The sequence below is a fragment of the Hordeum vulgare genome, chromosome 3H (assembly GCF_904849725.1).
Source record: "Hordeum vulgare subsp. vulgare chromosome 3H, MorexV3_pseudomolecules_assembly, whole genome shotgun sequence".
In the NCBI taxonomy this organism is placed as follows: Eukaryota; Viridiplantae; Streptophyta; class Magnoliopsida; order Poales; family Poaceae; genus Hordeum; species Hordeum vulgare.
Window position 1 is genome coordinate 543,936,861 of NC_058520.1, and position 144,179 is coordinate 544,081,039.

Sequence of the window (144,179 nt, forward strand, 5' to 3'; positions counted from 1 at the left end):
AGACGCTGGAGCCACAGGATCAAGGGGAGGCGATCGGGAGGTGGAGCTGCGTTCGTACGTGCATGACGTCGGGAGGAAGAAGAGGGGTCTCGTGTGGGCTCCTACACTGCTCGAAGGGGTATGGGCCTAGGAGAGAAACTGGGCCTCTCTGGGTGGGAGGGAGCCCACCAGAGAGGGAAAAAAGAAAACAGCCTTGGAATTATTCCTAATTAGGTAAAAAAAAATAGAGAAAGAAAAGAAACCCTCAGGACTACTGCTGATAGCAAAAATCAAAACAAAAATGACCCTGGGTCTAAACATACCTAAGATTTTAAAATAATGCTAAAGGAATTTTATGGGGCATTTAAATAAATACAAAACAACAATTAATTATACTATTTTGTGATTTATGTACACCCTCAAGACCAAAATAAAACTCCATATCATCACATCATCATCCCCACAATAACCTCTCAATACAAGACATTTTAAAACAACTCTTGTGAAGATGGAATTTGAACATGAGAAAATAGGAGAGGAAAAGGGTTTGAAAGTTGCAATGGGCTTTGAAAATCCCAAGCAACCACTCCTACACTCCACACACCATCATCACATGACATCACACATGGAATCACAAGGTAGCTAACCACAAGATCACTACCTACATTTATTACCAACACCACAAGAAATCATAGTGCAACAACTCAGGTAAGGGCATGCAATGATATGCTATGCATGCATGCATGAGAAGGAAATAGAAGGAACACACATGAAATCATGGTATCAACTTAAACATCATAATCTCTCACAAGGTGGTCCCACATGAAGTAGGTCCAAAAATGGTAGGTTCTACACTTGGGGCATTACAAACTCTCCCACACTACAAAGAAGATCTCGACCTCGAGATCTAAGACTCAAAGAAATCGGGAAATTCGGAACGGAGGTGATCCTCGCGTTCCCACGTAGCCTCTTTATCGGAATGGTGTGACCACTGCACTTTGAGAAACTTGACAGTCTTGTTATGGGTCTTGCGCTCAGTCGCTTCGAGAACCACAACTGGATGCTCACGATAAGAAAGGTCAGGCTGAAGATCGATATCTTGAAGATGCACAGTGCGCTCGGGGTTCTTGAAACACCTCCGAAGCTGAGAAACATGGAACACATCATGGACATTTGCAAAGGTTGACGGAAGCTCGAGCTGGTACGCGAGGTCGCCCCTCTTGCCAACCACTCTGAACGGACCAACGAAACAAGGCGCAAGCTTGCCTTTGATGCCAAAACGCTGCATACCCTTCATAGGCGACACCTTGAGATAGACAAAATCATCAAGCTCATACGACATGTCACGATGCTTGCTATCGTAATAGCTCTTCTGACGGGACTGAGCTGCTCTGAGGTTGTCGCGAATGATCTGACACATCTCCTCAGCTTCTTCTATCATATCATTGCCAAGGATCTGACGCTCGCCTGTGTGGGACCAGTTGAGCGGAGTACGGCACTTCGTGCCATAGAGAATTTCAAACGGAGCCTTACCAGAACTAGCTTGATAACTTTTGTTATACGAGAACTCCGCGAAAGGCAGGCAATCCTCCCACTTCATGCCAAAAGAGATAACACAGGCTCTCAACATATCCTCAAGAACTTGATTCACTCTCTCCACTTGACCACTAGTCTCAGGATGGAACGCTGTGCTGAAGCGGATCTTCGTGCCCATAGCAGAATGAAAGGAGTCCCAGAACTTGGAAGTGAAGATACTTTCGGGATCTGACGAGATCATCATAGGTACGCCGTGCAAAGAGACAATCCTGGAGGTGTACAACTCTGCCAGCTGAGCTGCTGAAATGGACTCCTTGACTGGAAGGAAATGCGCCACTTTACTCAATTTGTCGATGACGACGAAGATAGCATCATTGCCCTTCTTGGACTTCGGAAACCCGGTGACGAAGTCCATCTCAATGTGATCGAACTTCCACTCGAGAATCGGCAAAGGCTGCAAGAGGCCCGCTGGTCTTTGATGTTCTGCTTTCACCCTTCGACATACATCACACTCGTTTACGAATTGTGCAATTTCATGTTTCATACGAGTCCACCAGAAAGTCTGCTTCAAGTCAAGGTACATTTTGGAACTTCCAGGATGAATAGAGAGCAGAGAGTTATGAGCTTCTTCCATGATCACCTTCCTGAGATCACCTTTCGGGACGACAAGGCGGTCCTCGAAAAACAAAGTGTCCCTGGCATCAACAGTGAAACACTTATACTTTGGAAGACTCTTTCCCACACCAATCTTGACCTTCTTCACCATAGAATCAAGTAGCTGAGCTGCTCTGACCTGATCTTCCAAGGTAGGAGAGATCTGAAGGTTCGCAAGAAAACCCTGAGGAACCAGCTGAAGATTGAGCTTCCTGAAAGACTCAGAAAGACCCGGCAGGAGAGGTTGCAGAATCAGACTGTTGCAATATGCCTTCCTGCTCAATGCACCTGCCACAACATTTGCCTTGCCTGGCGTGTACTCCACACTCGGATTAAAATCCTGGAGCATTTCCACCCAACGTGTTTGCCGAAGATTCAAGTTAGGCTGAGTGAAGGTATACTTGAGGCTCTTGTGATCGATGAAAACTTCAACCTTACGTTCCAACAAGAGATGTCTCCAAGTCATCAAGGCATGCACAATAGCTGCTAGCTCGAGATCGTGCACAGGATAGTTCTTCTCCGCAGGCTTCAGCTGCCTGGAGGTATAAGCAACCACCTTCCTATCTTGCATCAAGACTGCACCAAAACCCTGGAGAGAAGCATCGCAAAAGACCTGGTACGGCTTGGAATCATCCGGAGGGGCCAATACCGGAGTGGAGGTAAGCTTCTCTTTGAGTGTATCGAAAGCCAGTTGACACTCTGGAGACCAAACATACTTGACACCCTTCTGAAGAAGACTAGAGAGCGTCTTGGCGATTTTGGAGAAGTTCTCAACGAATCTTCTGCAATATCAGGCAAGACCGAGAAAGCTTCGAAGCTGCTTCACATTCTGCGGAGGTTCCCATTCAACAATGGCTTGAACCTTGGACGGGTCAACCTTAATGCCCTCGGCAGAGATAATATGCCCAAGATAAACCACTTCTTTCAGCCAGAACTCGCACTTGGAAAACTTGGCATACAACTTGTATTCTCTCAGTTTATCAAGCACCAACCTGAGATGTTTCTCATGTTCTTCCTCATCCTCAGAAAAGACCAGAATGTCGTCGAGATAGAGCAAGACAAACTCATTCTTAAATGGCGAGAAAAATATAGTTCATCAATCGGCAAAAAGTCGGAGGAGCATTAGCCAGACCAAAAGACATGACCGTATACTCATACGAGCCAAAACTGGTCCTGAATGCCGTCTTCGGAATGTCTTCCTCGCGAATGCGAATCTGATGATATTCCATTCTGAGATCAAGCTTGGAGAATACTTTAGCACCTTTCAGCTGTTCGAACAACTCATTTATGTTCGGAAGTGGATATTTGTTCTTGATTGTCTTCTTGTTCAATGGGCGGTAATCGACACACAGCCGGTTCGAACCATCCTTCTTCTTGACAAACAGAACACCAGATCCCCACGGAGACGAGCTTGGTCTGATCAAACCCAAACGCTCCTGCTCATCGAGTTGCCTCTTGAGTTCCTTCAACTCTTCTGGACCCAGCTTGTACGGCCGTTTGCACACTGGCTCTGTGCATGGCTCAAGCTCTATGACGAACTCCACTTCGCGGTGTGGAGGCATGCCTGGTAACTCTTCAGGAAACACGTCTTGATATTAGCAGACTACTGGAACTTACTCAATGGGATTGATCTCACCCTTTTCATTCAAGGAGAACGAGTGGATTGTGTCATCGCGCGCCGCGAATATAATCACATCCTCCGAAGAGTGGGTAAGTTTCACTTCTTTAGCTTCACAATCAATTGATGCCTTGTTCATGGCCAACCAGTCCATACCAAGGATCAAATCAATGTCGGACTTGCCCAAGACATACGGAGAGGCCAGAAAAGAATAATTGCCCATCTTGATAGAAACATCGGGAGCACGGGTGCTAGCATGCATGAACTTGCCTGGTGAAACTACTGACAACGGACTAGGAAGCTCTTCAACAGGAACATTATGCTTGGATGCAAATGGAATGGAGAGGAACGAATGCGAAGCACCAGAATGAAACAAGACTTTAGGAGTATTATCATTGACAAGGAGGTTACCCATGATCACATCCGATGAATTTTCTGCCTCAGCTGCATTCACCATGTTGACTCGAGCTGACCTGGGGTTGAACTTCACAAGAGCGTTGCTTGAAGGTTTGCCTGGTGGAGGAGGCGGCAGACGGAGCTGAGAAGTGCATTTGTTGGCATAGTGACCCTTCTGCCCACATTTGTGACAAGTGACATCTGCTGGCTACCGGAACTGAATCTGAGGAGGCCCTTGCTTCTGATGCTGGTATCTCTGCCGGAAGCCAGGGTTGGGTGGGTGGGAAGAACCACGTCCACCTGAGTGCTTCGGCTGCTGCGAGTGCCGAGGAGGAGGAGGAGAAACCCAAAACCTCTGTTGCTTCTGAACCACGTGAGTTGAGGAAGAGCTGGAATCTCTGAAGCGCTTCTTGGAGTTCTCCACCCTGAGCAAGGCTGCCTCTGCTCAGAGAGCTAAGTTGTAGAATTTGTCAAACTCCTCAGGATCGTGCAAGGCAAGTGCTAACTGCAGATCCTCCTTTAAGCCACCCCTGAACTGGTAGATCTTGCTCTTCTGATCCGGAACATCCTGCAGCGCGTAACGGGCCAGCTCGTGGAACTCAACATTGTACTTGTACACAGAATTGCTGCCCTGCTTCAAACGCCTGAACTTCTCGCGCATCTCCTCAACAAAGGTGGAAGGGATGTAGTGGGACCTGAAGTCACGACAAAACTCGTCCCATGTCATCACCCTGCCACCTCTGGAGTCCTTAAGCTGCAGCCACCAAATAGAAGCCTGCCCCTTCAACTGAAACGTAGCAAACCTGACATAGTCCTCCGGACGCACATTGCTACACTCAAAATGCTTGTTCATATCATGGATCCAGTCTTCCGCATCAAACTGCTGGTCGCAAGAAGTGAACGTCTTAGGCTGGTTTGACAGGAACTGACTCAGACTGGCGAAGTGATTGCCACCCTGCTGAAAATTGCCCTGCTGCTGATTGGCTCTCTCCTGGATCAACTGCAACAACATCTGAGTGTTTGCATTAGTAGCTGCCATCATCGCCTGCCAGGTCTGTGCAGGAGGAGGCGGCGGCGGCGGAGGAGGAGGAGGAGGTGGAGGCGGCACATCGTCACGTGTTGGGGTCTGACGAGTCGGTGGAGCCATCCTGAAGACGGACAACATATTAGTCCACAGAATAATTGAAGATATTGCTGAATCAAAAGACAGAATATCTGACTAGAATTTAGCATTGCACTCGAACAACCTAGCAAGAGTGCATTCTCAAAGTAACAGACGACAAAATTCCGATAAGGGCCACTACAAACAAGTGTGAGCTAGAACTGATCGGAACAAACATAAGACCGAGATTTCCCAAACCTCAATCAAGCATCTGTAGGAAGATAGCCCTATAAGATACTACTAGATATCCCACCTATGAATTCCCGAAATAATTGGTCATGCAATCAGGCACACGGATACAAGGAGTATTTCACACAACTCCTAAACTAACCCGTCACCTGTATCACATCCTTCAACACACGACCAGCATCTTGGACCTTCATCTACAACAGATCCTCGTGATCACAACGATACAAAGTGTGGTAATACCCCCGAACAATCTACACCAGTACTGGGGACATCGGGGTTATCTCACCACCACCCGTATTGAAGCAATAACGAACACCCTCCGTTCTTAGATACTCAGAAATCTGAATGATGGCGATGTGCGCGATAATCCCTGGAGCTCAACTCCCCTGATACTTAGAGCAGATAGGAGGCACCAGGACATGATTCCATCACATCGAAATCATATAGATTTCACAAATACCCGCGTGATCCTAAAAAAAATTTGAGCGAGAAAAGGAGTAGAGTTAAAGACATCCTAAGACGGAAACCTCACCAGAGCATAGAAGAGGAGAAAAAAGAATCCTACTCTCCGATATAACTACGACTCAAAACATTTTCTAGACTCGACTTGGCCAGATACGATCACACAAAGGTTCCTATGGTCGTAAGGCTCTGATTACCAACTTGTAACGACCAAGATGCGGTCCTTTCCGATCTGGGGTCGAGGCCCCCGAATAGGAAAGAAGCGCATCTAAGCGTTTCGCAAGCAAGTAACATAGCACAAAATAATAATACAAGTAGACAATTCGGGATTCAACTGTCTTCTTATTAATATCTCAGAGTACAACACAAATACAAACAAGGTAGTTCCAGTACGGACTACAAAACATGGAAAATGCTATGCTACCCTGCTGCAGGCCCACGATCACGACCACGCCTCAGTCCTCGGGATAGTTCACGTAGAGGCGGTCTGTCTCCTCGTCGTACTGCCACGCCAGCTGGGTGCCGTCGGGATCATCTGTCTCTGGGGTACCTGTACCTGCTGGGAGTTTCGGAGGAATCCGTGAGCCACGGGGACTCAGCAATCAAAGACCTTGGTGCCAGAACTAGTCATGTTATTGGGTAAGGTAGGGGAGAAGTGTATCAGGCTGCAGCAACCTATGCTTGATTAAGTGGCTAACTTACGCAAAGTAGAGGTAAAGGTGGTCTACACTAACGGTCGGATTTGCTTGATCACTAAGTGATCAAGAACACCTACCTACGACATTCATAACCCCACCTTGTTCCCGATCGAAGAGAGATCTTCGAAGGGACAGTCACGGTTACGCACATAGTTGGCAGTTTTATTAGTTTATGTTATGTTCTCTAATACCGGATGTTAACAAAATATTCCAAGTTGCCACATAACCGCGGGCACGGCTTTCCGAAAGATTAAACCCTGCAGGGGTGCTCCAACTAGTCCATCACAAACGAACACAGGCCGCAAAGGCATCCTCTATCACGAATCTCGTGATCTCGTCGGATTCCTTAGAGGAAAACCTCAACTCTGGGGGAAACCAAAGCTTCACTGGGATTCCTATACGCAAGATATACCGCTAAGGTAAGACAAGGCTAGCAGGACCTCCCGTCGTGTCGACGACCCTGATAAGAGCCGCGTATCTCAGTCTCAGGACACGATAGATGAGCTAGATGTCGGGATGGCTAAACGTCTGGGTGACCAGTGGGGCCCCGGACATTGCTCAGGTGGGGCCAACACTCATGAGGAGCATTGGCCCGGGTTGTTGATTAAATTCCTCGGGGTAGCTATTCCCTATGTAGATTATTATGTGATTAGCAGATTAAAACCAAAGTTGGGTCCTGCCAGACAAGCCTTAGCACTACGCGATTTATCAAGGGGGTCCCCATAACAACCCCGAACGTGTTAGGAGCGTGGAATCAAACACCGGTAACCGGTAACTAAGGCGGCAATAACGGAACAAAGCACCCGGCAAAAGGCTAGGCCTCCCGTCATTTACCAAGTATATAGGTGCATTAAATAAATAACAGAATTTAATATAACGATGTCAAGCTCATGTCATCACATGAGTTTTTTAAACACCTGCAACTAGCAACGCTAACATTAGTAGCTGAGCAAGCCTACTTAGCCACACAAGTTTGCTAGGAAGGAGAGCGGTGTTTGGGCTCATGGCATATGAAGAGGCAATTTAATTTCAGTGGTAGGCAGCGAGCAATATGACATGGAAATGAAACTACATAACAAGTCTAGAGATGGAATCAAGGTCATATCATCTTGCCTGTGATATCCTCAGCTTGGAATGGTTCTGGATCGTCCTGCACGTACTCTCCTGACTCCACGTATTCGTTCTCCGCTCCCGGTGCTACCCAACATAATAATAACAGCCAATGAACAGCAGCACCACAAGATGCAACAATCACATGATGCATGAGATGAAAGTTGAGCATGCACCACTATTTCTATCACTAACACAAGCAAAATAAACTACTGCAAGTTTCTGGACAGAACTGTGCACTAAGCTATTTTTACATGCATGGGAATGACATGAACAGATGTGGCTCGTGAAAACGGTGCAAAACCATATAAAGAACATTGCAAACGGAGCTACGGATCAACGGGAATCAACGAAACAAGATATGAAGCTATACGTGGAAGTTTCAACACCACACTCACAATTGGCACAAATCTGGTATTCCCAGGTTGCCAAGACATGTAACAACCCAACATGAATGAATTTGAGCAAGGTAGAACACCACAACATCAATTAAGCACATACTTTGATCAAAATGACAAAACTACATAATCTGCCATAATCTGCATCTTAGCTCTTTGGGAGCTGCATGCAACATAGCTACAGGTCTTCAAACATGACAAATAATATATGTGGCTGTTGCCAACCAAGAACACTACAAGCACCAGCAAGAATCACAGCAAAAGGAATTAAACTCTAGAAGATACAAGGCCACAAACTTTGCCAAAACCATCAGATCTCAGGGACTTAGTGAAAATTCCTGCACCTGAGTTTCTGTCTCTGTTCTGAAGATTTTTGACAGCAACCAAAACACAACCTACTGGACTCAAAATGATTTGAACTTTGACAGGGAGCTTCACACACATACAAGGTTAAAAATCCTAGCACTGAACTAAGGCTAGTTCTCAACAGAATGACCATCACATACTCATCTATAGGGGAAGAAAATGTTTCCAGCAGCCCAGACTTTGTGAAATTTCAGAGTTCACTATTCTGGAATTTTTCAGCCACATGCCCACTTTGTCTAGGCATAGTTTGCACACACATTACACCAAGTGATAATTGACACCACTATGGTGTAGATCAAAACCCCTACTACTATCACACAAAAACTCATGCCCTTGGGCTCCACCTATTCCATGGAATCAAAGATCAAACTTGCCACAAAACTGAATATGCAACTCCATAAAGCACCCTACTAAGACCACAACTACCAAGGTTGGGTTCATGTGCACAATGACAAAGTGACATGGGGATTGAACCCCATGTTTGTGTCATGCACATCAACAACACCAACACATCTACCAAACTATCCCCACACACAAACACCATGCCCTCTCACATATAGACATGTGAAGGTGCATAATTTCCAAAGGTGGGGAAGTTCCACACACACACACACACATACTCCACATCATTCACCACAACATCAACTCCTAAAACCAAGAACAACATGAGGGGGATATCTACTAAGCAAGTAACTTTGGAAGCATCACCTCTCAACCATTTTTAGTAAGTACCTCATGTGGTGTGCACTCACTACCAACACCTCTCCATGCCTACACTATCAACTTCACTTACAACCTCTATGCACAAATGCCTAATTGCAAACACACCAACATCATGAGCTAACAAGACCACATACACACACTCATTACACCTCTCACAAGAGCATACACATACACATGCATCTAGCCTACTATAGCAGCAGAGGAACAGGTAATATTATGCCATCTGCCATCTCATGTTTAAGGCACAAAACAAGAAACAGAGCAAAAGAGCATATCAGCAGAAAAATAAATAACACAAGAGTTAAAAGGGAAGAAAAAAGGGGGCACACCAGGGATCGAACCCATGTGCCTCTGGCGTAAAATCACCTACACTACCACTGCGCTCCACCAGTTTGCTCGACAGAGAGGGGAGCCCAAACAGGTTAAGGTGCCTTGATGCTGCTTCTACTGAGCCGACGAAAACAACAAAAAAGGGGAGGTTTTCTCCCTGGGGTCGAACCCACGACCTGCTGATAGCAAGCCCAAGGTTCCGACCACCGCGCTACAGATAGTCAACTGTTAGAACACAGGAGAACCGCGACTGAACTAATATGGGCACCTGAGCCTGCGCTCTGCACGCCGGCGTCATGGAGGACGTCGGGCAGAATGCTGCTGCTGCTTCCCATGAAGGAAGCCACCTACACGTCCACTGCGCTGCACCACGAGGGGGGAGGCACCTCTGCTACCCAACATACACGCACAGCCGGCCCACCTACTGCACCACACCACGAGCACGTCTACTCTCTCCTACTGGCTACTGCGAACAACGAGATACGAGGAGGGCCACGGCGGATCTAGACCGAGGGAGGAGAAAGAAGGAAGGGGAAGCTGTTCCTCACCTTGGGGAAGGAAGGAGAGGAGGCCACCCGATCGAAGAAGTAGCCGCAGGGGAAGAAGACGCTAGCGGTTCGTGCTGCTGACGGGGGTAGAGGAAGACGAGGTGCTCCGAGGCCGAGGTGATGACGCACTGCTGGCCGTCGCTGTGGTCGCCCCTCGTCCTCAACGCTGGTGGGTATGGGTCGCGGGGAGTCTCCCCGAGCCCGTGGACATGGCCACCGGCGCCGGAGACGGCGGGAGGACGGCGTAGACGCGGCGGAGCTCCTCTGCTTCTCTCTGCTACTGTCTACATGAGACTTACCAGAGAAGAAAGAGGAGAAAGGAGGGAGGTGGCGGCGCTGGGGAGAAGGAGAGGGAACCCTAGGGGAGGAGGAGGGTTCCCTCCACCTTATATCACCTCGGGGAATACGCTGGAGCCACAGGATCAAGGGGAGGCGATCGGGAGGTGGAGCTGCGTTCGTACTTGCATGACGTCGGGAAGAAGAAGAGGGGTCTCGTGTGGGCTGCTACACTGCTCGAAGGGGTATGGGCCTAGGAGAGAAACTGGGCCTCTCTGGGTGGGAGGGAGCCCACCAGAGAGGGAAAAAAGAAAACAGCCTTGGAATTATTCCTAATTAGGTAAAAAAAACAGAGAAAGAAAAGAAACCCTCAGGACTACTACTGATAGCAAAAATCAAAACAAATATGACCCTGGGCCTAAAAATACCTAAGCTTTTAAAATAAAATGCTAAAGGAATTTTATGGGGCATTTAAATAAATACAAAATAGCAATTAATTATACTGTTTTGTGATTTATGTACAACCTCAAGACCAAAATAAAACTCCATATCATCACATCATCATCCCCACAATAACCTCTAAATACAAGACATTTTAAAACAGCTCTTGTGAAGATGGAATTTGAACATGAGAAAATAGGAGAGGAAAAGGGTTTGAAAGTTGAAATGGGCTTTGAAAATCCCAAGCAACCACTCCTACACTCCACACACCATCATCACATGACATCACACATGGAATCACAAGGTAGCTAACCACAAGATCACTACCTACATTTATTACCAACACCACAAGAAATCATAGTGCAACAACACAGGTAAGGGCATGCAATGATATGCTATGCATGCATGCATGAGAAGGAAATAGAAGGAACACACATGAAATCATGGTATCAACTTAAACATCATAATCTCTGACAAGGTGGTCCCACATGAAGTAGGTCCAAAAACGGTAGGTTCTACACTTGGGGCATTACAGTAACGCCTTAAGAAAGATGACATGATGTAGAGGGATAAACTCCAACCAATAATGAAAACCCCATGTTTTTACCCTTGATGGCAACAACACGATGCGTGCCTCGCTACCCCTTCCCTCACTGGTTGAGGTCACCGCACGATATGAACCCAAAACCAAGCACTTCTCCCGTTGCAAGAATCATAGATCAAGCTGGGCACACAAAACCCACAACTCGAAGAGAATTACAAGGAGATGAAATCATGCATATAAGAGATCAGAAGAAACTCAAATAAGATTCATAGATAATCTAATCATAAATCCACAATTCATTGGATCTCGACAAACACACCGCAAAAGAAGATTACATCGGATAGATCTCCATGAAGATCATGGAGAACTTTGTATTGAAGATCCAAGAGAGAGAAGAAGCCATCTAGCTATGGACCCGTAGGTCTATAGTGAACTACTCACGCATCATCGGAGAGGTCATGGTGTTGATGAAGAAGCCCTCCGTATCCGAATCCCCCCTCCGGCAGGGCACCAGAACGTGCCCCAAATGGGATCTTGCGGAGACAGAAGCTTGCGGCGACGGAAAAGTGTTTTCGTTGATCTCTTGATTTTTTCTGGGATTTTAGGGAATATATAGGCGAAAGACCTAGGGTAGAGGAGGCCCAGGGAGCCCACAAGCCTGGGAGGCGCGCCCCCCTTGGCCGCGCCATGAGGGCTTGTGGGGTCCCTGGTGACCCCCTGCCTTGGTTCTCAAGTCTCCCGATCATCTTCTGTTTCGGAAAAAATCTTTTCAGAAGTTTTGTTCTGTTTGGACTCGGTTTAAAATCCTCCTCTCAAAAGGGTCAAAAACACAGAAAAAACACGAACTGGCACTTGGCACTGAGTTAATAAGTTAGTCCCAAAAAAGATATAAAAGGCATACAAAACATCTAAAGTTTGACAAGATCATAGCATGAAACCATAAAAAATTATAGATACGTTGGAGACGTATCAAGCATCCGCAAGCTTAACTCCTGCTCGTCCTCGAGTAGGGAAGTGATAAAGACTGAATTTTTGATGTGGAATGCTACCTAGCATAGTTGTCCTTTGTAACTTCTTTCATGTGATATGAATGTCCAGATCTGTAAGATTCAAAACAATAGTTTGCTATTGACATGAAAACAATAATACTTCAAGCAAACTAGCAAGGTAATCATGAACTTTCGAAATAACAAGGCCAAAGAAAGTTATCCCTACAAAATCATATAGTCTGGCTATGCTCCATAATCCCCACACAACTAATTTAAATCATGCACAACCCCGGTATTGGCCAAGTAATTGTCTTCGCACTCTTACTTTCTCAAACCTTTTTCAACTATCACACAATACATGAGCGTGAGCCATGGGTATATCACTATAGGTGGAATAAAGTGTGGTGGTGGTTGTGAGACAAAAAAGGAGGAGATTGTTGTTGGGTAACATAGCATAAATTCAAAATTTTCCTACGCATATTCAGATCTTCCTATGGAGAGACCAGCAACGAGAGAGGGGTAAGAGCATCTTCATACCTTTGACGATCGCTAAGCGGAAGCGTTGCTAGAACGCGGTTGATGGAGTCGTACTCGCAGCGATTCCGATCTAGTGCCGGACTACGGCACCACCGCGTTCAACACACGTGCAGCCCGGTGACATCTCCCGCACCTTGATCCAGAAAGGAGGAGGGAGAGGTTGGGGAAGAACTCCAGCAACACGATGGCGTGGTGTCGATGGAGAGACGAGGTCTCCCGACAGGGCTTCGCCAAGCACCGGCAGAGAGGAGGAGGAAAAAGAGCAGGGCTGCGCCGAGGGAGAGGGGAAAGTCCAATCTCCAATGGCCAAAAGTGCCCACTATATATAGGGGAAGGGGATAGGGGGTGCCACCCCTAGGGTTCCCACCCTAGGGGGTGCGGCAGCCCTCCCAGATGGGAGGTGTGGCGGCCAGAGGGGGGAGGAGGGGGTGGCGCACCAACTGGTGGGCCTTAGGCCCACCTGGCTTAGGGTTTGCCCCCCCTTTTCTCTCCCTTGCGCAATGGGCTGAGTGGGGAGGCGCGCCAGCCCACCTAGGGGCTGGTTCCCACCCCCACTTGGCCCACCTTACCTCCCGGGGTCGTTGCCCCCCTTCGGTGGTCCCCCGGGGCCACCTCCGGTGGTCCCGGTGGTCCCGGTACGTTACCGGTGATGCCCGAAACACTTCTGGTATCCGAAACCATCCGTCCCATATATCAATCTTTACCTCCGGACCATTCCTGAGCTCCTCGTGACGTCCGGGATCTCATCCGGGACTCCGAACAACTTTCGGTAACCTCATATAACAATTCCCTATAACCCTAGCGTCATCGAACCTTAAGTGTGTAGACCCTACGGGTTCGGGAGACAGGCAGACATGACCAGGACACCTGTCTGGCCAATAACCATCAGCTGGGTCTGGATACCCATTGTGGCTCCCACTTGCTCCACGATGATCTCACCGGATGAACCACGATGTCAAGGATTCAATCAATCCCGTATACTATTCCCTTTGTCTGTCGGTATAGAACTTGCCCGAGATTCGATCGTCGGTATACCTATACCTTGTTCAATCTCGTTACCGGTAAGTCTCTTTACTCGTTCCGTAGCACGTCATCGTGTGACTAACTCCTTAGTCACATTGAGGTCATGATGATGTTCTACCGAGTGGGTCCAGAGATACCTCTCCGTCACACGGAGTGACAAATCCCGATCTCGATTCGTACCAACCCAACAGACACTTTCGGAGGTACCCGTAGTGCACCTTTATAGTCACCCAGTTACGTTGTGACGTTTGATACACCCAAAGCACTCCTACGGTATCCGGGAGTTGCACAATCTCACGGTCGAAGGAAAAGATACTTGACATTAGAAAAGCTTTAGCATATGAACAATACGGTCTAGTGCTAGGCTTAGGATTGGGTCTTGTCCATCACATCATTCTCCCAATGATGTGATCCCGTTATCAATGTCATCCAATGCCCATGATCAGGAAACCATGATCATCTATTGACTAACGAGCTAGCCAACTAGAGGCTTGCTAGGGACACATTGTGATATATTTATCCACACATGTATTATTGTTTCCTGTTAATACAATTATAGCATGAACAATAGACGATTATCATGAACAAGGAAATATGATAATAACCATTTTATTATTGCCTCTAGGGCATATTTCCAACAATGGTCACATTGACTCGGTCAAAGGGTTATGGAGATGCCCATTAATATATATCAATGTGAATGAGCAGGGATTGCCATACAAAGGATGCACTAGAGCTATAAGTATGTGAAAGCTCAAAAGGAGAACTAGTGGGTGTGCATCCAACTTGCTTGCTCACTAAGACCTAGGGCAATTTGAGGAAGCCCATCATTGGAACATACAAGCCAAGTTATATAATAAAGATTCCCACTAGTATATGGTGGTGATGAAACGGAGGCTCTCAATCATGAAGAACATGGTGCTATTATGAAGCACAAGTGTGGAAAATATAGTAGCATTGTCCCTTCTCTCTTTTTCTCTCCTTTTTTTATTTGGGCTCTTTGGCCTCTTTTTTTTATGTGGGCAACTTTGGCCTCTTTTATTTTATTATTATTTCCTCACATGGGACAATGCTCTAATAATGATGATCATCACACTTTTATTTACTCACACCTCAAAGCTCAGAACGATGATGACTCTATAGGAAATGCCTCCGGCAGTGTACCGGGATGTGCAACGATCTAGCTTGGAGTATGAGGTTGAAACATATCGCTAGCTATCTTACGATCATGCAATGGCAATATGAGAGTGACAGCACAAGTCATGAGACGGAACGGTGGGAGTTGCATGGCAATATATCTCGGAATGGCTATGAAAATGCCATAGTAGGTAGGTATGGTGGCTGTTTTGAGGAAGGCATATGGTGGGTTTGTGCACCGGCGAAAGTTGCGCGGCACTAGAGAGGCTAGAATTGGTGGAAGGTGAAAGTGCATCTATACCATGGACTCACATTAGTCATGAAGAACTCACATACTTGTTGTGAAAGTTTTTATTAGTAATCGAAACAAAGTGCTAAACGCATACTCCTAGGGGAAGGGTTGGTAGGTGTTAACCATCGCGCGATCCCGGCCTCAACACAAAGGATGACAATCAGTAGATCAATTATGCTCCGACTTCCTAACATAGCGGTTCACCATACGTGCATGCTACGGGAATCACTAACTTCAACAAAAGTATTTCTAGATTCACAACACCCTACTAACATAACTCTTAATATTACCAAATCCACATCTCAAAACTAATTGAGAGGAATCAGAACTTCTCTTTCTACTCAATGCACATGAAGATGGAGGTTTTTGTATCCTCTTTGGGTACCTATTACCTTTGGGACTACTTTCATAGCACAAGCCAACTACCAAGTCACACACCGCCGTGCTCTAAAAGATCTAAGTGAAGCACATAGAGCAAAATTATCTAGCTCAAAAGATATAAGTGAAGCACGATGATCATTCTAGCAAAATCACGATGAGTACATGTCTCTCTCAAAATGTGTGCAGCAAGGATGATTGTGACACAACAAAAAGAAAATACTCCTACGATACAAGATGCTCCAAGTAAAACACATATCATGTGCTGAATAAAAATATAGCTTCAAGTAATGTTACCGATGGATTGAAGACGAAAGAGGGGATGCCTTCTCGGGGCATCCCCAAGCTTAGGCTTTTTGGTGTCCTTGAATTTGGCTTGGGATGCCTTGGGCATCCCCAAGCTTGAGACCTTTCCACTCTTTATCCCTTTTTCCATGAGAACATCACCCAAAACTTGAAAACTTCACAACACAAAACTTAAACAAAAACTCGTGATATCATTAGCACAAGAAAACAAACTACCACCTCTTTAGGCACTGTAGAAAACTTGAATTCTATTCATATTGGTGTTTGATTACTGTATTCTCACTTTTCCATGGCTAGTACCCCCCGATACTATCCATAGTTTCATCAAAACAAGCAACCAACTCAACAAAAATAGAATCTATCAAAAACAAACCAGTCTGTAGCAATCTGTGTACTTCGTATACTTCTGGTACCTCAAAAATTCTGAAAAATTACGAACGCCTGGGCAAAAGGCATATCAACCAGCATAAAAAAGAATAAACTCAAAAGCTCTTTCTTAAAAAAATGAAAAATAATCTCGTGAGTGAAATGTTTCTGTCTTTTTCTAGCACGATCAAACAACCATGACCAAGACTAGTCTTAAAGGTTTTGCTTGGATCAAACACAAAAATAAACACAAAAGACACAATCATAACAGAATTATGATAGTGTGGACACAACAAAACAGAAAGAAAAAAGCAAAGATAAATTCATTGGGTTGCCTCCCAACAAGCGCTATTGTTTAACGCCCTTAGCTAGGCATTGATAATTCAATGATGCTCACACAAAAGACAAGAATTGAAGCACAATGAGAGCATCATAAAGCATGTGAAAATCACATCTAAGTCTAACATACTTCCTATGCATAGGCATTTTATAGGAAAACAAATTATCAAGACAAGCAATAACGACCATATGCAAGGAAGAAGAAAGAGACAATAGCAATCTCAACATAACGAGAGGTGATTTAGTGATATGAAAGTTTCTACCACAATATTTTACTCTCTCATAACAATTCCATGTGGGATCATAATCAAATTCAACAATATATCTATCACATAGGATATCCTTTTCATGATCCACATGCATGCAAAGTTGACACTCTTCAAAAATAGTGGGATTATCATCATCTAAAGTCATGACTTCTCCAAACCCACTTTCAATATTATTGCAAATATCATATTCATCATGAGGCTTAAACAAATTTTCAAGATCGTAAGAAAAACCATTGCCCCAATCATGATCATTGCAACAAGTAGTGGACATAGCAAAACTAGCATCCCCAAGCTTAGGGTTTTGCATATTTTTAGCATAATTGTCATTAATAGAATTTATAATGAAATAATTGCAATCATGCTTTTCATTCAAGGAGCCCACGTGAATCACTTCATAAATTTCTTCATCACGATTTTCAGATTCACACATCTCAAGCAAAACTCCATAAAGATAGTCAAGTGCACTAAACTCACTAGCAATTGGTTCAACATAATTGGATCTCTTAAAGAGATTAGCAAGTGGATGAGGATCCATATCAATAGATTTTCACCAAGCGAAGATGCAAGCATATTGCAAAGGAAAGGCAAATGAAAAAGGCAAATATTTTTTTATTTTTTTTGTTTTTCTGAAGTGGGGGAGAGGAAAACGAGAGGCAAAAAAAGTAAATGCAAGAGATGAGTTTGCGACACTTACTTGGATGAGTTATTGACTTGATCCTCCCCCGCAATGGTGCCAGAAATCCTTCTGCTACGATGACAGAAATCTTCTGTCATCTCTTGAGCTTGCGTTGGTTTTTCCCTTGAAGAGGAAAGGGCGATGCAGCACAGGAGCAGTAAGTATTTCCCTTAGTTTGAGAACAAGGTATCAATCCAGTAGGAGAATCGCGTCAAGTCCAAAGTACCTGCACAAACACAAAAGAGCTTGCACCCAACGCTATAAAGGGGTTGTCAATCCCTTCAAGATTGATTGCAAAGTGAGAACTGAAGGTAGAAAGTGCAACGAAGTAAAAGTGTAAGGCTGAAAATATGGTGTGAAGTAGACCCGGGGGCCATAGTGTTCACTAGAGGCTTCTCTCAAAATAGCAAATATTACAGTGGGTGAACAAATTACTCTCGAGCAATTGATAGAACCGCACAAAGTCATGACGATATCTAAGGCAATGATCATACATATATGCATCACGTCCCGTAGACCGATACTTTCTGCATCTACTACTATTAGTCCACACATCGACCACTATCTGATACGTCTCCGTCGTATCTACTTTTCCGAACTCTTTTGCCCTTGTTTTGGACTCTAGTTTGCATGATTTGAATGGAACTAAACCGGACTGATGCTGTTTTCAGCAGAATTGCCATGGCTTGTTTTTGTGCAGAAATATATGTTCTCGGAATGTCTGGAATAAAAGAAAAATACCTGCGCAAAGATCCACCGAAGGGGGCGTGCCAGTGGGCTACAAGCCAACAGGCCGCGGCCACCCCCTATGGCCGCGCCATGCAGGCTTGTGGGGCCCACGTGGCACCACCGCCCCCAATCTCAGCTCTATATTTTCCGTTTCGCCTGGAAAAAAATCATAGAGAAGGTTTCATCGCGTTTTGCGATACGGATGCATCGCCACATCCTGTTCTTCATCTGGAGGGCAGATCTGGAGACCGTTTCGGGCTCCGGAGAGGGGAAATCATCGCCATCGTCATCATCAACCTTTCTCCATCGACAATTCCATGATGCTCTTCATCGTTCGTGAGTAATCTCATCATAGGCTTGCTGGACGGTGATGAGTTGGATGAGATCTATCATGTAATCGAGTTAGTTTTTGACGGGGATTGATCCCTAGTATCCACTATGTTCTAGATTGATGTTGCTACCACTTGGCTATGCTTAATGCTTGTCACTAGGGCCCGAGCGCCATGATTTCAGATCTGAACCTATTATGTTGTCACCAATATATGTGTGTTTTAGATCCTATCTTGCAAGTTGTAGTCACCTACTATGTGTTATGACCCGGCAACCCCGGAGTGAGAATAGCCGGAACCACTCCCGGAGATGACCATAGTATGTGGAGTTCATGTATTCACCGCCTGTTAATGCGTTGGTCTGGTTCTTTATTAAAAGGAGAACCTTAATATCCCGTAGTTTCCATTAGGACCCCGCTGCCACGGGAGGGATGGAAAATAGATGTCATGCAAGTTTTTTCCCTAAGCACGTATGACTACATACGAAATACATGCCTACATTAGATTGACGAACGGGAGCTAGTTACTTATCTCTCCGTGTTATAGCTGTTACATGATGAATCACATCCATCACACTCATCCATCACCGATCCACTGCCTACGAGTCTTTTACTACTGTTTCTTGCTACGTTACTTTGCCTAGGCTTGTCCCTTGCTACCAAAGGGATTGGGCCACTTTGCTGCTGCTGTCACTACTGTTGTTACTTTTTACTCTGCTGCTACTGCTACTGATGTTCCTTACTACTCCGCTGTTACTTGTTGCAAGACTTTGTTGGAGCCGTAGCCGGGGAAGCATTCTTATCAAGAATAATCCCCCGTCCACGTGCTGGCACAATTGATACAACAGTTAGGAATAGTCTGCCTTGTCAACAGATCATTTTTGGCACCGTTGCTATCAAACTACTTTGCTACTGATACTTTTCTTGCAGACACTAATCTTTCACGTGTGGTTGAATCTGATAAACCCAACTGCTAATACTTGAGAATATTCTTTAGCTTCCCCTTGTGAGCGAATCAATAAATTTGGGTCGAATACTCTACCCTCGAAAACTACTGTGGGTCATCAAGGCTTTTTCTGGCGCCGTTGCCAGGGAGGCCCAACTATATTCTCTGAGTCACTTGGGATTGACATCTGCTGATCACTATGAGGAATCCGAAAGATCCAAGAACTAAAATCCTTCCTTCCACTACGAGGAGAGGTAAGGAACTGCCATCTAGCTCTGCACTTAAAATCACGGTGAGTGCATGTCTCTCTCTCTAGGTGTGTAGAAAGGATGATTGTGACACAACAAAAAAATCAAAGACTCCTACAATACAAGACGCTCCAAGTAAAACACATAATATGTGGTGAATAAAAATATAGCCCCAAGTAACGTTACCGATGGATTGAAGACGAAAGAGGGGATGCCTTCCCGGGGCATCCCCAAGCTTAGGCTTTTACGACATCCTTGAATCATCTTGGGGTGCCTTGGGCATCCCCAAGCTTGAGTTCTTGCCACTCTTTATCGCTTTGTCCATAAGAACTTCACCCAAAACTTGAAAACTTCACAACACGAAACTTAAACAGAAACTCGTGATAACATTAGTATAAGAAAGCAAACCACCACTTCCTTAGGTACTGTAGCAAACTTAAATTCTACTTATGTTGATGTTGGGTTACTGTATTTTCAATATTCCATGGCTAATACCCCCCGATACTATCCATAGTTTCATCAAAATAAGCAACCAACACAACAAAAACATAATCTGTTAACAGCAGACCAGTCTGTAGCAATCTGTATACTCCGTATACTTCTGGTGCTTCAAAAATTCTGAACAATTACGACAGTCTAAAGAATTTGCGTAGAAATCAGAAGCAAAAAATAATCAACTCAAAGCTCTTACATAAAAAAAATGAAAATTCTTTTCGTGAGCAGAAAGTTTCTGTCTTTTCCAGCATGACCAAACGATCATCCCAAAGACTAATCAGAACGGTTTTGCTTGGCACAAACGCAAAAAGAAACACAAAAAACACAATCATAACATAATTATAAAAGTGTGGAAAACACAAAACAGAAAGAAAAAGGATAGATTCGTTGAGTTGCCTCCCAACAAGCGCTATTGTTTAACGCCCTTAGCTAGGCACTCAATGATGGTCACACAAAATACAAGAATTGAAGCACAATGAGAGCATCATAAAGCATGTGAAAATCACATCTAAGTCTAACATACTTCCTATGCATAGGCATTTTATAGGAAAACGGATTGTCAAGACAACTAATAGTTGCCATATGCAAGGAAGAAGAAAGAGACAATAGCAATCTCCAAAGAACGAGAGGTAAATTGGTAACATGAAAGTTTCTACCACAATATTTTCCTGTCTCATAGCAATGACATGTGGGATCATATTCGAATTCAACAACGTAACTATCACATAGGATATTCTTTTCATGATCCACATGCATGCAAAGTTGACGCTCTTCAGTAATAGTGGGATTATCATCAACTAAAGTCTTGACTTCTCCAAACCCACTTTCAATAATATTGCAAATATCATATTCATCATGAGGCTTAAACAAATTTTCAAGATCAAAAGAAAAATCATCGCCCCACTCATGATCATTGCATCAAGTAGTGGTCATAGCAAAACTAGCATCCCCAAGCTTAGGGTTTTGCATATTTTTAGCATGACTGTCACTAATAGAATTTGTAGTGCAACCATTGCAATCATGCTTTTCATCCAAGGATCCCTCGTGAATCACTTCATAAATTTCCTCATCACGATTTTCAGATTCACGCATCTCAAGCAAAACTCCATTGAAAATGTCAAGTGCACTCAACTCACTAGCAATTGGTTCAACATACTTGGATCTCTTAAAGAGATTAGCAAGTGGATGAGGATCCATATCACTAGATTTTCAGCAAGCGAAGATGCAAGCGTAATGTAGGCACATAACACACAAGCGAAGGAAAGGCAAACGAGAGAAAAGGGCGAACGAAAAAGGCAAAGGAAAAAAGGTAAATAAAAACGGCAAATGTGAAGTGGGGGAGAGGAAAACGAGAGGCAATTGGCAAAAAGTAAATGCAAGAGATGAGTTTGTGAGACCTACTTGGATAGATGTCTCCTTCCCCGGCAACGACGCCAGAAATTCTTCTTGCTACGGCAACAAAAGACCTTCCAACGGCGCCATAAACAGTGCTGACGGGAGACCGTTCTTTACTCCTCAGCAACGGCACCAGGAATCCTTCTGCTATGGCTACGCCTTTAGGGACTTCCTAGGAAAATATGCAAAGGATTTCCCCGCGGCCTTGGAGCCTTGCGTTGGTGTTCCCTCGAATCGGAAAGGGTGATGTGGCGCAGCGGTGGTAAGTATTTCCCTCAGTTTTGAGAACCAAGGTATCGATCCAGTGAAGGAGTATCACAAGTGCCTGCACAAACACAAAGAGCTTGCTCCCAACGCTATGAAGGGGTTGTCAATCCCTTATAGATTGTTTGCCAAGTGAGAACTGAAAGCAACAAAGTAACAAAGCAAAGTAAAAGAAAAAGTGGAAACGATAGGTGTGAATAGACCCCGGGGCCGTAGTGTTCACTAGCGGATTCTCTCATGAAAGCAAGTAGACGGTGGGTGAACGAATTACTGTCGAGCAATTGATAGAACCGCGCAAAGTCGTGACGATATCTATGGTAATGATTATATCTATAGGCATCACGTCCAAAACAAGTAGACCGATACTTTCTGCATCTACTACTATTACTCCACACGTCGACCGCTATCCAGCATGCATCTAGTGTATTAAGTCCAAAAGAACAGATTAATGCCTTAAGCAAGATGACATGATGTAGATGGACAATCTCATATCTACGACAAAGCTCATCTTGTTACCCTTGATGGCAACTACATGATGTGTGCCTTGCTGCCCCTACTGTCAGTGGGAAAGGTCACCACACGGTAAGAACCCAAAACCAAGCACTTCTCCCATTGCAAGAATCATAGATCTAGTTGGCCAAAAAAACCAAGACTCAGAGAGACTTACAAGGATATCAAATCATGCATAAAAGAAATCAGCAAAGACTCCAATATATAACATAGATAATCTGATCACAAATCCACAATTCATCGGATCTCGACAAACACACTGCCAAAGAGGATTACATCGGATAGATCATGGAGAACTTTGTATTGAAGATCCAAGAGATAGAAGAAGCCATCTAGCTACTAACTACGGACCCGCAGGTCTGAAGTGAACTACTCATGAGTCATTGGAGGGGCGATGATGTTGATGAAGAAGCCCTCCAACTCCAAAGTCCCCTCCGGTAGGGCACCGGGAAGGGTCTCCAAATGAGATCTCGCGGAAACGGAAGCTTGCGGCGGGGGAAAAGTGTTTTCGTGGACGCCCTCATTTTTTCTGGATTTTTAGGGAATATATAGGCCAAAGACCTAGGGCACGGGGGCGCCAGGGAGACCACAAGCTTGGTTGCCGCGGCCTCCCCCCCGGCCGCGGCAACAGGGCTTGTGGGCTCCCTGTGGGCCCACTTGCTTGGCCCTCAAGCCTCCCTATCTTCTTCCGTTCTGGAAAAAATCATTTTGGGGATTTTATTCCATTTGGACTCCGTTCCAAAATCAGATCTGAAAAGAGTCAAAAACACAGAAAAACAGGAATTGGCACTTTGCACTGAGTTAATAAGTTAGTCCCAAAAAAAGATATAAAAGGTAAACAAAACATCCAAAGTTCACAAGATAACACCGTGAAACCATAAAAAAATATAGATATGTTTGAGACGTATCACTATGCTTGATATTATGCCTGATGATGCTATGCCTGATGCTATGCCTGATGATGCTATGCTAGATACTATGCCTGCTATGACTGATACTGCTTTACCACTTGGTGCATTCCTTGATGCACATATTGCTAGAGTTGCTGCTAGATGTGATGATACTTCTGAAACTGCTGATACTATTGAAGTAGAAGCTGCTACTATGCCTGAATTGCCTGATATGCCTGATACGCGCTATGTTATGGAGGGAGAGACAGCTGAGGATTTTCTTGCGTGTAAGGATAGCTGTGATGTTGAGAAACTTCTGCGTAAGGGGAAAGAAAAATCTCTGAACGCTAGGATGAAATACGAGTCGAAGTTTGCCACTTCGCCTATCTTTGTGACCGATAAGGATTATGAATTCTCTATCGACCCTGAGTTAATCACTCTAGTCGAATCTGATCCTTTTCACGGTTATGAGTGTGAAACGGTTGTAGCCCATCTTACCAAACTGCACGATATAGCCACCCTATTCACTAGTGAGGAAAAGATCCGCCACTACTATATGCTTAAGGTGTTTCCTTTCTCGCTAAAGGATGATTCTAAGACCTGGTTCACTTCTCTTGCTCCTGGATGTGTGCGTAGCCCCCAGGATATGGTCTACTACTTCTCTGAAAAATATTTCCCTGCCCATAAGAAGCAAGCTGCCTTGCGGGAAATATACAACTTTGCTCAAGCTGAAGAAGAGAGTCTCCCACAAGCTTGGGGGAGGCTCATTCAACTACTGAATGCTTTGCCTGATCACCTTCTTGAGAAGAATGAGATACTTGATTTCTTCTATAATGGACTTACCGATGCTTCCAAAGACCACTTAGATAGTTGGCTGGTAGTGTTTTTAGGGAACGAACTATAGAACAAGCTGAGATTCTATTGAATAACATCTTGTGCAATGAGAATGCTTGGACTATTCCCGAACCACCTCCTAAGCCAACTCCGAAGAAAAGAGGTATTCTATTCCTCAGTCCTGAAGATATGCAAGAAGCCAAGAAATCTATGCGAGAGAAAGGCATTAAATCTGAAGATGTCAAAAATCTACCACCTATCGAAGAGATCCATGGTCTCGATAACCCGATATAGGTAGTAGAAGTAAATTATGTGCGTAGGTTTGATGAGAGTGATATTCCTTTTGATAAACCTGCTAGCCTATGCCTGGATGAATTTGATAACTTCGTTGCCAAACAACAGAGTTTCAATGATTATGTTAGCAGACAATTGGAACAAAATGCTCGTATGCTTAGTCATTTAAGTGCTTGTGTGGACAGAAACGTCAACGATCTTAAGCTTCTGAGTAAGCATGCCTCTATGGTTACTACTCAGGTAGAACAAGTACTTAAAGCTCTGAATGACTTGCTCAATGAGTTGAATGACAATTCCGTCAGAGTCGTTACTAGAGGCGGTAGAATGACCCAGGAACCTTTGTATCCTAAGGGTCATCCGAAGGGAGTTGAACAAAATTATCAAGGAGTTAGCACTGATGCACCTAGTCATCCTAGAAAGAAGAAGAAAGATGATCGGAACCTGCACGCTAGCAACCCTGTTGCTGCTACACCTGAGAGTACAAACGATGCCTCTATCTCTGATGGTGAAACACAATCTGGTGATGAACATGAGCGTAATGATAATATCAATAGTGATGTTCATGAAGATGCTCAACCTAGCAATGAAAAGGACGTGGAGACTGAACCTAGTGTTGATCTTGATAACCCACAGCCTAAGACCAAGAGATACGATGAGAATGACTTTGCTGCTAGGAAGCACGGTAAAGAAAGGGACCCATGGGTTCATAAACCTATGCCCTTTCCTCCCAAACCATCCAAGAAAATGGATGATGAGGATTTTGAGCGCTTCGTTGAAATGATCATACCTGTCTTTCTGCAAATGCGTTTGACAGATATGCTCAAAATGTCTCTGTATGCTAAGTACATGAAAGATGTTGTGACTAATAAGAGGAGGATACCTGATCTTGAGATCTCCGCCATGCTTGCCGATTACACTTTCAAGGGTGGAACTCCTAAGAAACTAGGTGATCCCGGTGTGCCCACTATACCTTGCTCCATTAAAGGCAACTACGTTAGAACTGCGTTGTGCGACCTCGGAGCCGGTGTTATTGTTATGCCTCTCTCTCTTTATCATAGACATGAACTGGATAAGCTGACACCCACTAAAATCTCTGTGCAAATGGCCGACAAATCAACTGCTTTCCCTATCGGCATTTGCGAGGATGTGCCTGTTGTGGTTGCTAACACCACTATCTTAACAGACTTTGTTATCTTGGATATTCCCGAGGACGATGCCATGGCTGTCATCCTCGGAAGACCCTTTTTAAACACTGCAGGGGCTGTTATAGATTGCAACAAAGGCAATGTCACTTTCCATGTCAACGGTAATGAGCATATGATGCACTTTCCGAAGAAACAATATCGAGTACATTGCAACAATGCTATCGCAAAACTTCATCGATTCTTATCGGGAGCATTGAATGCCCTATTCCTCGTTGAAAGGACGTGGATGTCGCCTAGAGGGGGGGGGGTGAATAGGTGCTTTAAAATAATTACGGTTTAGGCTTGAACAAAAGCGCCATAAAACTAACGTTTAATTTGTCAAGCACAAAACCTACAACAATTAGGCTCACCTATGTGCACCAACAAATTATGCTAAGCAAGATAAACAACTAAGTGATAGCAAGATATATGACAATAAACAATATGGCTATCACAAAGTAAAGTGCATAAGTAAATGGTTCGGGTAAGAGATAACCGAGGCACGCGGAGACGATGATGTATCCCGAAGTTCACACCCTTGCGGATGCTAATCCCCGTTGGAGCGGTGTGGAGGCACAATGCTCCCCAAGATGCCACTAAGGCCACCGTAATCTCCTCACGCTCTCGCACAATGGAAGATGCGGTGATTCCACTAAGGGACCCTTGAGGGCGGTCACCGAACCCGTACAAATGGCAAACCTTGGGGCGGTCACCGATACCCGTACAAATTGCTCGGGGCAATCTCCACAACCTAATTGGATACCCCGACGCTTGCCCGGAGCTTTACACCATAATGATTGAGCTTCGAGACACCACCAAGCTTCTAGGACGCCAAAGCATCCACGAAGAACAATATCTAGGGTACTAAGTACCAAAGGTAATAAGCTTCTGAAACTTCACTTCCACGTATCACCGTGGAGAACTCAAATGATGCAACTAATGCAATGGCAAGGGCACACGGAGTGCCCAAATCCTTCTCTCCCAAATCCCACCAAAGCAACTAATGCTAGGGAGGAAAATGAGAGGAAGAACGAAGAAGAACACGAAGAACTCCAAGAACTAGACCCAAGGGGTTGCCCCCACTTAGAGAAGAAAGTGATTGGTGGAAATGTGGATCTAGATCTCCTCTCTCTTTTCCCTCAAGAACTAGCAAGAATCATTGGAGGGACTGAGATTTAGCTAGCTCGAAGAAGGTCAACAATGGGGGAAGAACACGAGTTAAAGAGATAGGGTTCAATGGGGAAGAAGACCCCCTTTTATAGGTGGGGAAAAATCCAACTGTTAAGCCTCATAGCCCGCACAGAGCGGTACTACCGCTCATGGAGCGGTACTACTGCTCGGTAGGTTCACCAACCATGTTGAGGCCAAAAAGTATGCAAAAAACAGTCCGACGGAGCGGTACTACCGCTCCACGAGCGGTAGTAAAAAATTACTACCGCTTCGGGGGCGGTACTACCGCTCGCACGAGGAGCGGTACTACCGCTGGATACTGAAAGTGCTGTAACTTTCGCAACGGACTCCGAATTCAACGAAACCAAGTTTGTTGGAAAGCTAAAAACATGGGCTAACACAATATTGATAGAAATATCAATAATAAGCAAGTGAGAAAAGTCCCATAAGAAAATGGTGAGAACCCTTCTTCAAATAAGACCGATAAAAACTCCCAACATCGAAAACATCATAGAAGATGCATATGGACTCCGTTTTCGATGAACTCGAGCTTGTCATGAAGATGACCATAAGCTCTAAAACTCACAAAGAGAAACACCAAACAAGAACCAATAAGTATGATGCAAGGATACAAATGGTTTGAGATCTCAACGAACGATACAATCGAGCTACTCACTTGAGAGCCCCCCTTGACAGTACGACAATCTATCCTAAAACAGAAAACCTATCAAGGGCAAACCTATACCTTGCACCTCGTCCTCTTGAGCTAGATGACGATGATCTTGGCTTCCTCAAGATGGACCACCTTTCTTGATTGCGTTGGCTTGATGAAGACTAGTTGATTGCTCCCCCATACACACTATGGGTGAGCCGCTCTTTAGCATATCTTCACAAGTCCATTGCCACCATCCTCCACCACTTGACGTCATTCTCCATGGGTTGTATGAGATCTTCCTCTTTATGCAAGCCCATGGAAACACACCTAACCCCACATAGAACTCTCACGAAGACCATGGTTTAGTACACAAATACGTAATGGACAATGCTTACCATACGATGGGATCACTTGATTCCTCTCGGTACATCTTGTACGCTTTATGTGTTGATCATCTTGATTTACTCTTTGCCCGACGATCTTGATCAACCTTGTGTCTCTATGACCATTCTTTGGATAATACCTTGAATACCACCTTGGTCATCATATAAACTCCTTGAACCCAACACATGGACTTCAAGAAGTGCCTATGGACACATCCTATAAATATAACTTAAGGCAACCATTAGTCCATAGGAATTGTCACCAATTACCAAAACCACATATGGAGATATATGCTCTAACAATCTCCCCCATTTTGGTAATTGATGACAACCACTTCAAAAGAGTTTATATAAGGAAATAAGCATAACCAAGCGCACACATACAAAGCAATAATGCATGCGTGCAAGATGTAAATGCTTACGCAATAAAAGCAAAACCCTCTAAACATATCCAAAGTAAACTCTCTAAACTTCTCCCCCATTGGCATCGATTGCCAAAATGGACGAAAAGTTTAGAAAGCCAATATATTTGGCGGTCCTCCAAAAAGTGTGTACTTCTCAGCAAATGAGTGCAAAGAAATACACAAATACGATGATAAGTAGTTGGATGAAAACAAACTATATTGAGGACCCAAAGATTGCAAATAAAAGGATCGTATGCCACAAAGACATACAAAAATAGAGGCAAGCAATCAAAATATACGAGATGGAACAAACAACCATATGGTCCTTCGAACCACATGAATAAAAGATATTATGATAAAGGCAACAAAGTGTTTTATCAAAAGTAGAGAAGCTCCCCATGATTTGTGCACTAATAAGAGATTTTTGTATTTGATACAAGTGCACAAAATAGGATCGTTGCTCCCAAATTAATAAAAACACACAACGAGTGCAACAAGATAAATGAGACAATAAGCATATCACTTGCACAAAACAAATGGCCGAGCAACATGTAAAAGAAGCAACTTAAGAATAGGCTCAACCAAAATAATGTGTGTGAGTCATGGTAAAGCACTTGAGAAGACTAAGATAAGGATGAGCATTACTCATCAACATAGTCTTGATGAAATGAGACACAAAGTGCAATACATATCATTCCCACACACACATACTAGAAAATGGGTTCAGAAGCTTACTAATAAACAAAATAAGAACCAATGCTCGTGACAACCCATGGTGAAGATAGGAAATAAGAACCTTGTCAAGAGGAGGGATACCAATCGAAATGGCAAAACCCTCATCAAGACAAGCATGAGGAAAAATAATCTTCATGGCCAAAGAGTGCATCAAGATGTAGGAAAATAAGATATGCACTCAAGACAAATCCTTTCACGAAGCCACCAAAAACTGAAAAAGGAAATGCAACGGTGGACGTGAAAGAAAAGTGGATATCAATTAGAGATGTAACTTCTCTCATGTGTAAAAGATTCTTAGTAGAAGACAATCATGATGATATATATCCACAAAGAAGGATGTACACACGAAATGGTTACAAGAAGGAACAAACAAGATATCCAAAAGGAAGTCATAAATATATAAAGAAGATCTTTGCTTGGAAGCATAGCACATGGCCTAATATTTTCTTATTGTACAATATGAACTTCCAACATACGAACATCAAAGACATCCAAACTAGCAATAAGATATCATCGTTCGGATGCTTTGAGAAAGGAAACAAGTACTACAAGAACGAATCAAGAGATTCATGCCATGATGCAACCTGGAAAAGAAAAGACATGTTTGGGCCTTTGCAAGAAATGAATGCATGAAGTAAATACTTGTTACCGAGACAACATTGGATTGATGTAGTAGATAGTTGTCCGTTGATCATCCTAACTTGGCTCCAATAACCACATGGTCTCAACACCTTCCTTATAGGTGAGCCGAGCATCCAACGCATCTCCAATTGTTCCTGGAACAACAAAACAAACAAAATGGTGCCCAAGCTCATTGGGACCAAAGAGTTAGAAAACCAACAACACTTAGGACAAACTCCACATAAATATGTGCACATATATATGAATTTAAATTTCATGCACACTTTAGCCAATTTATGACAAGGTGGAGTTTCCCCTATATATTAGGTCAAAGAAAGAAAGCAAGCAAAAGACGCTATATATAGTAAATATGCATGCTCAAGGCTTTCAAGAATCGACTCAACACAAAGTTGATAATACACCAAAAGACAAGGTATCAAGTGATAATAAGATACCAAACGAAAAACTATCACTTGAAGGATATCAATTAAAAGATACCTCAAGGAATGAGATATCCATTTACACATGCCAAATAAAAGGAAACAAGATACCAATTGAAGGAAAACAAACACGAGGTATCTAGTTTCCAAAAGAGAGCTAGGTTCCAACAAACCAAACCCTCGACAAATTTTCATGATGGCACAAAGCATCATAAAGAGCAAGACTTGCCTCCCATAAACACACACTTGATGGGGATCAAAAGATTTTATGATGGGCGAATAAAGAGAGTGTTCTAAAGAAAATAGGATAGCTCCCCCAAGGGATGTGCATTATATAGAATTTGCATTTAAATACAAAATGCACAAGATGGGATCATCACTTTCTCTATATCTATAAAAACACTTGACATGTTAAAATAGATCCACAAGAGGCAAGGAAGACAAACGAAACACAAAATCCAATGTAAAGACGATTAGCTATTCCTACCACATGATGGGAATACCAATTGTCAAGGACAAGAAGTATTTTGGAAATGATACTCATTGGTAGATCGCAAATATATCCAAGATCATCTTTACCCATAGAACACAAGAAAATGACACTTGTAGAGAAAACATGCCACCTAGGAACAAGATAATTTACAATATCAACACTAAGTGGCAATACCTCAAATGTACACATTCTCTAGGCTTGTAATATGCAGATAGCATATTACCCCCCCCCCATAATGTGATAACCCAACAATATTAACAAGTGGCAAATTAAAACCAACAAGAGATAATTAATGGACCATATAGAATTTGAATTTCTCATGAGTAAGACATACCACATAGAAACTAGATAATCTTGAAATATCAATCCTAAGTGGTATTCCCCATGTATACACATTTATAGGATTGTGAGGTGTGCAAAGCACATCACTCCCCCACAATGGGATAATCCATTAATCTATCACAAGAGCCAACAAAGATACAAACAAGATGCAAAAAGGCTCAATACAAGACTCACATGTACATGATATGCAAACCAACATACACATACTCGATTACGCAACATAAGCAAGTTGGAAGCACAACATGTATAAACACATGCAAGGTACAAAACCACAACATGCAAAGGGGCAAGCAACTAACAATGTAAACAGTTTAAGTACAAGTTACCGTAAGGAGGCACATTGGATATAAGATAGAAACTCGATAATCCAAATGACTTGGCTTGAGAAAATATGAATGATGAAGACCCCCTAATTCTTCATTATGTATCCAAGTCTCTAATGTCCTCCACAAACACCTATTGATCAAGTTTGAGCTTGTTGGTCCCCAACCACGTTGGGTCCTAAGAGGTTAGTCACAATAGGCTTGACAACCCAAATGGTACTTTTCTTGACACCACTTTGAGTACCAACAAACTTGGCAAACACATTGCCAACGTTATCCCTCCCAAGTGAATAGATATCATCAATAATGATTGGGTTGGATAAATTACCTCTCATGCAAGAAGAAGCGAAGTGACCCTTCTCACGACATAAGTAGCAACATCTACCCTTTAATTTCTTTCCTATTGATTTCTCAACATGAGGAGTGTTGGCTTGGGTCTTCTTGGGAAGGGGCCTTTCTTCAACTTGTAGTTCAGTATGTGAGTGCACTTGTGGCCTCTTCTCTTGTTGCTTGTGACTTTGGGGCTTCTTCTTTAGTGGGCAAGATCTAACATGGTGCCCTTAAATTTTGCACTTGAAGCAAATAATCTTGGCCGAATTCTTGACTTGTTCTTGGCCCTTCTTCTTGAAGCTTTTGGACTTATTCTTCTTGTTGGAGTTGAATCGAAGTCCATATTTTTCATTTGGGGATTTTTGCCCACACAACACATTGTTGAGTGTGGATATTCCTTCACGACTCTTTTCCAAGTCTTTCTTAAAGGAAGTGACTTGGGCCTTGAGGTATTTGATTTCCTCTACATGGTTAGTATCAACACAAGTACTAGAGGAAGTATAAGCTTCATTGTTAGAGCAACAAGGCGTGCAAAGTAATTCATCACAAGATGTAGCAACATTGTGAGTAGATGAATTACGAGGACTAGCACATGGCAATATAGGTTTTCGACTAGAAATAGTGCTAATGTCCACATGAGGCTCACTCGATGTTACCTTGGTAGTAATAGCCTCATGAGCTAATTTTAGCACATTATGGGATACTAGAAGATCATCATGAGAGCTTGTGAGCATTACATGACTTTCTTCCAATTTCCCATAATTGCTAGATAGCAACTCGAGTTGAGCCCTTAGCTCAACATTCTCCTTTAAAATGTATGCTTCACAAGAAGTAGAATTAGTAGCACAAGCATCATTATTAACAATAAGAGGAGAAGGCAACTTGGCAAGATCTTTAGCATATGAAGCTTCAAGTTGAGCATGAGACTCGGTGAGTTCGATGAGCGAACTCTTAATAGCCTTTGAGCCATTTTCGAGGTGCTCATAGTCCTCAACGAGTTTAGCATGTGCAACTTCAAGCTTACCGTTTTTAGCTCTAAGATCATTAGCCACCTCAAGAGCTCTATCATGGGATTCCTTTAATCTAGATAATTCTATATAAAGGTTTCCTCAAGAGATTCCTTGGTGGTTTGTTCATTTTCAAGAGCTTGAGATAGCTCCGCGATCTCGTTAGCGTATTCACGCTCATGACCTTCCATTGTCTCAATGGTGGCCTCATGCTCCTCGAGATGAGCTTCCAACCCGTGGATGTATTTCTTACCCTCAGTGGCAATAGACATGATTTCCAAGAAGTTGGAACAAGCAAGTTTATTCTTATAAAGAGATTTAAAAATCATTTCACCCTTAATTTAAGGATGCAATATTATCACTCTCTTCATCATTATTCTCATCCCCATTATCATTAACATCATCATCATGAGATATATTGGGATTCAAAGTAGGAGATACCTTTGAAGCCTTAGCCATAAGGCAGAAGTGAGTCACAATAGATGATGATGTAGGATCTCTTGAAGCATCATTCAAGGCCACATCTTGTTCCATGGAGTGATGAATTTCCTCTACATTCTTAGCACAACAACTCGAGGAAATATATATATTTTAATCATGGCAACAAGATATAAGAAGAATATCATCATGAGATTTAGTCAAACAGTTTTTACATGATATGCAAGGACTATCAACACAAGCATGTAAAACATTTAGAGTGCTCGAAGTGTTAATGCCAAAAGATAACGCATTGCAATAATATAGTGATGAAGGATCATCAACAATAAACCCACTATCAATGTTGCAATGATCACCACTACTCACCATATCACTACCTTGTGGCAATCCACATGTAGGTGAAGTAGATGAAGTTGAGAAGACCACACGACCGGAGGTGGAGGGAGAACAATCATTCCCACAAATATTGGACATACCATATTTATCTTGAAGCTTTGTCCACAACTCATGAGCATCCCGGAATGGCATGAGTTGAAATATAACTACATTGCTCAAAGCATCAAAAAACACATTAGAAGCTTGAGCATTGAGATAAGAGTTTTTGTCATCCTCTAAAGATATATTTTGAGAATCCTTTGGAGGAGAAAAACCCATATCTACAATTCGCTCTAAATTTTGGTGCAAGACCCGAAAGTGATTAAGCATGCGAATTACCCAAACATCAAAATTTGTGCCATCGATACTAAGAGTGTGAGTGAATCCTAAACCCCTAGTCGACATCCTTACTCTCTAGGTGGTTAAACCTAATAAAGAGAGACCTAGCTCTGATACCAATTGAAAGGACATGGATGTCACCTAGAGGGGGGTGAATAGGTGCTTTTAAATAATTACGGTTTAGGCTTGAACAAAAGCGGAATAAAACTAACGTTTAATTTGTCAAGCACAAAACCTACAACAACCAGGCTCACCTATGTGCACCAACAAATTATGCTAAGCAAGAGAAACAACTAAGTGATGGCAAGATATATGACAATAAACAATATGGCTATCACAAAGTAAAGTGCATAAGTAAAGGGTTCGGGTAAGAGATAACCGAGGCACGCGGAGACGATGATGTATCCCGAAGTTCACACCCTTGCAGATGCTAATCCCCGTTGGAGCGGTGTGGAGGCACAATGCTCCCCAAGATGCCACTAAGGCCACCGTAATCTCCTCACGCTCTCGCACAATGCAAGATGCCGTGATTCCACTAAGGGACCCTTGAGGGCGGTCACCGAACCCGTACAAATGGCAAACCTTGGGGCGGTCACCGATACCCGTACAAATTGCTCAGGGCAATCTCCACAACCTAATTGGATACCCCGACGCTTGCCCGGAGCTTTACACCATAATGATTGAGCTCCGAGACACCACCAAGCTTCTAGGACGCCAAAGCATCCACGAAGAACAATATCTAGGGTACTAAGTACCAAAGGTAATAAGCTTCTGAAACTTCACTTCCACGTATCACCGTGGAGAACTCAAATGATGCAACTAATGCAATGGCAAGGGCACACGGAGTGCCCAAATCCTTCTCTCCCAAATCCCACCAGAGCAACTAATGCTAGGGAGGAAAATGAGAGGAAGAACGAAGAAGAACACGAAGAACTCCAAGAACTAGACCCAAGGGGTTGCCCTCACTTAGAGGAGAAAGTGATTGGTGGAAATGTGGATCTAGATCTCCTCTCTCTTTTCCCTCAAGAACTAGCAAGAATCATTGGAGGGACTGAGAGTTAGCTAGCTCGAAGAAGGTCAACAATGGGGGAAGAACACGAGTTAAAGAGATAGGGTTCAATGGGGAAGAAGACCCCCTTTTATAGGTGGGGAAAAATCCAACCGTTAAGCCTCATAGCCCGCACAGAGCGGTACTACCGCTCATGGAGCGGTACTACCGCTCGGTAGGTTCACCAACCACGCTGAGGCCAAAAAGTATGCAAAAAACAGTCCGACGGAGCGGTAGTAAAAAATTACTACCGCTTCGGGGGCGGTACTACCTCTCCGGGGGTGGTACTACCGCTCGCATGAGGAGCGGTACTACCGCTGGATACTGAAATTGCTGTAACTTTCGCAACGGACTCCGAATTCAACGAAACCAAGTTTGTTGGAAAGCTAAAAACATGGGCTAACACAATATTGATAGAAATATCAATAAGAAGCAAGTGAGAAAAGTCCCATAAGAAAATGGTGAGAACCCTTCTTCAAATAAGACCGATAAAAACTCCCAACATCGAAAACATCATAGAAGATGCATATGGACTCCGTTTTCGATGAACTCGAGCTTGTCATGAAGATGACCATAAGCTCTAAAACTCACAAAGAGAAACACCAAACAAGAACCAAGAAGTATGATGCAAGGATGCAAATGGTTTGAGCTCTCAACGAACGATACGATCGAGCTACTCACTTGAGAGCCCCCCTTGACAGTACGACAATCTATCCTAAAACAGAAAACCTATCAAGGGCAAACCTATACCTTGCACCTCGTCCTCTTGAGCTAGATGACGATGATCTTGGCTTCCTCAAGATGGACCACCTTTCTTGATTGCGTTGGCTTGATGAAGACTAGTTGATTGCTCCCCCATACACACTATGGGTGAGCCGCTCTTTAGCATATCTTCACAAGTCCATTGCCACCATCCTCCACCACTTGACGTCATTATCCATGGGTTGTATGAGATCTTCCTCTTGACGCAAGCCCATGGAAACACACCTAACCCTACATAGAACTCTCACGAAGACCATGGGTTAGTACACAAATACGTAATGGACAATGCTTACCATACCATGGGATCACTTGATCCCTCTCGGTACATCTTGTATGCTTTATGTGGTGGTCATCTTGATTTACTCTTTGTCCGACGATCTTGATCAACCTTGTGTCTCTATGACCATTATTTGGATAATACCTTGAATACCACCTTGGTCATCATATAAACTCCTTGAACCCAACAGATGGACTTCAAGAAGTGCCTATGGACACATCCTATAAATATAACTTAAGGCAACCGTTAGTCAATAGGAATTGTCACCAATTACCAAAACCACATATGGAGATATATGCTCTAACACTCATGTCAAGATGAAGTATGATTTGCTTGTTGGGGAGATACACATCCCCATTGAGGTGACCTAGTGACTATTCGGAAATTCTTCGTTCTCTTTTGTGATTCGAGAAGTTATGTCGAGGGGATTTGATCAACCCCATTGACGTGTTTATTTCGATGACCATGAGATGGATGAATCGAGGAGTCACAAACCTCTGTTCCAAGATTTCACCTTTGGTTGCTTAGAAGAAAAATGATAGATTTAGTTTAGTTTTCCCTGTTTTCTGTTTTAGCGTACGGTAGAAAAGTACCCCAAAAATAAAAGTTCTTCGAACGTCCTGAAAATCAAGTATGATTTTTTCTGGATTTTTTGAAAAATAATGAGACAAAGAGTCTGTCTCGGGGCCACACGAGTGGGCCACTAGCCCTAGGGGCGCGGGCACCCCCTGGCCGCGCCACCAAGGCTTGTGGGGCCCACAGGCACCCCCCACTCACTCTTGCTCTCATCCGCTTCTCCTACCTCTAGAAAAAATCGTTTCGCACTTCAAACCCGTGTTCTTGCTCCTCTTGCTGGGATTTTCGATCTCTTTCCTCAAATCACCATTCTCCGAACTGTTTTGGGGAAATTACTCCTTGGTAAGTGGCTCCTCCATTGGTCCAATTAGTTTTTTCTCTAGGGCCTTATACTCCGCGTATTTTTGCTGCCTTGGTGACCATGTTCTTGAGCTTTGCATGCTGATTTTAGCTGGTCCCAAGTAGTTTTGATGCGTAATATGGCTTCTAGGAACTTGTGGGAGTAGTTGCTACCAGTTTAATTGAGTCTTGTTCATTTTTCCTTTGGGTCACTGAAAATTTCAGAAAAGGAAGATGTTGAGGAGAAACTTTCATGGTGGTTCTTCAAGCAAGGGAGGTCCACATCTTGCGATTCGGGAGCGTGATCCTTACCAACCTAGGGACGCACAGGTTCAACCATGTGAATGGCCTTCAGATGAATTTATGATTGAGGCATGCTTCAAAGATGAGTTTGATGCACTTGTTCACAACGTCGGACTCGAAGAATTCAGCTCCGATAAATGTGAACAGTATGTTGCTCTCACTTCCTCTTTTGTTCGTAGATTCAAATTTTCAGCTGGTCGTGAGCCATCGGTACAGTTTGATCTCTATGATAAATCGTATACCATGGATTTAGAGGATTTCAGTAGAATTTGCAAAATACCTATTTGGGATAACCTCAGTGATCCTCCTAAATCTTCGGTTAGAGATTTTTGCTTTGGTATTACGGTTGAAAAAACAAGAGACATTACGCAAGCTACCATGGGGAGTATTCATTTTCCTGCCTTGCATTACTTTGCCCTCTTCATAGGCAAATGCATTGATGGCAAGATTGAGCATTATCACGTCTGCGCACCCGACCTTAGTATCCTTAAGAGCGGAGTGACAGGTGACAAAAGCTTCAACATGGGAGCTATTATAGCAAGGAGGCTGAATAAGAATGCAATTGAAGGGGATTTATTTCGTGGGATCTATGCCACTCGCATAGCAAATTTTCTTGGAGTACCCATCCGCGAAGGAGATCCCCCGCTACATACAGCTTTCCTTGACCGCGTCGCTTTGACACGCTACCAGTTCCTTGAGAGGGACGATGAATCCCTCCTATACCGATTGCTATTTAACCGGCAGTGTGTTTTCCATATTACCCTTCCTACTCCTGCTCTCTTTGACTTTTAGGTAAAACGGAGATATTATATAACCAGAGGAGAGGCAGAGGAGTATGAGAGGGAGGCAAAGGCTGCTCGTCTCCGTGAGGCAGCTATTCAGGCAGTGGCTGCATCGCTCCCATATAACCCCGATTATGATTTTGGGTTTTGCCACGACCATCCTTGGGAGTAGACCAAGTTAGGCCAAAAGCCTAAGCTTGGGGGAGTACGTGTTTTCACCGACTTTACATTCTTGCTTATGCTTTCGCTTTGTTAGCCGGTGTTCACACTTTGTCACTCTATCATCCATGCTAGTTTATTTTCTTTTTCTCGTTTTCTTTTCGTGTGTCTGTCTAGTTTGAGAAAACCCAAAAAGATTTTATTTTCTTATTTTGCTTGTTGGGAACTTTCCCATGTAGATATTTTTGTTTTTCTTTGGGTCAAGGTAGAAGATATTGGTTACAATATTTAGTGGCTCTTGCATGCATACCTGTTTAGCTTTCAAAGAGCCATATTACTTTATCTTCTCCTTTGTGTTTGCCTGCAGATTCCAGCGTAGTCCAATGCACGAGCACTCTTATTATTGTTGACATCGTTCGGTCGTGCAAGTGAAAGGCAATAATGACGATATATGATGAAGTGATTGAGCCTGGAAAAGCTGGTACGAACTCGATCTATTTTGTTTTTGTAAATATGACTAGCTCATCATGCCTGATTTAGCTTTGTTGTAAGAGACACATGTTTGCAATGACAACTTAGAGATCATAGTTGCTTATGCCATGCTTACTTAGCTAGGAGCTTATAATGGTTTGTCTTGGTTGCCAACATGAATGCTGAGATGACTATGATGTAGTATGATAGGATGGTATCCTCCTTTGAATGTTTCAAGTAGCTTGACTTGGCGCACGTTCACGCATGTAGTTGAAACAAAATCAACATAGCCTCTATGATGTTCACGTTCATGGTGATTTACGTCCTACTCATGCTTGCACTCAATGTTAGTTAATCTCAATGCATTTTGATGACTGTTGTGGCTCTCTAGTTGGTCGCTTCCCAGTATTTTGCTAGCCTTCAGTTGTACTAAGCGGGAATACTGCTTGTGCATCCACCTCCATAAACCCAAAGTTGTGCCATATGAGTCCACCATACCAACCTATGTGCGGTATCTACCTGCCGTTCCAAGTAAATTTGCATGTGCCACTCTCTAAAGCTTCAAGAAATAATCTGTTTTGCATGCCCGAACCGCTCATGTGGTGACAGGGGGCTATTGGTATCATCCATGCTAGGCGTGTTATCCTCGATATGTGTTTATTCACTATCATTCACGAGAAAGGGACCGGTAATTGGAATTCCCAGTTCCATGCTCAAATTGAAAAGATAATTGCAAACAAAACTCCCCCACGATTGTTGTTGGTATGGACGGTACCCGAGGATTCGGCTAGCCATGGAGTGTGATTGATTGGTGGTGGGGGAGTCAATACTTTACTTTTCTGTTTGGTTAGCCGTGGAGTGTGATTGATTGGTGGTGGGGAACCGCCTATAACATGTGTAGCATGGAAGATGTTGAGAACTCTTAGTCATTGCGTTGACAATGAAAGCATGCCACCCAAAATTATTATCTTTGTTTTCAAAAGCTTGAGCTCTGGCACCTCTACAAATCAATGCTTCCCACTGCGAAGGGCCTGTCTATTTATGTTCATGTTGAGTCATCCTCCTCTTACAAAAGCACCAATTAGAGAGCACCTCTGTCATTTTTATGCTTTGCTTTTAACTGTGTTGAGTATGACTATGACTGGATCTTCATTGCCTTGAATTACAATGCTTAGTCAGCCCTTGGTGTTTGAAGGTGCTCTGCATTTATGTTTTGCGGTCTCAGAAAGAGCTAGCGAGATACCATCTATTCGTACTGCTTAATGTTGTTTTGATTGAAGTGTTGACATTTGAGGCTTATTATTATTTGCTCGCTAGTTGACTATGCCATTGATATGAGTTTACCGTGAGACCTAGATGTCATTTGCTTATGTGGTTTGATTGTGATCTTGCTGAAATTCTGGTTGTGAGTTAGACATAGTTGCAACAACAAGATCGAACAGAGTTCGTCAAAGTTTTATTTTGTCTCTCTCTGTTTGTCAACTGAGTTGCTTGAGGACAAGCAAAGCTTTAAGCTTGGGGGAGTTGATACGTCTCCGTCGTATCTACTTTTCCGAACTCTTTTGCCCTTGTGTTGGACTCTAATTTGCACGATTTGAATGGAACTAACCCGGACTGACGCTGTTTTCAGCAGAATTGCCATGGTGCTGTTTTTGTGTAGAAATAAAAGTTCTCGGAATGTCCTGAAAATTTACGGAGATTTTTTCTGGAATAAAAGAAAAATACCTCCGCAAAGATCCACCGGAGGGGGCGTGCAGGTGGGCCACAAGCCCACAGGCCACAACCACTGCCTATGGCCGCGCCATGTAGGCTTGTGGGGCCCACGTGGCACCACCGCCCCAATCTCAGTTCTATATTTTACGTTTCGCGTGCAAAAAAATCAGAGAGAAGGTTTCATCGCGTTTTGCAATACGGAGGCGCCGCCACATCCTGTTCTTCATTTGGACGGCAGATCTGGAGTCTGTTTCGGGCTACGGAGAGGGGAAATCGTCGCCATCGTCATCATCAACCTTTCTCCATCGACAATTCCATGATGCTCTTCATTGTTCGTGAGTAATCTCATCGTAGGCTTGTTGGACGATGATGAGTTGGATGAGGTCTATCATGTAATCGAGTTAGTTTTTGACGGGGATTGATCCCTAGTATCCACTATGTTCTCGATTGATGTTGCTACCACTTGGCTATGCTTAATGCTTGTCACTAGGGCCCGAGTGCCATGATTTCAGATCTGAACCTATTATGTTGTCACCAATATATGTGTGTTTTAGATCCTATCTTGCAAGTTGTAGTCACCGACTATGTGTTATGACCCGGCAACCCCAGAGTGAGAATAGCCGGAACCACTCCCGGAGATGACCATAGTATGAGGAGTTCATGTATTCACCGCGTGTTAATGCGTTGGTCCGGTTCTTTATTAAAAGGAGAACCTTATATCCCGTAGTTTCCATTAGGACCCCGCTGCCACAAGAGGGATGGACAATAGATGTCATGCAAGTTCTTTTCCCTAAGCACGTATGACTACATACGGAATACATGCCTACATTAGATTGACGAACAAGAGCTAGTTACTTATCTCTCCGTGTTATAGTTGTTACATGATGAATCACAGCCGTCACACTCATCCATCACCAATCCACTGCCTACGAGTCCTTTACTACTGGTTCTCGCTACGTTACTTTGCCTAGGCTTGTCCCTTGCTACCAAAGGGATTGGGCCACTTTGCTGCTGCTGTCACTTGTTACTCTGCTGCTGCTACTGCTCTTCCTTACTACTCCGCTGTTACTTGTTGCAATACTTTGTTGGAGTCGTAGCCGGGGAAGCATTCTTCTCAAGAATAATCCCCCGTCCACGTGGCGGCGCTATTGATACAACAGTTACGGATAGTCTGCCTTGTCAACGGATTGTTTCTCGCACCGTTGCTATCAAACTACTTTGCTACTGATACTTTGCTTGCAGACACTTATCTTTCAGGTGTGGTTGAATCTGATAAACTCAGCTGCTAATACTTGAGAATATTCTTTATCTTCCCCTTGTGAGCGAATCAATAAATTTGGGTCGAATACTCTACCCTCGAAAATTGCTGCGATCCCATACGCTTGTGGGTCATCACTATCCAGCATGCATCTAGTGTATTGAGTTCATGACGAACAGAGTAACGCCTTAAGCAAGATGAATTGATGTAGAGGGATAAACTCAAACCAATGATGAAAACCCCATCTTTTTACCCTTGATGGCAACAACATGATGCGTGGCTCGCTACCCCGCTGGGTGAGGTCACCGCACGGTATGAACCCAAAACCAAGCACTTCTACCATTGCAAGAATCATAGATCAAGCTGGCCAAATAAAACCCACAACTCGAAGAGAATTACAAGGATATGAAATCATGCATATAACAGATCAGAAGAAACTCAAATAAGATTCATAGATAATCTGATCATAAATCCACAATTCATCGGATCTCGACAAACACACCGCAAAAGAAGATTACATCGGATAGATCTCCATTAAGATCATGGAGAACTTTGTATTGAAGATCCAAGAGAGAGAAGAAGCCATCTAGCTACTAGCTATGGACCCGTATGTCTATGGTGAACTACTCATGCATCATCAGAGAGGTCATGGTGTTGATGAAGAAGACCTCAGTATCCGAATCCCCCTCCGGCAGGGCACCAGAACGTGCCCCAGATGGGATCTTGCGGAGACAGAAGCTTGCGGCGGCGGAAAAGTGTTTTCGTTGATCTCTTGATTTTTTTCTGGGATTTTAGGGAATATATAGGCTAAAGACCTAGGGCAGAGGAGGCCCTGGGAGCCCACAAGTCTGGGAGGCGCAGGCCCCCTGGCCACGCCATGAGGGCTTGTGGGGTCCCTGGTGACCCCCTGCCTTGGTTCTCAAGTCTCCCGATTGTCTTCTGTTCCGGAAAAAGTCTTTTCGGAAGTTTTATTCCATTTGGACTCCGTTTAAAATCCTCCTCTGAAAAGGGTCAAAAACACGGAAAAAACAGGAACTGGCACTTGGCAGTGAGTTAATAAGTTAGTCCCAAAAAAGATAAAAAAGGCATACAAAACATCCAAAGTTTGACAAGATAATAGCATGAAACCATAAAAAATTATAGATACATTGGAGACGTATCAGTGCTCCATCATGGAAAGATGAACGAGTCTCCGGAATCCTCAAATCTGCAGCCAACCGTATTGATTTAAATCTATACTCATACTCACAGTTTTGGTTCTACACGTCATAGATCTGGGCTTGGAGGTGATCAATTCTGTCATAGAGCCTGGAGAGGTGCTTCCTGATGTCATTGGCATCGATCTTGTGCTTGTTGGTGAACTCCATGATCATCATGTGGTTGGCGTTGAGTCCATGCTCCACCATCCATTGGCACTTAAAGACTTGTTGCTCCATTGCTTCGAGCCTCGCCTCCACTCTTCCGGTCTTCTTGGGCCCCTCAACATCACGGATGTGCAGCATCCCCTCATGCATCTCGATAGATTGAGGGTGTTTCAGCACTCCCGCGAGGTAGGGATTGATGAACTTCTCGAAGATCTTGTCCTTCGGAGCTTTTGGGGATGCCATGGCGATCTAGATCTGCAGAAGAAACAGGCTCGAAACAAAAACAGAGGAAAATTACATGATACGAGGATCAGACCTTTCGGGAGAATATATAATGATTTTTTTTCCGACCAGAAGGAGTACTCTGCAACAAAACGGAGTCCGGGAGGCACATGAGGTCGTTACAAGCCCCCAGGCGCGACCAGGGGGGTGGCCCTAGCCTGGCAGGCTTGTCTCCTCCTCATGCGCTTTCCGGGCTACTTTAATTTTTTCTATTTTTCTAAAAATTCCAAAACGGAGAAAAATTCCTACAGGAAAAGTTTTGGAGTTTGTTTACTTACCGAATCACATACCTCTTCGTTCTCGGAGTGTGAAACAGGCTGATAGATATCCCTTATGTACTCCTCCGGAGTTATGGTATTGATAATATTGCTTTCAACATTTATGGGAGTACCTGAGATATAATGCTTGATTCTTTGCCCATTTACCACTCTCGGAAAATTACCTTCCGTGTTGTTGATCTTGATGGCACCGAAATGATATACTTCCTCAACAATGTAAGGACCTTCCCATTTAGAGAGAAGCTTGCCTGCAAAAAATCTTAAACGAGAATTATATAGCAAGACATAATCACCTATATTGAACTCACGCTTGCCACCTCTTAACCTTTTCTTTAAACAACTTGGCATTTTCATATGCGTGAGCTCTCCATTCATCAAGTGAGCTAATATCAAATAACCTCTTCTCACCAGCAAGTTTGAAATCAAAGTTGAGCTCTTTGATTGCCCAATAAGCCTTATGCTCTAGCTCAAGAGGTAAATGACATGCTTTACCGTATACCATTTTGTACGGAGACATGCCCATGGCATTCTTATAGGCAGTTCTATAAGCCCACAGTGCATCCTCGAGCTTCTTAGACCAATTCTTTCTACACCTATTGACAGTCTTTTGCAGAATTAGTTTAATCTCTCTATTACTTATCTATACTTGACCACTGGACTGAGGATGATAGGAAGATGCAATTCTATGATTGACATCATACTTAGCAAGCGTTTTACGGAAAACACCATGAATGAAATGTGAACCACCGTCGGTCATTAGATATCTAAGGACTCCAAATCTAGGGAAAATAACTTCTTTAAGCATCCTGATAGAAGTGTTGTGATCAGCACTACTATTTGGATAGCTTCTACCCACTTAGTAACGTAATGAACAACAACTAGGATATGAGTATACCCGTCGGCTTTTGGAAAAGGTCCCATATAATCAAGGCCCCAACCATCAAATGGTTCAATGACAAGTGAATAGTTCATAGGCATTTCCTGACGTTTACCGATATTACCTATTCTTTGACATTCGTCACAAGACAAGACAAACTTACGGGCATCCATGAAGAGAGTGGGCCAGTAGAAACCTGATTGCAATACCTTGTGTGCAGTTCTATCTCCCGCATGGTGTCCTCCGTAAGCCTCAGAGTGACACTTCTGTAGGATTTGTCCCTGTTCATGTTCAGGTACACAACGTCTAATAACACCATCTACTCCTTCCTTATAAAGGTGAGGATCATCCCGGAAGTAATGTCTCAAATCAAAGAAGAATTTCTTCTTTTGCTGGTATGTGAAACTAGGTGGTATATATTTGGCAACGATATAGTTTGCATAATCAGTGTACCACGGTGTACTACGTGAAGCATTGATGACATTTAGTTGCTCATCAGGTAAGCTGTCATCAATAGGTTGTGGGTCATCAAGAACATTCTCCAACCTAGACAAGTTATCTGCTACTCGGTTATCAGCACATTTCCTGTCGACAACATGCAAATAAAATTCTTGTAGCAAGAGAACCCATCTGATAAGTCTAGGTTTAGCATCTTTATTTTCCATGAGGTACTTAATAGCAGCGTGATCAGTGTGAATAGTGACTTTGGAATCAACTATGTAAGATCTGAACTTTTCACATGCAAACACGGCTGCTAAAAATTCCTTTTCAGTAGTAGCATAGTTTCTTTGGGCACTGTCTAGAGTTTTACTAGCATAGTGAATACCATTCAACTTCTTATCAACTCTTTGTCCTAGAACAACACCAACAGCATAATCACTAGCATCACACATGATTTCAAAAGGCAAGTTCCAATCAGGTGGTTGAACAATAGGTGCAGTTATCAAAGCCTTCTTAAGTATTTTGAAAGCTTCCTCACAATCATCGTCAAAAACAAAAGGAATATCCTTTTGCAAGAGATTGGTAAGAGGCCTTGAAATCTTAGAGAAGTCTTTAATGAACCTTCTATAGAAACCAACATGTCCAAGGAAACTTCTTATACCTTTGATATATGTGGGGCATGGCATTTTGTCGATCGCGTCAACCTTAGCCTTATCGACTTCAATACCTCTTTGAGAAATTTTATTTCCTAAGATGATGCCTTCATTAACCATAAAGTGGCGCTTCTCCCAATTCAAGACAAGGTTGGTGTCTCTACATCTCTGCAAGACTCGATCATGGTTGCTGAGGCAATCATCAAAAGAAGACCCGTAAACGGAGAAGTCATCCATGAAAACCTCAACAATCTTTTCACAAAAGTCAGACAATATAGCCATCATACATCTTTGAAAGGTAGCAGGTGCATTACATAAGCCAAAAGGCATACGTCTGTAAGCAAAGGTACCGAAAGGGCAGGTGAAAGTGGTTTTCTCCTGATCAGCTTGTGCAACTGGTATTTGGGAGAAACCAGAATAACCGTCTAGAAAGCAGGAGTGTGTGTGTTTAGACAATCTTTCTAGCATTTGGTCGATAAAAGGAAAAGGGTAATGATCTTTCCTAGTGGCTTTATTCAATTTCCTAAAATCAATCACCATCCTATAGCCAGTAATAATCATGTGCGGGATAAATTCAACCTTATCATTAGGGACAACGGTAATACCTCCCTTCTTAGGGACGCAATGCACCGGACTTACCCCATCACTATGAGCAACAGGATAAATAATACCTGCTTCCAAGAGCTTTAATATTTCTTTTCTTACTACCTCTTTCATCTTAGGATTTAATCTCCTTTGATGATCAGCAACTGGTTTGGAATCAGGATCGGTTTTAATCTTGTGCTGGCATAGAGTGGGACTAATGCCCTGAAGATCATCAAGAGTATATCCAATAGCAGCATGGTGCTTCCTCAGAGTTTTTAGTAACTTCTTTTCTTCATGCTCTCGGAGACTAGCACTAATTATAACAGGATATATCTATTTTTCATCAAGATAAGCATACTTAAGAGTATCAGGCAACTGTTTAAGCTCGAACACAGGATCACCCTTTGGTGGGGGTGGATCTCCAAGGATTTCAATAGGCAAGTTATTCTTAAGGATGGGATATTGTTTAAAGATAACTCTATCTATCTCATCCCTTTCATCCATATGCATATCATTTTCATTCTCAAGCAAATATTGCTCTAAGAGATCAGTAAGAGGCACGACAATAGAAGCTAGGGCAATAGTTTCATCCTTACTAGGAAACTCTTTTTCATGAGGTTGTCTACCAAACTTGGAGAATTTGAACTCATGTGACACACCTTCAAAGCCAACAGTGACAGTTTGCTTCTCACATTCAATATGAGTATTGACAGTATTGAGGAAAGGTCTACCAAATATGATGGGACAAAAGCTATCTTGTGTGGTAGCAAGAATGAGAAAATCAGCAGGATATTTCGTTTTACCACACAAGACTTCAACATCCCTAACAATTCCCACATGGCACATAGTATCTCTATTGGCAAGCTGAATAGTGACATCAATAGGCTCCATCTCAGCAGGTGCAATCTCGTCTTTAATTTCATCATATAAGGATTGAGGTATTGCACTAACACTAGCACCCACGTCACATAAACCATGATAACAATGATCTCCTATCTTAACAGAAACAACAGGCGTGCCAACAACATGCCTATGATTGTCTCTAGCATGTGGTTTAGCAATTCTAGCAGCATCTTCACACAAGTGAATATCATAGCCATCAACATTGTCGGGCAGGAGATCTTTGATAATAGCAATGCTAGGTTCAACTCTAATTTTCTCAGGGGGTGTAGGTGTTCTAATGTGGCCCCTACGTATCTCAGTTGAAGCTTTAGAATGATCCTTTATCCTAACAGGGAAAGGTGGTTTCTCAATGTAAGCACTGGGAACAATAGGATCATTATAGGCAATGACTTTCTCTTCAACTGGATTGGGTTTAACTACATTGATTTCTAAGGGAGGATGATATTTAAACCACTTCTCTTTGGGGAGCTCAATATGAGCAGCAAATGATTCACACAATGAAGCTACTATCTCAGAGTCAAGTCCATATTTAGCGCTAAAATCACAAAAAGTATTTGTTTCAACAAAGGATTTAACACAATCAAACTTGAAATTCATAGTTGACTCCTTACCTTCATCAAGCTCCCAATCTTCAGAGTTGCGTTTAATTCTTTCCAATAAATTCCATTTGAAGTCAATATCTCTCTTCATAAAAGAACCGGTACAAGAAGTGTCAAGCCTGGTGTGACCATCATGAGAAAGCCGAGCATAGAAGTTTTGAATGATAATTTCTTTCGAGAGCTCATGGTTGGGGCATGAATATAACTTTGATTTAAGACTCCCCCAAGCTTGAGCGATTCTTTCTCTGTCACGAGGCCAAAAATTATAAATATAATTCCGATCACGATGTACTAGATTCATAGGATAAAACTTTCGATGAAATTCCAATTTCAACCGGTTGTAGTTCCATGATCCAGTATCATCACATAGCCTATACCATGTCAACGCCTTATCCCTCAAAGATAAGGGAAAGACCTTCTTCTTGACCTCATCCTCGGGCAAACCTGCAAGCTTAAATAAACCACAAAATTCATCTACATAGATTAGATGCAAGTCTGGATGTGATGTTTCATCTCCTGTAAAAGGATTAGCCAGCAGTTTCTCAAGTATACCAGAAGGAAATTCATAGAAAATATTTTCAGTAGGTGCAGCAGGTTGAGGAGAAACTTTTTGTGCTTCCGTTCAAGATGAAGATACCCCGAACAAGCTACTCAAAGGATTAGTTTCCATAGTGACAAGTGCCAATAAATTTCAGCACACTATATAAATGTTTCCTTACCAAATTCCACTTACCAAAGGCGCTTCACTCCCCGGCAATGGTGCCAGAAAAGAGTCTTGATGACCCACAAGTATAGGGTATCTATCGTAGTCCTTTTGATAAGTAAGAGTGTCGAACCCAACGAGGAGCACAAGGATCTGACAAGTGGTTTTCAGCAAGGTAATCTCTGCAACCACTGAAATTATCGGTAACAAGTAGTTGTGTGACAAGATGATTCGTAGCAAGTAGCAAGTAACAACGGTGCAGCAAAATGGTCCAATCCCTTTTGTAGCAACGGACAAGCCTGGACAAAGTCTTATAGGAGGTAAAGCACTCCCGAGGACACATTGGAATTTTTGTCAAGCTAGTTTTCATTAAGTTCATATGATTCGCGTTCGCTACTTTGATAGTTTGATATGTGGGTGGACCGGCGCTTGGGTACTGCCCTTACTTGGACAAGCATCCCACTGATGATTAACCCCTCTCGCAAGCATCCGCAACTACTAAAGAAAAATTAAGACCAAGTCTAACCATAGCATTAAACTAGTGGATCCAAATCAGCCCCTTACGAAGCAACGCATAAACTAGGGTTTAAGCTTCTGCCACTCTAGCAACCCATCATCTACTTACTACTTCCCAATTCCTTCCTCTAGGCCCAAATAATGGTGAAGTGTTATGTAGTCGACGTTCACATAACACCACTAGAGGAGAGACAACATACAACACATCAAAATACCGAACGTATACCAAATCACAAGACTACTCATAGCATGACTTATCCCATGTCCTCAGGAACAAAATTGACTACTCACAAAGCATAATCATATTCATGACCAGAGAGGTAATGAGTAGCATCAAAGATCTGAACATAAACTCTTCCACGAATTAATCCAACTAGCATCAACTACAAAGAGTAATCAACACTACTAGCAGCCTTACAAGTACCAATCGGGATTGGGAGACGGAGATTGGTTACAAGATATGAACTAGGGTTTGGAGAGGAGATGGTGCTGATGAAGATGTTGATGGAGATGACTCCCCTCTGATGAGAGGAGTGTTGGTGATGACGATGGCGACGATTTCCCCCTTCGGGAGGGAAGTTTCCCCGGCAGGACGACCGTGCCGGAGCTCTAGATTGGTTCTGCTCAAGTTCCGCCTCATGGCAGCGGCGATTCCTCCCGAAAGCCTCCTCTTGATTTTTTCTAGAATGAAACCCTTCTTGTAGCAAAAGAGGTGGGCCACAGGCCCAACAGGGAGCCCACAAGCCCCCTAGGCGCGGCCAGGGGGGTAGGCCGCGCCTAGCAGGCTTGTGGCCTCCTGCTGGCTCGCCTCTGGTACTTCTTTGGCCCAATATTTTTTATAAATTCCAAAATAAATCCTCGTTGATTTTCACGACTTTTGGAGTTGGGCCGAATTGGTATCTCAAACTTGCTCCTTTTTCAGGGCAGAATTCCAGCTGTCGGCATTCTCCCTCGTCATGTAAACCTTGCAAAATAAGAGAGAAAATGCATAAGTATGTACGGTGAATTGTAATAACAGCCCATAAAGCGATAAATATCAACATGAAAGCATGATGCAAAAATGGACGTATCAGGAGGCGTGTGTGTGTGTGAGGAGGGGGAAAGGCTCGAGGTGGTCCGGTGGAGGGCGTAGAGGTCGAGGCGGATGGCAGCATACGGTGATGCCATGGACCGGGAAGACACCATAGCGTCAAACCCTCCCGCCCGCAGCACTGTTAACGACGGAGTTGCTAGCCACCGTGGCCGAAGGCTAGATCTATCAGCCCGAGCATGTACATGAGTTCCGTATGGTGCTTCTCCTTCACCCTGCATGGCGAATCAGGCCCGAGCCACCCATAAACAATGCACATAACCTCGATCTCTGCCATGGTTGTCCCATTTCTGCTCAAAATTCGGTTGCCCCTAGCCACCATTGACCTACCCGACCTCCTTGTTGTCGTCAGGGAAAGCTTGTGGTACCAATTCACATCTTCCCCTACTCGATTTGTGCCCAGTGCCACATGCCCAAAGCCGGCCACCATGACCGACCACGAGTGCCTAGACCATGCGCACTCCTTGTCACGCCCTATTTTTGTTGGAAATATGCCCTAGAGGCAATAATAAAATAGTTATTATTATATTTCCTGTTTCAAGATAATCATTTATTATCCATGCTATAACTGTATTGAATGGAAACATAAATGCATGTGTGGATATATAGAAAAAACTATGTTCCCAGTGAGTCTCTAGTTGACTAGCCTGTTGATCAAGGATGGGTTAAGGTTTCCTATCCATAGACAAGTGTTGTCACTTGATGACGGGATCACATCATTTGGAGAAGGATGTGATGGACAAGACCCAAACTATAAACGTAGCATATGATCGTGTCATTTTGTTGCTATTGTTTTCTGCATGTCAAGTATTCATTCCTATGACCATGAGATGATGTAACTCACTGACACCGGAGGAATGCCTTGTGTGTATCAAACGTCGCAACGTTACTGGGTGACTATAAAGGTCCTCTACAAGCATCTCCGAAGGTGTCCGTTGAGTTAGCATGAATCAAGGCTGGGATTTGGCACTCTGTGTGACGGAGAGGTATCTCGGGGCCCACTCAGCAATATAACATCACATACAAGCCTTGCAAGCAATGTGACTAAAGAGTTGGTCACGGGATCTTGTATTACGGAACGATTGAAGAGACTTTCCGGTAAATAGATTGAAGTAGGTATGGAGATACCGACGATCGAATCTTGGTCAAGTAACATACCGAAGGATAAAGGGAATGGTATACGGGATTATATGAATCCTTGACATAGAAGTTCAACCGATAAGATCTTTGTAGAATATGTAGGATCCAATATAGATATCCAGGTCCCGCTATTGGATATTGACCGGAGAGTGTCTAAGGTCATGTCAACATAGTTCTTGAACCCGCACGGTTTGCACACTTAAGGTTCGGTGACGTTTCGGTATAGTTGAGTTGTAGGTGCTGGTGACTGAAGTTTTGGTCGGAGTCCCGGATGAGATCCCGGACATCACAAGGAGTTCCGGAATAGTCCGGAAACGAATATTGATATATAGTAGGTTTGTATTTGGATTCCAGAAGGATTTCGGGCATTACCGAGAGTGTACCGGGAGTGACGAATGGGTACCGGGGGTCCAGGAGGTGAACCCACCACTACCCAAGGGGGCCACGTGGACTTGATGTTGGAAATATGCCCTAGAGGCAATAATAAATATGTTATTATTATATATTTCCAGTTCATGATAATTGTCTATTATTCATGCTATAATTGTATTAACCAGAAACCGTAATACATGTGTGAATATATAGATCACAATGTGTCCCTAGTGAGCCTCTAGTTGGCTAGCTCGTTGATCAATAGATGATCATGGTTTCTTGATCATGGACATTGGATATCATTGATAACGGGATCACATCATTTGGGAATGATGTGATGGACAAGACCGAATCCTAAGCATAGCACTAGATCGTGTTTTTTGTGTGCTAAAGCTTTTCTAATGTCGAGTATCATTTCCTTAGACCGTGAGATTGTGCAACTCCCGGATACCGAAGGGGTGCTTTAGGTGTACCAAACGTCACAACGTAACTGGGTTATTATAAAGGTGCACTATGGGTATCTCCGAAAATGCCTGTTGAGTTGTATGAATCGAGACCGGGATTTGTCACTCCGTGTGACAGAGACGTATCTCTGGGCCCACTCGGTAATCCATCATCATATTGAGCTCAGTGTGACTAAGGGGTTAGCCATGGGATGATGTGTTATAGAACGAGTAAAGAGACTTGCCGGTAACGAGATTGAACAAGGTATAGGGATACCGACGATCGAATCTCGGGCAAGTATCATACCGATAGACAAAGGGAATTGCATATGGGATTGATTGAATCCTTGACATCGTGGTTCATCTAATGAGATCATCATGGCACATGTGGGAACCAACATGGATATCCTGTTAGAGCATATATCTCCATATGTGGTTTTGGTAATTGATGACAATTCCTATGGACTAATGGTTGCCTTAAGTTATATTTATAGGATTTGTCCATAGGCACTTCTTGAAGTCCATCTGTTGGGTTCAAGGAGTTTATATGATGACCAAGATGGTATTCAAGGTATTATCCGAAGAATGGTCATAGAGACACAAGGTTGATCAAGATCTCAGACAAAGAGTAAATCAAGATGATGAACACACAAAGCGTACAAGATGTTCCGAGAGGGATCAAGTGATCCCATGGTATGGTAAGCGTTGTCCATTACGTGTTTGTGTACTAACCCATGGTCTTCGTGAGAGTTCTATGTGGGGGTAGGTGTGTTTCCATGGGCTTGCGTCAAAAGGAAGATCTCATACAACCCATGAAGGATGACGTCAAGTGGTGATCGTCATCAAGATTGCGGTGTGCAAGTTCAAGTGGATCAGCATGAATATATCATGCTTGAAGCTTGCCGTCCATTGTGGTGGCAATGGACTTGTGAAGATATGCTGAAGAGTGGCTCACCCATAGTGAGTATGTGGGAGCAATCAACAAGTCTTCATCAATCCAACGCAATCAAGAAAGGTAGTCCATCTTGAGGAAGCCAAGATCATCATCATGTAGCTCAAGAGGTCGAGGTGCAAGGTATAGGTTTGCCCTTGATAGGTTTTTTGTTTTAGGATAGATTGTTGTACTGTCAAGGGGGGGGGGTTCTCAAGTGAGTACCTTGGTCGTATCGTTCGTTGAGAGCTCAAACCATTTGCATCCTTGCATCATACTTCTTGGTTCTTATTTGGTGTTTCTCTTTGTGAGTTTTAGAGCTTATGGTCATCTTAATGACAAGCTCGAGTTCATCGAAAACGGAGTCCATATGCATCTACTATGATCTTTTCGATGTTGTAGTTTTTGCCGGTTCTTTATTCATAGAGGTCTCACATCTCTATATCATTGGCATTTTCGTATATGCATGGTCTTAAGATTTTCTAAATCCAACAAGCTTGGGTTTGCTCGATTCGGAGCTCGTATGCAAAAGTTATTGCTGTTTCAGTGGCGAGCGGTAGTACCGCTCGCCCTAGCGGTACTACCGCTGGCCATAGCGGTAGTACTGCTAGATCTAGCGGTAGTACCGCTATCCCAGCGGTAGTACCGCTCCAGAACTTTAGTACCGTCATCCTTGCGACTGTACTACGTCAGACTTTTTGCAAAGACTTTCTTGGCAGTGGTTGGCCCGGTAGTATCTTTGCGCTACCATGGGCTGAGCGGTAGTACCGCTGCAGCCAGCGGTAGTACCGCTGCAGCGAGCGATAGTACCGCTAGGCTCGGGCTGTAAGTGGGGGTAATAGTCTGATTCCTCCCCCCACTATATAAAGGGGGTCTTCTTCCCCCTTGGCTTTATTCTATCTATTAAGCTCTTGTTCTACCCCCATTGTTGACCTTCTTAGAGCTTGCTAACTCTCAATCCCTCCAATGATTCTTGCTTGTTCTTGAGGAAAAAGAGAGAGGGGAACTAGATCCACATCTCAACCTATCACTTTCTCCTCTATGTGAGGGGAACCCCTTGGATCTAGATCTTGGAGTTCTTTGTGAGCTCCTTGTTCTTCCTCTTATATTTCTCCATAGCTTTTGTTATTGTGGAGGGATTTAAGTGTGAGGGACTTGTCCACTTCGTGTGTTCTTGCCATTGCATTAGTTGCATCGGTTTGAGTTCTCCACGATGATACGTGGAAGTGAAGTTTGAGAAACTTATTACCCTTTGGTACTTAGTACCCTAGAGATTGTTCTTCGTGGATGCTTTGGCTTCCTAGAAGCTTGGTGGTGTCTTGGAGCTCAGTCATTGTGGTGTAAAGCATCGGGCCAACGTCGGGGTCTCCAATTAGGTTGTGGAGATTGCCCCGAGCAATTTGTACGGGTACCGGTAACTGCCCCCAAGGTTGCCATTTGTACGGGTTCGGTGACCGCCCTCAAGGGTCCCTTAGTGGAATCACGGCATCTTGCATTGCGTGAGGGCGTGAGGATATTACGGTGGCCTTAGTGGAATCTTGGGGAGCATTGTGCCTCCACACCGCTCCAACGGAGATTAGCATCCGCAAGGGTGTGAACTTCGGGATACATCATTGTCTCCGCGTGCCTCGGTTATCTCTTACCCGAACCCTTTACTTATGCACTTTACTTTGTGATAGCCATATTGTTTATGGTCATATATCTTGCTATCACTTAGTTGTTTATCTTGCTTAGCATAAGTTGTTGGCGCACAAAGGTGAGCCTAGTTGTTGTAGGTTTTGTGCTTTACTAATTAAACGTTAGTTTTATTCCGCATTTGTTCAAGCCTAAACCGTAATTATTTTAAAGCGCCTATTCCCGCCCTCTAGGCGACATCCACGTCCTTTCATATCCAGACCCCGCTGTTGGTTATTAGCCAGAGAGATGTCTCGGTCATGTCTGCATGTTTCCCGAACCCGTAGGGTCTACACATTTAAGGTTCGATGACGCCAGGGTTATAGGGAAATAGTGTACGTGGTTACCGAAGGTAGTTCGGAGTCCCAGATGAGAACCAGACGTCACGAGGAGCTCCGGAATGGTTCGAAGGTAAAGATTTATATAAAGGATGAGAGATTTTGGAGACCGGAAATGTTTCGGGTGTCACCGGTAACGTACCGGGACCACGAGAAGGCTTCCGGCGTCCACCGGGAGGGGCCACCAGCCCCAAAGGTTAGCATGGGCCAAAAGGTGGAAGGGAACCAGCCCAGACTAGGCTGGTGCACCTCCCACCTAGGACCAAGGCGCAACAAGGGAGGAAGGGGGCAAACCCTAAGCGAGGAGGGGCCCAAGGCCCATCTGGGTGCGGCACCCTCCTCTTCGTGCCCTGGCCGCCGCCCTCTACCCCAGATGGGGCTATCGCACGCCTTAGGGGTGGGAACCCTAAGGGTTGGCACCTCCTCCCTCTCCCCCTATATATAGTGGTGGTTTTGGAATTTTGGAGACACAATTTCTTCCTCTCCTGGAGCAACCCTACACCTCTCTCTCCTCGTCTTCCGCATAGCTTGGCGAAGCTCTGCCGGAGAACCTCATAGCTCCACCGCCACCATGTCATCGTGCTGCCGGAGCTCTCCCTCAACCTCTCCCACCTCCTTGCTGGATCAAGGCGTGGGAGACGTCACCGGGCTGTACGTGTGTTGAACACGGAGGTGCCGTAGTTCGAGATATAGATCAGAATCCACCGTGATCTGAATCGCAACGAGTACGACTCCATCAACCGCGTCCATAGTAACGCTTCCGCTTAGCGATCTTCAAAGGTATGAAGATTCTCTACAACCTCTCTCGTTGCTGGTTTATCCATAGATAGATCCTTGTATGGAGTAGGATTTTTTTTAAATTACTATGATGCCCAACAATGGCATCCGAGCCAAGGTTCTACGCGTAGATTGTATGCACGAGTAGAACACAAAAGTTGTGGGCACTGATTTATTAACTTGCTTGCCGTTACTAGTCTTATCTTTTTTCGGCGGTATTGTGGGATGAAGCGGCCCGGACCGACCTTACATGTACGCTTACGTGAGACTGGTTCCGCCGACAGACATGCACTTGGTGTATAAGGTGGCTAGCAAGTGTGTTTCTCTCCCACTTTAGTCGAATTGGATTCGATGAAAAGGGTCCTTATCAAGGGTAAATAACATTGGCATATCAACGTTGTGGCTGTCACGTAGGTAAGAAACGTTCTTCCTAGAAACCAAAACCATCCACGTAAAACTTGCAACAACAATTAGAGGACGTCTAACTAGTTTTTGCAGGGTATGATATGTGATGTGATATGGCCAAAAGGATGTGATGTATGAGATTGATCATGTTCTTGTAATAGGATTGACGACTTGCATGTCGATGAGTATGACAACCGGCAGGAGCCATAGGAGTTGTCTTAATTTAATGTATGAGATGCAACGCCATGTTGATTACTTTACTTTATCGCTAACGATTAGCTATAGTAGTAGAAGTAATAGTTAGCGTGACAACTTCACAGAGACACAATGATGGAGATCATGGTGTCATGCTAGTGACGATGATGATCATGGTGCCCCGAAGATGGTAGTCAAAGGAGCAAGATGATATTGGCCATATCATGTCACTATACGATTGCATGTGATGTTTATCATGTTTTACATCTTATTGCTTAGAACGACGGTAGCAAATATAAGATGATCCCTCATTAAAATTTCAAGATAAGTATTCCCCTAAGTGTGCACTGTTGCGAAGTTTCGTTGTCTCGAAGCACCACGTGATGATCGGGTGTGATAGATTCTAACATTCGCATACAACGGGTGTAAGCCAGTTTTACACACGCAAAACACTTAGGTTGACTCAACGAGCCTAGCATGTACAGAGATGGTCTCGAATACGGGAGACCGAAAAGTCGAACATGAGTCGTATGGTTGATACGATCAGCATGGAGATGCTCACCATTGATGACTAGTCCGTCTCACGTGATGATCGGACACGGGCTAGTCGGCGTGGATCATGTAACACTTGGATGACTAGAGGGATGTCGATCTAAGTGGGAGTTCATTAGTAATTTGATTAGATGAACTTAATTATCATGAACTTAGTCTAAAATTGTCTTTACAAATATTGTAGATCCAATGGCCAACGCAAATGTCCCATTCAACTTCAACGCGTTCCTAGAGAAAACCAAGCTGAAAGACGATGGGAGCAACTATGCGGACTGGGCTCGTAACTTAAAGCTCATCCTCATGGATTCCAAGATGGCATATGTCCTGGATGCACCGCTAGGTGATCCTCCCATTGCCCCGGCAACCCAGGATGTTAGGAACGCCTGGCAGTCTTGGAGTGATGAGTACTCTCTCGTTCAGTGCGACATGCTTTACAGTTTAGAACTGGGGCTCCAAAAGCATTTTTAGCAACACGGAGCATATGAGATGTTCGAGGAGCTGAAACTTTTTTTTCAGGCTCATGCCCGGGTCGAGAGATATGAAGTCTCCGACAAGTTCTTTAGCTATAAGATGGAGGAGAATAATTCTGTTAGTGAGCACATACTCAGAATGTCTGGGTTGCACAACCGCTTGACTCAACTCGGAACTGAACTTCCGGATGATGCGATCATTGACAGAATCCTCGAGTCACTCCCACGTAGCTACAAAGGCTTTGTGATGAATTACAACATGCAAGGGATGGATAAGACTATTCCAGAGTTGTATTCAATTCTGAAATCTGCAGAGTAGAAATCAAGAAAGAGCATCAAGTGTTGACGGTCAATAAGAACACCAGTTTCAAGAACGGCAAGTGTAAGAAAAGCTTCAAGAAAGACGACAAAGTTGTTGCCGTGCCCGGTAAGCTAGTTGCCGGGAAGAAGTCAAAGAAAGGACCTAAGCCTGAGACTGAGTGCTACTACTGCAAGGGAACCGGTCACTGGAAGCGAAATTGCCCCAAGTACTTAGCGTACAAGAAGGCCGACAACGTCGAAGGTATATGTGATATACTTATTATTGATGTGTACCTTACCAGCGCTCGTACTAGCTCCTAGGTATTTGATACCGGTGTTGTTGCTCACATTTGCAACTCTAAGCAGGAACTATAGAACAAGCAAAGGCTGGCTAAGGACGAGGTGACGATGCGCGCCGGGAATGGTTCCAAGGTCGATGTGACCGCCGTCGGCACGCTACCTCTACATCTACCTTCGGGATTAGTTATAAACCTTAATAATTGTTATTTCGTACCAGTTTTAAGCATGAACATTGTATCGGGATCTCTCTTGATGCAAGATGGCTACTCATTTAAATCTGAGAATAAATGTTGTTCTATTTATATGAGTGGTCTATTTTATGGTCACACGCTGGTTAATAGTTTATTCCTAATGAATCTCGACCGTGATTATTAATGCCTCCTCTTGAACCGGAGAGTAGCGCAGCGCAAGAAAATGTTTCGGAGGCGCGTGCACCGGCTGGAGATGAAGTTAATGATGATGATCATGACACTTTGGATCAAGTTGCTATTGAACCTCGAAGGTCGACAATGGTACGCTCCGCACGAGAGTGGTACGACAACACTGTCATGGAAATCATGTTGTTAGACAACAGTGAACCTTCAAACTACGAAGAAGCGATGGTGGGCCCAGATTCCAACTAATGGCTTGAGCCCATGAAATCCGAGATAGGATCCATGTATGAGAACAAAGTATGGGCGTTGGTGGACTTGCCCAATGATCGGCGAGCCATAGAAAATAAATGGATCTTCAAGAAGAAGACTGACGCGGATGGTAATGTGACCATCTATAAGGCTCGACTTGTCACTTAGGGTTATCGACAAGTTCAAGAGATTGAATACGATGAGACCTTCTCACCCGTAGCGATGATGAAGTCGGTCCGAATCATGTTAGCACTTGCCGCATTTTATAATTATGAAATCTGGCAAATGGATGTCTGATGACCCACAAGTATAGGGGATCTATCGTAGTCCTTTTGATAAGTAAGAGTGTCAAACCCAACGAGGAGCGGAAGGATCTGACAAGTGGTTTTCAGCAAGGTAATATCTGCACGCACTGAAATTATCGGCAACAAGTAGTTGTGTGGTGAGATGATTCGTAGCCAGCAACAAGTAACAAAAGTAGAAACGGTGCAGCAAAGTGGCCCAATCCCTTTTGTAGCAAGGGACAAGCCTGGAAAAAGTCTTATAGGAGGAAAAACTGTTGGGGAACGTCGCATGGGAAATAAAAAAATTTCCTACGCACACGAAGACCTATCATGGTGATGTCCATCTACGAGAGGGGATTTCAGATCTATGTACCCTTGTAGATCGCACAACAGAAGAGTTAAGAAACGCGGTTGATGTAGTGGAACGTCCTCACGTCGCTCGATCCGCCCCACGAACCGTCCCGCGATCAGTCCCACGATCTAGTGCCGAATGGACGGCACCTCCGCGTTCAGCACACGTACAGCTCGACGATGATCTCGGCCTTCTTGATCCAGCAAGAGAGACGGAGGGGTAGATGAGTTCTCCGGCAGCGTGACGGTGCTCCGGAGGTTGGTCGTGATCTAATCTCAGCAGGGCTCCGCCCGAGCTCCGCAGAAACGCGATCTAGAGGTAAAACCGTGGAGATATGTGGTCGGGCTGCCGTGGCAAAGTTGTCTCAAATCAGCCCTAAAACCTCCGTATATATAGAGGGAATAGGGGGAGCCTTGCATTGGGGTCCAAGGACCCCCAAGGGGCTCGGCCGAGCCAAGGGGGGGAGTCCTCCCCTTCCAAACCGAATCCAACTAGGTTTGGAAGGAGGAGCCCTTCCCCCTTTTCCCACCTCCTCTTTTTTTTCTCTTTGATTTTCTTCCTATGGCGCATAGGGCCTTCTTGGGCTGTCCCACCAGCCCACTAAGGGCTGGTGCGCCACCCCCAAGGCCTATGGGCTTCCCCGGGGTGGGTTCCCCCCCCCCCCCCGGTGAACACCCGGAACCCATTCGTCATTCCCGGTACATTCCCGGTAACTCCGAAAACCTTCCGGTAATCGAATGACGTCATCCTATATATCAATCTTCGTTTCCGGACCATTCCGAAAACCCTCGTGACGTTCATGATCTCATCCGGGACTCCGAACAACATTCGGTAACCAACCATATAACTCAAATACGCATAAAACAACGTCGAACCTTAAGTGTGCAGACCCTGCGGGTTCGAGAACTATGCAGACATGACCCGAGTTACTCCTCGGTCAATATCCACTAGCGGGACCTGGATGCCCATATTGGATCCTACATATTCTACGAAGATCTTATCGTTTGAACCTCAGTGCCAAGGATTCATATAATCCCGTATGTCATTCCCTTTGTCCTTCGGTATGTTACTTGCCCGAGATTCGATCGTCGGTATCCGCATACCTATTTCAATCTCGTTTACCGGTAAGTCTCTTTACTCGTTCCGTAATACAAGATCCCGCAACTTACACTAAGTCACATTGCTTGCAAGGCTTGTGTGTGATGTTGTATTACCGAGTGGGCCCCGAGATACCTCTCCGTCACACGGAGAGACAAATCCCAGTCTCGATCCATACTAACTCAACTAACACACGGAGAGCATCTTTATAGTCACCAAGTTACGTTGCGACGTTTGATACACACAAAGAATTCCTCCGGTGTCAGTGAGTTATATGATCTCATGGTCATAGGAACAAATACTTGACACAACAGTAGCAACAAAATGACACGATCAACATGCTACGTCTATTAGTTTGGGTCTAGTCCATCACATGATTCTCCTAATGATGTGATCCCGTTATCAAGTGACAACACTTGCCTATGGTCAGGAAACCTTGACCATCTTTGATCAACGAGCTAGTCAACTAGAGGCTTACTAGGGACAGTGTTCTGTCTATGTATCCACACATGCACTGTGTTTCCAATCAATACAATTATAGCATGGATAATAAACGATTATCATGAACTAAGAAATATAATAATACCTAATTTATTATTTCCTCTACGGCATATTTCCAACAGTCTCCCACTTGCACTAGAGTCAATAATCTAGTTCACATCACCATGTGATTCCAACAAATCCAACACCCATATAGTTCTGGGGTCTGATCACGTCTTGCTCGTGAGAGAGGTTTTAGTCAACGGTTCTGAAACTTTCAGATCCGTTCGTTCTTTACAAATCTTTATGTCATCTTATAGATGCTGCTACTACGTGCTATTCGGAAATGCTCCAAATATCTACTCTACTATACAAATCCGTTTCACTACTCATAGTTATTCGGATTAGTGTCAAAGCTTGCATCGACGTAACTGTAGTGACCCGACTCAAGACGAGTAAAGCCTCTGGTGTTTCCGTACCATCCCAAGATCATGCTGGTACACACTCAGTACATTAATGTATATATTCAAGAGTTCAATCACACAGCTTTATTAATCGAAATCTCATAAATAGTACTTTATTACAATAAAGGATTACAATAAAGTGGCTGAAGGCCATCTCATGAGATATCCAACGAAGACTAGCGGAAGCATCAGGTAGACGAGTCCATCCGACTCCAGGGCATGTCGCTGAGCGTAGATCGTAGCCTCACTCCTGGTCAGAAAAGTACTCTGCAACATGATACGTTGCAGCCGTGTAGGTCAGCATATGGAATATGCCGGCAAGTCATCAAAGAGAGGGGTAAAAATAATAATTAACTATCTCTACATGCATATTTGGCAGGTGGGGCTATAAGTTCTGCATAAAGCCAATTTTATCCTACAACAAGAGGGGCTGGAAGCAAAATATTACTACATTGTTTGTTGTTAACGAGATGGTTCCGCCAACCAATTATCGTACCCGAATAGTTGTTAACACCCACATCATTATTAAGTTGTGTCCAGAGTTCAGGGGAATTTCAATGCCTTCGGCTCAAGTTGTCCATGACCGCGGACACGGGTAATCAATTAGGTTGGGCACTCTGCGGAGTTTTGCACACGTTCCCCACAAGATTTGATCGCCTCCGTGTATGTCCTCGCACTTCAGGGTGTTTGAAGACCGGATGATCAAAACATGGTCTTTCAACGGGTCCCTCTGAATCCCTGTCGGTGCCCATCCATTCCTACCGTTCTTGTACATCTGCTAGCACCGCCTGTCCAGAGTCGCCGCGTTGTCCAACCAAGCCAGAGCCCATAATGACTTGTGGCTGTGCAGGTAAGCCTTGAGTCTTGAAGTCTCCGTCCGTCTCTTCGAGCCTGGGTGAAGCTTTCCGCAGGATGTCATGGCCGTCTCCAGCATCCCGGGTCATCCACTGGTTTCTCCAAGGCGCCGATCAACCGTCCTTAACCCAGAGTTGCATTGCGTCCGAGGTCTTGAAAATCTTGTCTTAACCGGTCTTGATTATTTAATCAACCTCGCATCACTCGTGTTATGCACTCAACCGAAATCCCATCTACTCAAGCATAGCAATAAGAAAATTGTCGTCCCGGGGCCAAGTATCGGGGTTGTTTTGTGCCTACCACATGATACTACAACTTATACTATAATTTCCAAGTACCTAAGCAGCATGCAATTGGGCAAAGAAAGGTGAAACTACCATGCATCGAAAACATAGGAAATAATATGATCAAAATGACTTGCCTTGATGATAGTTGTCTTGATCGAGTGCTTCTAAGTAACAAGCTTCGCACTCCGGGTGATCTACCGATACAAACAAAATACACACCATAAGCACTACAATCAAGCAACAAGTAAAAATAACATCACAAGTAAAAGTTTGCTAAGGCCTAAGTGAAAGAATTCCATACACGTCACTAAGGCAGAAACTTGTTTCTGTTAAAAACCCAAGTAAACATATTTGAAAAAATTTGAAACTTCTACCACAGTAAGATATAGTCACTAGGAAGCAGTAGCAACAAGAATCAACTCAAAATCATTTTTTAAACTCCTGGAATAAGCAAAACAAGGTTTAAACTAAATCTGATCTAATTCAAATTTGAAAATTTCAAACATAGACAAATTATATGTTTTTTAAAACCTACAGAAAAATTGGGATCTACTAGAACAAGAATCAACATCATTGGACTTCGGGATCAAAAGCTCTGGTCAAAACAAAACTGAAACTTTGCTGTTTTTGGAACTAAACAGAGGAATAAATCAAATACTAACAGGCACGTGGCGCTCACTGATTGGCTAAGGGGTGAGTGCTGCGTAGCTAATCCAACGAACGTTCGCAAAGTAAAGAAAAACTTCTCGGCTAACTAATACTAATAGAAAACCAAACTGTTTTCTTAACAAAACCGAAGGGTTACCTACTTCCAATCTAGCGCGTAGGTGTAGGATCCAACGGTGGAGGAGGGGGATGGGGTGCTCACCGGCGGGGATGAACTCCGGCGAGATCTTGACGGCGGCGGGGCTCGGGCGTGGACGGGGACGGTGCTGCAGAGGGTCTCCGACGGCGGCGAGAGCTCCAGAGGGTGCGGGCGAGGGCGGCGAGCGTGATGGTGGCGTCGGGGAGGGGTCGGGGCGGCCGGAGGCGGTGCGGCGAGCGGCCGAAGGCGGCCGAGCTTCGGTGCTCCGGCGGCGGCTGCAGCAGGGGCTTGGGGCGGCGGGACGGCGTGGCGATGTGGGGAACGGGTGCGGCGGCCGAGGGCAATACTTATAGGCGGGGTGGGGCGCTCGGGAGGGAAAGAGCAGGGGGATCCGGGGAGATCCCGGCGATCCTGGGAGGCTCGGGCTCGGGCTCGGTTTTGGAAGGGAGAGAGGAGGAAGGTGACCGGCAGGGGGCTCGGTTGGCCAGGGGGACCCACCTGGCAGGGAGAGGGGGCTGGGGTGACTGGGGGCGGTCGGCCGATCCTTAAGGGGATCGGGATCCCGGGTACTGTGGGATTTTGGCCCACTGCTATAAAGCGCCGGCTGCGGTTTCCTTTTAAAAAAAACTTTCCTAATTTTAGTCTTTTTCCGAAACAGAAATTAAAAAGGAATAAAAAGGAAACAAATAAAATATTTATTATGGGGTATTATATACCAAAAATATCAGAAAAATATCCTCTACTCGATTAACATTTTTCCAAAGCAAAAATAAAAACTTTTAAAAAATGTTTTTTTTCAGAAAATCCCCTAAATGCTTTATTTCTTTTTGCAAATATTCTCACGATAAAACTTTGGATTTCTTGGCTCCAAATATTTCAGAAATGCCCCACACTTTCGAGGGTCATTTTCCTCCGCTCTCTCTCTTGCGTGCAAGAGAGTATTTTCCCGGCATTTCTCGTGTGAGGAAAAATAGAAATGCAAAAGCGAAAGTCGAAAGAATTCAAATGCAAACTTTATTTCAATCAATATGCATAGATTCTTAGCTACAATGCAAAACATTCCCAATTAGGAAAATTGGGATGTTACAAACCTACCCATCTTAAGATGAATCTCGCCCTCGAGATTCGGGTTGGCTAGAAAATAGGTGCGGGTGGTCTCGACGAAGATCCTCGTCTCGTTCCCACGTGGCTTCTTCCTCGGTGTGATGGCTCCACAACACCTTGCAGAACTTGATGATCTTGCTACGGGTAACTCTGTTGGTAGTCTCGAGAATCCTGACGGGTTTCTCCTCATATGTCAGATCACTGTCAAGCTGTATGGTCTCTAGGGGCAGTGTATCTCTCAACGGAACATCGGCCATCTCAGCGTGGCATTTCTTCAACTGGGAAACATGGAAGACATCATGAACTCCGGACAATCCTTCTGGCAGTTCCAGTTTGTATGCAACTTCGCCTCTACGCTCAAGAATTTTGTAGGGGCCAATGAATCGGGGTGCTAACTTTCCTTTCACACCAAATCTCTTGATTCCTCGAAGTGGAGACACCCGAAGATATGCTCGGAATCCCACTTCATACGTTACTTCCTTGCGTTTGCTGTCAGCATAACTTTTCTGCCTAGACTGAGCTATCTTCAGTCGGTCACGAATTAGCTTGAGCTTCTCTTCAGAATCTCGGATAAGGTCGGGACCAAAAAGTTGTCGGTCTCCAACTCCATCCCACATCAACGGTGTTCTGCACCTCCTTCCGTATAGAGCTTCGAAAGGGGCCATCTTCAGACTCGTCTGGTAGCTGTTGTTGTATGAGAACTCGGCATAAGGCAAATTGTCATCCCAACTAGACCCATAGTCTAGTGCACAAGCTCTCAACATGTCCTCCAGAATCTGATTGACTCTCTCGGTCTGTCCATCTGTCTGTGGGTGAAAAGTTGTACTGAACTCTAATCTCGTTCCCAAGGTTTCATGCAGTTGGTGCCAAAATTTTGATGTGAACTGAGTCCCTCTATCTGACACAATACTCTTCGGTACTCCGTCCAGACATACGATCCTGGTCATATATATCTTGGCCAGCTTGGCACTCGTGTAAGTAGTCTTCACAGGAATGAAGTGAGCTACCTTGGTCAAACGATCGACCACAACCCAAATAGAATCATAGCCAGAACGGGTCCTGGGTAATCCTGTGATAAAGTCCATACCAAGCTTTTCCCATTTCCACTCGGGTATCGGCAGAGGTTGGAGCAAACCTGCTGGCTTGTGATGCTCGGCTTTTACTCGCTGACAAACATCGCATATTTCTACGAACTCGGCAATGTCTTTCTTCATTCCTGTCCACCAGAAACTTTCTTTCAGATCCAGATACATCTTGGTGTTGCCGAGGTGTATCGAGTACGGGGAATCATGGGCCTCCTGAAGTATCAACTTCCTGAGTTCGGGATCATTGGGCACATAAATGTGATCCTCAAACCATAAAGTTCCGTGTTCATCCTCACGAAAACCTTTAGCCTTCCCGTCTTTCATTTTCTGCTTAATCTCAGCTATCTCCTTGTCTGATTTCTGTGCCTCGCGGATCTTTTCTGTCAAAGTGGACTGAATTTCCAGTGTGGCAACAAATCCTCTTGGGACTATTTCCAATTTGAGCTCTCGGAGGTCATCGACTAACTCTTGGGGTAATCCTCCTGCCATGACTGTGTTCACATAACTCTTGCGGCTCAACGCATCGGCTACAACATTTGCCTTGCCTGGGTGATAATGCAATCTCATGTCATAGTCCTTGATCAACTCTAGCCATCGTCTCTGTCTGAGGTTCAACTCCTTCTGCGTGAAGATATATTTCAGGCTCTTGCGGTCAGTGTAAACATCACAACTATTTCCGATCAGGAAATGTCTCCAGGTCTTGAGAGCGTGCACTACGCCTGCTAGTTCCAAGTCATGCATGGCATAATTCAACTCATGGGGTCTGAGCTGTCTGGATGCATAGGCTACAACTTTACCTTCTTGCATGAGCACTCCTCTGAGTCCTTGACGAGAAGCGTCACAGTAAACCTGGAAATCCTTCCGAATGTTCGGCAATATCAGCATTGGGGCTGTAACCAGACATTTCTTCAACTCTTGAAAACTGATTTCACATTCCTCAGTCCAAACATACTTGGATTCCTTCTTCAACAACTCTGTCATGGGCTTGGCGATCTTTGAGAAATTCTCAATGAACCTCCGGTAATATCCGGCAAGTCCGAGGAAACTGCGGATCTCCTTGACTGAAGTGGGTGCTACCCATTCGGTGACTGCTACGACCTTGGTAGGGTCCACTGCTATTCCTTCTCCTGAGATGACGTGTCCGAGGAATCCGACTTCCTTCAACCAAAACTCACATTTGCTAAACTTTGCATATAGCTTATGCTCTCGAAGTTTCTCCAGAACTAGACGCAGATGTTCCTTGTGTTCCTCCTCGTTCTTGGAGAATATCACTATGTCATCGATGAACACCACGACAAACTTGTCCAAGTATTCCATAAATACCTTGTTCATCAGATTCATAAAATATGCCGGAGCATTAGTCAGTCCAAATGACATGACCGTGTACTCATACAAGCCGTACCGAGTGGTGAAGGCTGTCTTGGGTATATCCTGTTCACGAATCTTCAACTGATGATACCCGGATCGAAGGTCGATCTTGGAGAATATGCGGGCTCCAACTAACTGGTCAAACAGATCATTGATCATCGGCAAGGGGTACTTGTTATTGATGGTTACCTCATTCAATGGACGATAATCGACAACCATTCTCAAGGACTTATCCTTCTTTTCAACCAAGAGCACTGGGGCTCCCCAAGGTGAAGAACTTGGGCGAATATACCCTTTGTCCAACAACTCCTTAATTTGCTTCTTGATTTCTACCAAGTCATTTGCGGGCATCCGATAGGGTCTCTTGGATATCGGGGCTGTTCCGGGTAATAGTTCAATCAAGAACTCAATCTCTCTATCCGGTGGCATGCCCGGCAATTCCTCCAGAAATACATCTGGGTACTCCTGTACAATCGGTACTTCCTCCTGGACTACTCCCGTGAGAGAGTTTACTCGTTTACTCTGTGTCGGGCGCTGAGACACGTACTTAATCCGCTTCTGCTCGGGGGTGGTTAGCAAAATAGACTTAAGGGCCCAATCAATATTCCCTTCATACTTGGCCAACCAATCCATGCCTAGGATTACATCCAATCCCTGGGACTCTAATACGATGAGGTCGGTGGGAAAATTATGGTTCCCGATGTTGAGACTCAAGGCCTGGCATCCTATCCCGGCTGTCATCATGCCTCCTGGGGAACTGACCTTAATAGGCTGGCTGAGGGTTCTAGTTGGAAACTATACTTTTCCACAACTACCCTTGATATGAATGAATGCGTTGCACCAGAATCAAAAAGTACTAATACTGGACGTGAATTTAGCAAAAACTTACCAACCACAGTATCGGGGTGATCATAGACCTCTTCAACATCAATGTGATTCACCTGAGCTCGAGGAAATGGATTGGGCTTCTTTGCTGCAGAGTTGCCGTTGCCGTTTCCATTTCCCTGATTGTTCTGGGGACATTCAGTGGCATAGTGTCCCGTCTTCTGACACTTGAAGCAGGTGATGTGATTCAGATCCTTCTGAGGTGGAGCTGAATGCTGCTGAGTGCCAGTACCACCATTCTTGAAGTTGCTCTTGTTGCGGTGGTTCCCATTTCATCCATGGTTGTGGCCTCCATGGTTGTGCACTGGGTGGTTATGCTGGACGTGTCCTCCAAACTTACCGGATCCAGTCCCGGTATTCCCTGAATAGGGGGTGTAACGAGGCTTCTGCTGAGTGCCGGAGTTGAACTTTCCAATCCCATACTTCCGCTTGCGGTTCTCCATCTGCTGGTGTTTCCCCTCCAAGATGAGGGCCTTATCCACCAGCTCCTGATAATTGTTGAAGGTGGCTACAGTCAGCTGAATGCTCAGCTCGTCATTGAGTCCCTCCAAGAACTTTTCCTGCTTGGCCGCATCATCGGCCACATCTCCAGGTGCATAACGGGCGAGCATGCTGAATTCATCGACATACTGGGCCATAGAGCGATTCCCCTGGCGTAAGTTGCGAAACTCACGCTTCTTCAGACTCATTGCACCAGCTGAGACATGTGCGGTACGGAAGGCTTGCTTGAACTGCTCCCAAGTGACTCCAACAATGGGGTATGTGGTGGTGTAGTTCTCCCACCATGCAGCTGCAGGGCCTTCAAGTTGATGCGCGGCAAAGCGCACCTTCTCAGCTTCAGTACAACCAGCAGTGATAAGTTCATGTTCCATCTTGTGGAGCCAATCATCTGCCACAATGGGCTCAATGCTACTGGAGAAAGTCGGAGGGTTCAACCTCAGGAAACGGGTGAGATTGTCGGCCTGGGGTGGATGATGGTTGTTGTTATTGTTCTGGTTCTGGATAATCAGCAGCATCAGGGTGTTCTGTTGCTGGATCAACTGGGTGAGTTCCGGCGGAAAGTTGGACTCAGGGGCGCGTCTCGGAGGCATCTGATGTTTGTAGAGGGGTGAGATTAGCATAGAACAATGGTCTAAGAGTAATTACACTACCCATATGAAATGCAACAAACAAGTATCAGACCACACATTTTATTCAATACCATCGCAAAGGTTCACACGGGGATTCGATAATCCTAAACATCGGCCTAAGTGTATAACGATAAAGTAAATTTGGTGGTCTAGTCTAAGTGTCCTCCTCAGAAAAGCATGGTGATGGGTCCTTCGGTGGAGCTTTCTTCATAGTCCTCGTCGTTGCTGATCAAGGGGGCTACGTCACCTTCAGGATGAAGGTTCTCGCCCATGTCCAGTTCCTCCTCCAGGTATGCAACTCGAGTCTCCAGCTTCTCGATCCTCTCCAAAAAGTCCTTCACCTCCAGTTCGTGCTCATAGTGGGCTTCCCGGGCTGCTTCTTCGAGCTCGAGTTCGCGGAGCGACAGTTGCTTGATCTTCCTGGCGTCCTTGATCACACGATGCTCCAGAGTCCCGTTGTGCTTCTCCAAGGTCTGGGCATAGGACAGGAGAGCGTCCTTGGTCTTGCTTGAGATGATTTCTTCGTCTTCGCTTCTCCGGGATACCGTGAATAGGTCTGGTGAAATAGGGCAGCCTTTGTACTCTTCCTTGATACGTCCGAGTGCACAATGGACCGCCATGTCCCGTCCGAGAATCCAGTTGGGTGCGATGAACTTGAAATCCACCGGCTCAGTGCGCGGCTCGAATGTCCTTCCGGGAACGTGCACCTCGATCCTGTAGTGTGAATCCTCCGGGTAAGACAAAGTCGGCTTCCCTGTGATGGTCGGCAGAGCAATCCTCAAGTCCTTGGTGATCTGTACCAGCTCCTTTCCGAAAGGCATAGTGGCGTCGGGCTGGCAAAACTCCGTGAACTTAACAGGGATGAAGGTGGCCATCTAAAACATTGGAAAATCGGAGAGAAGTCAGAAATGATCAGAAGAGGAAATAGAAGATTTATAGACATAAGAAAAATAGTTTTCTTCCTAAGGCTTTTCCATTCCTAGAGGTTACGTCCTAGGGTCAGCGTGTGCTCTGAATACCATTTCTGTAGCGACCCGACTCAAGATGAGTCAAGCCTCTCGTGTTTCCGTACCATCCCAAGATCATGCTGGTACACACTCAGTACATTAATGTATATATTCAAGAGTTCAATCACACAACTTTATTAATCGAAATCTCATAAAGAGTACTTTATTACAATAAAGGATTACAATAAAGTGGCTGAAGGCCATCTCATGAGATATCTAACGAAGACTAGCGGAAGCATCAGGTAGACGAGTCCATCCGACTCCAGGGCATGTCGCTGAGCGTAGATCGTAGCCTCACTCCTGGTCGGAAAAGTACTCTGCAACATGATACATTGCAGCCGTGTAGGTCAGCATATGGAATATGTCGGCAAGTCATCAAAGAGAGGGGTAAAAATAATAATTAACTATCTCTACATGCATATTTGGCAGGTGGGGCTATAAGTTTTGCATAAAGCCAATTTTATCCTACAACAAGAGGGGCTGGAAGCAAAATATTACTACATTGTTTGTTGTTAACGAGATGGTTCCGCCAACCAATTCTCGTACCCGAATAGTTGTTAACACCCACATCATTATTTAGTTGTGTCGAGAGTTCAGGGGAATTTCAATGCCTTCGGCTCAAGTTGTCCATGACCACGGACACGGCTAATTGATTAGGTTGGGCACTCTGCAGAGTTTTGCACACGTTTCCCACAAGATTTGATCGCCTTCGTGTATGTCCTCGCACTTCAGGGTGTTTGAAGACCGGATGATCAAAACATGGTCTTTCAATGGGTCCCTTTGAATCCCTGTCGGTGCCCATCCATTCCTACCATTCTTCTACATCTGCTAGCACCGCCTGTCCAGAGTCGCCGCGTTGTCCAACTAAGCCAGAGCCCATAATGACTTGTGGATGTGCAGGTAAGCCTTGAGTCTTGAAGTCTCCGTCCATCTCTTCGAGCCTGGGTGAAGCTTTCCGCAGGATGTCATGGCCGTCTCCAGCATCCCGGGTCATCCACTGGTTTCTCCAGGGCACCGATCAACCGTCCTTCACCTAGAGTTGCATTGCGTCCGAGGTCTTGAAAATCTTGTCTTAACCGGTCTTGATTATTTAATCAACCTCGCATCACTCGTGTTATGCACTCAACCGAAATCCCGTCTACTCAAGCATAGCAATAAGAAAATTGTCGTCCCGGGGCCAAGTATTGGGGTTGTTGTGTGCCTACCACATGATACTACAACTTATACTAAAATTTCCAAGTACCTAGGCAGCATGCAATTGGGCAAAGAAAGGTGAAACTACCATGCATCGAGAACATAGGAAATAATATGATCAAAATGACTTGCCTTGATGATAGTTGTCTTGATCGAGCACTTCTAAGTAACAAGCTTCGCACTCCGGGTGATCTACCGATACAAACAAAATACACACCATAAGCACTACAATCAAGCAACAAGTAAAAATAACATCACAAGTAAAAGTTTGCTAAGGCCTAAGTGAAAGAATTCCATACACGCCACTAAGGCAGAAACTTGTTTCTGTTAAAAACCCAAGTAAACATATTTGAAATTTTTTGAAACTTCTACCACACTAAGATATAATCGCTAGGAAGCTGTAGCAAAAAGAATCAACTCAAAATCATTTTTTAAACTCCTGGAATAAGCAAAACAAGGTTTAAACTAAATCTGATCTAATTCAAATTTGAAAATTTCAAACATAGACAAATTATATGTTTTTTAAAAGCTACAGAAAAATTGGGATCTACGGGAACAAGAATAAACATCATTGGACTTCGGGATCAAAAGCTATGGTCAAAACAAAACTGAAACTTTGCTGTTTTTGGAACTAAACAAAGGAATAAATCAAATACTAACAGGCATGTGGCGCTCACTGATTGGCTAAGGGGTGAGTGCTGCGTAGCTAATCCAACGAACGTTCGCAAAGTAAAGAAAAACTGCTCGGCTAACTAATACTAATAGAAAACCGAACGGTTTTCTTAACAAAACCGAAGGGTTACCTACTTCTAATCTAGCGCGTAGGTGTAGGATCCAACGGTGGAGGAGGGGGATGGGGTGCTCATCGGCGGGGATGAACTCCGGCGAGAGCTTGACGGCGGCGGCGGCTCGGGCGTGGACGGGGACGGCGCTGGAGAGGGTCTCCAGCGGTGGCGAGGGCTCTAGAGGGTGCGGGCGAGGGCGGCGAGCGTGATGGTGGCGTCGGGGCGGCCGGAGGCGGTGCGGTGAGCGGCCGAAGGCGGCCGAGCTTCGGTGCTCCGACGGCGGCTGCAGCAGGGGCTTGGGGCGGCGGGACGGTGTGGCGATGTGGGGAACGGGTGCGGTGGCCGAGGACAGTACTTATAGGCGGGGTGGGGCGCTCGGGAGGGAAAGAGCAGGGGGATCCGGGGAGATCCCGACGATCCTGGGAGGCTCGGGCTCGGGCTCGGTTTTGGAAGGGAGAGAGAAGGAAGGTGACCGGCAGGGGGCTCGGTCAGCCAGGGGGACCCACCTGGCAGGGAGAGGGGGCTGGGGTGACTGGGGGCGGTCGGCCGATCCTTAAGGGGATCGGGATCCCGGGTACTATGGGATTTCGGCCCACTGCTATAAAGCGCCGGCTGCGGTTTCCTTTTAAAAAAAACTTTCCTAATTTTAGTCTTTTTCCGAAATAGAAATTAAAAAGGAATAAAGAGGAAACAAATAAAATATTTATTATGGGGTATTATATACGAGAAAAATCAGAAAAATATCCTCTACTCGATTAACATTTTTCCAAAGCAAAAATAAAAACTTTTAAAAAAATGTTTTTTTCAGAAAATCCCCTAAATGCTTTATTTCTTTTTGGAAATATTCTCACGATAAAACTTTGGATTTCTTGGCTCCAAATATTTCAGAAATGCCCCGCACTTTGGAGGGTCATTTTCCTCCGCTCTCTCTCTTGCGTGCAAGAGAGTATTTTCCCGGCATTTCTCGTGTGAGGAAAAATAGAAATGCAAAAGCAAAAGTTGAAAGAATTCAAATGCAAACTTTATTTCAATCAATATGCATAGATGCTTAGCTACAATGTAAAACATTCCCAATTAGGAAAATTGGGATGTTAGAGTAACCCTTTACGACGAACTCTTTAACCACCTCCATAATCGAGAAAAATTCCTTAGTCTATTTAGTTACTAAGGATAACTTTGACCGCTGATCAGTGATTCAATCCTGGATCACTCTGTGTACCTCTTAACAGACTTGCTGCAAGGCACACATCAGGTGCGGTACTCAGCATGGCATACTTTAGAGTCTACGGCTAAGGCATAGAAGACGACCTTCGTCTATTCTCTTTATTCTGCCGTGGTCGGGTTTTGAGTCTTACTCAAATTCACACCTTACAACGCAACCAAGAACTCCTTCTTTGCTGATATATTTTGAACTCTTTCAAAAACTTGTCAAGGCATCCATCTTGTTGAAACTTCCATTAAGCGCTTTTGATCTATCTCCATAGATCTTTGATGCTCAATGTTCAAGTAGCGCAATCCAGGTATTCCTTTGAAAACTCCTTTCAAACAACCTTGTATGCTTTACAGAAATTCTACATTACTTCTGATCCACAATATGTCAACCACGTATACTTATCAGAAATTCTATAGTGCTCCCACTCACTTCTTTGGAAATACAAGTTTCTCATAAACCTTGTACAAACCCAAAATCTTTGATCACTTCATTAAAGTGTATATTCCAACTCCGAGATGCTTGCACCAGTCCATTGAAGGATCGCTGGAGCTTGCATACTTGTTAGTATCTTTAGGATCGACAAAACCTTCTGGTTGTATCACATACAATGTTTGCTCAAGGAAACCGTCGAGGAAACAATGTTTTGACATACTATGTGCAATATTTCACAAATAATGCAGCAACTACTAACATAATTCTAACGGACTTTTAGCGCCGCTACGAGTGAGAAAGTCTCATCATAGTTAACTGTTTGATCTTGTCGGAAACATCTTTGCGACAAGTCGAGCTTTTCTTAATAGTGACTTATCACCATCATCGTCTGTCTTCCTTTTAAAGATCCATCTTTACTCAATAGTCCTATGACCATCAAGTAGTTCTTCCAAAGTCTACACTTTGTTTTCATACATGGATCCTCTCTCGGATTTCATGGCCTCCAGCCGTTTGTCGGAATCCGGGCCCACCATTACCTTCTTCATAACTCGTAGGTTCACTGTTGCTCAACAACATGACCTCCAAGACAGGGTTACCGTACCACTCTACAGTAGTACGCGACCTTGTCAACCTACGAGGTTTGTAGTAACATGATCCGATGCTCGATGATCACCATCATCAGCTTTCACTTCAATTGGTGTAGGCGCCACAGGAACAATTTTCTGCGCCCTGCTACACACTGGTTGAAGTGATGGTTCAATAACCTCATCAAGTTCCACCACCCTCCCACTCAATTCTTTCGAGACAAACCTTTCCTCGAGAAAGGATCCGTTTCGAGAAACAAACACTTTGCTTTCGGATCTGAGATAGGAGATGTACCCAACTGTTTTGGATATCCTATGAAGATGCATTTATCCGCTTTGGGTTCGAACTTATCAGACTGAAACTTTTTCACATAAGTGTCGAAGCCCCAAACTTTCAAGAAACGACAGTTTAGATTTCTTCAAACCTCAATCTATACTGTGTCATCTCAACGGAAATACGCGGTGCCCTATTTAAAGTGAATGCGGTTGTCTCTAATGCATAACCCATAAACGATAGTGGTAATTCGATAAGAGACATCATAGCATGCACCATACCAAATAGTGCGTGGCTATGACGTTCAGACACATCATCACACTATGATGTTCGAGGTGGCATGAACTGCGAAACAATTTCCACATTGTCTTAATTGCGTACGAAAACTCGTAACTCAGATATTCATTTCTATGATCATATCGTAGACAGTTTATCCTCTTGTTACGACGAACTTCACTCCGAAACAGAATTGAACTTTTCAATATTTCAGACTTGTGATTCATTAAGTAAATACTGTTGTATCTACTCAAATCCTCATTGAAGTAAGAACATAATGATATCCACTGCGTGCCTCAGCACCCATTGGACTACATACATCAAAATGTATCACTTCCAACAAGTTACTATCTTGTTTCATCTCAATGAAAACAAGGCCTTGCTCATGTGGTATGATTTGCATGTCACTAGTGATTCAAAAATCAAGTGAGTATAAAGATCCATCAGTATGGAGCCTCTTCATGCAATTTATACCAACATGACTCAAGCGGCAGTGCCACAAGTAAGTGGTACTATCATCATCACCTCGTATCTTTTGGCACCAATATCATGAACATGTGTAACACTACGATCGAGATTCAATAAACCATTGAAGGTGATTATTCAAGAAAATAGAGTAACCATTATTCTCTTTAAATGAATAATCGTATTGCACTAAACACGATCCAATCATGTTCATGCTTAACGCAAGCACGAAATAACAATTATTTAGGTCTAATACCAATCCCGATGGTAGAGGGAGCGTGCGACGTTTGATCATATCAACCTTAGAAACACTTCCAACACATATCGACACCTCGCCTTTAGCTAGTCTCCGTTTATGCCGTAGCTTTCATTTCGTGTTACTAATCACTTAGCAACCGAACCGGTATCCAATACCCTCGTGCTACTAGGAGTACTAGTAAAGTACACATCAACATCATGTATATAAAATATACTTCTTTCGACTTTTGCCAGCCTTCTTATCTGCCAAGTATCTAGAGTTGCTCCGCCTCAATTACTGTTCCCCTCATTACAGAAGCACTTAGTCTCGGGTTTGGGTTTAATCTTGGGTCTCTTCATTAGTGCAGCAACGGTTTTTCCGTTTCACGAAGTATCCCTTCTAGCCCTTGCCTTTCTTGAAACTTAGTGGTTTTACTAACCATCAACTGTTGATGCTCCTTCTTGATTTCTACTTTTGCAATGTCAAACATCGCGAATCACTCAAAGATCATTGTATCTATCCTTGATATGTTATAGTTCATCACGAAGCTTTCACAGCTTGGTGGCAGTGACTTTGGAGAACTATCACTATGTCATCTCGAAGATTAACTCCCACTTGATTCAAGCAATTGTCGTACTCAGACAATCTGAGCACACGCTCAACGATTGAGATTTTCTCCTTTACTTTGTGGACAAAGAATCTTGTTGGAGGTCTCGTACCTCTTAACAAGGGCACAAGCATGAAATCACAATTTCATCTCTTTATAACATCACTTATGTCCCGTGACGTTTCAAAACGTCTTCGGTGCCTTGCTTCTAAGTCATTAAGTATTTTGCACTGAACTATCGTGTAGTCATCAGAAATGTGTATGTCGGATGTTCACAACATCTACAGATGACGCTCGAGGTGCAGCACACCGAGTGGTGCATTAAGGACATAAGCCTTCTACGCAGCAACGAGGACAATCCTCGGTTTTACAGACTCAGTCTGCAAAGTTTGCTACTATCAACTTTCAACTAAATTTTCTCTAGGAACATAAAATAACAGTAGAGCTATAGCGCAAGCTACATCGTAATTCGCAAAGGCCATTAGACTATGTTCATGACAATTAGTTCAATTAATCATATTACTTAAGAACTCCCACTCAAAAAGTACATCTCTCTAGTCATTTGAGTGGTACATGATCCAAATCCACTATCTCAAGTCCGATCATCACGTGAGTCGAGAATAGTTTCAGTGGTAAGCATCTCTATGCTAATCATATCAACTATACGATTCATGCTCGACCTTTTGGTCTCATGTGTTCCGAGGCCATGTCTGCACATGCTAGGCTCGTCAAGCTTAACCCGAGTGTTCCGTGTGTGCAATTGTTTTGCACCCGTTGTATGTGAACGTTGAGTCTATCACAGCCGATCATCACGTGGTGTCTCAAAACGAAGAACTGTCGCAACGGTGCACAGTCGGGGACAACACAATTTCGTCTTGAAATTTCAGTGAGAGATCACCTCATAATGCTACCGTCGTTCTAAGCAAAATAAGGTGCATAAAAGGATTAACATCACATGCAATTCATAAGTGACATGATATGGCCATCATCACGTGCTCCTTGATCTCCATCACCAAAGCACCAACACGATCTTCTTGTCACCGGCGCCACACCATGATCTCCATCAATGTGTCACCATTGGGGTTGTCGTGCTACTCATGCTATTACTACTAAAGCTACATCCTAGCAAAATAGTAAACGCATCTGCAAGCACAAACGTTAGTTTAAATACAACCCTATGGCTCCTGCCGGTTGCCGTACCATCGACGTGCAAGTCGATATTATCTATTACAACATGATCATCTCATACATCCAATATATCACATCACATCGTTGGCCATATCACATCACAAGCATACCCTGCAAAAACAAGTTAGACGTCCTCTAATTTTGTTGTTGCATGGTTTACGTGGTGACCATGGGTATCTAGTAGGATCGCATCTTACTTACGCAAACACCACAACGGAGATATATGAATTGCTATTTAACCTTATACAAGGACCTCCTCGGTCAAATCCGATTCAACTAAAGTTGGAGAAACTGACACTTGCCAGTCATCTTTGAGCAACGGGGTTACTCGTAGCGATGAAACCACTCTCTCGTAAGCGTACGAGTAATGTCGGTCCAAGCCGCTTCAATCCAACAATACCGTGGAACCAAGAAAACACTAAGGAGGGCAGCAAAACGCACATCACCACCCACAAAAACTTTTGTGTTCTACTCGAGAAGACATCTACGCATGAACCTAGCTCATGATGCCACTGTTGGGGAACGTCGCATGGGAAACAAAAAATTTCCTACGCGCACGAAGACCTATCATGGTGATGTCCATCTATGAGAGGGGGTTTTCGATCTATGTACCCTTGTAGATCGCACAGCAGAAGCGTTAAGAAACGCGGTTGATGTAGTGGAACGTCCTCACGTCCCTCGATCCGCCCCGCGAACCGTCCCGCGATCAGTCCCACGATCTAGTGCCGAACGGACGGCACCTCCGCGTTCAGCACACGTACAGCTCGACGATGATCTTAGCCTTCTTGATCCAGCAAGAGAGATGGAGAGGTAGATGAGTTCTCCGGCAGCATGACGGTGCTCCGGAGGTTGGTGGTGATCTAATCTCAGCACGGCTCCGCCCGAGCTCCGGAGAAACGCGATCTAGAGGTAAAACCGTGGAGATATGTGGTCGGGCTGCCGTGGCAAAGTGTTCTCAAATCAGCCCTAAAACCTTCGTATATATAGGGGAAGAGGGGGAGCCTTGCCTTGGGGTCCAAGGACCCCCAAGGGGCTCGGCCGAGCCAAGGGGGGGAGTCCTCCCCTTCCAAACCGAATCCAACTAGGTTTGGAAGGAGGAGTCCTTCCCCCTTTTCCCACATCCTCTTTTTTTTTCTTTTCTCTTTGATTTTCTTCCTATGGCACATAGGGCCTTCTTGGGCTGTCCCACCAGCCCACTAAGGGCTGGTGCGCCACCCCCAAGGCCTATGGGCTTCCCCGGGGTGGGTTGCCCCCCCCCCCCCGGTGAACACCCGGAACCCATTCGTCATTCCCGGTACATTCCCGGTAACTCCGAAAACCTTCCGGTAATCAAATGAGGTCATCCTATATATCAATATTCATTTCCGGACCATTCCGGAAACCCTCGTGACGTCCTTGATCTCATTCGGGACTCCGAACAAAATTCGGTAACCAACCATATAACTCAAATACGCATAAAACAACGTCGAACCTTAAGTGTGCAGACCCTGCGGGTTCGAGAACTATGCAGACATGACCCGAGTGACTCCTCGGTCAATATCCAATAGCGGGACCTGGATGCCCATATTGGATCCTACATATTCTACGAAGATCTTATCGTTTGAACCTCAGTGCCAAGGATTCATATAAACCCGTATGTCATTCCCTTTGTCCTTCGGTATGTTACTTGCCCGAGATTCGATCGTCGGTATCTGCATACCTATTTCAATCTCGTTTACCGGCAAGTCTCTTTACTCGTTCCGTAATACAAGATCCTGCAACTTACACTAAGTCACATTGCTTGCAAGGCTTGTGTGTGATGTTGTATTACCGAGTGGGCCCCGAGATACCTCTCCGTCACACGGAGTGACAAATCCCAGTCTCGATCCATACTAACTCAACGAACACCTTCGAAAATACCTGTAGAGCATCTTTATAGTCACCCAGTTACGTTGCGACGTTTGATACACACAAAGCATTCCTTCGGTGTCAGTGAGTTATATGATCTCATGGTCATAGACACAAATACTTGACACGCAGAAAACAGTAGCAACAAAATGACACGATCAACATGCTACGTCTATTAGTTTGGGTCTAGTCCATCACATGATTCTCCTAATGATGCGATCCCGTTATCAAGTGACAACACTTGCCTATGGTCAGGAAACCTTGACCATCTTTGATCAACGAGCTAGTCAACTAGAGGCTTACTAGGGACAGTGTTTTGTCTATGTATCCACACATGCACTGTGTTTCCAATCAATACAATTATAGCATGGATAATAAACGATTATCATGAACTAAGAAATATAATAACAACTAATTTATTATTGCCTCTAGGGCATATTTCCAACAAAAACGCTCCCGAGGACACACGAGAATTTAGGTCATGCTAGTTTTCATCATGTTCATATGATTCGCGTTTGTTACTTTGATAGTTTGATATGTGGTGGACCGGCGCTTGGGTACTGCATCAACTACAAAGAGTAATTAACATCAACTCTTCCACCAAATAATCCAACTAGCATCAACTACAAAGAGTAATTAACACTACTAGCAACCTTACAAGTACCAATCGGAGACGCGAGATTGGTTACAAGAGATGAACTAGGGTTTGGAGATGAGATGGCGCTGATGAAGATGTTGATGGTGATGAGTCCCCTCCGATGAGAGGAGTGTTGGTGATGACAATGGCGACGATTTCCCCCTCCGGGAGAGAAGTTTCCCCGGCAGGATCGTCCTGCCGGAGCTCTAGATTGTTTCTGCTCAAGTTCCGCCTTGTGGCGGCGGCGAATCCTCCGAAAAGCCTCCTCCTAATTTTTTTCGAAATGAAACCCTTCATATAGCAGAAGAGGGGAGCTAGTGGGCCAGCAGGGAACCCACAAGCCCCTTAGGCGTGGCCAGGGGGGTGGCCGCGCCTACCAGGCTTGTGGCCCCCTGGTTGCGCTCCTCTCGCACTTCTTCGGCCCAGTTTTTTTATTTATTCCCAAAAAAATCCACGTTGATTTTCACGGCTTTTGGAGTTGGCAGAATAGGCATCTCAAACTTGCTCCTTTTTCAGGCCAGAATTCCAGCTGCCGGCATTCTCCCTCTTCATGTAAACCTTGCAAAATAAGAGAGAAAATGCATAAGTATTGTGCCGTGAAGTGAAATAACAGCCCCAAAAGCAATAAATATCAACATGAAAGCATGATGCAAAATGGATGTATCAACTCCCCCAAGCTTAGACCTCGCTTGTCCTCAAGCGAAAGCCGAGCTCAATAAATATGACCACATGTTTAGGGAGAGAGGTGTCGACAAAACAAAATACGAACATGCATGCATCATGATCATGATCAGAACAGCAACACCAACATATAATCTCTCATGCTAAAGTGACAATTCCTTCACAAAGTAAAGTATGGATCAAGAACCTTACCGAGAATTAGCAACCGATAGCCTTTAGTCATTGAAGCAATTTCAATTTATCACAACATCACAAATAGTCAAATAAGAGCTTGTAAAGAAAATCCACATAATAAATCATGTTTTCGTTCTCTACAATTTCTACAACTCACGTGGTATTCATGAGATCAAAGTTTCAGCTGAACACAGAGAAAGATAGGGGCTTATAGTTTTGCCTCCCAACTGCTTACCTCAAGGGTAATGTCAACAATAATAGTTCATGAATGCTTACCTCCAAGTTGACATATGAATATAGATCTTTCCCTAGCATATGACGTTAGCCAAGATAAAGGCGAAACAAGGAATTGGTGAAGATCACCATGACTCTTTCAAGGGCAAAAAGTAAAGGTACAAGATAGGCCCTTCGCAGAGGGAAGTAGAGGTTGTCATGCGCTTTTGAGGTTTGGATGCGTGTCCTCTTAGTGCGGAGGAACGTCACTTTATATTGCCTCCTGTGATAAAGAACTTTATTATGTAGTCTGTCGCTTTTATGTCTTCCTCATCACAGGTCGTACAAAGCTTATTTTCCACACACTAATAGATCATACATATTAGGGAGCAATTTTTATTGCTTGCACCGATGACAACTTACTTGAGGGATCTTATTCAATCCATAGATAGGTATGGTGGACTCTCATGGCAAAACTGGGTTGAAGGTTTATGGATGCACAAGTAGTATCTCTACTTGGTGCGGGAGTTTTGGCTAATATGTGGTGGAAGTAATCATCACATGCTAAGGGATCTCTAATCATATAACATTGTTCGGAACCAAGCAAACACAATTCATTATGTTGTCTTCCTTGTCCAACATCTACTTCTAACCATGCAATAGTTTAGCGAGTGTTCACAATCATAGATGGTGTCAAAGATAATGTATTTATATGTGAACCTCTCCTTATTTATCACTTCCTATTAATTGCAACAATGACCAAGGTCTACATTTGTCTACCCTCAACAAGTTTCAATCAACATTCTTTTTATATGTGAGGCCATCACTTCCCATAAGATCATTACATGATCTTTCATGATTTTGTTCTTTTCTCACTCTTTTGATCATGGCAAGAGGCAAAGCCCTCAACTAAGACACTCTTCATTATATGGCTCACGAGCTCGAATACATCGGGGGTGACACAAAGCAAAACTCAATACTAAAACACTAAGACTTTTATTCTACTAGAGAAGAAGAAAACTGAAAAGGAACAAACTAAAACAAAGGTAAAGGCAAAAGATGTGATGGTGATACGATACCGGGGCAACTCCCCCAAGCTTTGCACAAGCCAAGGGGATTGCCCATACCCATGCTCAGTTTTCTTCCTTTGGAGGTGATGGTGGTGGAGTTGCTTTGTCCTTTGATTCCAAGAGGGCCATCAATCTTTGATTTATACCTTGGAGATCTGTGATATGTTTCTCCAGCAAAACAACTTCACGAGTGAGATAATTATTGCAAGAACGAGTTGTTTCACAAAACCTCAAGAGTTCAATCAAGGATGGAGACAGTAGGTGGAGGTAGGGTTGAAGGAAATCCACTTCTTCAACTTCTTCCTTGTTGAGCACAGATTGCACTTCGTCCCATGCCTGATTCTTCTCCTTAGTTTTGCCCTTGGCTTCTTTAGGTAGCCTTTCCCTGGCCTCCATGACCTCCATTCTTTTCAGATCAGCATTTACTTCTCCATACACTTGAGGGAGATTGTTCTCTCCCACTTATTCCTGAGACGACATCTTGACCTAAATCTGCGGCAGAAAACAGGCTCGAAACAAAAACAAAAGAAATCTGCGTGATACGAGGGTCAGACCTTTCGAGAGAATATATAATGATTTTTTATAGACCAGAAAGAGTACTCCGCACGAAAATGGAGTCCGGGAGGCACACGAGGTGGCCACAAGCCCCCCAAGTGCGGCCAGGGGGTGGGCCCGCGCCTGGTAGGCTTGTCGCCTCCTCGCGCGCTTTCCGGACTACTTCCAATTTTTCTATTTTTTCAAAAATTTCAAAACGGAGAAAATTCCTCCTGGAAAAGTTTTGGAGTCTATTTTCTTACCGAATCACATACCTCTTTGTTTTCGGAGTCTGAAACAGGCTGATAAATATACCTTAGGTATTCTTCCACAGTTATGGTATTCATAATATTGCTTTCAACATTTATGGGAGTGCCTGAGATATAATGCTTGATTCTCTGCCCATTTACAACTCTTGGACAATTACCTTCCGTGTTGTTGATCTTGATAGCACCGGAACGATATACTTCCTCAACAATATAGGGAACTTCCCATTTAGAGAGAAGCTTGCCTGCAAAAAATCTTAAACGAGAATTATATAGCAAGACATAATCACCTACATTGAGCTCACGCTTTTGTATCCTCTTATCATGCCACCTCTTAACCTTTTCTTTGAACAACTTGGCATTCTCATATGCCTGAGATCTCCACTCATCAAGCGAGCTAATATCAAATAACCTCTTCTCACTAGCAAGTTTGAAATCAAAGTTGAGCTCTTTGATTGCCCAATAAGCTTTATGCTCTAGCTCAAGAGGTAAATGACATGCTTTACCATACACCATTTTGTACGGAGACATGCCCATGGGATTCTTATAGGCAGTTCTATAAGCCTACAGTGCATCATTGAGCTTGTTAGACCAATTATTTCTAGACCTGTTGACAGTCTTTTGCAGAATTAGTTTAATTTCTCTATTTCTTAGCTCTACTTGACCACTGGACTGAGGATGATAGGGGGACGCAATTCTATGGTTGACATCGTACTTAGCAAGCGTTTTACGGAAAGCGCCATGAATGAAATGTGAACCAATGTCGGTCATTAGATATATAGGGACTCCAAATCTAGGGAAGATAACTTCTTTAAGCATCGTGATAGAAGTGTTGTGATCAACACTACTAGTGGGGATAGCTTCTACCCACTTAGTGACGTAATCAACAGCAACTAGGATATGAGTATACCTGTTCGATTTTGGAAAAGGTCCCATATAATCAAAGCCCCAAACATCAAATGGTTCAATGACAAGTGAATAGTTCATAGGCATTTCCTGACGTTTACTGATATTACCTATTCTTTGACATTCGTCACAAGACAAGATAAACTTACGGGCATCCTTGAAGAGAGTGGGCCAATAGAAACCTGATTGCAATACCTTGTGTGCAGTTCTATCTACCGCATGGTGTCCTCCGTAGGCCTCGGAGTGACACTTCTGTAGGATCTGTCCCTGTTCATGTTCAGGGACACAACGTCTAATAACACCATCTACTCCTTCCCTATAAAGGTGAGGATCATCCCAAAAGTAATGTATCAAGTCAAAGAATAATTTCTTGTTTTGCTGGTACGTGAAACTAGGTGGTATATATTTGGCAACAATATAGTTTGCATAATCAGCATACCACGGTGCACTACGTGAAGCATTGATGACATTCAATTGCTCATCGGGAAAGCTATCATCAATAGGTTGTGGGTCATCAAGAACGTTCTCCAACCTAGACAAGTTATGTGCTACGGGGTTATGAGCACCCTTCGTGTCGACAACGTGCAAATCAAACTCTTGTAGCAAGAGAACCCATCTGATACGTCTAGGTTTAGCGTACTTCTTCTCCATGAGGTACTTAATAGCAGCTTGATCAGTGTGAATAGTGACTTTGGAATGAACTATGTAAGACCTGAACTTTTCACATGCAAACACGACTCCTGAAAACTCCTTTCCCGTAGTAGCATAGTTTCTTTGGGCACTGTCTAGAGTTTTACTAGCATAGTGAATAACATTCAACTTCTTATCAACTCTTTGCCCTAGGACAGCACCAACAACATAATCACTAGCATCAGACATGATCTCAAAAGGTAGGTTCCATTCAGGTGGTTGAACAATAGGTGCAGTTATCAAAGCCTTCTTAAGTATTTCGAAGGCTTCCTCACAATCATCATCAAAGACAAAAGGAATATCCTTTTGCAAGAGATTGGTAAGAGGCCTATAAATCTTAGAGAAGTCTTTAATGCACCTTCTATAGAAACCAGCATGACCAAGGAAACTTCTTATACCTTTGATATCTGTGGGGTATGGCATTTTCTCTATCGCATCAACCTTAGCCTTATCGACTTCAATACCTCTTTCAGAAACTTTATGTCCTAAGACGATGCCTTCATTAACCATAAAGTGTCACTTCTCCCAATTCAAGACAAGATTGGTGTCTTTAGATCTCTGCAAGACTCGATCAAGGTTGCTGAGGCAATCATCAAAGGAAGACCCATAAACGGAGAAGTCATCCATGAAAACCTCAACAATCTTTTCACAAAAGTCAGAGAATATAGCCATCATACATCTTTGAAAGGTAGCAGGTGCATTACCTAAGCTAAAAGGCATACGACTATAAGCAAAGGTACCGAAAGGGCAGGTGAAAGTGGTTTTCTCCTGATCAGCTTGTGCAACTGGTATTTGGGAGAAACCAGAATAACCGTCTAGAAAGCAGGAGTGTGTGTGTTTAGACAATCTTTCTAGCATTTGGTCGATAAAAGGAAAAGGGTAATGATCTTTCCTAGTGGCTTTATTCAATTTCCTAAAATCAATCACCATCCTATAGCCAGTAATAATCATGTGCGGGATAAATTCAACCTTATCATTAGGGACAACGGTAATACCTCCCTTCTTAGGGATGCAATGCACCGGACTTACCCCATCACTATGAGCAACAGGATAAATAATACCTGCTTCCAGGAGCTTTAGTATTTCTTTTCTCACTACTTCTTTCATCTTAGGATTTAATATCCTTTGATGCTCAGCAACTGGTTTGGAATCAGGATCAGTTTTAATCTTGTGCTGGCATAGAGTGGGACTAATGCCCTTAAGATCATCAAGAGTATATCCGATAGCAGCACGGTGCATTCTTAGAGTTTTTAGTAACTTCTTTTCTTCATGTTGTGAGAGGCTAGCACTAATAATAACAGTATATATCTCTTTTTCATCAAGATAAGCATACTTAAGAGTATCATGCAACTGTTTAAGCTCGAAGACAGGATCACACTTTGGTGGGGGTGGATCCCCAAGCAGTTCAACAGGCAAATTATTCTTAAGGATAGGATATTGTTCTAAGACAGCCCTATCTATCTCATCCCATTCATCCATATGCATATCATTTTCATGCTCAAGCAAGTATTGCTCTAAGGGATCAGTAGGGGGAATGGCAATAGAAGCTAAGGCAATAGTTTCATCCTTACTGGGCAACTCTTTTTCATGAGGTTGTCTACCAAACTTGGAGAAATTGAACTCGTGTGACACACCTTCAAAGCCAACAGTGACAGTTTGCTTCTCACAGTCAATATGAGCATTGACAGTATTTAGGAAAGGTTTGCCAAATATGATGGGACAAAAGCTATCTTTTGCGGTAGCAAGACCGAGGAAATCAGCAGGATACTTCGTTTTACCACACAAGACTTCAACATCCCTAACAATTCCCAAAGGGCAGATAGTATCTCTATTGGCAAGTTGAATAGTGACATCAATAGGTTCTGTCTCAACAGGTGCAATCTCGTCTTTAATTTCATCATATAAGGATTGAGGTATTGCACTAACACTAGCACCCACGTCACATAAACCATGATAACAATGATCTCCTATCTTAACAGAGACAACAGGCGTGCCAACAACAAGCCTATGTTTGTCTCTAGCGTGAGGTTTAGCAATTCTAGCAGCATCTTCACAGAAGTGAATATTATGTCCCTCAACATCGTCGGACAGGAGATCTTTGATAATAGCAATGCTAGGTTCAACTCTAATTTGCTCAGGGGGTGTAGGTATTCTAATGTAGCATCTACGTATCACAGTTGAAGCTTTAGAATGATCCATTATCTTAAGAGGGAAAGGTGGTTTCTCGATGTAAGCACTGGAAACAATAGGATCATTATAGGCAATGACTTTCTCTTCAACTGGATTGGTTTAACTACATTGACTTCTAAAGGAGGATGATATTTAAATCACTTCTCTTTGGGGAGATCAATATGAGCAGCAAATGATTCACACAATGAAGCTACTATCTCAGAGTCAAGTCCATACTTAGCGCTGAAATCACTAAAGCTATCTGTTTCAACAAAGGATTTAACGCAATCAAACTTGAAATTCATACCTGACTCCTTACCTTCTTCAAGCTCCCAATCTTCAGAGTTGCCTTTAATTCTTTCCAATAAATTCCATTTGAAGTCAATATCTCTCTTCATAAAAGAACCCGTACAAGAAGTGTCAAGCATGGTGCAATCATCATGAGAAAGCCGAGCATAGAAGTTTTGAATGATAATTTCTCTCGAGAGCTCATGGTTGGGCCATGAATATAACATTGACTTAAGCCTCCCCCAAGCTTGAGCAATGATTTCTCTGGCACGAGGCCAAAAATTATAAATACAATTCCGAACACGATGTACTAAATGCATAGGATAAAACTTTTGATGAAATTCCAATTTCAACCGATTGTAGTTCCATGAACTAGTATCATCACATAGCCTCTACCATGTCAATGCCTTATCCCTCAAAGATAAGGGAAAGACCTTCTTCTTGACCTCATCCTCGGGCAAACCTGCATGCTTAAGTAGACCACAAACTTCATCTACATAGATTAGATGCAAGTTTGGATGTGATGTTCCATCTCCTGTAAAAGGATTAGCCAGCAGTTTCTCAAGCATACCCGAAGGAAATTCAAAGAAAATATTTTCAGTAGGTGCAGCAGGTTGAGGAGCAACTCTTTGTGCTTCCGTTCGAGGTGAAGATACCCCGAACAAGCCCCTCAAAGGATTAGTTTCCATAGTGAGAAGTGACGATAAATTTCAGCACACTATATGAATGTTTCCTTACCAAAGGCACTTCACTTCCCGGCAACGGCGCCAGAAAAGAGTCTTGATGACCCACAAGTATAGGGGATCTATCATAGTACTTTCAATAAGTAAGAGTGTTGAACCCAACGAGGAGCAGAAGGATCTGACAAGTGGTTTTCAACAAGGTAATATCTGCACGCACTGAAATTATCGGTAACAAGTAGTTGTGTGGTGAGATGATTCGTAGCAAGAAACAAGTAACAAAAGTAGCAACGGTGCAGCAAAGTGGCCCAATCCCTTTTGTAGCAAGGGACAAGCCTGGACAAAGTCTTATAGGAGGAAAACGCTCCTGAGGACACACGGGAATTTCTGTCATGCTAGTTTTCATCATGTTCATATGATTCGCGTTCATTACTTTGATACTTTGATATGTGGGTGGACCGGCGCTTGGGTACTGCCCTTACTTGGACAAGCATCCCACTTATGATTAACCCCTCTCGCAAGCATCCGCAACTAGGAAAGAAGAATTAAGACAAAGTCTAACCATAGCATTAAACTAGTGGATCCAAATCAGCCCCTTACGAAGCAACGCATAAACTAGGGTTTAAGCTTCTGTCACTCTAGCAACCCATCATCTACTTACTACTTCCCAATGCCTTCCTCTATACCCAAATAATGGTGAAGTGCTATGTAGTCGACGTTCACATAACACCACTGGAGGAAAACAACATACAACACATCAAAATATCGAACGAATACCAAATTCGCATGACTACTATTAGCATGACTTATCCCATGTCCTCAGGAACAAAAGTAACTACTCACAAAGCATAATCATATTCATGACCAGAGAGGTAATGAGTAGCATCAAGGATCTGAACAGAAACTCTTCCACCAAATAATCCAACTAGCATCAACTACAAAGAGTAATTAACACTAGTAGCAACCTTACAAGTACCAATGGAGTCGCGAGACAGAGATTGGTTACAAGAGATGAACTAGGGTTTGGAGATGAGATGGTGTTGATGAATATGTTGATGGTGATGAGTCCCCTCCGATGAGAGGAGTGTTGGTGATGATGATGGCGATGATCTCCCCCTTCGGGAGGGACGTTTCCCTGGCAGGATTGTCCTGCGAGAGCTCTAGATTGGTTATGCTCAAGTTCCGCCTCGTGGCGGCGGTGCCTCCTCGAAAAAGCTCTGCCTTGATTTTTTTCCGGACGAAACCCTTCATATAGCAGAAGAGGGGGGCCAGTGGGCCACCAGGGTGCCCACAAGCCCTGTAGCCGCGTGGCGAATCCTCCTCCTTAATTTTTTCGGAACGAAACCCTTCATATAGCAGAAGAGGGGAGCCAGTGGGCCAGCAGGGAGCCGACAAGCCCCCTAGGCGCGGCCAGGGGGGTGGTCGCGCCTACCAGGCTTGTGGCCCCCTGGTTGCGCTCCTCTCGCACTTCTTCAGCCCAGTATTTTTTATATATTCCCAAAAAAATCCACGTTGATTTTCACGACTTTTGGAGTTGCGCAGAATAGGCATCTCAAACTTGCTCCTTTCTTAGGCCAGAATTCCAGCTGTCGGCATTCTCCCTGTTCATGTAAACCTTGCAAAATAAGAGAGAAAAGGCATAAGTATTGTACCGTGAAGTGAAATAACAGCCCAAAAAGCAATAAATATCAACATGAAAGCATGATGCAAAATGGACGTATCAATGTCAAAACAGCATTCCTGAACGGCTTTCTTAAAGAAGAATTGTATATGATACAACCGGAAGGTTTTGTCGATCCTAGCAGTGATAACAAGGGATGGAAGCTCGAGCACTCCGTCTATGGGCTGGTGCAAGTATCTTGAAGTTCGAACATTTGCTTTGATGAGGTGATCAAAGCGTTTGGGTTTATACAGACTTATGGAGAAGCCTGTATCTACAAGAAAGTGAGTGGGAGCTCTGTAACATTTCTCATATTATATGTGGATGACATATTGTTGATGGGAAATAATATAGAACTATTGGAAAGCATCAAGGCATATTTGAATAAGAGTTTTTCAATGAAGGACCTTGGAGAAGCTGCTTACATTTTAGGCATGAAGATCTATAGAGATAGAGCGAGACGCCTCATAGGTCTTTCACAAAGCACATACCTTGACAAGATGTTGAAGAAGTTCAATATGGAGAAGGCTAAGAAGGGGTTCTTGCTTGTATTGCAAGGTGTGAGGTTGAGTGCGACTCAACGACCGACCACGGCAGAAGATAGAGAAACGATGAGTACCGTCCCCTATGCTTCAGCCACAGGCTCTATCATGTATGCCATGATGTGTACCAGACCTGATGTGAACCTTGCCATAAGTTTGGTAGGGATGTACTAGAGTAATCCAGGAGTGGATCACTGGAAAGCGGTCAAGAATATCCTAAAGTACCTGAAAAGGACTAAAGATATGTTTCTCGTCTATGGAGGTGCCGAAGATCTCGTTGTACAGGGTTACGTCGATGCTAGCTTCGACACAGAACCGGATGACTCCAAGTCACAAACCGGATATGTGTACATTTTGAATAATGGGGCAGTAAGCCGGTGCAGTTGCAAGCAAAGTGTCGTGGCGACATCTACATGTGAAGCGGAGTATATAGCTGCTTTGGAAGCAGCAGAAGAAGGAGTCTGGATGAAGGAGTTCATCACCGACCTAGGAGTGATTCCAAGTGCGTCGGGCCCGATGGCTCTGTTCTGTGACAACACTGGAGCTATTGATATTGCTAAGGAGCCCAAGTTTCACAAGAAGACCAAGCACATCAAGCGCCGTTTCAACTCCATTCATGGATACATCTAGGATGGAGATATAGATATTTGTAAAGTACATATGGAACTAAATGTCGCAGACCTGTTGACTAAACCTCTTCCACGGGGAAAGCATGATCAATACCTGATCTCTATGGGTGTGAGATTCATCACAATGTAACTAGATTATTGACTCTAGTGCAAGTGGGAGACTATTGGAAATATAACCTAGAGGCAATAATAAATATTTTATTATTATATATTTCCAGTTCATGCTATAGTTGTATTAACCAGAAACCGTAATACACGTGTGAATATATAGATCATAATGTGTCCCTAGGGAGCCTCTAGTTGGCTAGCTCGTTTATCAATAGATGATCATGGTTTCTTGATCATGGACATTGGATATCATTGATAACGGGATCACATCATTGGGAATGATGTGATGGACAAGACCCAGTCCTAAGCATAGCACTAGATTGTGTTGTTCGTCTGCTAAAGCTTTTCTAATGTCAAGTATTATTTCCTTATGCCGTGAGATTGTGCAACTCCTGGATACCGTAGGGGTGCTTTGGGTGTACCAAACGTCACAATGTAACTGGGTGATTATAAAGGTGCACTACGGGTATCTCCAAAAATGTCTGTTGAGTTGTACGAATCGAGACCGAGATTTGTCACTCCGTGTGACGGAGAGGTATCTCTGGGCCCACTCGGTAATCCATCATCATATTGAGCTCAATGTGACTAAGGGGTTAGCCACGAGATGATGTGTTACGAAATGAGTGAAGAGACTTGCCGATAACGAGATTGAACAAGGTATATGGATACGGACGATCGAATCTCGGGAAAGTATCATACTGATAGACAAAGGGAATTGCATACGGGATTGATTGAATCCTTGACATCGTGGTTCATCCGATGAGATCATCGTGGAACATGTGGGAACCAACATGGATATCTAGACCCCGTTGTTGGTTATTGGCTGGAGAGATATCTCGGTCATGTCTGCATGTTTTCCGAACCCGTAGGGTCTACACACTTAAGGTTCGATGACGCCAGGGTTATAGGGAAATAGTGTATGTGGTTATCGAAGATAGTTCGGAGTCCCGGATGAGATCCCGGATATCACGAGGAGCTCCGGAACGGTCCGGAGGTAAAGATTGATATATAGGATGAGAGGGTTTGGACACGGGAAATGTTTCGGGCGTCACCGGTAACGTACCGGGACCATCGGAAGGGTTCCGGGGGTCCACCGGGAGGGGCCACCAGCCCCAAAGGCTAGCATGGGACAAAAGGTGGAAGAGAACCATCCCAAAGTGGGCTGGTGCGCCTCCCACCTAGGCCCACGGCGCAGCAAGGGAGGAAGGGGGGCAAACCCTAGGCGCATGAGGGGCCCAAGGCCCTTCTGGGTGCACCACTCCTCCTCTCCCTGCCGTGGCCGCCGCCCTCTGCCCCAGATGGGGCTGCCTCACCCCTTAGGGCTGGGAACCCTAAGGGTTGGCACCTCCTCCCACTCCTCCTATATATAGTGGTGGTTTTTGGTTTTTGGAGACACAATTTTTTTCCTCTCCCGGCGCAGCCCTACACCTCTCTCTCGTCGTCCTCCGCATAGCTTGGCGAAGCTTTGCCGGAGAACCTCGTAGCTCCACCGCCACCACACCGTTGTGTTGCCGGAGCTCTCCCTCAACCTCTCCCTCCTCCTTGTTTGATCAAGGCGTGGGGGACGTCACCGGGTTGTACGTGTGTTGAAAGGGGAGGTGCCGTAGTTCGGCATATAGATCGGAATCCACCATGATCTGGATCGCAGCGAGTATGACTCCATCAACCGCGTTCATAGCAACGCTTCCGCTTAGCGATCTTCAAAGGTATGAAGATGCTCTACAACCTCTCTCGTTGCTGGTTTCTCCATAGATAGATCCTTGTTTCGTGTATGATTTTTTTTGAAGTTACTACGATCCCCAACACTTGATGGTGGCGCAACAGCCCTTGATGGGCTGACTAGTCAACCAAAGGAAGCCCATGAGGTAAAAGGTGGAAAAACCAAAAGAGGTGGATAACTTGGGGAGGAGTCCTAATCCAAGTAGGATTGGAGGAGGACTCCTCCTATCCTAGTTCGGCCGAGCCCAAGGGAGGCTCCCTTGGTGCGCAAGCCTAGCCCCTCCTTTCTCCTATATATACTAGAGGTTTGTGGATTTTTGAGACATAATTCCAGCCACGTGCTACCCTCTCCTCTAGTTTGTAGTTCTTCCTCTAGATCGGATTTTTGCGGTGCTTAGGGGAAGCCCTGCAGGAATAGATCACCACCATCACCGGCGCGCCGTCAAGCTGCCGGAGAACTCATCTACTTCCCGGTCTCTCTTGCTGGATCAAGAAGGAGGAGATTGTCATCTAGTTGTACGTGTGTTGAACGCGGAGGTGTCGTCCATTCAGTACTAGATCAGGATGGATCGTGGGACGGCTAAGATTTGGATCGCAAAGACGTTCCACTACATCAACCGCGTTTCTTAACGCTTCCCGCTTAGCAATCTACAAGGGTATGTAGATCCGATCTTCCTCTCGTAGATGATCATCACCATGATAGGTCTTCATGTGCGTAGGGATTTTTTTTGTTTCCCATGCAACGTTCCCCAACAGTTTTTACCTTACTTCAAGTGTAACCTTTTCAAAACCTAAGTCTATTAAAAAATTTTAAGCAAGTATTGTGAGTGCCATGATTTCCATTGTTTGCATGTATGTTTGAATGGTTGGATCCAAAAATTGTATTTTAATAACATGGTATTTTCATAAAACCCTTTTTCTCATTTTTGACTATTCCAAAACCTTGCTTTGGGTTTGCACTACAAGTCCTTCACATCAAGGGAGTGCCTCCACCGAAATATGGTAATCTGGTTTTAGAACTATTTTAACTCTCCAAAATCATAAAATAATTATTTTATAAATTATTTTTCTATTTTATTTGCATGTCCTTTTCTAAGGCTAGAAATGACATTTCTGGATGGAAAATTACTTTTCCGCCTTAGAAAAATGTGAGAAAAATTGGAGATACTCAGAGGACATATATTTTCCATACATAATATTTTCAACCCCTATTTATGTTCAAAATATTTGAGCAAATCTTTGAAAACCTATTTTGTCTGTTTTGACCTTTTGAAATATTTCCAAAGGAAAGGAAATATTTCCAATTAAATCCCAGAAAATTTAAGCATGCTTCCCAAGCTATATTTGGTGGTCGTGCAAAATATCACCTCATTCCAAGGTGGTTTGGTTCACCAAATAATCTGAAGACCGTCTTTGTCCAGAATCAAGTTGAAGCAACTCTACATAGCAAAGTTTGTCCAAATGACTTGAAACTTGGCAGGAGTGCTCAACACCCCAAATGAGGAGACCGTGCCAAAGAATGGATTTGTGGGGATTAATTTACCCACATTCCCTTTTGAAAGGACATAACTTCCCATTTAGGATGATTTCAAGTTTGCACTACCAAACTTGTCCAATGAAGCTAAAATTTTGTGGAGCATCCTATTTTTGCATCCAACCCAATCCTGTTAACTTTCATGATCAGTGGTGAAGAGTAGCTACCTCAAACACCTGTCGAACACCTTCTGCCAGCTTGGTAAAACATCACTTAGCTCACTGTACACCCACACCCTTTCCACCAAACTCTTAGTGCAAGCAGCCAACACCACTCCTCAACTGAAGACGAGTGGCCCCTCTCTGGTTCCAAGCAGAAGATTCCAAAATCTCCATTTTAGTTTCTGGCTCAAGACTGGTAGCTCCTCTTTAATCACTTCCTTTGACCAGAAGTGGGACCCTTGGCTCTCAAATAGCTAAGGAGCATCAAACCCAACCCCCGGACACGCCAGACGCAGCCAAAGCACCCCATAGCGCGCCAGCATGCCGTGGCATGTCAAAACTGCGCTCTGGGCACGCTACAGGGCGCACCCGAGGCAAAGGTGGCCACCCCCGACCTGTACTCCCCTCCCCTCGGTGCCTCTTCGTGTCTTCGACAACCCACCTGAATCAGGGCAGCCTTAGGGCCCCTCCTCCCCCTCACTATTGACCAGGGCGACGCGTGCCCGCGCACGCCAGATTCGGCCAGAAGAACGTGGCCACGAAGCATGCGCGCACCTCGTCCCCTCTCTCTCTCGCCGAGTCTCTAGGGTCCTAAACCACGTCCACAAAATTGTGGTATCGACGCCGAGCTCTCTTTGCCTCTCCTGCAAGCCACTAAGAAACCACCAGCGCTCCCTCTCGGTGCACCGTTGCCGGCCTATACATAGGCCTCCCCCTCGCTCCAGTACCCTCACACCACTCCTCCACATCCTAATCGAGCCCCTAGCCACCCCATTCGAGCACAGCGAGCTCCGGTGCTCGAGATCGACCGAGGCCCCGCCACTTTGGAGCTCCGTGGATCTCGGGCTACAAGCCAGCTCTCGTGCTCCTCTCACCTCCTCCGTGACCGCAGTGAGCTCAGGGAGCTTCCCCACCTCTTCCCCGAGCGAATCCTTGCCTGTAGCACCCTTCTCCTCCACCTCCTGAATTGGCCCCGCCCTGGCCTCGTCGTCGCTGGTGACCCAGGGCCTCCCCGTCGTTCCTTCGACCACCAGCAGGTAGGCGGCGATGTGCTCGTTCCATTCCTGCCACTGTGGGGGCATGAGGGCGTCGGTGTCGCCGTCGGCATACTTCCCCTTCCCTCTGTCCAAAGGAGGAAGACGACCCCGACAGGCGTGCCCCACCTATCGGTGGCCCATCTCTCCTCCTCTCTCTTCTCTCTGTCGGTAACTGCACGGGCCCCCGCGTCAGGTTTGAACCTGACGGAGCGCGCGCATTGGCTGCTGGCTGGCTGACTGGCCGGTTGGTCAGTTGGGCCGGCCCAGCCACTAGCCGAGCCAGGCTAGTGCTGAGCCCCCTTTTTCTTTTTTGTTTTTATTCTGTTTTAAAAATATTTTGCACATTTTATTATTTAATCAAATTTAATTATTTTTCCACCACAATTTTTCTAAAAATGTGTAGAATTTAATAGAGTTGTTATACAAATTTTTATGACAACTTTTCTGCATGGTTATAATTGAAAGGCTTATTTTGATTATTTTAGTTCCTTTTAATTGGATTTTTAAAATAATATTTTTATCAAAACCAGAGACAAATATTTTTAAAACTATATTATAGATTTATCATAATAGTATAACATTTTTAAAGTGAGTTTGTGCTCTGTTGTTTAGTGAGCTACTTATTTTATTACTATTATTGCGAAGATAGATTCCACGTTTTATGAAGGAGTTGGTCTCGAAGACCCCGAAGACCCCGAATACCTAGCTGACCAAGGCAAGCAACCCTTTGACCATGTTTGAGCAAAATATTACATCATGCCAAGTAGATTAATATTCCCGTTGCATATGATCATGAGTATTCGATAAATCATCGATATGGTGTTATCGATGGCTCCTCTGGAGCTCTTGCATTTAAGTATGATCCTACCACCTATGAGGGTCATGCTAATATTATGTTGACAAGTAGACGGTAGTGCTATGCATAATAGAAGCATATGCATGATGATGGTAAAGTTGATATCAAAGGTTTTACGAAAACCCCGTCGGGTGCCACTAATGGCCGAGGGTGATGATGAGTTAGGTGGTCACTTGTGAAGAAGTGGTGCACCGGGTATATTTTGTGTGAGTGGTTTCAGAAACAGGATTAGATTTATGATGTGTCGACCATCCTAACCTTACATGTACGACCACGATACCCCTTTATGGGATGGGGCATTGTCGACAACTTTGGTCGGTGCTAGCAAAGAGGCCACATTACTAGTGACGGCAGTGATATGTGGTCACTTTCGTCACGGGGTCGTACCAGATAGGTCGACTATGTGTTTTTATGTGTTCCGAGCACACCATTGGTCCCCGTATGGATGATACGGTCTACAGTCGGTGCTCGTAAGATGTACATCATCTGGGCTGGGTACCAATCGAGTGGAACTCTTTGTCTAGTATCGTCAGCGGAAAGGCAATGATCGGGTACTTGCCTCGGGTATGTTATATACCGCGAGTCGTGGATGACACGAAACTTTCCCGGATCTCGCGGTACAACGTACAACCTCCGATAGTGTAAAACTATTCGAATAGCCGTGCCCACGGTCAAGGACAGTTGACTAATCATGCTTAAACTACGTCCAATCGTTTCCACATAAACCAAGTGTGTGTGTTCAAAGAGTTATGTGAAAGATTTGATATGACCAAGTTTGGTGACTTGGCATATCGGGTGAACCCGAAGTGTTCAGCCCTCGACAGATATGTCGATATCTGTAACCTGTTCTTTGAATATCATCTATCTTATGATGCATATCCATAACCGTCTATGACCATGTTTATTTACATTCAAAGCTTGCTTTCCATCAATGCTGCATATCACTTATTATCATACCAACTGCATTATCCATATCATGGGTTGTTTGCGAGTACATTCAAAGTACTCACTATCTTGCCACTGGTTATGTTATTGACCAGACATGGAAGAACCAGAGTTTGGAGAAGAATTCGTCATCGGAGACGGACACGCGAATTAGGACGCTTTCTAGTCAGAATGCATGTTGGTGAAGGCTGATGGCATGAGGTCCCGTTTATTTCCAAGATTTCCGCTAGTAGTTGTATCGGTGTGATTGGCCTTATAGGCCCTACCTATGTGAGACTTGAACTTGATGGTTATTTGTTGTATTAAAAGGTATGTTGGATGTAAGACTCTTAATATTCAGTATCTATGTGTTCGATGAGCATTGATCTCTGCGATCACTGAGCATGTTCATTCGAAGATCTTGACTCGTAAGTCGGTGTCCCACACTCCTGCCTACCCCTATCCTGTCCACCGTATCTCGTGTGCCTTGTGCGGCTGCCCTACACTTGCATAAAGCTCTCGTGAAACACATCAGACCACACAAACTCGCGATCCGCTCATGTTCGAGAGGCACATCGTCCGTGGCAGTTGTATGCAGTTCACAGAGCACCAAAGCAAATATACGCACCATTATCTGAGATACAAAATAGTTAAACATGGATTTTATGCCTGTAAAATGTAACATGAATGAAGGAACAAATTTTAAGTCCCACATGTAAATTATCTGAACCCTTATGATTTTTCTTCAAGATATTTTTTTAACAAAAGTTGACTATGAATCGACAAAAACAACGCTCTAGTTCACGAGCATAAATATGATGATCATTAAACCTTGACAAAGAATGCTACAAATACATCTAATCTGGACGGCTATAAAAAGAGTACTTATTTAACAATGTTGCAAAATGCTAAAAGGCTTCATTCATCATAAAATACGCTCTGCATCGTGCCTAAAACGAAAATGATCTTGAGGAGGAGCTAATTATCATTTTTGTTTTGCCCTCCCCCATTTCCTTGCTTCAATGATAATTAGCTTGCATTCTCATCAAGAACTAATGCAGGAAGTAACACGTCTAGATTTGAGCGCGGTACATGATTTGGACCAATACACCATACATGACCGTGACACGAGAACTGCCAGCACTTGGTTTCATAGAAGTGCACTACTCTGCGCCGGTGCACCGGTCGAAACTTTTGGCCGGCTGCATGCGGGCCGGCCGATCCGTCAGATTTGTTCATGCAGAAAAAATCATCGATAGAAGCAAAAATAAGCAGTGTTGTAGCAAATTTCGATCACGGATGCAGCAAAAATATGGTTGTAGCAAAAAAATACCAACGCGGTCGTAGCAAAAAAACGACGATGATGATGCGTGGTAGCAAAACAAAATATGGGTTGTAGAAAACAATCCGTTAAACTCGGGTTGCAACTTCGACGAACATGTATGCAGCTTTTTTAATGAACGGTTGTAGCAAAAATTGATACCGGTTATAGCAAAACTCAACACCGGTTGAAGCAAAAATCGAACGCTGGTTGTAGTGAAAAAATCTAACGAACTCAGATTACAACCAAACGTAAATGCAACTTTTTTTAATTGACAAATTATAGCAAATTTAAATGTTTGTACCAAATTTAAATACCGGTTACAGTAAATTTAACGGAAAAATGCTGCATGGCAGGGTGGTCCAACGGTTCAACCAGCGCGTCAGCTTCAAACGTTTCCTTCGAATAATAATTATGCGCGATAGCCATGCGAGGGTCATCTCCACTGCATGTAGAGGTCTGCCGCGTACTGCACACACGGAGGGTACGCGTACTAGCCAACTCTCCATGTCTCGCTCCGGTACAAAGGATGAAATGGGAATGAAGGAAACAGAACGAAGTAAAGTGACACGGTCAAAAACTAACGTGCACTGCGCCAGAATCACCTTTGTCAAATCAAAGTAGGAAGTACAGCTATGGCCTATGGGAGCCGGAACGCAAAAGGAACTGCCCTTTCGGAAAAAGAAAAGGAAGATTCTTTACCGTATGCCGTTCTTGGCATAGAGCGGCTTCTCCTGCAGTCCGCAGTGTCCTCTGTACGAGCGCAACTGATGCGATTGGAAAAGGGAAGGCCAAGCCAGGCAGATGTAGGCTGTTTCTCGCTTTTGCAGAAGATAAGCCGTTTCAGCCCTGACAGGATGATGGGCTACGTAGTAATCACCCATATACACGGTTCAAGTTCCCAGTACTAATCCGTGTGTTGGTTGACCACAGTTAAATCCTAATGGCATCTTTAACATTGATCTTAAACCGTCCTTAGAGCAACTCCAAGCGCGTGATCCAAACGGATGCATGTTTTGTTCGTGTTTTGTTCATTTGGATCGGCTCATCCGCTCTCCTTTGCGAATAGGTCGACCATGCGTCCAACGGGGCGACCCATTTTTCATCCGCGCACATACATTTTTTAAAGCTAAATTGGTCCGTGGTCACACGTCATGCCAGCTATCATGTTAGCGTGGAGAGTTCACGTCGTCTATGTGCCAACGACCGACATACATATGCCACCCTACAAAAAGAATATGTAATTTTTCAGCTAGGCGCATTTGTCAGCGGGCCGGCACACATGCCAACACGCAAAATGAGAATGTAATTCGGCCACGCCATCTCGGCCATGATCATGCCTGCACACCGCGATATGGATCAGTCGTCTTCGAGGCTGAACATGTCGGCTTGCATCTTCTTGAGCGAAGACCGCTTCCTTGGAGATCGTGCTCATGTCCACCTTCATGATCTCGATCCCCTTCATCATGCAAGCTAGCCGGACTTCTCTTGCTTTGGTGGCTGCTTTGGTGGCCTCGATCTCTAGCATCTTTGCATGCTTCTCCGCCTCTAACGCGAGCTTCTTGTTTTTTATCTCCATTAAGGCCCTAATTTACTCTTCCTTGTCTTGTGGGCGCTTCTCCTTCCTTGAGTCTTTGTTGGAAATCATGCCTCGCAAAGTAACTTGCAAGGCAAGGAATCCGCCTCGCGCTTGTCCTCTTTCTTGGAGTTGGTCATCCCGCGGGGCCGCAACTTCTCCTCCTTACCATGCTCTTCAACGGCTTTCGTCCCTCCACGCTCCTTGATGGCCGTGTATTGTGCCTTGAACTTTTCTTCTCCATTGATGATCATCCAACAATCAGTGAGGTTGAAAGACTTGCCCTCATAGTGTACATTGAGTGCTTCCAAAGCTTGTAAGACCTAAAAATGAGCAAGCATGTCAATATATCAAAATAATCAAGATACAGAACAATCAATATAAGCTAGCATGTCGGCATACCATGTCTTTCATGCCGATGCCGCTCACGGGACGAGCCTCGATGCTCTCAAGAGTGGAACAAAACTTGTTGCACTCTTGTTGTATCACCCTCCAATGTTTGTCGAGAGATACCCACCCACGCTTGCTCTCCATTTGGTATGGTTTAAACGTCTTGCGCTCGTGGAACTCGTGATGCACTCTTTGCCAAAATGTCGAAGCCTATCTTGGGGTCTTGGCCAATGTCTCTCCAACATTCACAAAGAAGTTTATCTTCATTTTGTGTGTATTCTTTGGTCCACTCGCTCTTCCTCTTGTTATTCTTGGCATTGGCTCGGACGGGGAGCTCATCGAACAATGGTTCTCCATCGATGTCCACTTCATCATCCTCTTAATCAAGGCCATAGTCTTCCGGAAACTCGTGATCGAGCGAAAAAGAGTTGACCAAGCCGAGTTGGTCCCCAATGAGGGGGTCGGGCATGCCTTCACCAAACGAGTACCCCATGCCATCTTAGCTTTGCGTCTCGTCGAGATCGTAACGGATACCACGGCCACCACCTTCCAAGATGAGGCCATCCATGAACACGCGGTTGGGCTCATCTTTCGCATCCGGCATTCCGTCGAATAGGTTGCAGGCGTTCTCCATGTTGTCGGCAGCGAGCTCGCGAGGCCGTTTCCATGCACCCCCGGAGGAGGATCCACCGCCCATAGGCATAACGATGAGGTCGATGCCCATGGGGGCTAGAGTGCCAGGTGCGATCATGCTCACCTTCGGTGAACTGGAGCCCATAGAGTAGGACATACGGGAGGTCTACGGGTGGTGCTACTGAAAGCCATACGTCGCCGACGTGGAGGACATGCGCGACGAGTCCAGAAGTAGGTGATGAAGGGAAGACAATACGGTGCTCGCCGCGACCGTAGTGGCATCGACGAGCCTGTACTGCTCAGGGTTTAACCCTAGCATCAGTAGAGTCTGCCTCGTAACCTCGCGGATGAGCTAACTATTCTTCACGATGTTGGCCTCTTTGTCCAAGGCAACAGCGAGGGAGGACGCGACCGCGGCCTCGTTCCTGGCTTCTTGCAGATGGCAGTGGTTCTTCCTCCTCAACGTTTGTTCGGCGCACTCCTCATGGGCCAGCACCTTCTTCTTGTTGGTCGGTGCCGACATTTTTTGCCCGCTCGACTCCCGGCGGAGGCGACAATGATGGTCGGTGCGTCATCGTCCATGGCGCGTGCGGGGAGGTGGGCGAGAATTGTTTTTGGTGTAAACAGAGGTGTGTGCCACCAACGGGCGGGCCAGAGGGGAGAAGGGTCGGGGTCTCGCGGGCATTGCGCGCTTCCGTCATATGTCCGCGCGGATGCAAATCCGACCAAATTTAAGCCTGGAATGGGTCAAGTGCGGACAAAAAGCAGACGTGCGTCTATTTGGGTCGGCGTGTTGGGTTGTGTTTTGTGTCCACGGAGACCCAAACGGACACGGTCGGACGAAATGGGTCGCCCGGTTGGAGTTTCTCTTAGCCATCCGGACGCAGTCAAAGCATCCAATGTTGACCCCATTGATTCGTGGAGCACCTTAGGCCTTAATTTTCCCGCAAAAAAAGAAAAGGGCTTTGCTAGAGCCTGGACACGTGGCACTTAGGACTCTAACAACCCCGTGCTCCCCAAACCTGAGGTGTAGCTATTGCTGTTGGCCGCACTGTTTTCGAAGCAAAATCCCACACTTTCTTCTTCCATCCCACCGTCTCTACCATATTACCACCATTTTCTCACACTTTCTTCTTCCATAGAGCCGCTGATGCATGGACCCGGTGGAGACCCTGTCGAAGATGGACGTGGTGGAGGATCCGAGAATCACACTCACTCGGAAGATCAATTTGGGGAAACGGCAAAATCGTCTCATCAAAGCGAAGGTCGCAACGGAGGGAACACTCGAGAAGCAAATGGTCAGCGTGTTGGGGAACGTCGCATGGGAAACAAAAAAATTCCTACGCTCACCAAGATCAATCTATGGATACTAACATCTACGAGAGTAGAGGGTGCATCTACATACCCTTATAGATTGCTAAGCAGAAGCGTATATAACGCGGTTGATGTAGTCGAACATCTTCGTGATCCAAATCACAATCAATCTCGTGATCCCATCACGACCCGTCTTGCTATCCCATCACGATCCGTCCCACGATCTCATCAAGATCCATCCCGATCTAGTGCCGAACGGACGGCACCTCCGCGTTCAGCACACGTACAGCTCGATGACGATCTCCGCCTTCTTGATCGAGCAAGAGGGTGCAGGGAGATAGCTGAGTTCTCCGACGGCCTAATGATACGTCTCAAACGTATCTATAATTTTTGATGGTTTCACGCTGTTATCTTGTCTTCTTTGGTTGTTTTATGTACCTTTTATATCTTTTTTGGGACTAACTTATTAATTCAGTGCCAAGTGCCAGTTCCTGTTTTTTCTGTGTTTTTGACTCTTTTCAGATCTGATTTTGGAATGGAGTCCAAACGGAAGAAAAACCCCGAAATGATTTTTCCCCGAACGGAAGAAGACCAGGGGATTTTGGGCCAAGCCAGGTGGGCTCCAGGAAGCCCACAAGCCCCCACTCCGCCACCAGGGGAGGCAGCGGTGGGCAGGCTTGTGGCCTCCCTGGCCGCCCCCTGACCTAGGTCTTTGGCCTACAAATTCCCAAATATTCCGCAAAAAATCAGGGGCGCCTCGAAAATACTTTTCCGCCGTAGCAAGCTTCCGTTTCCGCGAGATCTCATCTGGAGACCCTTCCCGGCGCCCTGCCGGAGGGGACTTTCGAGATGGAGGGCTTCTTCATCATCATCATCGCCCCTCCAATGACTCGTGAGTAGTTCACTTCAGACCTACGGGTCCGTAGTTAGTAGCTAGATGGCTTCTTCTCTCTCTTGGATCTTCAATACAAAGTTCTCCATGATCTTCATGGAGATCTATCCGATGTAATCGTCTTTGGCGGTGTGTTTGTCAAGATCCGATGAATTGTGGATTTGTGATCAGATTATCTATGATATATATTTGAGTCTTTGCTGATTTCTTATATGCATGATTTGATATCCTTGTAAGTCTCTCTGAGTCTTGGGTTTTGTTTGGCCAACTAGATCTATGATTCTTGCAATGGAAGAAGTGCTTGGTTTTGGGTTCTACCATGTGGTGACCTTTCCCAGTGATAGTAGGGGCAGCAAGGCACACATCAAGTAGTTGCCATCAAGGGTAAAAATATGGGGTTTTTATCATTGGTTTGAGATTATCCCTCTACATCATGTCATCTTGCTTAAGGCGTTACTCTGTTCTTATGGAGTTAATACACTAGATGCATGCTGGATAGCGGTCGACGTGTGGAGTAATAGTAGTAGATGCAGAAAGTATCGGTCTACTTGTTTCGGACGTGATGCCTATAGATATAATCATTGCATAGATATCGTCACGACTTTGCGCGGTTCTATCAATTGGTCGACAGTAATTTGTTCACCCACCTTCTACTTGCATTCATGAGAGAAGCCACTAGTAAACACTACGGCCCCCGGGTCTATTCACATCCATCGTTTACACTTCCGCTTTTACTTTGCTTTGTTACTTTGTTGCTTTCATTTCTCACTTGGCAAACAATCTATAAGGGATTGACAACCCCTTCATAGCGTTGGGTGCAAGCTTTTGTGTTTGTCCAGGATCTTGAGATACTCCTCCGCCGGATTGATACCTTGGTTCTCAAACTGAGGGAAATACTTACCATCGTTGTGCTACATCACCCTTTCCGCTTCGAGGGAACACCAACGCAAGGCTCCAAGGCCACAGGGGAGATCCTTTGCATACTTGCCTAGGAAGTCCCTTAAGGCGTAGCCGCAGGTGAAGGATTCCTGGTGCCGTCGACACAACTATTTCTGGCGCCGTTGCAAGGGATACACACCAAACATCACCTAACGGCGTGGAGGTGATGGTGGTGGAGCTGATCCGGTAGGGCTTCGTCGTGCAGTGCCGAACCAATCTAGAGGAGGAACGAACTAGAGGGAGGGAGAGGTGGCTACGCCTTGGATTGTGGTGTCGCTGTCCTCTCTTTCCTCCACTATATATAGGAGGAGGGGGGAGGGGTGGCGCTCTAGGGTTTCCCCTAGGGTTGGCCGGCCGCGCCCAAGAGGAGGAGGAGTCCTCCTCCAAGTTGGTTTGGAGGAGGCGCTAGGAGGACTCCTCCTCCTAGTCAAACTCCTCCCCTCCTCTCCTATTCGGACCATAGGCCCATGGGGCTGGACGGCTACCCCACCAGGGGTTGGTGCGCCTCCTCTAGGACTATGTGGTTCTCCCCCGGGTGGGTGGCCCCTCCCGATAAACCCCCGGAACCCATTCGCCATTCTCAGTACTTTATCGGTAATGCCCGAAATCTTTCCGGAATACGAAGTCCTCTTTCATATATATCGATCTTCGTCTCTGGACCATTCCGAAACTCTTCGTGGCATCCAGGATCTCATCCGGGACTCCCAACAACATTCGATCACCAACATACATAACTCAACTATACCGAAACATCACCGAACCTTAAGTGTGCAGACCGTGCGGGTTCGAGAACTATGTATACATGACCGAGATACTCTTCGGCCAATGACCAATAGCGGGACCTGGATGTCCATATTGGCTCCTCCATATTCTACAAAAACTTTATCGGTTAAACCTCTATGTCAAGATTGAGTTAATCCCGTATCATATTCCCTTTGTCCATCGGTACGTTACTTTCCTGAGATTCGATCATGTGTATCTCTATACCTAGTTCAATCTCGTTACCAGCAAGTCTCTTTACTCGTTTTGTTATACAAGATCCCGTGACCAACTCCTTAGTCACATTGCTTGCAAGATTATTGTGATGTTGTCCTACCGAGTGGACCCTAGAGATACCTTTGTGTCACACGGAGTGGCCAATCCCAGTCTTGATTCACGCCAACCCAACAAACACCCTCGGAGATACATGTAGAGCACCTTTATAGTCACCTAGTTACGTTGTGACGTTTTATACACACAAGGCATTCCTCCGGTGTCCAGGAGTTGCATGATCTCATGGTAATAGGAATAGATACTTGACATGTAGAAAACAATAGCAATAGACTAACACGATCATATGCTACGTTCATAGTTTGGGTCTTGTCCATCACATCATTCTCCTAATGATGTGCTCCCGTTATCAAATGACAATTCATGTCTATGGTCAGAAACCTTGACCATCTTTTATCAACGAGCTAGTCGTTAGTGGATCACTAGGGACAATGTGTTGTCTATGTACCCACCCATGTATTTGAGTTTCCAATCAATACAATTATAGCATGGATAATAAACGATTATCATGAACAAGGAAATATAATAATAACTAATTTATTATTGCCTATAGTGAATATTTCGGACAGTCTCCCACTTGCACTAGAGTCAATAATCTAGTTCACATCACTATGCGATTCGCACCGAATAAGTTGTGGGGTTTATCATGTTTTGCTTGTGAGAGAGGTTTTAGTAAACGGGCCCGAAACATTTAGATCCGTGTGTAATTTACAAATCTCTATGTCATACTGTAGATCCTTTTACCATTCTTCACTTGGAACAATTCCAAATGACTGCTCCACTATATGAATCCGGTTTACTACTCAGAGTTATCCGAATTAGTGTCAAAGCTTGCATCGATGTAACCCTTTACGACAAACTATTTTATCACCTCCATAATCGAGAAACATTTCCTTAGCAGAAGTTACTCAGGATAATTTTGACCTATGTCTAGTGATCCATTCCTGGATCACTATTGTACCCCTTGACCGACTCATGGCAAGGCACACATCAGGTGCGGTACACAACATGGCATACTATAGAGCGTACGACTAAGGCATAGGGGACGACCTTCGTCCTTTATCTTTCTTCTGTCGTGGTTGAGCTTTGAGTCTTACTCAAATTTCACACCTTTACAACACAACCAAGAACTCCTTCTTTGTCCGATCTATTTTTAACTCCTTCATAACTTTTCAAGGTATGTATTCATCGAAAGTTTTATCAAGCGTCTTGATCTATCTCCATAGATCTGATGCTCAATGTTCAAGTAGCTTAATACAGGTTTTCCTTTGAAAAACTCCTTTCAAACAACCCTATATACTTTCCAGAAATTCTATATTATTTCCGATCAACAATATGTCAAACACATATACTCATCAGAAATTCCATGGTTCTCCCACTCCTTTTCTTGGAAATACAGGTTTCTCATAAACTTTGTATAAACCCAAAAGCTTTGATCATCACATCAAAGTGTATATTCCAACTCCGAGATGGTTGCTCCAATCCATAGAAGGATTGCTGGAGCTTGCATACTGGTTAGCATCCTGAGGATCGACAAAACCTTCTGGTTGTATCACATACAACCTTTCCTCAAGGAAACCGTCGTGGAAACAATGTTTTGACATCCATCTGTCAAATTTCATAATCGAAAAATGCAACAACTACTAACATAATTCCAACAGCCTTTTAGCATCGCTACTGGTGAGAAAGTCTTACCGTAGTCAGCTCCTTGAACTTGTCAAAAACATCTTTGCAACAAGTCGAGTTTTATTTAATGGTGACATTTACCATCATCGTCTCTCTTCCTTTTAAAAAATCCATTTGTACCTAACAACCTCACGACCTTCAAGTAGTTCTTCAAAAGTCTACACTTTATTTTCATACATGGATTCTATCTCGGATTTCATGGCCTTCAGCCATTCGTCAGAATCCAGGCCCACCATCACTTCTCCATAGCTCGTAGGTTCATTATTGACCAGCAAAATGACCTCTAAGACAGGATTACCATACCACCCTGGAGCAGTAAGTGTCCTTGTCGACCTACGAGGTTGGTAGTAACTTGATGTGAAGCTTTATGATCACCATCATTAGCTTCCTCTTCAACTGGTGTAGGAGCCACAGAAACATCTTCATGTGCCCTCTACTCATTGGTTGAAGTGACGGTTCAATAACCTCATCAAGTTTCCACCATCCTCCCACTCAATTCTTTCGAGAAAACTCTTTCTCGACAAGGGACCCGTTTCTGGAAATTAACACTTTGTTTTCGGATCTGAGATAGGAGGTATACCCAACTGTTTTGGGTATCCTATGAAGATGCATTTATCTGCTTTGGGTTCCAGCTTATCAGGCTGAAGCCTTTTGACATAAGCATCATAGACCCAAAATTTAAGAAATGACACCTTAGGTTTCTCCAAACCATAGTTCATATGGTGTCATCTCAATGGAATTACGTGGTGCCCTATAAAAGTGAATGTGGTTGTCTCTAATGCCTAACCCCAATACCATAGTGGTAACTCGATAAGAGACATCATAGTATGCGCCATATCCAATAGGGTGCGGCTATGATGACACACCATCACACTATGGTGTTCTAGCTGGCATGAGTTGTGAAACAATTTTCACATTGTCTTAAATGTATACCAAACTTGCAATTCAGATATATATTTACCTCCATGATCACATTATAGACATATTATCCTCTTGTCATGACGATCTTCAACTTCACTCTGAAATTGCTTGAACTTTTAAATATTTTAGACTTGTGATTCATAAAAAAATACACTTGTATCTACTCAAATCATAATTGAAGTAAGAACATAACAATATCCACTTCGTGCATCTGCACTCATTGGACTGCATACATCAAAATGTATTATGTCCAACAAGTCACTTGCTTGTTCGATATCATTGGAAAAATGAGGCCTTCAGTCATCTTGCCCGTGTGGCATGATTTGCTTGTCTCAAGTGATTCAAAATCAAGTGATTCAAAAGATCCATCTGCATGGAGTTTCTTCATGCGTTTACACCAATAGACATGGTTTGCATGTCTCAAATGATTAAAAACGAGTGAGGCCAAAGATCCATCACCATGGAGCGTCTTCATCCATTTTATACCAATATGACTTAAGCGGGAGTGCCACAAGTAAGTGGTACTATCATTACTACTTTGTATCTTTTGGCATCAATATTATGAACATGTGTATCACTATGATCGAGATTCAATAAACCATTCATATTAGGTGCATGACCACTGAAGGTATTATTCAAGTAAACAGAGTAACCATTATTCTCTTGAAATGAACAATCGTGTTGCAATAAACACGATCTAATCATGTCCATGCTCAACGCAAACAAAAAATAACATTTATTTAGGTCCAACACTAATCTCGATGGTAGAGGGAGCGTGTGATGTTTGATCACATCAACCATGGAATTACTTCCAACACACATGATCACCTCACCCTTGCTAGTATCACTTTATTCCGTAGCTATAATTTCGAGTTACTAACACTTAGCAACTGAATCGGTATCTAATACCCCAGTGCTACTAGGAGTACTAGTAAGGTACACATCAATATCACGTATATCCAATATACCTTTGTCGACTTTGCGAGCCTTCTCATCTACCAAGTATCTAGGGTAGTGCTGCTTAAATGACCGTGCCCCTCATATTAGAAGCACTTAGTCTCGGGTTTGGGTTCAACCTTGGGTTTCTTATTTTAGAGAGACATCTGGTTTGCCATTTCATGAAGTATCCCTTTTCTTGTCCTTGCCCTTCTCGAAACTAGTGGTTTTACTAACCATCAACACTTGATGCTCCTACTTGATTTCTACTTTCGCGGTGTCAAACATCGTGTAGCGACCCGACTCAAGACAAGTCAAGCCTCTGGTGTTTTCGTACCATCCCAAGATCATGCTGGTACACACACAGTACATAATGTATATATTCAAGAGTTCAATCACACAGCTTTATTAATCGAAATCTCATAAAGAGTACTTTATTACAATAAAGGATTACAATAAAGTGGCTGAAGGCCATCTCATGAGATTATCTAATGAAGACTAAGCGGAAGCATCAGGTAGACGAGTCCATCCGACTCCAAGGGCATGTCGCTGAGCGTAGATCGTAGCCTCACTCCTGGTCGGAAAAGTACTCTGCAACATGATACGTTGCAGCCGTGTAGGTCAGCATATTGAATATGCCGGCAAGTCATCAAAGAGAGGGGTAAAAATAATAATCAACTATCTCTACATGCATATTTGGCCGGTGGAGCTAAGTTTTTGCATAAAGCCAGTTTTATCCTACAACAAAAGGGGTTGGAAGCAAAATATTACTACATTGTTTGTTGTTAACGAGATGGTTCCGCCAACCAGTTCTCGTACCCGAATAGTTGTTAACACCCACATCATTATTAAGTTGCGTCGAGAGTTCAGGGGAAATTCAATGCCTTCGGCTCAAGTTGTCCATGACCGTGGACACGGCTAATCGATTAGGTTGGGCACTCTGCAGAGTTTTGCACAAGTTCCCCACAAGATTTGATCGCCTCCGGGTTTGTCCTCGCACTTCAGGGTGTTTGAAGACCGGATGATCAAAACATGGTCTTTCAACGGGTCCCTCTGAATCCCTGTCGGTGCCCATCCATTCCTACCGTTCTTCTACATCTGCTAGCACCGCCTGTCCAGAGGCGCCGCGTTGTCCAACCAAGCCAGAGCCCATAATGACTTGTGGCTGTGCAGGTAAGCCTTGAGTCTTGAAGTCTCCGTCCGTCTCTTCGAGCCTGGGTGAAGCTTTCCGCAGGATGACATGGCCTCTCCAGCATCCCGGGCATCCACTGGGTTCTCCAGGGAGCCGATCAACCGTCCTTCACCCAGAGTTGCATTGCATCCGAGGTCTTGAAAATCTTGTCTTAGTCCGGTCTTGATTATTATATCAACCTCGCATCACTCGTGATATACACTCAACCGATAACCCGTCTACTCAAGCATAGCATTAAGAAATTGTCGTCTCGGGGCCAAGTATCGGGGTTGTTGTGTTCCTACCACATGATACTACAACTTATGCTAAAGTTTCCAAGTACATAGGCAGCATGCAATTGGGCAAAGAAGGTGATCTACCATGCATCGAAAACATAGGTAAAATAACATGATCAAAAATGACTTGCCTTGATGATAGTTGTCTTGCTCGAGCGCTTCTAAGTAACACGCTTCGCACTCCGGATGATCTACCGATACAAACACAAAGCACACCATAAGCACTTCAATCATGCCACAAGTAAAAATAACATCACAAGTAATGATTTGCGAAAGCCCAAGTAAAAGAATTCAACACGCGCCGGTATGGCAGAAACTTGTTTCTGTTGCAAACACCAGTAAAAGTACTTGAAATTTTTTGAAACTTCTACCGCAGTAAGATTTTATCACTAGGAAGCAGTAGCAAAAAGAATCAACTCAAAATCATTTTTTAAACTCCTGGAATAGGCAAAACAAGGTTTAAACTAAATCTGCTCTAACTTATATTTGAAAACTTCAAACATAGACAAATTATATGTTTTTCAAAACTACAGGAAATTTGTGAGCTACTGGAAAAATAATCAATGTCATTGGACTTCGGGATAAAAAGTTGTGGCCAAAACAAAACAGAAACTTTCTGTTTTTGTAATATAGACAGAAAAATATAGAGCTAACTAGTACTAAAAGAGGGTACATGTGGGAGGCTACTATTGGCTGCGGAGGGCGTTTGTTGCAGCGTTTTGAGCAAACGGCCTAGCTCTAACAAAAGCTACTGGCTAAAACATAAGTGAAAATAAAACCGTTGGTTTTCTAAACTAAACCGAAGAGTTATCCCTAGATCTAATCTACACCCTATGGCTAAGATCCAACGGCTAAGAAGAAAACAAAAGAAGGACAGAGAGGGGAGGGGGAGCTACCGTGCTGGGACAATACTCCGGCGAGGGAGATGATGGCCGGCGAGGGAGGGGGAGCTCCGGGGGGCGGTGGAGGAGTCGGGGCGGCGACGGCGGGGCTCCTCCTCCGCGGGGTGGGGCTCGGGGGCGGAGAGGGGCTCGGGGGGGCGCTCCAGGAGGCGGGGCAGAAGGTGGCAGCAGCTCGGCTCCGGCGGCGGTGGTGCGGCGGCTAGGGGCGGCGGCTCGACGAGGAAAAGGTGGGAACGGGGTCGGCCGGGGGTGCGGGGTTTATATAGGCTAGGAGGGGGAGAGCTAAGGAAGGGAGAGAGGTAGAAAACGGGGAGGAATCCCGAGGTTTCCTGGGAGGGCTCGGTCTCGGGAGCATTTTTGGAAGGGGAGGAGTGGGATGACCGAGAGTTAAGGGATTCAATCCCAGGGGCGGTGGGATTTCGGCCCGCGACTATAAGGCGCTCGGGGGCGACGGTAAAAAGAAAAAAAAACTTTCCTATTTATAACTTTTTTCCGAATCAGAAAATAAAAACGAATAAAAGGGAAATAAATCAAAATATTAATATAGGGTATTATATACCAAAAAATTCAGAAAAAAAATCCTCTACCCGAATAACATTTTTCCAAAGCAAAAATAAAAACTTTTAAAAAATGTTTTTTTCAGAAATCCCCAAATTTGCTTTATTTTTTTTTTGCAAATATTTTTGCAAATAATCCTTGGATTTTCTTGGCTCAAATATTTCAGAAATTTGCCCGCACTTTGGAGGGTCATTTTCCTCCGCTCTCTCTCTTGCGTGCAAGAGAGTATTTTCCTCCGGGCATTTCTCGTGCGAGGAAAAATGGAAATGCAAATCGAAAGACGAAAGAATTTCACGTGCTAAATTTTATTTCAAACAATATGCATAGATGCTTAGCTACAATGTAAAACATTCCCAATTAGGAAAATTGGGATGTTACACATCGCGAATAATTCAGGAATCATCTTGCTCATCACTGATATTCTATAGTTCATCGCGAAGCGCTATTAGCTTGGTGGCAGTGAATTTGGAGAACTGTGTCAATCACTATCTTATCTGGAAGATCAACTCCCACTCGATTCAAGCGATTGTAGCAGCCACACAGTCTGAGCACATGCTCAACGTTTGAGATTTTCTCCCTTACTTGGCAGGCAAAGAATCTTGTCGGAGGTCTCATACCTATCAACACGGTCACGAGCCTGAAATCCTAATTCCAGCTCTTGGAACATCTCATATGTCCTGTGACATTCAAAATGTCTTGGGCGCCTCAATTCTAAGCCATAAAGCATGACACACTGAACTATCAAGTAGTCATCAAAACATGTATGTCAGATGTTCGCAACATCCACACACGATGCTTGGGGGGTAGCACACCGTGTGGTGCATTAATGACATAAGCCTTATGTGCAGCAATGAGGACAATCCTCAGTTTACGAACTCAGTCCGCATAATTGCTACTCTCATCTTTCAACTTAGTTTTCTCTAGGAACATATCAAAAACAGTGTAGCTACATCACAAGCTAATCATCTACTCCCCCCGTCCCAAAATTCTTGTCTTAGGTATGTTTTGAAATGGATGCATCAAAATACTAAAACGTGACTAGATACATTCATATCTAGACAAAACTAAGACAAGAATTTTGGGACGGAGGGAGTACAACATAATTACAACATAATTTGCAGGCTTTTGACTATGTTCATGATAATGAGTTCAATTAATCATATTACTTAAGAACTCCCACTCAAATTGACATCCCTCTAGTCATTCGAGTGACACATGACCCAAATTCACCAACTCAAGTCCGATCATAACGTGAGATGAGTTGGCTTCAATGGTGAACATATCGATGTTGATAATATCTACTATATGACTCATGTTCGACCTTTCGGTCTCTTGTGTTCTGAGACCATGTCTATACATGCTAGGCTCGTCAAGTTTAACCCGAGTGTTATGCGTGTGCCAAACTATCTTGTACCCTTTGTATGTGAACGTAGAGTCTATTACACCCGATCATCATATGGTGTCTCGAAACGACGAACTTCTGCAACGATGCACAATCGGGGAGAACACAATTTTATCTTGAAATTTTAGTGAGGGATCACCTTATAATGCTACCATTCTCCTAAGAAAAGTAAGGTGCATAAAAAGGATTAACATCACATGCAAATCATAAGTGACATGATATGGCCACGATCTTGTGCTTTTGATCTCCATCATGAAAGCACCTACATGATCTCCATCGTTACCAGCACAACACCATGATCTCCATCATCATGATATCCATCATCGTGCTGCCATCGAGGTTGTCGCGCCAACTATGCTTGTACTACTATTGCTACCTCTTAGCGATAAAGTAAAGCATCACGAAACGCAAAATAATTAAAGACAACCCTATGGCTCCTGCCAGTTGCCGTAGCATCGACATGCAAGTCGATATTTAACTATTACAACACGATCATGTCATACATCAAATATAAAATATCATGTACTTGGCCACATCATACCCTACAAAAACAAGTTAGACGTCCTCTAATTTTTTGTTGCATTTTTTATGCGGCTGCTATGGGTATCTAGCAAGAACGATTCTTACATACGCAAAACCACAACGGTGATATACAAGTTGCTATTTAACCTTCTCCAAGGACCGCCTTTGTCAAATCTCATTCAACTAAAGTAGGAGAAACAGACACCCGCCATCCATCTTTATGCGGCAAGTTGCATGTGAGTCGATGGAACCGGTCTCTCGTAAGCGTATGAGTAAGGTTGGTCGGGCCGCTTCATCCAACAATACCGCCAAATCAAGAAAAGGCTAAGGAGGGCAGCAATCTGAACATCAACGCCCACAAACTCCTTTGTGTTCTACTCGTGATGTCATCTACGTATAGACCTAGCTCATGATGCCACTGGTTGGGGAATATCGCATGGGAAACAAAAAAAATCTACGCTCACCAATATCAATCTATGCATACTAACATCTACGAGAGGAGAGACTGCATTTACATACCCGTGTAGATCGCTAAGCGGAAGCGTATATAACGCGGTCGATGTAGTCGAACATCTTCGCGATCCAAATCGCAATCCGTCCTGCGATCCTCTCACGATCTATCCCACGATCTCATCATGATCCATTCTGATCTAGTGTTGAATGGACGCTCCGCGTTCATCACACGTAGAGCTCGAGGATAATCTCCGCCTTCTTGATCTAGCAAGAGGGGGGAGAGGTAGCTGAGTTCTCCGATAGCCTAACGACATGGCGGTGACGGTGGTGGACCTCATCCGGCATGGCTTCGATGTTCACTTCCGAACCAATCTAGAGGAGGAACGAACTAGATGGAGGGAGAGGTGGCTGCACCTTGGATTGTGGTGTCGCTGCCTTCTCTTTCCTCCACTATATATAGGGGGAGGGGGAAGGGGTGGCTCCCTATGGTTTCCCCTAGGTTTGGCCGGGCGCACCCAAGAGGAGGAGTCCTACTCCAAGTGGGTTTGGTGGAGGAGCAAGGAGGAGGACTCCTCCTAGTCAAACTCCTCCCCTCCTCTCCTATTCGGACCATAGGGCCATGGGGCTGGACGCCCAGTCCACCAGGGGCTGGTGTGCCACCTCTAGGCCTATGTGGTTCTCCTCCGTGTGGGTGGCCCCTTCCGGTAAACCCCCGAACCCATTCGCCATTCCCGATACTTTACCCGTAATGCCCGAAATCTTTCCGGAATCCGAATACCTCTTTCCTATATATCAATATTCGTATCCGGACCCTTCCGGAACTCCTCGTAACGTCCAAGATCTCATCCGGGACTCCGAACAACATTCGCTCACCAACATACATAACTCAACTATACCGAAACGTCACCGAACCTTAAATGTGCAGGCACTGCGGGATCGAGGACTATGTAGACATGACTGATACACTCTCCGGTCAATAAGAAATAGCAGGACCCGGATGCCCATATTGTCTCCTACATATTCTACGAAAATATTTATCGGTTGAACCTCTATGTCAAGGATTCAGTCAATCTCATATGCTATTCCCTTTGTCCATCGGTATGTTACTTGCCCGAGATTCGATCATCGGTATATCTATACCTAGTCAATCTCGTTACCAGCAAGTCTCTTTACTTGTTCCGTATTACAATATCCCATGAACAAATCCTTAGTGTAAGTGCATCTAGTGCCCCTTAGTGATTTTGGTGGTTTGAAGACTTATAGGATAAGTATCTAATGTGTTTATGAGTGTACAGAGGATCTAAAAGTCATTGAGGAGTTTGAGATATTTGAAGAATATCAACCCCTAAAAATGTATGTCTTCAGTTGAAGAAATTGGTCTGAAGCTGAAGAAATGAATCGCGAGGAATCTGCGATGGAATTGATATTCCTCATGAAGATACTGATATTGAGAAGTCCGGTGGTTCCTGAAGAAATTCATTTTGAAGAATTTGAAGCGTGAAGATTTACACTTTTTGTTTTACTTTCTTCGCATTTGAGTAATAGGAACACTGTACTGTTAAAGGGGGCCGAAGTTACACTATGGAATGGATTTCCTCATTATGCTCAACCCAAGCCAAATCCTACCAAAAGCCTCAAGTGAGGAATATGAGTGACATGAGGACTCTCACAGTTGAGGGTTCCGACCGTTTCGATAACCACGCCAAGTCACTGGTCTTATCCACTCCAACGGTCATTTTATTTAAGGGCATTAGTGTCAAGTCATGTCGGGATGCTCCCAGGCTATAAATAGCCACCCCCCACAACCACTAGCTGGTTGGCTGCTCCGTTAGAAACTGACACTTGTCATAAGAGCAACCCAAATTCCTCAGAGTCTTCGAGAGTAATTCATCATTGAGGAAATACACCACCCACCGAAACCACAAACCAAACCTAGTGATTGAGCATCACTGAAGAAGTTGTTCCTGTGTGGGACTGAAGCCTTTTACCTTTAAGGACTGCGCATCCTCCAGACGGTTAGGCGTCATGGTCTAGAACGTTCCAGCTGTTAATTGTGGATCGTCGAGTGACCAAGTTTATGAGGGTTTGGAAGTCTGCCCTGAAGACTTACCACGAGTGTTGGGCGAGGACTGTGTGTCCTTAGCTCAAGGAGAATACGGTAGGGACTGTGTGTCCCGGGACTGCGTGTCCTTTGGTTTCAATACCAAGCCGCTCCAAACCAGATGTACAATTGTCACAGCAGTTGGAACTGGGTCATCAACGACTGTCTTCACTGAGAAACGGGTTATAATTCCTCAACTCTTTACTTTCTCTGTATTATGTGTTGATGACTTTCATTGTGACTGTTTGAAGAATTTGCTGAAGACTTTCTCTGAATTTCCTCAACCCCAAATTCTTCACAATAGTTAATCATCATCTGTATTCTGCGTGCCTGCTTACTGTGCAATCTGTTTTCACATTCTTCACTCTGAAATACTGCTGGTGAGAACGTTTGCACGTCTGATGCTTTACTGTTTCCGCTGTAAGTTAGTCATCAGTGAGGAATTTCCTCAAAAGGAATTTCCTCAGTGATGAAATTCTAAAAATCTCCTATTCACCCCCCGTCTAGTCGATATAACACACTTTCAATTGGTATCAGATCAAGGTACTCCCTTGTTCTGTGTGATTTTGGTTTAACCACCTAGAGTTTTAGTTATGTCGACTCAGGCATGTTTAAGGTGACTGCAGCATGTCCTACCTACGTAGGGAAGAACTTTCCCTTCTAGAAGAACAAAATGTAAATGCATCTACAAGCTATTGATAATGATCTCTGGTATATTGTGGAAAATGGAGTCCCCATCATCTTTGCCAGTGTCACTGCGGCTGATGTGAAGAAATTCAAGCAACTCGATTCTCAAGCGAAGAACATCATCTGTCGCCATCTGAGCCCTGGCCAGTTTGGAAGAGTAAGTGCTTTGGGCTCTGCAACACTGATCTTGGAGAGACTGTGCAAGGTAAATGAAGGAGTATCAACCCAACATGACTCTCGTGTTGATATTCTTCGCAATCTCTTCAATCGCTTCAAGAGACATGACAATGAAAGCTGCCAAGACACCTTTGATCGCCTCACTGACATATCAAATGAACTGCAAGCACTGGGAGCTCAAGACATCACTGATCATGAAGTTGTGAAGAAACTGCTGAGATCTTTGGATTCTTCATTTGATACTTTAGTTCTGATGATTCAAGGAAGACCAGACTACAAGATGCTGGATCCAGCTGATATACTTGAAAGGCTAAATACTCATGAATTCCAGCTAGAAGAAAAGAGAGATCTATATGGACAAAGCTATTCCAGACCACGTGCACTGAAGGCTAGAGCAATTTCCTCATCTGAAGAAGAAGACACAGATGACAACATTTGTGACCCTGAAGAATTTGGACAGGAGCTTGCAATGCTTGTGAGGAAATTCCAGAGATTTACACGACGTGGCCAGTTCGGTAAATCTTCAAGAAGAGACATGAGGAAATCAGAATCTGCATCTGAGGACTACAAAAAACGAACCTGTCACAAGTGCAAGAAATGAGGTCATTACATTGCTGATTGTCCCCGTTGGAGAAAGGAATCAAAGAAGAAGAAATACAAGGATGACAGTTCTGATGACTCGAAGAAGAAGAAGAAATCTTCAAAATCCTCAGAAGCCTCAAAATCCATTTGAAATGGACTCCGAGGTAGAATCAGAGGAATATGATGAAGAAGAGGGTTCTGGAGAAGACTCGGAATCTGGACAGGCTAGTCTTGCACTAGCAACCACTTTCGTCAGCAAGTCAATCTTCAATCTTGAAGAAAATAATTGCACCATCCAGACTAATGACTATGCTGATGACTTCGCTCCAACCTATGCTTCATGGCAAAAGGTTCAAAGGTATCAAATAATGCCTCCTCCTCTGATTCAAGTGACTGTGAACCTAATGATTATAAGAAACCCAGTTACAGTAAACTTGCTATCATTGCCACTAAACAACAAACTGCTCTGGAAAAGCTTCACAAACTGCTAGACAAAAGTGATGATCTGTTGAATGATGAAATGAACCTTACCCAAATCCTCACTGATGACATGAAAAGTCTTCAGTCTAGATTTGATAATCTTCAGGATCGTTATGATACACTCCTCACCGATCATGAGAAGCTTTCCTATGAATTTCTTCAAAGGAAGCTTGATCTTGAAAAGCTGAGGATGTCTCATGATGATCTTCGTATGGAAAATGATTCATTACTAGCTCAACAGATCAGTGCTAGTCAAGTTGAATTTATTCCTCCATGTCTTAAATGCATTGAACGCGAAACTGCTAATTCCTCACCAGAATCATCAAATGCTACCATTGCTACAAATTCTTCAACTGCACCTGTTGTGTCTATTTCCTCACTTGAGGAAAACACAAATGTTACTGATGAAAATGCAGGGTTGAAGGAATTGTACGTGACAGGCATGTACAAAAGCCTCAAAGGACATCAAACCCTTTGTGATGTGCTTAAAAAGCAGATCTTGAACAGGAACCCGAGGAAAGAAGGAATTGCCTTTGAGAGGAAATTAAAAGCTGATGGATCTTATTGGAAACCTGAGCAGTATCCCAAAACCTCATGGGTTGCTGCTACTGGGCCTCCTTTTGATCCATCTAACCTAACTGGTTTTTCATGTGAATTATCCTATTCCTCGGATGAATCATTTGATTCCAACTATAAACTGTTCAAAAATCAATCTGGTGAAGTATTTGCTCGATATGTTGGAACTAACTGCAGGAATGGCCCTCCTCTGAGGAAAATCTGGGTTCCCAAAAGTTGTCTTGAAAATCTTCAGCTGAATGTCCTCATGACACCACCATTGAAGAATCTGAACCCAGATCAAATTCCTCAGGAGGACCAAAGTCTTCAAGAGGATCAAAATCCTCAACTGGTCAAAACTATGCTCATACCCGTGCTTATGCGTCTAACATGCAGGGAAACTACAAGTAATATGAATATGAGTGTTACTCCTCAAATCATTATGTTCATAAATCCTCAAACCAGTTCTCTGCATATTCATATGAGTACTTTAACCCCCCTACTGGTAAGAGAAGTGCATTAGCTTCAATGCCACCTTTCTCATATGGTGCTCGCAGGATGATGAACGCTTTGCCACCCCTTCAGATGTGGGTGGTGAAGAAATCAAACTAATCACTTCTGCAGGTCAGGTCTCCAGATGAAAATCATCATGTGAAGAATTTGCTGGAGACCTGAGGAAATGCTTGATAGGACGCAAGCTAAAATAGAAATATTTCACACGTCCTTACATTTCTGTTATGATGAAATTACTGAACCGATGAAATTAGTATCATATTCTTCAAATCTGAAGCATATGAGATGGTAAGTTGTACTAATTCATCTGCAGGATGACAAACCCAAAAATATTGAGTGGTTTCTCGATAGTGGCTGCACACATCACATGACTAGTGATAAAAGCTTACTGATGAATATGCCACTAACTCCATCACCTCTGAAGCAAATCACATATGCTGATTAAGGTAAAAGCAAGGTATTGGGACTTGGCAAAGTAGCTATTTCCAAGGATAGGCATATGGACAAAGTGATGCTTGTTGAATCCCTTGGTTTTAACCTTATGTCAGTCTTGATGCTTTGTGATCTTTACATGATTGTTATCTTTGGTAGATATAGATGTGTAGTCATCATGGAATCTGACAGATCCAAAGTCTTCGAAGGTGTAAGAAGAGGGGATTTGTACATTGTTGATTTCTCTACAGGTCCTCAACCAGCCACTTGCTTACTAGCAAAAACCTCAGAAGGATGGCTGTGGCATCGAAGACTAGGTCATGCAGGCAAGAAGAATTTGCACACGCTTGCGAAGAAGAAGCATGTTGTCGGCATCGAATCAGTCAAATTCCTCAAGGATCATCTTTGCGGTGCTTGTGAATCTGGGAAAATGACCAGATCCAAGCATCCCTCTAAAACCATCATGACTACTACACGTCCATTCGAATTGCTTCATATGGATTTATTTGGACCTACTCACTATGCCACACTAACCAATGCAGCATCTTTATATGGCTTCGTCATAGTTGATGATTATTCCACATATACTTGGGTGCATATCATAGTGTATAAAACTGAAGTGCAGGAAATCTTCAAACGATTTTCTTCAAGGGCCTCAACGAACTTTGGCATCAAGATCAAACACATCTGGAGTGATAATGGAACCGAGTTCAAAAACACTGGTCTTGATGATTATCTTGATGAACTTGGTATTACTCACGAATTGTCTGCTCCTTATACTCCTCAGCAGAATGGTGTCGTCGAAAGGAAGAACATGACTCTGGTTGAAATGGCTAGAACTATGCTTGAAGAATATCAGACTCCTCGTCGCTTTTGGCCTGAAGCAATCAACACTGCATGTCATATCATCAATAGGGTATATCTTCACAAATTCCTCAAGAAAACCTCATATGAACTCCTCACTGACAAGAAACCCAATGTAAGTTATTTCAAAGTCTTCGGTGCAAAATGCTGGATTAGAGATCCTCACCATAGCTCAAAATTTGCACCTAAGGCACATGAAGGTTTTATGATCAGTTATGGAAAGGACCCGCACACTTACAGAGTCTTCAACAACTATCACAACAAAGTTTGTTGAGACTGTAGATGTGCGGTTCGATGAAACTAATGGCTCGCAAAGAGAGCAATTGCCTTCTGATCCAGATAAGCTGTCTCCTGAGGAAGCAATAAAGCTTAAGCCTACTGAAGACATTGTTCCCACTGAGGAAATTGGTGAAGAAACGATCCCCATCACTGATAAAAACCAAGAAGATGCTCCTGAGGAAATTGCAACAACACCACTTCCTCAGCCCAGACAAAATCCTCAACCAGCTCATCCGAGGATTGCAAACGAAGTAGAACTTGACAAAATCCTCAACGACATCAACGCGCCAGGTCCTCTCACTCGCTCAAAAGCTTCACACTTAGTTACCTTTTGTGGGCACTTTTCCTTTGTATCCATCACAGAACCCTCAAAAGTTGCTGAGGCTTTTCTGGAACCGGAGTGGATCCAAGCTATGCAAGACGAACTTCTTCAATTCAAGCTGAATGATGTATGGGAGCTCGTCAAACGACCAGATCCTCGCAAGCACAACATCATCGGCACCAAGTGGATTTTCTTAAACAAACAAGATGAGGACGGTCAAGTGGTGAGGAACAAGGCACGACTTGTAGCCCAAGGCTACACCCAGGTTGAAGGAATAGATTTCGATGAAACTTTTGCTCCTGTTGCTAGACTTGAAGCTATTTGAATACTACTTGCTTATGCTAATCATCATAACATCACCTTATATCAAATGGATGTGAAAAGTGCATTCCTCAATGGTAAGCTTGAGGAAGAAGTATATGTTGCTCAGCCTCCAGGTTTTGAGGATCCAAAGAATCCAGACAAAGTCTTCAGACTCAAAAAGGCTGTGTATGGCCTCAAGCAAGCCCCTCGGGCATGGTATGATACATTGAAGGAATTCCTCATGAAGAAAGGCTTCAAACCTGGTTCACTCGATCCAACTCCTTTCACTAAATCCTATGATAATGAGTTGTTTGTATGTCAAATATATGTTGATGATATCATATTTGGGTGTACTGACAAAAGATACAGTGATGAATTTGCCTACATGGTGAGTGAAGAATATCAGATGTCCATGATGGGGGCTCTGAAATTCTTCTTAGGTCTTAAAATTTGTCAACAAAGCAATGGAATCTTCATATCACACGAGAAATACCTCAAGGATGTTCTGAGGAAATTCGACGTGCACGAATGCAAAGGTGCCAAGACTCCGATGCCTACCAACGGCCACCTCGGCACTGATGAAAATGGTAAAGATTTCGATCAGCAGGTATACCGTTCTATGATTGGCTCTTTATTGTATCTATGTGCATCTAGGCCAGATATAATGCTTAGTGTTTGCATGTGTGCACGTTTTCAAGCAAAACTGAAAGAATCACACCATAAGGCTGTGAAACATATTATTCGATACTTAGATCACACACCAACACTAGGATTATGGTATCCCAAGGGCTCCAATCTTCATCCGATAGGGTATTCTGATTCAGACCATGCTGGTGACCGTGTGGATCGCAAGTCAACTTCTGGCACATGCCATTTCCTCGGAAGATCACTAGTTTGCTGGTCCTCAAAGAAGCAGAACTGCGTATCACTCTCCACTGCTGAAGCTGAGTACATTGCTGCTGGTTCTTGCTGTGCTCAATTGTTGTGGATGAAGCAAACCCTCAAGGACTACGGCATCAACATGAAGAATGTGCCTCTCTACTGTGACAATGAGAGTGCTATCAAGATTGCATACAACCTAGTACAACACTCGAAGACCAAGCACATCCAGATTCGTCATCATTTTCTTCGGGACCATGTCCTCAAGGGCAATATCCTCATCGACCATGTGAAGACTGATGATCAACAGGCAGAAATCTTCACTAAGCCCTTGGATGAGAAAAGGTTTTGCAAGTTGCGGTGTGAGCTAAATATCTTAGAGTCTTCAAATGTTTTGTAAAAACATGCACACATCCTAACACTTACGCAAAGTTGATGACTTAGATGTGCAACACATGATGAAATGATTTTCTTTAACTAATGAAGAAAGTCACTTTGAATGTGAAGAAATTAACAAAGAAATTGATTCTCAGTGCCCTACGACAATTGTACGCGGCGTCTGTAATTAACATTCTTATATGGTGGGTAACGCCACCGCCCAGTGTGAAATTCCTCAAGTTGATTTTCTTCAAATGATCAATTTCCTCACAATGCATTTTTCTTCAAAGAGTTGTTCTTCATTGTGATGACTTATTACAAAATGTTCAAAAACACTTGATGACTTTCATTTGACTAGATAGACTGTGATTTCTAGTCCTCAACAACATTCACTTATTGCTATTTCTTCAAGTTGATGTTTCTGCTAAGTGAATGTGATCAGACCATACTTTCCCTCTATGCTATACTTATCCAGTCTATTCAATTCTTCATATGCGTTCTACTTGAAACTTTGTTCAAAATCCTCAGTGCATCCTTGTCAGCTGATGATTTTGTAACGAAAACCCTCAAATCTTCAAAAATTGTTTTCTTTAAAGGCACAGTAACTGAACCCCCACTTCCCACGATCGGATAACCACGATCTCCACTATCTCCACCGCATCGTACGGGAGCTACACGTGTCCTGCGGAGACGTAGAGGCAGGGGCTATTTGGTCCGACATTTTCGCGCCAACAGTAAATTTTGGCTATAAATATGTCCTTATCCCCCTCGGTATCCTCTTCTTCGCCTCATCGCTCTCCTGCCACAGCACACTCCACCGAACCCTAGCGCCACCACTGGTAGTCTTGTCGCCGGTGAGGAAGAGCTTCACTGCCTCGACTTCTCCGTCGCCAGAACCACGCCGGAGTTGGACCATCTTTGTCCGCCGCCGCCGTAGACGTCCTCTGTCGCCGAGTTAGGGTGCTTTGGACACTCGAACGAAGAGCCTCTCCAACACTACTTTCTGTGTTCTTCGTACGCACCTTCCAAGGTAAATATATCCCATTTTTACAGCAGATTAGATCTGAAATTTTACATCTTCTATGTGAAATCTGTTTTTCCTCAAGATACGATGCGCACTTGATTCCTCAAACACTACCTATCACCACAATCATTGATGAACTAGCTAAGCATCTAAGATTTTCACGAGATTCCTCAATTGTGCGAATTTTCGGATCTGTACAACTTTGGAACCCAAGAACAGTATGCTTAGGCAAATTCCTCAACCACTGGTTATATTCCTCAAACTGTCAAACTTTTTCATTTTCTTCAAATCTGAGAATGCATATGACCTCTCCAAATTCCTCGCAACTATACTCTGTTCACAGGTACACACATGTCAGCTGATGAATCTCTCGGTTCTCATCACATTAACTCATTTGCAGCGTTTCTGGAAGAAACTCTTCAAGGCTCATCAGAATCCTCAAGAGTTCAAAATCATCAGCAAAGTCCTCAACTGAAGAAAATGGAGGAAGAAAGAAAACAGAAGAGAGGAAAGAAACTTGAGCAAAACATAGCTGCTGATATCCCTGAGGACATTTACTTGGACTATTGTATGCCTGATGAACATGAGACAATGGCCAAGAGAAAGATACGGCTGCAGAAGATTGAACGCCGATGGGCAAAGGAATGGAAGGAGTACACGTTTGTGACTCCCAAATATGCAAAGAAATTCGCTTTGAAGCCTCCTGGCAGAAGGGCCCCACTTGAGGATCATCAAGTAGCACATCCCTCAAGTCTCATGACAATTGATGACTACCCAGATGAGAAAGAAAAACATCTGGCCAAGCTCAAGAAGCAAGCAGAAGCTGCAGTAAGGAAATTTAATGAATCCTCAGCTGCTGCCTCTGGTGCTGCTAATTCCTCAGCTGCAGAAACCTCAGGCTCAGAAATTCCTCACATGGAGTCTGTGCCATCAAAGCAAAGGGCTCCAAAGCCTCAAGAGAAGTCTGCTCAGGCTTCTGTCACAAAACCCTCAGCACCAAAACCCTCATTACCAAAACCTTCAACACCAAAACCATCAGCGTCAAAACCCTCAGTACCAATCTCCTCAGCACCAAAATCCTCAGCTCCACCTCCAAAGCCTCAAGAGAAACCAGTACAGAAGCATGTCGTGAAACCTACGACCGCCAGCTCTAGCTCCTCACTCCCAGCTGCAACTAGCTCGGAGACAAAGTCTTCAACACCTCTTGTGAAGACTTTGGCAACTGCTGAACGTGCACCTCTGCCCAGCCCCAACAAAGTATTCAACACCTCTTATGATGATGAAACCCTGCAAGCCACCAAGCTGTCAGATCGCAAAAGCATCAAGAGCAATTTCATCAAGCTAGCCACTAGTGCTGTTGATGACTACAACAAGAGAACCGCACCCCCAGCACCAACTCCTCATCCCTTGGTTGAGTAGCGAGCAGATGCATCTCCTCATGAGGAGGAAACTCCTCAAGCTGAGGAAGAACACCAAGAGCGCCGTGTTGATGAACCGGCCATTGAAGAAATCATCACGGAAACTGCAACTAATGAAATTGCTGCCACTAATGAGATTGCTCCTGATCCAGCTGCTTCATCAAAGCAGGCTGATGACTCTGTTCCAGCTGGTTCCTCACTACCAGCTAAAGAATCTGAAGAAAGAACACCTTCACCAAAAGCTTCAAAGGTGAAGAAGATAATTCCGTCTGCATCAGACGTGAAGAAAACAAGGGCTGCTGAAAAGGAAGCCAAGAAGAGAAAAGCCTCCTCAGCAGTAGAAGAGACAGAGGCAAAGCGCCTCAAAGAAATTGAAGAAACTGCTCCTCTGGACCCAGTGCCTCTCAATGTCGCCCCTTCCTATGAGATGGTCGTCATTGATGACCCAGCTACAAGGGCAGATGAGGAAATGAAGGATGTCGCCTCTGAGGAACACACTGATGAGGAAATTCAGATTGACGACAGTCCTCAACCTCTTATTCCTCAGACAGAGACTGCTCAAGCATCAGCTACACCAGCTGATGAAACTGCTTCTGCCACAAAGCCAGCTGAGGAAAAACAAGCTGAAAATCCTCATGCTGAGGAAATTGTACATTCTGAGAAGACTCCTCAAGATGAGGAACAGGCTGACCCAACTCCTCCAAATGAGAAAGAAGCAGAAATTCCTCAGCCTGAAGCTCAGCCAGAGCAAGCATCTTCTCCTCAGCATGAAGTACTAGCTGATGAAATTCCTCACCCTGAGGAAAATGCTGAAGAAAATGTACCCGCCCAAGACAATGACTTCATTGCGCTCAACCCAGATACTGCTATTGTTCTCTCCTCCCCCATTCCTCAGCAAAATCTTCAGCCAGTTCAGCGTCAGCCATTCTCCAAGCGTCCAAAGTTTCAGAAAGAAAATTTCTTTGAAGAACGCATGTACTTCATCGGAGAGAACCCTTATGACAAGCCTCAAATGAGGCATCTGAAGTTTTGGACAAGGACTCAGATGAACTACTATTCCACTGTGCTCTGTGGACGCAACAAGATATTCCAGCACAGGCACATTCCTCATGTTGAGCTTGAAGCAATACCTTGCCTGGAGTCAGTCCTCAGTGTACTCCACGATGCAGGTTTGCTCCCCATGTGCTCAGACATATCAGACTGGAACAGCGAGCTTATTCTTCAGTTCTATGCCACTCTTCATATATCGGGCCACCCTGACGACATCAGCACTTGGGTGTTTGACTGGATGTCACAAAACACTCACTACAAGGCTCTTGCTTCTGAACTCCTCAGAGAACTGCCCGTACCAATTCCCTCAGATGGGGCAGTGAAGCTTTATGGTGAGTGTGAGCTGCCAAATGGTATGATGGAAGTCCTCATGAAGCCTTTGGCTGCAGGAAAACCCTCAAGAACAACCTTCCTCGTCCACGAGCTCAAGTACACACCCCCGTCTGTCTACAGAATCCTCTGCAGTGTGCTCGCGCCAATCAAAGGCCATGACGATGAAGAAGATGTTGTAGGCCTCATGAAGAATATCCTCTTCAAAATCATTCACGGTATTCCTATTAATATCCATGATTTCTTCTTGAGGACTTTGGCCGACAATGCCATGTGCCCCTATGATCACAAGATATATGCCCCGTGGATTATGAGATTCATCAGGAGAAGGATAGGCATCAACTTCCACGCTGATTTCCAAAACCACATGGGTTATATGCCTCCTATCCGGGTCAACAAGAAGACTTTCGAGCCCATTGAAGGAAAAGGAAAATCTGTAATTGAAGAAGGCAGCAAGCCCCTTGATGGCCAGTTCAAAGAGCCAGAAGCATATTCTTCATGGGACGATAGTGAGACTTGTCCAGCAAGCCCAGTTCCTCCTCGCGTGCTGAACACCAGAGAGCTCCTCCTCAGTCTTCACCAGAAGGTGGATCGCAACCACAAATGGGTCAAACGCTAGTTTGGTGCCATTGTGAAAACCCTCACTGAAACACAGAACTCTGTGAAGATTAACCATCACTATCTGCATGAGGTTTTCGATCGCACCTGGGCTACACTTGCACATCTGAAGACTCAGGCTGAGCTTGAAGAAATGGACTTTGAGCGAGACTTTGACTGGTCGTGGCCTCCCAAGAGGAAGTTCAGGCCCATTCCGGTGCCAGACCTTGAAGACAGCTCCTTTTCTTCATTCCGCACTGCTGAATCTGATGAGGAACAACTCGACACAGCAACCAGCCCAAGGAAGAAGACTACTCCCAAGAAGCATCGCGGCTCTTCCTCAACCGCCAAGAAATGAAGTCTTCACGGGCGTTAGTCCTCAGTTTGTCCCTTTTTGTCACTTGATGACAAAGGGGGAGAAACTCGAGAGTTAGTCTTCAAGCGGGATATTTTTGGGGCTTATAAACTATATTTAAGTTACAAACTCTTGGCTCTTCTGAAATTTTTATGTAATGAGTTGTAACTTAAGCCCGATGGTACTCTGACGCTTTTGAACGTTTTTCTTCGCATGCTTATTCCTCAAGTTTTAATGCACGCGTGCTGGAATTCGTCAGATACCATTTGCCATCATGCATCTTCATTTTCTTCATATGATATGTTATATGTATGCATGATTTACAAGACTCAGGGGGGGATCTCCATGATATAAATCAGCAATGTGCATCTGCTATAAAAGCAAAATCCTCAAGGTATGCACATCTTCAGGGGGAGTCTCTCTGAATCTTGTTTTCAAATTCCTCAAATGAGTATTTACACTTCATATTTTTGATCCCTGTTGAAGACTTAACCTAATTGTCATCAACCACCAAAAAGGGGGAGATTGTAAGTGCATCTAGTGCCCCTTAGTGATTTTGGTGGTTTGAAGACTTATAGGTTAAGTATCTAATGTGTTTATGAGTATACATAGGATCTATAAGTCATTGAGGAGTTTGAGATATTTGAAGAATATCGACCCCTAAAAATGTATGTCTTCAGTTGAAGAAATTGGTCTGAAGCTGAAGAAATGAATCGCGGGGAATCTGCGATGAAATTGATATTCCTCATGAAGATACTGATATTGAGAAGTCCGGTGGTTCCTGAAGAAATTCATTTTGAAGAATTTGAAGCGTGAAGATTTACACTTTCTGTTTTACTTTCTTCGCATTTGAGCAATAGGAACACCGTACTGTTAAAGGGGGCCGAAGTTACACTATGGAATGGATTTCCTCATGATGCTCAACCCAAGCCAAATCCTACCAAAAGCCTCAAGTGAGGAATATGAGTGACATGAGGACTCTCACAGTTGAGGGTTCCGACCGTTTCGATAACTACGCCAAGTCACTGGTCTTATCCACTCCAACGGTCATATTATTTAAGGGCATTAGTGTCAAATCATGTCGGGATGCTCCCAGGCTATAAATAGCCACCCCCCACAACCACTAGCTGGTTGGCTGCTCCGTTAGAAACTGACACTTCTCATAAGAGCAACCCAAATTCCTCAGAGTCTTCGAGAGTAATTCATTGGTGAGGAAATACACCACCCACCGAAACCGCAAACCAAACCTTGTGATTGAGCATCACTGAAGAAGTTGTTCCTGTGTGGGACTGAAGCCTTTTACCTTTGAGGACTATGCATCCTCCAGACGGTTAGGCGTCATGGTCTAGAACGTTCCAGCAGTTAATTGTGGATCGTCGAGTGACCAAGTTTGTGAGGGTTTGGAAGTCTGCCTTGAAGACTTACCACGAGTGTTGGGCGAGGACTGTGTGTCCTTAGCTCAAGGAGAATACGGTAGGGACTGTGTGTCCCGGGACTGGGTGTCCTTTGGTTTCAATACCAAGCCGCTCCAAACCAGATGTACAACTATCACAGCAGTTGGAACTGGGTCATCAACGACTGTCTTCACTGAGAAACGGGTTCTAATTCCTCAACTCTTTACTTTCTCTGTATTATGTGTTGACGACTTTCACTGTGACTGTTTGAAGAATTTGATGAAGACTTTCTCTGAATTTCCTCAACCCCAAATTCTTTACAATAGTTAATCATCATCTGTATTCTGCGTGCCTGCTTACTGTGCAATCTGTTTTCACATTCTTCACTCTGAAATACTGCTGGTGAGAACGTTTGCACGTCTGATGCTTTACTGTTTCCGCTGTAAGTTAGTCATCAGTGAGGAATTTCCTCAAAAGGAATTTCCTCAGTGATGAAATTCTAAAAATCTCCTATTCACCCCCCCTCTAGTCGATATAACGCACTTTCAATTAGTCACGTTGCTTGCAAGATTCTTGTGATGTTGTATTACCGAGTGGGCCCTAGAGATACCTCTCCATCACACGGAGAGACAAATACCAGTCTTGATTCACGCCAACCCAATAGACACCCTCCGAGATACCTATAGAGCACCTTTATAATCACCCAATTACGTTGTGACGTTTGATACACACAAGGAATTCCTTCGGTGTCTGGGAGTTGCATGATCTCATGGTCATAGGAATAGCTACTTGACATGTAGAAAACAGTAGCAATAAACTGACACGATCATATGCTACATTCATAGTTTGGGCCTTGTCCATCACATCATTCCCCTAATGATGTGATCCTGTTATCAAATGACAACTCATGTATATGGTCAGGAAACCTTGACCATCTTTGATCAACGAGCTAGTCCTTAGAGGCTCACTAGGGATCGTGTGTTATCTATGTACCCACACATGTATTTGAGTTTCCAATCAATACAATTATAGCATGGATAATAAATGATTATCATGAACAAGGAAATATAATAAGAACTAATTTATTATTGCCTCTAGGGCATATTTCCAACACAGTGGAGGGTTTGCTGGTGGCAGATGAGGTGGTGGGCATGCTGGTCGTGGACGTGGATGTCGGGGCCTCGGCCACGAGGCCTCGCCGATTGTGGAGATGCTGCCATGGTCAGAACATTACAAGCATGTGTACTACTATGTCGCTGATACTTCTCCAACGTATCGATTATTTATGAACTATTCATGCCATTTTTTTCCTATGCATACAATACTTTTATATGGTTTTGATGCACTTTATATGATTTATTGTAGAACTAATCCGAACTATCGTTGTTTTTAGTAGAATTACCATGGTGTTGTTTTTGTGCACAAAATGAAAGATCTCGGAATGGCCCGAAACTTTTTTATATTATTTTGATGGACAAAATAAGCAATATTAGAGAGAAGAAGCACCGAAGGGGAGCGACCTGTGGGGCACAAGCCAACAGGGCACCCCTAGATCGCACCCTGATGGCTTGTGGGGCCCATATGGGTCCGTTTGGCTCGATTACAATGCTGAAGAAGCCCATATATATACTAGAAAGCCCAGAAGTAAATAGAGAACTTCTGCTCCGCCATCGCAACTCTCTATTTCGATGAGAAACCCATCCAGAGTCTTTCTAGTACCCTGTCGGAGAGGAGAAATCATCTCTGATGTACATCTTCATCATCCCGGCGGATGCCATCACGAGGAGGGAGTAGTTCACCCTCGGGGCTTAGGAGATATACCAATAGCTATGTGTTCAATCTATCTCTCTCTTGTATTCTTGAGATGTCACGATCTTGATGTATCACGGGCATTGTTAATCTAGTTGGATCGTATGATGTTATTCCATTGCTACCTTGTTGTGATGAACTGAATCTTTCCCTTAAATATCTCGTTATATTGGATTGAATATGTTGGTTCGAGAAACCTTTGTGTATTTCTTGCATGCAGATACGTGTAGTGACATTGGAGAATTCAAGTGATTCACTTTATATATGTTATGTCATGAACTTGCGGTTTCCGGTGACCTTAGGGATCTTTGTGTAACGACCCGACTCAATACGAGTCAAGCCTCTGGTGTTTCCGTACCATCCCAAGATCATGCTGGTACACACTCAATACATCAATGTATATATCAAGAGTTCAATCACACAGCTTTATTAATCGAAATCTCATATCGAGTACTTTATTACAATAATGAATTACAATAACATGGCTGAAGGCCATCTAATGAGATATCTATCGAAGACTAGCGGAAGCATCAGGTAGACGAGTCCATCCGACTCCAGGGCATGTCGTTGAGCGTAGATCGTAGCCTCACTCCTGGTCGGAAATGTACTCCGCAACATGATACGTTGCAGCCGTGTAGGTCAGCGTATGGAATATGCCGGCAAGTCATCAAAGAGAGGGGAAAAATAATAACCAACTATATCTACATGCATATTTGGCAGGTGGGGCTATAAGTTTTAGCATAAACCAATTTTCTCCTACAACAAGAGAGGGCTGAAAGCAAAATATTACTACATTGTTTGTTGTTAACGAGATGGTTCCGCCAACCAATTCTCGTACCCGAGTTGTTAATAATTCCCACATCATTATTAAGTTGTGTCGAGAGTTCAGGGAAATTTCAATGCCTTCGGCTCAAGTTGTCCATGACCGTGGACACGGCTAATCGATTAGGTTTGGGCACTCTGCAAAGTTTTGCACACGTTCCCCACAAGATTTGGTCGCCTCCGAGTATGTCCTCGCACTTCAGGGTGTTTGAAGACCGGATGATCAAAACATGGTCTTTCAACGGGTCCCTCTGAATCCCAGTCGGTGCCCATCCATTCCTACCGTTCTCCTACATCTGCTAGCACCGCCTGTCCAGAGTCGCCACGTTGTACAACCAAGCCAGAGCCCATAATGACTTGTGGCTGTGCAGGTAAGCCTTGGGTCTGGAAACCTCCGTCCGTCTCTTCGAGCCTGGGTGAAGCTTTCCGCAAGATGTCATGGTCGTCTCCAGCATCCCGGGGTCGTCCACTGGTTTCTCCAGGGAGCCCGTCAAACCGTCCTTCACCCAGAGTTGCATTTCTTCACGGGGTCTTGAAAATCTTGTCTTAACCGGTCTTGGTTATTTAATCATCCTCGCCTCACTCGTGTTATGCACTCAACCAGGATCCCGTCTACTCAAGCATAGCAATATGAAATTTGCCGTCCCGGGCCAAGTATCGGGGTTGTTGTGTGCCTACCACATAATACTACAACCTATAACTATAATTTCCAAGTACCTACTCAGCATGCAATTGGGCAAAGAAAGGTGAAACTACCATGCATAGAAAAAACATAGGAGATAGTATGATGAAAATGACTTGCCTTGATGATAGTTGTCTTGATTGAGCGCTTCTAAGTAACAATCTTCGCACTCCAAGTGATCTACCGATACAAACAAACACACACCCTAAGCACTACAATCATCAACCAGTAAAATAACATCACAAGCATAAAGTAGCTATGGCATAAAGTGAAAGAATTCACTTCACCTAACTAAGGCAGAAATTCTTTATGTTAAAACCCCAAGTAAAAATATTTAATTTTTTTAAACTTATACTACAGTAAGATATAATCACTAGGAAGCAGTAGCAAAAATAATCAAATAAAAATCTATTTTTAAACTCCTGGAATAAGCAACAAAAGGTTTAAACTAAATCTGATCTAATTCAAATTTGAAAATTTCAAACATAGACAAATTATATGTTTTTAAAAACTACAGAAAAATTGTGATCTACTCGAACAAGTTTCAACTCCATTGGAATTTTACATCAAAAGTTATGATCAAAACAATATTGGAACTTTCTCTGTTTTGGAATTAAACTGAAAAAAAGAAATTGATTCTAACGGGCAGGGGGTACACGTGGCGGCCCCTGATTGGTTGCGGGCTCGTTTGCTGCGGGGAAAACTAGCACACGTCCGAAATCTAACTGATACCTCTTCGGCTAATATTTAAGTGAAGTAAAACCGGCTTGGCTTTTAATTAAAAACCGACGGGGTACGGGTGTTCTAATCTACCGCGTCTATTCTAGATCCGATGGTGGAGGAGGAGGAGGGGTGCTTACAGGGGGGTGGTGGTGCTCCGGTGAGAAAATCCAGCGAGGCCGAGGCGGGGGAAGGTCGGGGCGCGGCTCCGGTGGGGTTCCGGCGCGTCCGAGAGCTTGGGGAGGCGGCGGCGATGCCCCCGAGTCCAAAGGCGGCGGCGACGAGGCGAGGGGAGGCTCGGGGCGGGGAGGGGAGTGGCCAGGGCTTCGGCCAAGCTCGGAGCTCCGGTGAGCTCACGTGGGGGCGGCGTGGGGCGAGGGCTGGGGCGGCGAGGTGGGGAACGGGGTGCGGAGGAGAGGGGGAGCATTTATAGGGGGCTAGGGGGCTCGGGGAAGGGAAGGGGAGAGAGATCCGGGAGAGGGGATCGGCTCCGGTGAGCTTTGGAAGGGGCTCGGGCTCGGGAAGGAAGGGGAGGAAGAAAGAAGGAAGGGGCAGCCGGCTCGGGGTGGGATCGACCAGTGGGCCCCACTGGCGAGCGAGAGAGGGGGGAGGGTCGGCTGATCGGTTGGCCGATCCGGAGGAGATCTGGATCCCGACCGAAGTGGCGTTGTGGCCCGATCTGGCCCAATTGCTATACGATGCTCGGGCGTGGGTTTCCGTTTTAAAAAACATTTGCCGTTTTTAGATTTTTAATAAAACAGAAACTAAATCGAATAAAAAGGAAACAAAATAAAATAATTAATATAGGGTATTATATACCAAAATTTTCAGATAAAAAATCTCTACACGTTTAACATTTTTCCAAGGCCAAAATAAAAACTTTTAAAAAATGTTTTTTTCAGAAAAACCCTAAAAGCTTTATTTTCTGTTTGCAATTATTTTATCAATAAAACTTTGGTTTTCTTGGCTCAAAATATTTCACAAATGCCTCACATTTTGGAGGGTCATTTTCCTCCGCTCTTTCTTGCGTGCAAGAATTTTGTCGGGGCATTTTCTCGGGGAGGAAAAATAGAAAAGCAAAAGCAAGTATTTGATGGAAATCAAATGCAAAATTTTATTGCAAACAAAATGCATAGATGCTTAGCTACAATTGTAAAACATTCCCAATTGGGAAAATTGGGATGTTACAAACCTACCCACCTTAAGATTAATCTCGCCCTCCAGATTCGGGTTGGCTAGAAAATAGGTGCGGGTGGTCTCGACGAAGATCTTCTTCTCGTTCCCAGGTGGCTTCTTCCTCGGTGTGGTGGCTCCACAACACCTTGCAGAACTTGATCTTGCTGCGGGTAACTCTGTTGGCAGTCTCGAGAATCCTGACGGGTTTCTCCTCATACGTCATATCACTGTCAAGCTGTATGGCCTCTAGGGGCACTGTATCTCTCAGCGGAACATCAGCCATCTCAGCATGGCATTTCTTCAACTAGGAAACATGGAAGACATCATGAACTCTGGACAATCCTTCCGGCAGTTCCAGTTTATATGCAACTTCGCCTCTACGTTCAAGAATTTTGTAGGGGCCAATGAATCGGGGTGCTAACTTTCCTTTCACACCAAATCTCTTGATTCCTCGAAGTGGAGACACTCGAAGATATGCTCGGTCTCCCACTTCGTATGTTACTTCCTTGCGTTTGCTGTCGGCATAACTTTTCTGCCTGGACTGAGCTATCTTGAGTCGGTCATGAATTAGCTTGATCTTCTCTTTAGAATCTCGGATAAGGTCGGGACCAAAAAGTTGTCGGTCTCCAACTCCATCCCACATCAACGGTGTTCTGCACCTCCTTCCGTATAGAGCTACGAAAGGGGCCATCTTCAGACTGGTCTGATAGCTGTTGTTGTATGAGAACTCGGCATAAGGCAAATTGTCATCCCAACTAGACCCATAGTCTAGTGCGCAAGCTCTCAACATGTCCTTCAGAATCTGATTGACTCTCTCGGTCTGTCCATCTGTCTGTGGGTGAAAAGTTGTACTGAACTCCAATCTCGTTCCCAAGGTTTCATGCAGTTGGTGCCAAAATTTTGATGTGAACCGAGTCCCTATATCTGACACAATACTCTTTGGTACTCCATGCAGACATACGATCCTGGTCATATATATCTTGGCCAACTTGGCACTCGTGTAAGTAGTCTTCATGGGAATGAAGTGAGCTACCTTGGTCAAATGATCGACCACAACCCAAATAGAATCATAGCCAGAACGGGTCCTGGGTAATCCTGTGATGAAGTCCATACCAAGCTTTTCCCATTTCCACTCGGGTATCGGCAGAGGTTGAAGTAAACCTGCTGGCTTCTGATGCTCGACTTTTACTCGCTGACAAACATCGCATATTGCTACAAACTCGCCAATGTCTTTCTTCATTCCTGTCCACCAGAAACTTTCTTTCAGATCCAGATACATCTTGGTGTTGCTGGGGTGTATCGAGTACGGGGAATCATGGGCCTCCTGAAGTATCAATTTCCTGAGTTCGGGATCATTGGGCACATAAATGCGATCCTCAAACCATAAAGTTCCATGTTCATCCTCATGAAAACCTTTAGCCTTCCCGTCTTTCATTTTCTGCTTAATCTCAGCTATCTCCTTGTCTAACTTATGTGCTTCGCGGATCTTTTCTGTCAAAGTGGACTGAATTTCCAGTGTGGCTACAAATCCTCTTGGAACTATTTCCAATCTGAGCTCTCGGAGATCATCGGCTAACTCCTGGGGTAACTCTCCTGCTATGAGTGTGTTCACATAACTCTTGCGGCTCAACGCATCGGCTACAACAGTTGCCTTGCCTGGGTGATAATGCAATCTCATGTCATAGTCCTTGATCAATTCTAGCCATCGCCTCTGTCTGAGGTTTAACTCCTTCCGCGTGAAGATATATTTCAGGCTCTTGTGATCAGTGTAAACATCACAACTATTTCCGATCAAATAATGTCTCCAGGTCTTGAGAGAGTGCACTACGGCTGCTAGCTCCAAGTCATGCGTGGCATAATTCAACTCATGGGGCCTGAGCTGTCTGGATGCATAGGCTACAACTTTACCTTCTTGCATGAGCACTCCTCCAAGTCCTTGACGAGAAGCGTCACAGTAAACCTGGAAATCCTTCCGAATGTTCGGCAATATTAGCCCTGGGGTTGTAACCAGAAGTTTCTTCCACTCTTGAAAACTGGATTCACATTCCTCGGTCCAAACATACTTGGACTCCTTCTTCAACAACTCTGTCATGGGCTTGGCGATCTTTGAGAAATTCTCAATGAACCTCCGGTAATATCCGGCAACTCCGAGGAAACTGCGGATCTCCTTAACTGAAGTGGGTGCTACCCATTCGGTGACTACTGCGACCTTGGCAGGGTCCAGTGCTATTCCTTCTCCTGAAATGACGTGTCCGAGGAATCCGACTTCCTTCAACCAAAATTCACATTTGTTAAACTTTGCATATAGCTGATGCTCTCGAAGTTTCTCCAGAACTAGACGCATATGTTCCTTGTGTTCCTCCTCGTTCTTGGAGAATATCAGTATATCATCGATGAACACCACGACAAACTTGTCCAAGTATTCCATAAATACCTTGTTCATCAGATTCATAAAATATGCCGGAGCATTAGTCAGTCCAAATGACATGACCGTTTACTCGTACAAGCAGTACCGAGTGGTGAAGGCTGTCTTGGGTATATCCTGTTCACGAATCTTCAATGATGATACCTGGATCGAAGATCGATCTTGGAGAATATTCGGGCTCCAACTAACTGGTCAAACAGATCATTGATCATCGGCAAGGGGTACTTGTTCTTGATGGTCACCTCGTTCAATGCACGATAATCGACAACCATTCTCAAGGACTTATCCTTCTTTTCAACCAAGAGCACTGGGACTCCCCAAGGTGAAGAACTTGGGCAAATATACCCTTTGTCCAACAACTCCTTAATTTGCTTCTTGATTTCTACCAAGTCATTTGCGGGCATCCGATAGGGTCTCTTGGATATCGGGGCTGTTCCGGGTAATAGCTCAATCAGGAACTCAATCTCTCTATCAGGTGGCATGCCCAGCAATTCCTCCGGGAATACATCTGGGTATTCTTGTACAATCGGTACTTCCTCCTGGACTACTCCCGTGAGAGAGTTTACTCGTTTACTTCGTGTCGGGCGCTGAGGCACATACTTAATCCGCTTTTGCTCGGGGGTGGTGAGCAAAATAGACTTAAGGGCACGATCAATATTCCCTTCGTACTTGGCCAAACAATCCATGCCTAGGATTACATCCAATCCCTGAGACTCTAATACGATGAGGTCGATGGGAAAATTATGGTTCCCGATGTTGAGACTCAAAGCATGGCATCCTATCCCGGCTGTCATCATGCCTCCTGGGGAACTGACCTTAATAGGCTGGCTGAGGGTTCTAGTTGGCAAACTATACTTTTCCACAACTACCCTTGATATGAATGAATGCGTTGCACCAGAATCAAAAAGTACCAATACTGGACGTGAATTTAGCAAAAACTTACCAACCACAGTATCGGGGTGATCATAGACCTCTTCCACATCAACGTGATTCACCTGAGCTCGAGGAAAAGGATTGGGCTTCTTTGCTGCAGAGTTGCCGTTGCCGTTTCCATTTCCCTGCTTGTTCTGGGGACATTCAGTGGCATAGTGTCCCATCTTCTGACAATTGAAGCAGGTGATGTGATTCAGATCCTTCGGAGCTGGAGTTGAATGATGCTGAGTGCCGGTACCGCCATTCTTGAAGTTGTTGTTGTTGTGGTGGTTCCCATTTCCTCCATGATTGTGGCCTCCATGGTTGTGCACTGGGTGGTTATGCTGGACGTCTCCTCCAAACTTACCGGATCCAGTCCTGGTATTCCCTGAATATGGGGTGTAGCGAGGCTTCTGCTGAGTGCCGGAGTTGAACTTTCCATTGCCATACTTCCGCTTGCGGTTCTCCATCTGCTGATGTTTCCCCTCCAAGATGAGGGCCTTATCTACTAGCTCCTGGTAGTTGTTGAAGTTGGCTACAGTCAGCTGAATGCTGAGCTCATCATTGAGTCCCTCCAAGAACTTTTCCTGCTTGGCCGCATCATCGGCCACATCTCCAGGTGCATAACGGGCGAGCATGCTGAATTCATCGACATACTGAGCCACAGAGCGATTTCCCTGGCGTAAGTTGCGGAACTCACGCTTCTTCGGACTCATTGCACCAGCTGAGACATGTGCGGTGCGGAAGGCTTGCTTGAACTGCTCCCAAGTGACTCCAGCAATGGGGTATGTGGTGGTGTAGTTCTCCCAACATGCAGCTGCAGGGCCTTCAAGTTGATGCGCGGCAAAGCGCACCTTCTCAGCTTCAGTACAACCAGCAGTGATAAGTTCCCGCTCCATCTTGTGGAGCCAATCATCTGCCACAATGGGCTCAATGCTGCTGGAGAAAGTCGGAGGGTTCAACCTCAGGAAACGGGTGAGATTGTCGGCCTGGGGTGGATGATGGTTGTTGTTATTGTTCTGGTTCTGGATGATCAGCTGCATCAGGGTATTCTGTTGCTGAATCAACTGAGTGAGTTCTGGCGGGAAGTTGGAAGCAGGGGCACGTCTCGGAGGCATCTGATGTTTGTAGAGGGGTGAGATTAGCATAGAACAATGGTCTAAAGAGTAATTACACTACCCATATGAAATGCAACAAACAAGTATCACACCACACATTTTATTCAATACCATCACAAAAGGTTCACACACGGGGATACAAAATTCGATAACCTAAACATCGGCCTAAGCGTTTAACGATAAGATAAATTTGGTGGTCTAGTCTAAGTGTCCTCCTCAGAAAAGCATGGTGGTGGGTCCTTCGGTGGAGCTTTCTTCATAGTCCTCCTCATTGCTGATCAAGGGGGCTACGTCTCCTTCGGGATGAAGGTTCTCGCCCATGTCCAGTTCCTCCTCCAAGTATGCGACTCGAGTCTTCAGCTTCTCGATCCTCTCCAGAAAGTCCTTCACCTCCAATTCGTGCTCATAGTGGGCTTCCCGGGCTGCTTCTTCGAGTTCGAGTTCGCGGAGCGACAGTTACTTGATCTTCCTAGCGTCCTTGATCACACGATGCTCCAGAGTCCCGTTGTGCTTCTCCAAGGTCTGGGCATAAGACAGGAGAGCGTCCTTGGTATTGCTTGAGATGATTTCTCCATCTTCTCCTCTCCGGGATACCGTGAATAGGTCCGGTAAAATAGGGCAGCCTCTGTACACTTCCTTGATACGTCCGAGTGCACAATGGACCGCCATGTCCCTTCCGAGAATCCAGTTGGGTGCGATGAACTTGAAGTCCACCGGCTCAGTGCGCGGCTCGAATGTCCTTCCGGGAACGTGCACCTCAATCCTGTAGCGTGAATCCTCCGGGTATGACGAAGTAGGCTTCCCTGTGATAGTCGGCAGAGCAATCCTCAAGTCCTTGGTGATCTGTATCAGCTCCTTTCCGAAAGGCATAGTGGCATCGGGCTGGCAAAACTCCATGAACTTAACGGGGATGAAGGTGGCCATCTAAAACATTGGAAAATCGGAGAGAAGTTAGAAATGATCAGAAGAGGAAATAGAGGATTTATAGACATAAGAAAATAGTTTTCTTCCTAAGGCTTTTCCATTCCTAGAGGTTACTTCCTATGGTCAGCGTGTGCTCTGATACCATTTCTGTAACGACCCGACTCAATACGAGTCAAGCCTCTGGTGTTTCCGTACCATCCCAAGATCATGTTGGTACACACTCAGTACATCAATGTATATATCAAGAGTTCAATCACACAGATTTATTAATCGAAATCTCATATCGAGTACTTTATTACAATAATGAATTACAATAACGTGGCTGAAGGCCATCTCATGAGATATCTATCGAAGACTAGCGAAAGCATCAGGTAGACGAGTCCATCCGACTCCAGGGCATGTCGTTGAGCATAGATCGTAGCCTCGCTCCTGGTAGGAAAAGTACTCTGCAACATGATACGTTGCAGCCGTGAAGGTCAGCATATGGAATATGCCGGCAAGTCATCAAAGAGAGGGGAAAAATAATAACCAACTATCTCTACATGCATATTTGGCAGGTGGGGCTATAAGTTTTAGCATAAAGCCAATTTTCTCCTACAACAAGAGAGGGCTGAAAGCAAAAATATTACTACATTGTTTGTTGTTAACGATATGGTTCCGCCAACCTATTCTCGTACCGAGTTGTTAATAGTTCCCACATCATTATTAAGTTGTGTCGATAGTTCAGGGAAATTTCAATGCCTTCGGCTCAAGTTGTCCATGACCGTGGACACGGCTAATCGATTAGGTTTGGGCACTCTGCAGAGTTTTGCACACGTTCCCCACAAGATTTGTTCGCCTCCGAGTATGTCCTCGCACTTCAGGGTGTTTGAAGACCGGATGATCAAAACATGGTCTTTCAACGGGTCCCTCTGAATCCCTGTCGGTGCCCATCCATTCCTACCGTTCTTCTACATCTGCTAGCACCGCCTGTCCAGAGTCGCCGTGTTGTACAACCAAGCCAGAGCCCATAATGACTTGTGGTTGTGCATGTAAGCCTTGGGTCTTGAAGCCTCCGTTCGTCTCTTCGAGCCTGGGTGAAGCTTTCCGCAAGATGTCATGGCCGTCTCCAGCATCCCTAGGTCGTCCACTAGTTTCTCCAGGGAGCCCGTCAAACCGTCGTTCACCCAGAGTTGCATTTCTTCACGGGGTCTTGAAAATCTTGTCTTAACCGGTCTTGGTTATTTAATCATCCTCGCCTCACTCATGCTATGCACTCAACCAGGATCCCGTCTACTCAAGCATAGCAATATGAAATTTGCCGTCCCGGGCCAAGTATCGGGGTTGTTGTGTGCCTACAACATGATACTACAACCTATAACTATAATTTCCAAGTACCTACTCATCATGCAATTGGGAAAAGAAAGGTGAAACTACCATGCATAGAAAAAACATAGGAGATAGTATGATCAAAATGACTTGCCTTGATGATAGTTGTCTTGATCGAGCGCTTCTAAGTAACAAGCTTCGCACTCCGGGTGATCTACCGATACAAACAAACACACACCATAAGCACTACAATCATCAACAAGTAAAATAACATCACAAGCATAAAGTAGCTATGGCATAAAGTGAAATAATTCACTTCACCTAACTAAGGCAGAAATTGTTTCTGTTAAAACCCCAAGTACAAATATTAAAAAAAATTGAAACTTATACTACAGTAAGATATAATCACTAGGAAGCAGTATCAAAAGAATCAAATAAAAATCTATTTTTAAACTCCTGGAATAAGCAAAACAAGGTTTAAACTAAATCTGATCTAATTCAAATTTTAAAATTTCAAACATAGACAAATTATATGTTTTTAACAACTACAGAAAATTTTTTATCTACTGGAACAAGTTTCAACTCCATTGGAACTTTATATCATAAGTTATGATCAAAACAATATTGGAACTTTCTCTGTTCTGGAATTAAACAGAAAAAAGAAATTGATTCTAACCGGCAGGGGGTACACGTGGTGGCCCATGATTGGTTGCGGGTTCATCTGCTGCGGGGAAAACTAGCACACGGCTGAAATCTAACTGATACCTCTTCGGGTAATATTTAAGTGAAGTAAAACTGGCTCGGCTTCTAATTAAAACCGAAGGGGTACGGGTGTTCTAATCTACAGCGTCTATTCTAGATCCGACGGTGGAGGAGGAGGAGGGGTGCTTACAGGGGGTGGTGGTGCTCCGGCGAGAAAATACGCCGAGGCCGAGGCGGGGTTCCGGCGCGTCCGAGAGCTTGGGGAGGCGGCGACGACGAGGCGAGGGGAGGCTCGGGGCGGGCAGGGGAGTGGCCGGGGCTTCGGCCAAGCTCGGAGCTCCGGCGAGCTCGCGTGGGGGCAGCGTGGGGCGTGGGCTGGGGCGGCGAGGTGGGGAACGGGGTGCGGAGGAGAGGGGGAGCATTTATAGGGGGCTAGGGGGCTCGGGGAAGGGAAGGGGAGAGAGATCCGGGAGAGGGGATCGGCTCCGGCGAGCTTTGGAAGGGGCTCGGGCTCGGGAAGGAAGGGGAGGAAGAAAGAAGGAAGGGGCGGCTGCTCGGGGGGGATCGGCCAGTGGGCCCCACTGGCCAGAAAGAGAGAGGGGAGGGCCGGCTGATCGGTTGGCCGATCCGGAGGAGATCCGGATCCCGGCCGAAGTGGCGTTGCGGCCCGATCTGACCCGATTGCTATACGACGCTCGGGCGTGGGTTTCCGTTTTAAAAAACATTTCCCTTTTTTAGATTTTTAATAAAACAGAAACTAAAACGAATAAAAAGGAAACAAAATAAAATAATTAATATATGGTATTATATACCAAAATTTTCAGAAAACAAATCTCTACACGTTTAACATTTTTCCAAGGCCAAAATAAAAACTTTTAAAAAATGTTTTTTTCCGAAAAACCCTAAAAGCTTTATTTTCTGTTTGCAATTATTTTCTCAATAAAACTTTGGTTTTCTTGGCTCAAAATATTTCAGAAATGCCTCACATTTTGGAGGGTCATTTTCCTCCGCTCTTTCTTGCGTGCAAGAATTTTGTCGGGGCATTTTCTCGGGGAGGAAAAATAGAAAAGAAAAAGCAAGTATTTGACGGAAATCAAATGCAAAATTTTATTGCAAACAAAATGCATAGATGCTTAGCTACAATTGTAAAACATTCCCAATTGGGAAAATTGGGATGTTACACTTTGCATAGGGGTTGATTGCACGTTTTCATACTATGTTCTCCGATAGAAATCTTGGGGCACTCCTTGGAGTTATTTGTGTTGGATTGAATATGATAGATCTGAAATTGTTTGATGATGTCGCATAATTTACCCACGGATACTTGAGGTGACATTGGAGTATCTAGGTGACATTAGGGTTTATTGATATGTATCATGGGTGTTATTCGAGTATGAACTCTAGGGCTATTTGTGACACTTATATGAATAGCTCAAATGATTTATCAGAAAGAATAACTTTGAGGTGGTTCTACTACATACACCAATTTCATATTATTGTTCTCCGCTAGATAGGAACTTTGGAGTGATTCTTTGTTGCACGTTGAGGGATGATCATATGATTCTACTATGTTAGCATTGTTGACAGATTGCACTAGTGAAAGTATGAACCCTAGGCCTTCTTACTAAGCATTTATACAACGTTTTGCTCACTGCTTTACACCTGATACCTTGCTGTTTTTATATTTCCATATTACAAAACCTATATCTACTATCCATATTACACTTGTATCACCATCTCTTCGTCGAACTAGTGCACCTATACAATTTCCCATTGTATTGGTGTGTTGGGGACACAAGAGATTTTTTGTATTTGATTGCAGGGTTGTTTGAGAGAGACAATCTTCATCCTACACCTCCCACAGAATGATAATCCTTAGGACATCCACTTGAGGGAAAATTTCCACTCTCCTACAAAACTCTACGCTTGGAGGCCCAACATAGTCTACAAGAATAAAATTGTGTAGTAGACATCAAGCTCTTTTCTCGCGTCGTTAACGCGGAGGTGAATGCTTGAAGGTATATCTTTAGATCTTGCAATTGAATCTTTTAGTTTCTTTTTTCACTAGTTTGGTTTTATAAAATAAAGCTACAAAATATGGAATTTAGGTGCCTCATTTTCTTCTCTCTATAATGCCTTACGTGAAAATGATGGTTTGGAAAATTGTGCTCATTTTCTAGAAGAAGAATTTATGAAAATGCTTAACGTGAAATCTTGAATGATGAGCATGATAACAATATTTTTGGTATGAACTCTCTAAATATCCATGATGCTATTGATATGCAAAGCCACAAGTTTGAGGATGCTATGTTTGATGAAGATGTTATTTTTAGTCCCCCAACTTTTGATGAGCAAATTTATTATGATGAAATCATGCCTCCTATCTATGATGATTATTGTGATGAAATTTATGCTATAAAGAATAATGATAAGCATGAAACTTGTCATCATGATTTTTAATTTTCGTATGGATTATATCAATCAAGTATCTCATGATAATTATTTTGTTGAGTTTGCTCCCACTACTATGAATGATAAGAATTTTGCTTGTGTGGGTAGTAATAAAAATACTATGCTTGTGAATCATGAAAAGAGTGCTTTATGTGATAGTTATATTGTTGAATTCCTTCATGATGCTATTGAAAATTATTATGAGGGGGAACATATGCTTGTTGGAATTGCAATAATATCAAGTTTCCTCCCTATGTGTTCAACGTTTTGAAGTCATGCTTGTTTTGCCTTCCTATGCTAGTTGGTTCTTGCTCCCATAAATTGTTTGCTCACAAAATCCCTATGCATAGAAGTGGGTTAGACTTAAATGTGCTTGCCACGTGATTCACGATGCTCTCTTGCATGTTTCAACTATTATTCCTATACGAGCATCATTGAAACCATCATGCCTAGCCAAAAGGCATTAAAGAAAAGCGCTTGTTGGGAGATAACCCAACCCTTTTCCTTTCTATTTTTGTGTTAACATGGTTAAGCTACTGTAGTAATCTTTTTTGTGTCATTTATGTCAATAAGGTGCGAAGTAAAGCCTTTGGGATAGTGTGGATACTTGTTTGTTTGATTCTGTGCAAAAATAGAAACTTTTACATACAGTGTAGAATTTCTATGATTTTACTGGAGAGTCAAACAATTATGAAAAATTTAAGAAAAATTTCCATGCAAGTTCTCTGCAGTTTCCCAATTTTTCAGAATTTTTAGAGTCAAGTAAGTACGGTGTCCATTCAGATCTTCACAGACTATTCTATTTTTGACAGATTCTGTTTTGCATGCGTAGTTTGCTTATTTTAATTTTTTCCATAGCTTATATTTGGTGATATAAATTATGGGAATGATAGAATACAGTAGGTATCTGATACGTCCATTTTGCATCATGTTTTCATGTTGATATTTATTGCTTCTTGGGCTGTTATTTCACTTCACGATACTATTCTTATGCCTTTTCTCTCTTATTTTGCAAGGTTTACATGAAGAGGGAGAATACCGGCAACTGGAATTATGGCCTGAAAGTGGAGCAAAGTTGAGATACCTATTCTGCGCAACTCCAAACGCCGTGAAAATCAACGGCGATTTTTTTCCCAATTTATCAAAAATACTGGCCCGAAGAAGTGCCAGAGGGGTACCAGGGGGTGCCCACAAGCCTGCACGGCGTGGC